Genomic DNA, 139,020 nt, shown 5'->3' with positions numbered 1-139,020 from the left:
CAGTCACGGAGCCTCACGTACTGTAGTCTGTTGGTGAGGTAGTCAGTGGTCCAGGCAGCTAGGTGACAGTCGACTCCGGCTCCCTCCATCTTCCCTCTCAGCAATGATGGCTGGATTGTGTTGAAGGCACTGGAGAAGTCAAAGAACATGACTCTCACAGTGCTCCCGGTGCTCTCTAGGTGTGAGAGTGACCGGTGCAGCAGGTAGATGACCGCGTCATCCACACCAATGCCCGGTCGATATGCAAACTGTAGAGGGTCCATCTTGCTGTCCACCAGCTGTCGGAGGTGGGTGAGAACGATCCTCTCCATGGTCTTCATCAGGTGAGAGGTTAAAGCCACTGGCCTGAAGTGGTTGGGCTCCCTGGCAGGTCCAAGGAAGACGAGGTGGCAGTGCCCTTGGTCCAGGCCAACATACGCCGGTGCAGGAGGATGTGGAGGCAGGTCCGCGCTGCACTCCTGCGGGCCTCCCAGTGCTCACAATGGCAGGCTCCGGACTCCAGCTCACATCGGTCTCCAGAAGGTCTGGCAAAGGACTTCCCGCTCCAGGTGGAATCTCAGAAGCTGGCTCAGCACTTTGTTGGCCCCTTCGAGGTAGAGCGGGTGGTGAACCCTGCAGCCGTCTGCCTGAAGCTCCCCCCAGCATTCAAGGTACACCCAACGTTCAACGTGTCCAAGGTCAAGCCAGTTGCTGAGTCGGATCTGGTCCCTCCATCTGAGCCCCCACCTTCCCCCCATATTTTTGTTGGGGGGCCTGCCTACATGGTCCGAAGCATCGTGGACATCCGCCAACCTAGTTATTATATCAGTTCCTGGTCGACTGGGAGGGATACGGCCAGGAGGAGCGATTGTGGGTCCCCCGCCATTGCATCCTGGACAACAGCCTCCTCCGCGACTTCTACCGCGTCCAACTGGACAAGCCTGGTAGGGTGCCTAGGGGCATCCGTTGAAGGGGAGGTAATGTTGGGGACCAGGGTTCCAGGTTGTCTGGAACCCTGGTCCCCAACTGGGACCCTGGTCCCCGACTGGAACATAGTCCTAACACAGATATTCCCATAACAAGAAGAACTCAGTTCTGTCTACTGCGCCGTTCAGGTTCTTCTGAACTAAGTTATCAACCTTAACGAAGTTACCAAAACTCCTTGAAGAACCTTTTTTTAGCTTCATAGTTCTTCCTGAATAAACCTGCACTTCAGCTGGACTTTGACTTTTTTGGAGCTCCAAAATGAAAATATCCATCTTTGGCAATGATTTTCTGTTGAGGAGTAAATTCAATTTCTTACTGATGAATGTGAAGTCCTCAGGATCTTCAGCCTTGTTAAGAGCGTGTCATCGGTCCAATCTGTCCTGAACAGTCTAATTATTACACATCAATAGTGACCACCACACACAGCAGAAATAGCTTTGGGTTGTCTGTGTGTCTCTTTAGCTCCAGCTCTGCTCCAGGCTGCTGGAGATGACGGTCACACTGGATTCTTCAGGCTTCATCCTAGTCCAGGACCAACACAGCAGTTTCAGAATGGGCACCATCTTTAATCACTGGTGCTCAGAACCCTAATTGATCTGGATGTGCACACAATGTTTTTCTATAAGCTTTTGAAGACTTTGGGCACAGTTTCTAGATGCCTGATAGACATTATCTGAACCTGAACAGCTGGTCATCAGCGCTTTAAAAAAAGAGGACAAATTCGGCAAGTTACCAAATTTAGGATCATGAACTCATTGCATCAGCAGCACATATGTGAATACGATGCTCTCTTACATCCCCCAACACACACACACACACACCCTTGCATTAACATTAGAAAAACACTGAATTGCTCAAAAAGATCAGAATGAGAATGTCTTCATATAAACCAGCTAACAATTAATTAACAATTAATAGATGACATGTTACAGCAGCAGGAGGGAGTAGACACAGCTCCTGTTTTTTTCTGTTATCATCCTTTCCTCTCCCCTCTCCCCACCTCTTTGCCCCTCTCTTCCTCCCTCTATCTCCCCCTCTCTCCCTTCCACCCTAGTTATTATATCAGATGTTTAAGGCAGCAATGCTGTTGAAGGTGAAGTGAGGTGATGTCTCTTTAGTCTCTCCAGTCTTTGTCTGCTGGAGGCTGATTGTAGCATTTTTCAGGTTGTTCATGTCACCGTTGGTGCATATTTGTCCTGTCGTCTCTCATCTCCACCCTGCAGATGAACACGTATCTTTGTGTGATTGAACAGCTCTTCTCAGCATCTATAATGGGCTCTGTGCTTCCATCCTCTCAGAAGGAGATGGTGGAGTGGAGGGAGGGAGGCATGGAGGGAGGGTGTGATCAGAACCCAAAAGCAGCACTCTGCAAAGCTGGGACCGTTGGTAATGACCTTTATTAGTACACGGGCAAACAGGAACTCAGGCAGACAAGGAAACAGTCTGTTCTTCAGGCTCGGGGCCCACACAAAGTCTATGGGTTTCAGGCTCAGGGATTGGGTTGAGCTGAGCCAGAATACGGAACCGAGGGGGGGGACATGAACCCTAGGAACCATACAGTTCCATTTACAGCAGGCAGGAGTGACAGAGAGGGGCTTACAGGAAATGAGGCCAACAATGCAGCAGAGCAGACTGGGGATGAGCAGCAGCGAAGTCGGGACCAGGCGGAGAAGTCAGGACCAGGTGAGCAGACAGGAACCAGAAACGCTGAGGCAGAAGTCGTGGTCAGGGACAAGGCTAGCAGGGCTGATTTGGAATAAGCTGCAGCTGTGCTTGCAGGTGAGTGGAGTTGAGCTGATGGGGTGGGAGTGGCTGGCAGGTAGAGTGGAGCAGAGGCAGTCTCTGTCAGTCTCAACACAATCGGCTGCAGCAACTCCTTACAGAGAGAGCTGGTGATGACATACAGGTCAGGTTCTCTGGTCTCGGCTGGTCACCAATTCTCAGGGTCTTGGTTCAACAAGACTTGGTTGAGGGTTTTAAAATCAATATGAGTTCAGTGGGAGCTGCTGTGAGGTGTGATTAACAACCATCATTATTTTATTGACTGTTACTTTGGTGCAAGGCTGTCGGGGGGTCTGCTGTTGCTGCAGAAACTGTAAACTAAACATGATGCATCATTAATGAAGACATTTTCAATGTCCTGAGTACTGCATGTTGTCAACTGGACTGACTGTAGTGTGACAGAGAAGCTAAACTGGCTTTTTAATTCTGTGTACTGTGGCTGATAAAATGGTTGAAGCGCAAAATGATGGGCTGACCTTGTTAGTTCCCGCCTGTGCGACCCCCTCTTATAACATCCACTCCCAACAGAAACCTTCTATTCGTTTGGCACATTTCCTACTTGCATTAAAGCATATTTGATTAAAGGTCTGCAGAGCATCGATCAGGAGAAGAGCTGTCATATGAACTGGATGTACAGTATGTTTAAATCCCCAGAAGGAATTTTTCTATGTGTACTTTAAAGGTGTCTGACACAAATGTCGGACTGTTTGGGGACATTTGTGTTGACAAAATGACACACAACCATATCATTTCTGATGCTCTCTCTTTTCTGGCAGCATTTTAAAGCCCTCCCTCCATCACCATGAAAAATAAACGTGAGGCATCGTATCGTTGCTTGCTCAGTGTGGTTTTACTCAGTAAATCTGTGTTCTGCAGGTGTGTTTTAGCACATTCAACACAGCTGGGAGAAGGAAATCTATCTTATTCATTCAGATGGAAGGAAGAGGCCAAAATAGCAGAACAGAATAATATATCAAATCTTGGGTAGATTGCCAAAATAATGAGGCAGTGTTGATAAATGGATATATGCTCTGCATGTACTCTCCGAGGTCAGTTTAGATCAAGTAAACAAATAAGGGGAAAAAAATTTTATGCAATTATTTATGTCGCACCAAGAAGCCAGATGGCAAGGAGTCGATGGCAATGTGACAGGAGTGATCGGGTCATGTGGAAAAAAATGTTGGTCTCAATAGCTGTGGATCTGAACTAAGTGACGTTTCAATGCTGGCGAACCACAGACAGACCTTTATCGGAGGGGTCACCAGGGCAAAAAGGAGAAATACAGTCTTATCACTGCTGGGAAGGATTATCAGTTTTAATGTAAAGCAGAGATTCATTTTCTCTAAAACTTTAATGTTTAATTATGAAAATGGAATTCAGAAGGGGATTAAAATACACCAAAGTTCTGAAGAACATTCATCTCTAAACAAAAAATAACATTACTTACTTTAACTTCTTTTCCTCTGTAATTGTTTTAGATCCTTATTCTACACAACACACTTAATTTAAATGATTAAAGAAAATCTTATTCATGCTCTGTCACCTTTGTTTTGAACTGATGCTGCAGCCACACACAAAACCTCCTCTATATTCTTCCTCTCTTCATGTCTCCATTATTTCTATTTTCTCTTCCTGCGCACCCCGCCCCCCCCCCCCCCCTCCCCCCGAAGTCTGCTGCATCCTCAGTTTTTTTGCTGTTAGTAATATTTTGGGGCTCCTGGCCTTCTCCTGGCTCTCGCCATCTCTGCCCTGTCTCATGTCCCCTGTCCCCCTTTGTCCCCCTGTCTTCCTTTCCTGTCTAAAAGCCTAGCTGGGATGGGAGTTGGTGTATATGACACGTAGATGCAAAGATGTCAAGGTGATCTGGACCTGTTGATGTTCCCTGACCAGAAGAGTTTAGCGTTGGTGGTTGATGCTCATTTCCATGGGTGTGAGGTTCAGTCTTGTGCCTGTGACATGTGACTTGAGCCCTCCAGGGTCACCTAGGTACCTGAAGCTGCCCTCTTCACATGGACAGCTGGAACAAGCATCGATGATGTCTTGTGAAAGTAGAACATCAGAACATTTGTTGCTGATGCAAATGTCCACAGAGACATTTGGTTTTGTGAGAAATCTGCAACTGCTGATTCAGAATGGGCCCAAATAATGCTTGTTCTGGTTCCATGCTGCAGAATCAGCCGGGTATAAATCAGGACTGTTACACAAATGCAGCTTCCTGGACTTTTCTGGCTGTTCTGGCAAATTTTGTGTGGAAAATGAGTGAAGACTTGCCACTGCTGGATGCAGCTGACAGCAGCCTCGCAACTGTGACCTTTCATTAGGAAAAAACATATGTCGCACCAAAGCCAGGGTTCTGCTACCAGTTGCAGAGGAACCTCCTGATCCAGAGGTTGGGGGCTTTCACGTCCCTATTTGTTATTCCTCCACTCTTAACACAGGACTTGATTAACATGAACTTACTGGCTTGTTCCAGAGAGCACAGATTAGAAAAATGTTTATTCAAAAAGGTCTTGAACTTAATTATCTGCAGGAAATTGAAAAGAATGTGAATCACTCACAGATAAACTGCTGAATCCATTTAGAAGAACTTACATTTTACAGTCCGGAACTGCTGCAAACTTCAGTTTTTGTGCAGCTGCACATCTTTCCAAGGGAAGCTTCTTGGTGAATGTCAGGACCAAATTCAGAGTCATTGTCATAGTCCATAAACCAGCTTAACCCGTAAAGCCTCATTCATTTAGTTTATAGTAATGATACTAGAGCAGCAGTTTCTGGTCTGATGCAGACAACCATTCTTGCTTATAAGGTAGCTGATGAGCTCATATGTTATTTGGATAGATTAAAAATGGCAAAACATGAGCACCAGCTCAGCCATCAAGATCAAATTTGATCTGCTAGTCATGACGGACAGCCGCTTGAAGATACGCCAAAAGACAGCTGTTTATTATGCATGAACAAAACAGTGTAGCTGACAGTGGCAATGTGTTTTCATCCTCTCTCTCTCTCTCTCTCTCTCTCTCTCTCTCACACACACACACACCACACACACACACACACACACACAGCCTCCTCTGTCCTTGTCTCATCTCTGGGATGAACTTTACTCTCAGGTTGGTCAACCTCACCAGATGCTTCTTTCGACTCTGCTGCAGCTGCTGTTTGATCTGCAAAAAAAACCTTTCTGTCACTGGAAATAAAGACAAACATGAAGAGGATCCTGTAGATCAAGCTCAGAATACTTTCTTTATTAGAGGTCATTATCAGAAAACACTCGCTGTACACTTCAGAGCAACACAGTTGCACAAGACTATAAGCTGAGGCAAAATGAAGACAGAGACATTCAGCTGTATCTAGAAAGAACTGGTAGAACTAAGAGAAACATCAACAGAAGCAGTTGTACAGCATACCTTTGCCTGAAAATGGTCACTGACCATGGCTAAAGTTTCAGACGATTAATTAGTTTCAGATGAAACAGGTTCTGCTACAACAAGCTAATCAGCTTCTCGCTGTGTGTGAAGGATTCAAATGTTTAAGGATCAGGATGTTGTCAGGTTGTCTGTAGACATCTGAGGAGATTTTCTAGATGAAGACAAGTCCAACCTTTTTTGGACTGTCAACAGATTCGGAGGACACAAACATCAACAACACATTTATCTCTCTTGAGCTGCTTTCTGGTTTCTATAACAACCTGTCAGGCTGCGGTTTACATTACATTTACATTTCTGTATCCACTTCACTTGTTTAATCACCTCTGAAATATACAATGTTAGCCAAATACCTTTAGAATGAGGTGTGTTCCGCCTCTGTGTGTTGGATTTGTGGGTTTCTGGACTTCATATTTTGTTATTCTTGGTTTAATTAGTCTTTTATATATAAATACATATCATGGAGAGGACATCACTGCAGAAAAACACCCTTTTTCATCCTTTTCTGATATGATCATGAAAATAACAACACTGCAGCTCCTCACCTTATTTGTTAATAAGAACAGTTTTCACACACAGCCTGGAGCGTGGTGAGAAAGTAGATTACAGAGCTTCGTTTGAATGCGAACTACTGAAAAAAAGAGTCATAATGTCTCACAGATCACAGTCTCATGTGCTGTAGCGTGACACACCAACAACTTTTTACAGTTTTCATCATTTTTACAAGACAACAGAGGTACAGATGTTTCTAAATGTCGCTTTAAATTAGCTCCCATTATGGATCACAAGCCAAAATTGTCACATTTAGAATAACACCAGATTTGCGACGACCACTGGAATCATTGTACCACATAAAGAATAGCAGAACAGCAGCCGCTAATTATCATAACAAAACAATACTGAGGCTGAACGCAGTGACACAAACGTCTGGTAGAGATACAATGGTTTCCATCTTTTATTTGTTTTTTTACACTGGGAAAAAAGGGAACTTATCAGCAAACATGAGGGCACTGGAGTGACCTGAGTGCTCTTCTCCTGCTTTAATTAACATGATTAGAACCTAAAGGATGCACAAAGACAGGAAGTGATGCTGCTGATGGGGCTGTTCGCCCGCGGTACAGTCTGCCCGGCGCCAAGCAACAAGACTTTGTTCAAACCATCCCACAGCTCTAATCAACCATGAATGTGTGTATGTGGTTTTTTTATGTGTTCAGTAAAGTTGATTACACATTCATTAGAGTGTCTGTTAGAGGCTGAGCTGATGGGCAAGAATCTTGTCTGTATTACAGTCAATTGTAAATATAGAAAAAAGTATGACAGCGAAACAGCTTTTTGAGCATAAATCTGTTTCAGCTTGAGCACAATGCACAACCCTTGAACTATCACAGGAGAACGGAAAAACAATCTTGTCAATATCTTCTAAGTGCTTCCAAAGTACCAATCACTAGTACTAATCAGGTGCAAAACCACAAACACAAACATGTGATGTGACCACAGAAATACTACATCTAAATCAACCATTTATTATACGATTGATAAAACAAATGCCACCCACATTCAGTATTTTCCAATATCAATTGGATATCTAAAAGTAATTCTGCTCATTAATTATTTTAAAAGCAAAGTCTAACTGTGCTAATGTGCTATAATGATTAAACGATGCCAACAATCACTTCCAGCTTGGCCCCCTAGAGTGACAAGGTTTTTAGTCTTTTGAAAGGTAAATCATTCAGTTTATTCAGTTACAGGCAGATAAAACGTTTTTTTGGTTTTAATAGAAGAGCAGGTTCTATTGTTTCTCCACTCACAAACTCAGCTGGAGTTTTGAGCATTGACTGTAGGAGCTAATGTGCAGCTCTGCTTGCAGCCAAATGAGCTCATTAAGGCAGGAGGCACTAAAGTTTCAGCCCTGATTATTCTGGACACAGATATCTGCCTTCTAAATGTGTGTTGTTGTTGATCTGTGTGTTCGTCAAAGACTGGTTCTGCTGATCCATCTCATTGTTTCAGTTGTCATTCCTTTTCCGATCAATCACATGATATTCCGCCTGTAAACGGAGAAGTTCTGCTTAATGGCAGACGCCTCAGCTACAACATAAGGGTTTTTTTTATAGGCTTGAGCTTTGCACAGCAGTTCTTTTATCACTTTGTAATGTTCATTTTCACCTTCATGTAATGTTCATTTTAAAGTCCAGTCTTGCTGAACTGAAATCAGCTGATGGTTGTTTACGCCGAAACATTCCCGCTGCGCCTGTTGTTTCTGTTCTGTGTTGTTTCCATGTTCCCAAGACAAAGTGTCACATCGGTGAAGCGGTGACACAACACCAGTCACATTTGGCCCTCTGGGTCATGTCAGCTGACACCGGAACGTTTAACGACAGCCTTTGTGTGCTGCAAATAAACCTGGACTCAGTCATTAGATGGTGTGTGTTTATAGAGACCTGGATTGATGGGTGTCAACAGCTGACCCCCCCCCCCCCAACACACACACACACATGGTTCATGCAAGAACTATGGAAATCTTAAAATAATGTCATTGTTATTAAGCTTTGGCTCAGCATTTTTAAATATAGTAAGATGTTTTTTTTGTTGTTGGTAGAAAGGTTCTGTATGTGTGTGTGTGTGTGTGTGTGTGGTGTGTGTGTGTGTGTGTGTGTGTGTGTGTGTGTGTGTGTGTGTGTGTGTGTATGAGGAGGTTGATCCCAGCAGGCTTCTGCCACCATTGTTACCCAGCCTTCCTTTTCCTGGATCCCACCAGAGTCAGCTGCTTTTTTTAAGACACAATGCTAGCACTAGCACGCCTGCTGTCTAGCCATGCTGCATTTAAATAACATCCCAGAATATAAAAATGTGGATATGCGAAGGTGTAAACAGCGTGAAACTGCAGGCACGTGTGCACGTGTGACTGAATACCAGCCAAATGGCATCAAGAACTGGCTGGCTGGGGAGAGCAGCTAATGACTTACATCGATATTTCACAGTTTGAACGTTGCCCCATGCATTCAGAACAGGAACCTGTGTTGTGGGCCGTGAAGCTTAAGGTGATATGAAGCAGATGGAAAGGTTATTACAGAGAAACAACATCTCTGTAAGGCACTAATGCTAAAATGGTAGATTCATGAAAACTCCAGAACAAGAAAAATCAAAACAAATTGTCTGTTTTGTCACTTCTATGTTGGTCAGTTCTAGATAGATGTACAATAACCAGTTACAGACAAGGGAGCAAATGGCTAAATTAGCATTTAAACAAGGACTTTTATGTATGTTAGAGCTTTATATAGTCGTTCATTTAAACCTAAGCAGCCGACAGACTGGGCCAGATAATAGAGCACAAAGCAGACGTCAGAGGTCAGAGGGATATTCAGATTGAAATAAATACAATTACAATCATTATTATTATGTTTCTCTCTGATCTTCTGTGACTGATATCAAGTTGCATGATGTCATCTATTTTCTCTCAGAGTACAACATAAATAAGGAGATATTGGGGATGCCAGCACTGCCAGCCTGCTCTGGACTCATTCAAAGGCGGACTAAAGAAGCTGTAAAGCCCCTGGATGAAGCTGCTGACCCCAACCGTCGCAGCTTTAGCTCAGCTGTCAGGTCAAAGAATTCCCATATGTCTTGACCTCGTTGTCTGCATGAAAGTATATATAATAAAGTATGTTTGGGTGGAGGGGAGCTAGACCTGCCTTAAATAGAAATGCAATCTAAAGTTTTCTGATATGCTGAATAAGGAATCTCTGTTGGTCCTTCAAACGGTCCTGAACCTTCCCTCTCGAGGATAAACAGGCGCACCGTCAATCTTTAGACTGGTGTAAATGTTAATATTAGCACTCTGACAAATGAATGTGTTCACTGGACCTGCTAGGACAGAATAATTTAGAATGTTTTGCAATGTTTTCACTATTAATTGAGCAGCAGCTCATTACTACATTTGATGTTCCCTTCATGGTTGGTCGGTGAACAGATCAAACACATTCAGAGTTGAGTTTAGGGGTCTGACAGAGAAGGAGACTTGTTTTTAGACCTCTCTGTTGGAGAGAGGGTTGGAACTGAACTAGATGTGGAACCTTTGTTTCAGGTGATCACCAGAAATCTTCAACACCTGCAGAGGATGCTTGAAGAGCTCCTTCAGTCACGCAGGCACCTGTCTTTTGCTGTTGTTCAGACAGAGCAACACCATTGCGACTGTGATCAGCTAACACTCCAACACGCCTGCTCACTTCAGAGTTTGTGCTTTGAGAATTTTCCTCTGGATTGAAACCTCCTCAAATGCGAGGGTTCCTTTAAAGTGCAGGACCTATGAACAAGTAGAGAGAGTAGAGTTTTGTGGAATCTGAGGTATCCTGTCGTAAAGCAGTGCGATCACAGCAGACTGACATCATCTTAGAACGCCAGACAAAAATAGATGGTGTGAAGTCACGCAGATTGTATGATTGCGTCTGTGCGAACCCTCATCCTGCACTCAGAACTTTGAGGCTAACAAGACTGATGGTGTCTGCGTCAGTTTTGCTCTTGAGCTGGCAAAGTGCTCTTCATCTTTCTAGCACAAACCTTTCAGACGTTACACAAGGGAATGGTGGGTGAAGACGGGGCTCAGTCACCAGGGATACCGTCTCTGTGATGTTCCAGGGAGCAAGCTAAGCTAGATATGTATTCATTAATACCTGATGCCTGTCAACCACAATCATGCTGTACTGTACCTGCATTGGAAATTAGACTGTTCCCCTGCCGTCCACTTGCGCTTCATTCCTATTCCTGCATGTTGTGGCTGGAATAGAAGCTGGACGCCTCTGAGACGGTCTTGGAGATGCTGCGGGATGATGAGCCATTTGAGGTGAGGTCCAGGGAGGAGCTATCTGGTCTGGCTCCTCCCACCACCCCACTGGGCCCTCGGCCTGCTGTCACCTTGACCTTGGGCTGCTCCATGTCCTCCCCTATTTGGAGGACTGTTGAAACTGTTGTCTCCATCCGGCTGGCCTTATAAACACTCGTCTGAGTCTGGAGGTAGCGGGTGGACTTGAGTTCCAGGCCTTCGTATGAACCATGAGGGACACAAGGGCAGAATTGGAAGGCTTGTTTAAAACCAGCACGAAACCTGAGGAGGAGAAGCAAGATGAGTGATTAATAATACTTATATACTTATAACACTGTTGATAGTTTAGCTATTTTTAGCATCCAGCACTGTTGTCAGACAGGAACACGTCTATGAGGACGTGCATGTGTATGTGCACTGTGTTGAATAAAAAAAATTACAAATAAATACTAAACAAATACTAAACCAGGACTGACAGAGTTGGACCTCACCACTGTTTACAGGGATGCACTGCAAGACCAATGATAACTTTTAACTCTGAATCTCCCCATTGCTGTGTAGCTCAGAAACCACCAAATCACAATCACTGAATGGAAAATGGTGTGAGGCAGGTTTGATTTTAAACTGACAGACGTCAGGACAGATCTGGCGTAAATGAAGCTCAAGAGCAGGAACTTTCAACCTCTCTAGACTTCTGCAACTGTTGTATTTTTCTGTATGTGGAGACAACAAACAGCTGCTCTTGATCAGTAACAGCCAGCGGCGTCCATCATCTGTCCTCTCAACATCTGTGGATTCTGTCTCGACAGCAGAACCTCAAAGATGCCACTGATGGAGAGGAAGCAGACTTCTCACAGGGGGATTTTGTTGGTTTTGGAGAAGCTTGATTTCACTTCATTAAATGAATTCCCACCAACTGTCAGCTGCTAACAGCTGGAACTGCTCGGTCCTTTTGGATGACATGAGTGCATCCTGCTGCCCATCACTACGGGGAACCCTATGTCTCTGAGGGAGGCTGCTGGCAAACCTGTCGTTAAGGCAGCAGTAGATGATGGGGTTGTACATGGTGGAACTCATGGCCAGCCACATGATGGCCAGGTAGACTTGCTGGATGAATCTCTCTTCAAACATGTTGGGGAAGAACTGGTGCAGCAGGAAGTAGACGTGGAAAGGCAGCCAGCAGATGGCAAATGTGCACACCACCACGATCATCATCTTCACCACCTGCAGGGATTAGCACAATGAACATGTCAACAAAGCACCTGATGCACTTGTGAAATGATCCATGAAGCACACTGGTCTCCTGGGGACAACTCATGGCCTCCTCTGACATTGGAGCGCTCACATGTTTCATTCTACAACCTTTTCATCAAGCAGGAAGAAATCTGGCGCCCCAAAACCAAGCCCAGCTGCTTTGGACCTCTATCAAAATTAAAATTTCCTGCACAAATGATGGCTCATTACATCTGTCAAGACGAGAACGATGAAAAACTGAGACTAATGCAGGCAGATAGGCCTTTAGCCGGAGGTCAGACGGGTGTGCACATCATTTCAGCACCAATCAGCGAGTAAAGTAAAGTAGCTGTGAAAACGCTCTGAACTCCAGGATATCAGACTTTGGGTTGGACCTTTAACGATACAGCCTAAAATCAGTCTGACCTCCAGGCTACTTCCAGGTCCCGTCAGGCTTGATCACGATCAGTCCCCAAGTGTAACACCACGTTTTGTGTAATCTACTTAAACGTAATTTTGTGCACCAACATTAAAGTGCAACAAAGATGTGAAAACTTGTCAGCAAAGGTTGTGATGTAAAAATAAAAAATACATCAATTCTAAACATTCATTGTTGGACAGGTAAGACTGGGAGAGGATCAGAGGACTTGTTAAGCAGAAGCTCATCACTGATGTGTGGATGAACCCAGAGGGCACCAGATCGATGATATGATCTTTGATGATTGGGGATCTGGTGGGAAACTGATCGATTAGTCCAACCTTTGATGCACATTTTTTACATGGGTAGACAGGACACCTTGCGTTTAGCAGTCAGCTGCTCCTTGTAGCGGTCAGAAGAGTCTCCGGGGATCTCACTGGCCCAGAGCGTCAGTCCCACCACCAGGTAGGCACAGCCCATCACCAGCAGGGGCAGAAAGTAGAGCAGGATCGCCACACACACGTAATATCTGCAAGCAGAGCAACGGCTAATAGGAGACTGACTTAACATCTGACTCTGGCATTGGTGTAGTTGAACACAGTTTAGAGTTACGGGTCTTTTAAATCCCTGAAAATGTCACAGTTAAACAGGTTTGATCACTTCCTGTTATTTTATGATATAATCATGTTACAACAATGTTATATCACCCTGACCTGTGCAGGCAGAATGAGCAGAGATGAAGAACTCCTACTAGTTTTCCCCTCTCCCACAAGCCTAGTAAGGCATATCTCAGAATTTAATTGGAATGAAGTTAATCCCACCAAAGAGACAGCACAAACAAACAAATAAATAAATGCCCTCAGATTGAGGAAAATGCAGCAAAACAGCCATTTCGGACAAAACCAGAGTTGGATCAGCAACTACAAGCCTTCTGATATCTAAACTGGCTGTCAGCAGCTCTGGATCAGTACGTATCGTTGGCTCTGGGTCCGTTAACAAACGTACACGATTAAACTGGGGGTCTAATTATACTGCTATATATAAGTACATCTGTGGTGAGAGCAGAGTTTAGCAGACTGTTTAAAGACTCCTTCATCCACATCCTTTAATTAGCTTTACGTCTGACTGCAAAGACGTGTTTAGGATTTTAGGGCAGAAAAATATAAAAGGATGTGCCGTTGGTTCTGAAGCTTCTGCAGTTGAAAGTTCTTGGGGGGCAGGTTGAGATCAGGCTTTCTGTTTTTGCATTAATGAGTTTTTTTCTGATTTCACTGATCCTCAGTGGAGGCAGGAAAGCAGCAGCAGACTTCTGATACCTGCTGTGCTGACACTGCATACACACCTCCACAGATTAGGAATTAAGGATTAAAATTTGAGAAATAAGTCAAAAACAGGATGTGACATTCAACAGGGTAAATGTGGGCCAGGAGACAAATTAAGGACAAATGTAGAGGTAGAAAATAAGGAGTATCCTGCAAAGAAATGAAAATAATCTCTAAAGTGTCAGAACAGCTGCTAAAAAATACATACAGATGTGCACGGCGAGTGTGTTATTAGATGAGTAAATCCAGGTTCCCCAGCTGCATCACTCCTTGGCATCTTTGTGAGTCCTCAGAGATGTGTGTAATTTTATCATTCCTCTAATATTATTACTATTACTGACAACGTTTAGTCACAACGTATTGTTCTTTTGTTTGGATCCACTTGGGTGAGAAGCAGAACATTAAGTTCTACCTGAGTGCAGTGATGGGGCCAAGAACGGGGACATGGAGAACAGTCCATTTGAAACATGTAAGACACAGTTTCAAAGCATGTCACTACATAACTCCAAGCATGCTGACCTGAGCTGAAGAAGCTGATTATTGATGAAATCACAAGTTCAGCTTCCTTCTGGATTCAAGTGTGAACTGAAACCAACGTGGTCCAGAGAACATGTAGCAGCAGGCCCACGAAACTAGTCCAGTAGACAGAGGCTGGTGCCTAATTACAGCACACAACAGGGCCCATGGAAGTAAACCTGTGTGTGTGTGTGTGTGTGTGTGTGTGTGTGTGTGTGTGTGTCTGAGTGCATGCACTGTGCTAAGGCTGCTCTGCTTCTTCTCTTTGCTCTCTTTGGGTTCGTTGAAAGAGGTTTGACATCAGCAGCTTGAACAGAAACTCAGCCATCAAGATCCAAATGTGCAATTCTGTAATAAAGATTCTTTGGTAAAGATCCTGTAATGTTTATCAGTTAATACAGTTGGAGTTTCCATCATTTGTTTTGCGCCTTATTTGGCTCCTCCCACACATTCTTTAATTTGCTGCTAATTAGCAGCAACCACCAACATGTAAATCTGTGATTTGTTAAATCCAGATGAGCCCAGTGGGTGGTCTGGAATCACCCTCTGACAATATTGGCCCCGCAAACAGCTCATCACCACTTCTGTTACTTTAGTTGATCAGAAACCAACGCCTTCTGTTGGTCTCTACAGTCATACTCCCACATGTTGCTAGGAGGTAGGTTGTGACTGTACATCAGCCTTCATTAATGAAGATCAAACACAGCCATAGTTGTTAATACAAACTGTGGAGATTTCACTCCAAGAGAATGCAAACTTGAATAATTTCTGTGAAGGCGACAGTTGTTGACTTTCAGATGACCTTTCACCCACACAGGACAGACAGGCTCCAACACCAGCATTCAATGATGGGTGGATGACTGAAGGTGCTGCTCTGACTGATTTACATGATTAAAGTGTCTTTGTGGGTGGATGGATGGCCAAGAATGAAAGAATAAATTAAGCTTTTCACATCACCGCCATGCTGATTAGAAAAGTTCCCCTCTCCAAGTTCATTTGCAATGAAACACACTTTGATTCCTCTTCAGAATGAATCATCAGACATTAATTAAGCAGCTTGGTGGAGATAAATCGATTTGAAAATAGGCTGAAAAAAAATGGATGAAGCCTTAATATAGAGAGTATAGATCAAAACACACAAACACATATACACACAAACATACACACACACACAACACAATGTTAGCGTGACAGCATGAAGAATGATTACAAATGAATATTATTGATTTGCAAATCTGTTTTACAAACTAACAATAATCTTTGTCGTATGTTCTGACAATTGTTTGCATCAAATTTGTTGAGGAAAAGAACCAAAAGCTGCTGAGCTATGAAAAATGTCCTGATATGGTGGTATATTTGTCCTAAATAATATGCTGTCATGCTGTACGTGCGTCTCCAAGACCGAAGCATAGACACAATCAAAGCTGGGGTCTCCTGATGCTCCTGAGACTGAAAACATTTGATGCAACATTTGCACCTCAGTGCAAAATCAAGCAGCTTCCAGAGTAAAAATGTAAATGTGGCACCTTTATTTTCAGTGTTGAACCAAGACTGTGATATCTGAGAAAAGTGTCACATCGGGCGTAGATGTGACTGTAGATCTAGAACTTCTATATTAACAACAGCACCACGTGCGTCTCCTGCTGCTCTCTCCCACTGAGTCATGTTTGTACACATGTCTGGAGACCCTCCTGCAGTGGGAACAGACCAGTGCGGAGAAACTTCCCATTGGACCTTCCAGACGAGTGAAGGCACCAACAGAACTACAACAGCATTAATGGCTGTAATTATTGCACTGAAATCCTGCACTGAGCTCTGCAACATGTGCTCCTGCTGCCGTGCATGTGAATCTGCCCAACGCCTCTTTCAACACAGTCGATAACTAATTATACACAATATCTGAGGTGGTTTTCTTTACTGGGGCTGGTGGTACATTCCATGCATGGGCTTGTCCTTCCATGATAGCCCCTCAGATTCCTCCTCCTTGGTGGGCTTTTGTTGTCTGAGGCATTCACTCAGCAGTGGGTCAGTGGGGGCCATCTTCTTGATGTATTCTTGGAGGCTTGTTGTTTCCTCCTGGACAGTAGTTCGGACACTTACTAGTACTCGGCCCCCTTCCTTTCGCTTTGTGTACAGCCTCAGGACACTGGACTTAGGGTGAAACCCTCCGTGCATGGTGAGGAGCTTCCTTGTCTTGATGTCAGTGGCTTGTATCTCTTACAGTGGCCAGGGTATTATGCCAGCAGGGTATCTGATTACTGGCAGGGCGTAGGTGTTTATGGCTTGGATCTTGTGCTTACCATTTAGCTGACTTTTCAGGACCTGTCTTAACCTCTGCAGGTATTTGGCTGTGGCTGACCTCCTAGCTGCCTCCTCATGGTTACCATTTGCCTGCGGGATCCCCAGGTATTTGTAGCTGTCCTACACATCTGTGATGTTCCCTTCAGGTAGTTCAACCCCATCAGTTGTGATCACCTTTCCCCTTCTAGATATCATCCGCCCACATTTGTCTAGCCCGAATGACATCCCGATGTCTTTGCTGTAGATCCTAGTGAGGTGAATCAGGGAGTCGATGTCACACTCGTTCTTGGCATACAGCTTGATGTCATCCATGTAGAGGAGGTGGCTGACGGTTGTTCCACTTCAGAACTGGTACCCATAGCCACTCTTGGTGATGATCTGGCTGAGGGGGTTTAGGCCTTTGCAGAACAGCAGGGGGGACAGAGCATCTCCTTGATATATGCCACATCTGATGCTCACCTGCGCAATTGGCTTTGAGTTGGCCTCCAGAGTCGTGTTCCACAGCTTCATGGAGTTCTGGATGAACTCTCTTAGTGTCCCGTTGATGTTATACAGCTTTAGGCACTCTAGTATCCATGTGTGCGGCATTGAGTCATAGGCTTTCTTGTAATCAATCCAGGCAGTGCACAGGTTGGTGTGCCGCATCCTACAGTCCTGGGCGATTGCCCTGTCGACCAGTAGCTGGTGCTTGGCACCTCTGGTGTTGTTCCCTATGCCTTTCTGTGCTCTGCTCATGTATTGATCCATGTGCCTGCTGATCTTAGCTGCTATGATGCCTGATAGGAGCTTCCATGTGGTGCTGAGGCAGGTTATGGGCCGGTAATTGCACGGTATTGTGCCCTTCTGGGGGTCCTTCATTATGAGGACTGTCCGGCCTTGGGTTAGCCACTCTGGGTGGTCCCCTGATGTTAGCAGCTGGTTCATCTGTGCTGCCAGGTGTTCATGGAGTGCAGTCAGCTTCTTAAGCCAGTAGGCGTGGACCTTATCGGGCCCTGGTGCTGTCCAGCTCTTCATTTTGGACACTCTTGTTTGAATGTCTGCTAAGGTGATGACTACTGGGTCTTGTTCTGGGAGTTGGCTGTGCTCAGCTTGTAGGTCTTGCAGCCATCGGGCAGTCACAACGTGTCTCCAGTGCCTCAGGTATGGACAGTTTGTTGTACTTCTTGGGCCGCTCTGTCCTTAGATTCACGCCTCTACTCAGCTCTGTTAGGAGGCTGACTTCTCTCCGTGTTGCCATGATTTTTGCCTCTATATATATATATGTGTGTGTGTGTGTGTGTGTGTGTGTGTTGTGTGTGTGTGTGTGTGTGTGGATGGATGGATGGATGGATGGATGGATGGATGGATGGATAGATAGATAGATAGATAGATAGATAGATAGATAGATAGATAGATAGATAGATAGATAGATAGATATTTGTTGGAGGTGCAGGTGCGTATTTACTGTCTGTGAATGAACAGACACACTTTTCAAGGTTGTGATGCTTATTTTGTATATTCATACTATGTTAGAGAGGATGATTCCTCAAACCGTCAATCCATGGCCATTAGTAACTGGTCAACTGTAACTGGCCATTAGTAACTGGTCAACTGTAATTAGCCATCTCTAACTGGTCAACTGTAACTGGCCATTAGTAACTGGTCAGCTGTAACTGGTCAACTGTAACTGGTCAACTGTAACTGGCCAACTCTAACTGGTCAACTGTAACTGGCCATTAGTAACTGGTCAGCTGTAACTGGTCAACTGTAACTGGCCATTAGTAACTGGTCAACTGTAACTGGCCAGCTGTAACTGGCCAGCTGTAACTGGCCATTAGTAACTGGTCAACTGTAACTGGCCAGCTGTAACTGGCCATTAGTAACTGGTCAACTGTAATTAGCCATCTCTAACTTGTCAACTGTAACTGGCCAGCTGTAACTGTCATCAAGCAGCCTGAATCAGGCCGTGCCCCCTCTGTGTCTCTGGGTCTTAAGGAATGAATGAAGGTGTTGATTATGTGTTGGGCACAGTCAGACTGACACTAAAAGGTCTAATTTCTTTCACCTGAAGGGATGTTGCTGATCTTTATTCACAAACCTCGATGAGTAATTCCAGATTCTCAGTGGTTCAGGATGCAGAAATGATTTTCATTACCGATGTCTGGATTTGTCCACAAAGGCTCTAGAAATATTTGAAGCTGTTGTTTTATCTAGAAATGTTTACTCTAAATAGTCTGAGACAGAGAATATTAAATGATGCATCATGGGAAAGTGTTTCTTTACTGCACAATAGAAAATTGGCCCAATCAACAAAACAAAAGGATAAAAGAAAGATGGAACACACTGCTGTAGCAGTGTGACTCACATCAGGAGTTTCCAGAGTGGTTCCACTTTTTAAAGCTGCATCTCAAAGGAAAAACAGCATGAACTCGGGACAATGTGGGGTTATTTCAGGGCTAAAGAGGCTCTTACAAAATTACAAATTCAAGCAGCTGGCATTCAGCTCACATTATTGGCCTGTTGTGGGTTGATAAAGATGTAAATCAGGCCAGGTGGGGGTGCATCTCTGCCCACACCAGTTTCTGGAACAGGTTTCGCTTGACTGCACAACGTAAAATAAGAGCAGCCCAAAAACGTGAGTGTGTGAATGCACATGTGTTTCAAGGAGGAGCATCCGCAGACGTGAACCTTCAGCTCATGAAGAGGTCATTTCTTTCTGTGTCAGATCGTCACTCTTGAAGAATAATATTGTTTTTGATTATAAAGAATGATTTAAAAATGAAAAACCTTTTCATACGCAGTTGTTATATTGAATAATTTTTAAAGAAATACCTGCAACACATTTTATTCTGCATCATTGGATCCCTAACTCGGTTGAAAGAATTGAGATAATTTAAAACAAGTAGAATAGGAAACATGACCATAAAGCAACAGGACACCTTTGATGGGATCTCTCCTTCCCTTAAGTTGCCACAGACATCCACCCTCCCTTCACTCCCCCACCCCGCAGCGACACTCACATCTTTTTGAAGTCACAAACGGTGTACTCAGGCCAGTCGATGTAGCAGACCACCCGGCCGGGCAGCTCGTCCGTGGTGGAGTAGTAATATTGAGGGAAGGCCAGCAGCAGCGCCAGGAGCCAGATCACAGCCACCACCACCTTGGTCTCTGTGGACGACATGCGCTGCTGCAGAGGATGGATAATGGCCATGTACCTGCAGAAGAGGAACCACCTTTCACTTTGGTTTTCATTCAGAGCAGAACTTCATCAACACTGCAGGAAAACCCTTTAAAACCAGTTCCTCAGTCACCAAAGCTTGAAAAACACCCCAAATTTCTTCTGCAATTGTTGCTGAGAGATCAACTACAGATCACCTTTATGGCTGTTGTATGATTGAAATGAACTCTAAATTCCAGAAGAGTCCACGTCTAAAGCACTTTTGAGTGGACGTATGTTGGGTTGTTCACCTATAGGAAGAACACTTTAGGGAAAGTGTTTTAATACACTTTTAGTGTTTTGCTTTTCCTTTTTTGTGAGGATTGATGACATCATTTTAGTTGTATTGATTTTCTTTCTGTGTCATAAATGATTAAATGTCAACATATTACTGATTTAACAGGAGTATTAAACTTGGCCACAGGCAAAGCTCTCCTGTGAACTGCCATTCTGAGCTAAAGAGGTTTAATTAAAGGTTTAATCCTCCAAATAACCCAAATGAATCTGCTAAATGAATGTGCTCCTCCTAATTATATCATAGGAGGCTTTTTAAATTCAATGCTCCTAGCGGTGGTCTGGAAACGGCTTTAATGTGCCCTCTGAATCGCCATCGGGCCACTGATGTCAGAAGCAAACACACACGTTGGAACAGTCGACAGAGTGAATCTCCACCTGCTGGCACCCAGAAGCTGTAATCAGGTTTAATGCATGCGTGGACTCCAGACAGAGTTTTAGTCACGCTTGATTAAGAGTGGAGAGGACAGAACTGGAGTACCACTGCTCACTGCTCACTTTCTGGTTTGGTGTCATTTAAGAACTTCACAGGGCTTGAGGACAACACAAGGAGGTCATGTTCTTGGGTAGAGTGTTTAATTTTTACTGTCTGCAGTTTTACTAATCAAGCCAAAGGTCCTGACGGCAGAAACAAAGTTCTAGCTGCAAGAATGGGGTAGAGCTGGGAGTCTATAGGAGATGGACAGAAAATATGACAACTTTTTCAGTCCAATTTTTATATTCAAGAGGGGACCTGTGAGATTCAGAAGGTGTAACAACCCACCAGAAGAGGGCACTTTGAGAGGTTCCTTAAATCAAAATGTACCACCGTCTCTCTTCTTGCTCCGTGAGACAGTTTTAGTGTGTTTACCATGAAAAATTCACTGTCTTCGTCAGAAGAAAATCCACACCAGTTCTAACTGGTTGAATTATTAATGAATAAAATAATTAAAGTCACAAATGGAAAATAATAATAAACCCAGCAAAACAGTGAGAACAAATCGATTAAATCAATTTAAAAGAAGAATTGCTGAGAGAGGCATGGGGGCTGATTTCTAGCTCTATTAATGTCCACACAATATATTGTGTTGAAATTGTTTTTCCACAAGGTTTGTTTGTGGAAGAGGCACTAAGAGCTATTTTAGCTTAAGGCTTTATCGGTAAGCTTTGCTCTCCAATAACATTTCATTTCAGATTTGAAAAGTTCACCTCAACCCTCCCATTCTGTCTGCAGGTAATATGTGATTCCTCACAACAGTGGTGCACGTCATCTTTCAGATATAAACACCATCAGGCTCCTCTGAGGATTCCAGGAGAGGGAAATGATTCAAATGGAAGCAGCTAAAGATCCAGAAACCTTCCAGCCTTCTTTGTCTTTCGCTCTGAATCTAACCTCAAGGCAGCTTGATATGATTTGACTGTGCAGTTTGTTACATTACGTAAAGCTGTTGAGGAGATTTGCTGGCTGGAGCTAGAGACCACGTGTGTTTACAGGAGCGTGAGCACTGGTTGTTGGTGGGTAACAGAGATGCTGTTGCTGTTGTTTTGATTATTATCCACATGCATTCATGCGACAGCTTCAGCAGCCACCTCTGTTTAAACCAGGGACATGCTCCACTATCCTGGATTCATGTGTGTGTCTGCCAGTGTGTTATAACAACAACCATCAGTTTTACTGACGCATCCCCCAAAATATTATACAATGAAAGTAAAATCATTGAGCTCAACTATCGCCCCTAGTGGCCAAATCAGGCATCAGAAAGTTTCAGGTTTCCTCAGTCTAACGCTGTGCCCATCATTGGCTTGCATTTACATTTTCTTTGATTGCAGACATGTGTGAGCAGATTCAGTCCAGACAGTATTTGTGCCTTTGCCCGTGACCGCGGCAACTGGCTAGAAACCTTTGTACTAGCTATAAACTATACATAGAAAATGCATAATGGACTGGGCTGATGGCAGATATTTACCATCTCACAGGAAGCACCCTCCATAGATGGAAGACCCTGAGGGTGTGTTCAGGAATGCTGCATCAGTGTTGACTGAGATCACAGCAGATGACGACACTGCTGGCTGCAGCCTCCTGGTGCTGAACTCAGCCATGTGCAAGTCATTCAGGTTTAGTTTGACTTTACAAGACGTCACATTCATCTGTTAAATGATCATTGGCCGCTCCAGGAGGCTATCTCCTTCACTCTTTCACTTTAATTCACTGGCTGGAGCAGAATTCAACCTGGCTGGGGTCCGCTCCCTCTTTAATCAGTCACAGATGCAACTGTGGGTGGCCCGATCATGTTTGTAAGGATTCTCCTCTCACCTGTCATCACTCACACTCCCGGTTTCACTTTCAGTCATCAACAATACTAGATGGTCAGCTCCATCTTCAATCAATAGGAATAATCGGAATAACCTTTCATGCACTTATTCCTCCGCAGACAGATTTAATCAAAATAAGTCCAGTGTAATAAAATAAGGATCATATTTTAGGACTTTAGGACACATAAACTCTAATCTGATTAGAGGTCTCAGTGACAGAACACAACATGTGTTGTTTATTCATTGGGAGGTGACGTAGCTTCAGGCAGCTGCTCACAATCATCTGAATGTGTGAAACTGAACCAGATAAATGTAGGTTTCTATTAAAAGTCGACATGCTTTACGAAAAAGATGAATTAGTATTAACTGGAACAGAAACGTCCTTCTGAGTGCATCAGGTGTTTTCAAAAAGGCCTAAAGTGGCAGAATGTAGCTGACAGGACTGGAGAGAAATCTTGAGAACTGAGCGGGAAAATGGAGCCAGATTTAGACGGGCCAGATATGGACGGGCACATGAATGAGAACATTTGCTTGTCAATAAAAAAATCAATGTCTTAAATGGAATGTCAACTGTACAATCGGAGAGGAGGGTTTGATTTGAAGGCACAATCAAGCAGCAATAAAACCAGTAAAGAAGAAAATGTATATGTGGGGTCTCACAGAGATGCTGGCATGGTTAAAGACAGCAGTTTATCATGGCAACAAAGGAATTCACACTGTTGCATCTCTGAACATGGTAGAAACGGCTGCACTGATGTGCTGTTATCAGCGTGACTATTGCGCCATCTCTTAATTCCTGTCCATAAAATAACATTTATGCCCCTAGAAGAATTTCAGGTAAGATTAATCACGAAAAGCTGTTAAACTTGCAGAAGTTTGAGGTACCTGTTCACGCATCTTTCACCCCTTTGGAGCACAAAACAACCCGCTGCTCTTTATGAATGAACAGAGTCACAGAAGATGCAGCGAGTCCCCCTTCACGCCTCAGAGAGGACAGACGGAGGAACCGAGCAGAGCTGGAGGAAAGCAGAGGAGCGAGGTGAGAAAGCTGGAGGGAGGGAGGTGACCATACGCCACTGCTCATGTGCTTCTCGGTGAGAAATTTGCTGCCACAAGCTAGTATGAGTGGGTTGTTGCTGCCAGTGAAGATGAATTTAGTGCAGCCTCAAAAAAGCAGTGGTGGACCTTCGGAGACCACCACCAGGACACATCAACAAACTGTGGCGCTACTGTTTATCACAGAGAGGTTTTAAAATAATCAATTTAGTACAAGAAACACCCAGAAATATACTGTCAGATTGTGTCTGAAAACATTTACAACATTATTTTGATATTTTGCACAAAGAAATAGGTCCCCATGAGTTCACTAAAGAGATGAATGACCTCTGTCAAAATGTTCAAGTTGGCCACATGCTGCCCATTTCAACATTATCATTGATTCTTCGATCTCTAACTCTGGATTAAATTATTCAAAATCAAAATCTCATCTCAGCTGCTCCATTAGTGTTTGAGCTGAGTGTGAGCATCACCAGTGATGAAATGAATCATAAAAATACAAGCAATGAGCTAATTTTCCAATTACTGAACACTCTAACAATACAGAGGATTGGTGGTTACCATGGTAACAGCGAATGTGGCATGGTAGATACCCACTGAGCATCAGCATCTGTGTTCTGAGAAATGCTATTTACTGTCTCCAGCCACTCTGGTGGTGACTGCAAAGACAAAGTTACTGACTAGGTTAGCTGGTTTGGCTGCTGTAACAGGAAATTGGAAAATCACTCTAGACTTCATCTGGAGGAGCAGAGGGTTAGCCATCGGGGGTGTAAAGTGTTCTTTATATGACGGGTAAAACCAGAGTGGAGGTTAGCTCCATCAGAAGAGCTTTGACATGAAACTGGGAGTGGACGTTTTTCACCAGTTTGACTTCTTTTTCACCAGTTTGACAGTCTGATTTCATTCCCATTTGAGGCTGACTTGATGATCAGAGACACCTGATCAGAGACAATAAGAAATTCCTCTGTGGCTTTACTGCAGACATGTTCTACCTTAACAGAAACAGATAAGACCCACTTCCCAAAGGAACTTTCCTATCTTCCTGCCACCCTATCTAAAGTGGAGTGGAGCTCCAGTTACAAGCATTTCCTGTTGATTAAATCCTGATTTGTCTCTCCAGATAAATGATCTTCTCTAACCATGAATCCACTTGGATGCTCTATTCAGATTATCTGGGAATATCAAATTTTACAGATCCAATCTTCATACTGGCTACTTTCTTTTAAACTCATTGTAAAACAGATGTGATGGAGAATGTTTCCACAGCAACTACCAAGTGGTGCCACGTGCCCATAATGAAATGTTTAATTTGGCACTTTCAAGGTTAGCAAAACAAATCTGGAGGAAGTATGTGAAATTGTTTCTGTCACCCTAATGGTGGAAAATGTTGGTGCAAATGTCTCCTTCTGGGGTGGGGGTTAAGCGTTCGCCTGAGGACTCAGCTAATTTGACTGTTACAGGATCAGATCCAATCATTATACTTTGTTTTTGATCATTGTAAATATGCAAACTAGCATGTAGGTAGGTATCACTCAAACGATCATCCGAAACAGGACAAGAGCACAAATATCTGCAGGCCAACGTTTGCAGGGCTGTTGTGGGGAAACAGCATCATTTCTATCATCCTTGCAGTCAAATAATTGATTGAGCTGAGCATCTTTAAATACTGAGCAATACAGACGTGTTCAGCACAGGTTCTTGTTGAAGGGCAACAGCAGCTTCACCAACGACTGAACTGAGACAAAATTATCCTGTTAAATGAAACAATGATGGATGTCAGTTACATCCTCCACTTGGTGCTGAGAAGATTCATTAAAACAGTTTGACTGACCTTTCAGTACAGTCTCCCTGATAAACTGTTTTACAAGATTCATCAATTCAATCCCCAGCAGTCTTTCTTCTTCAGCAGATTTAGTCTTTCGTCTCAGAGATCCTGCCTGTAGATTCATTATTTGTCTTGGAGAAGCTCAATAGGATCGAAAGTAGATGGATGAAAAACTAAAAACAATAATTAATTGCTAAACAATCACACCAAAACCATCTTTGTCTGCCAAAGCTCTGCTTGAGTGGGTGGGAGAAAATAACTAGCGCCAACCCCAACCCTGACCTTGACCCCAACCCTGACCCCCAATAGAAATCCTGAAGACCATTAACAGATTATTAGTGGACCACAAAAGCCTGTGAGGTTAATAGAAAAATTATAGTTGGCTGTAGTCAAGCTGTAGTGTGGTTGTAGTCAAGCTCTGGCTAGGCTGTAGTCAGGCTATAATTAGGCTGTGGTCAGGCTGTAATTAGGCTGTAGTTGGGCTGTGGTCAGGCTGTAATTAGGCTGTAGTCAGGCTGTGGTCAGGCTGTAGTGAGGTTATAATCAGGCTGTCGTGAGGCTGTAATCAGGCTGTAGTTGGGCTGTGGTCAGGCTATTAACCAGGCTGTAATTAGGATGTGGTCAGGCTGTAGTCAGGTTGTAATCAGGCTGTGGTCAAGCTGTGTTCAGGCTGTAACCAGGCTGTAATTAGGCTGTGGTCAGGCTGTAACCAGGCTGTAATTAGGATGTGGTCAGACTGTGGTTAGGCTGTAACCAGGCTGTGTTCAGGCTGTGGTCGGGATGTGGTCAGGCTGTAGTCAGATGGAAATCAGGCTGTGGTGAGGCTATAATCACGCTGTGGTAAGGCTGTAATCAGGCTGTGGTAAGGCTGTAATCAGGCTGTAGTTAGGATGTGTTCAGGCTGTAGTCAGATGGAAATCAGGCTGTGGTCAGGCTGTAATTAGGCTGTGGTCAGGCTCTAATCAGGTTGTAGTCAGGCTTTGGTCAGGCTGTAGTCAGATGGAAATCAGGCTGTGGTCAGGAGACACACACACAAACAAACAAACACACACACACACACACACACACACACACACACACACACACACACACACTTTCAGATGTGGTGCTCAACCATCAATTCAGTTGGCATCGGAGAGAAAGGAAATCTGGAGCCAGAGGAATAATTTGTGTTCAGATTAAGTGTAACAAACACACACGTGCTTCACAGAAGCAATTGTTTTATTGTGTCTTATCATATCCAAATCATATGGATGTCTGCTTCATCTGTATTTGTCTCCAAAGCCAAAAAGCTCCACTGCAAGACAATTAAAACCAGAAAAAGACAGAACAGAGAGCAAAAAAATGGCACCATTTTTAAAACGCTAACAACAGTGTTCCTGAACTCATTCTGCGTCTAAATTCACATCCAAATAAATGCTCTAGTTTCACTTAAAGATGAGCTTTTTAACACCATCTTCTAGGTTTAGAAAATACTGGGAGTTGGGGGGGGGGAAGAGATATGCTACCCAACCATTTGCTAACTGGTCATGATGGGATGAGTTCGTCTGATGTGTCTGTCGATAGAGGGTTTCACTTGATTCCACCTCATCACACATATTTAATTGTATACAACATAGTGACACCTATCTGGAATTTGAATAACAGTCAAGGCATGATGTTTGCATTAGCTGATGAAGACATTTGCTGATGCACTGTTAAAGAGTGTGTCAGCATCAATGGAAGCAGCAGGTTTCCTGATCGCTGCAGTGATTATTTCCTCCGCCCTGTCTGGCTAGGAGCATATTGTTATCCTGTAAAACACCAGAACAGTTACTTTAAGTGGAACATCACAGTGTTCTAAAGGTTCTTCAGCTCCTTCTTCACACTAACACTGTGATTAACATTCTTTGTTCATTATTTCATGACTGCATGACACTACACGGGGCTGCAGAGTCTACAGAGACACTCCAGCGACAGCGTCCATCAGCTGCTGACAGCAAAGGTTCAGTGTGTTTCATATAGCTCAAGACTTGGGAATACAGACACACAGACACGCACACACGCACACGCACACACACGCACACGCACACACACACACACATTCAACCTCCCTGTCACACACAACCATCTAGCTGATGAAGAAGCTTCTTACACACATGAAGGTTCACTGAAAGGAAGATTACCTTCAGTGTGGAGGTTTAAATCTTTCAAATGTCACAGTTTACCAATAGTGAAAAATCTCTCACGGGCACACAGAGCATTAGTGCTGCTCTCCCCAGAGGAATCGGATCCATTCACCGGCTCTTATGTGCCACAGAAGGCTTAAACAGCGTATGTGCAATTTGCATAAACTCCTTTTTTATTTTTTTAAATGGCAGCAGGTTGTGAAGCCTCCTGAGACTTATGAGGACCATCTAAACATGAGTACAGCTACAGAAAATTCAGGATTTTTACATTTTAATAATCCTATTAATAATATTAACAATAGCTCTGCTTTCGATTAATTAAAGAAAATAACATGGGAACTGGTGTTCACAAGCATTGACTTGTTTCTTTTTACTGAATGATCAGAAAATTGCGGTTAATTGGAATAATTTAGCATTACTCTGTACGGCTCTACTGTATGTTCATTTACAAGCACGTATGACAGGCAGGCGCGTCTCACCTGTCCAGGGCGATGGCGGTCATGGAGTAGATGCTGGCAAAAACGGCTGCGATGGGAAAGAAGTTGTGGAAGCGGCAGTAGACCAACCCGAAGTACCACTCGTTGTGCACGGCGTAGGTGAAGTTGATCACGGTGTTGAAGGCGGACATGGAGGCTTCGGCGAACGCCAGGTTTAGTAAGAAATAGTTGGTGACGGTCCTCATGCGTTTGTGCGCCATAATAATCCAGATGACGGTGACATTGCCCACCACGGACACGAGAACTATGCAGCTATACGCAATGGCCCAGAGGACAATTCTCCAGACTGGCTGCACAAACTGGTTCGAGTACTCGGTCCCGTTCTTCGTGCTGTTGATGGTCCAGTCGGGCACGTCGGTAGTGTTGAATAAAGGATCCATGTTCCTAGTTAAACAATATCACACTTTAATATGCCTAGAAACTTTTTACATAACACGAAAAGTTGCCAAACGTGAATTGAAATGACGGGTTTTAGCTGCTCTTGGCGTCTCCTTTGCTGCCTGAGGGGTTGATGTTCTGCAGAATCTGAACAGAACGACTCCTCTGTTCGTTCAGATTATTCAGGACTTGAAGGGTAATTTTTCTCCTGGATATATTCTGCTGCAAAACATTTGCGGCTGTGCGTAAATCGAAAATGCGCTTTTACGCGCCCTGTAGCAGCGGAGATTCCTCTCACTGCGCACACCTCTCTCTCTCTTGCTCTCTTTATCTCTCCCTCCCTCCCTCTCTCTCTTTCAATGTCTCTCTCGCTCCCCCTCTCTCTCTCTCATTGTCTCTCTCTTTCACCTCTCTCTGACGCTCTCTCTGTCTCCCAGTCTCTCTCGGTGTCTCTGTCTCTCTCAGTGTACCTGTCAGTTTGTCTGTCTCCCTCCCTCAGTGTCTCCCCCACTCTCCCTCTCAGTTTGTCCGTCTGTCTCTCTCTTTCCCTGTGAGGAGCGTGGTGCGAGCTGAGAGCGTTCTCGTTTGAGAATTTTTCAACCTTTTCGAGCTGTTTAAGCTGTTTTATTATTAGGTTTTTGTCGGTATAGTTTATTTAGGTGTTGGTGGTGTTTTGTGTATGTTTATTAGTTTCGTTTTTCGGTGTTTTTGTGGTGAACCAGCCAGCGTTTGTCTGGCTATTTTATCTCACATTTTCAATGAGTAGTTTTAAGATTGGGAGTTTGAACATAAACGGAGGTAGAGAGGAAAGAGAGTTTTAGTGTATGAAACAATGATTTTAAATAAGATTAATGCCATGTTTTACATTAGACTCAGTGATGATTTTAATGAAGCTGATTGGTGCCTGGGAGGGGAGGGTGTCTGTGTAGATTCTCAATCATCCAGGTCATCCTTATCCAAGGTAGTTTTCTCTGTCAACTGGACTGTGTTTCTTCTCTGTGAAGACGTTTCACCTTCTATCCAGAAGGCTTCTTCAGTTCTGAATTTGCTGGGGACCGAGCTTGAAAATATAGCCCCTGTGGACCATTGCCATGTTAATGATCTGAGTGGTCACCTGAAGGTCGTTGGCAGGGTCGTTGGTAGTTTCGGTTGAGGCGTCTCCCCTTTGTCTGCTGGCTCACATGGTGGTGAGTCACCAGGTCTCCTGCAACGGTGTGAACGTTTGGTTTATTGTTGGAAGGAGTGGAGGACTGCATTGTACGTGGGTGATAGGAAGTGCCTCAGCCCACCACCTCTGTTTAAGGATGGTTTTTCCAATTTGACATGGATAGCCTCCTTGACACCCCTCTCAAGGGGAGGGTGTTTTAAGCCATGGCACAGCCTTCAGTGCTGGGGTGGTGATCCTCTTCTCCAAGAGTTTTAACTCAATGTCTTTTACTGTTGATCATGTTGTTCGGGGGAGGTGTCTTTTAACCACCACCCAGTTTGACCAATTCAGTGCTGCTTTTATTAATGTGTATGCTCCCAACAGTGGTGCAGAGAGGAAGCTCTTTTTAGAGACACTCGGCAACAAACTTCAGGGTTGATGATTTTAACTGTACTGAGGACAAGGTTTTAGATCGGAACCATACGGAGCTGCATCCGTCCTCGCAGCAGGTTCTGAGGCAGCTGGTCTGTTGGATGTGTGGAGAAGGACTCACACAGGCTACAGACAGTATACATGGTCACACATTAGAGATGATAGGGTGTCTTTAGCTTGTTTAGATCACTTGTACTGTTTTCAACACAATTTTAATGTGTTTAAATCATGTAGTATCATGCCGGTGGTTTTTACTGATCATGCTTTGGTTTTATGTGCTGTTTTTATTAGCAACAATGCCTACTGGCATTTTAATTCAGTTTTAGCCTCTGATGTGAGTTTTAAAGATGCTCTTAGTTACTTTTGGGCTGGTTTTAGAAAGAGGAGGGCGAGTTTAGCTATCTAAACTAAGCAGTGGTGGGACTACGGGAAGACACAGATTAAACTGTTGTGTCAGCAGCACACGCTTAATGTTACTCGTCACATCACCGGATCTAGGGATCTGGAGACTGAGATCAGGAGGAGAGCGGTGGGGTTTTACACTTCACTTTATAAGACTGATTTTAAAGACAATGAGGATTGTTTTAGTGGTTCTAGTGTTTTTAGTGAAGGTCTGCCCAGGGTCTCCAAGGAGACTGACCACCAGATGGAGCGCCCGTTGATGGCACAGGAGCTGTACATGGCCCTAAAACAATGCAGGGCCGAAAGGCCCAGGCATCGATGGTCTGTCAGTGGAGTTGTATAAGGCCTTCTGGGACATCTTCTCTCAAGATGTCCTGGAGGTCTTCAATGAGAGTCTCGCCACCGGTTCCTTACCACTGTCCTGCAGGAGGGCCGTCATCACCCTCCTGCCAAAGAAAGGGAACCTGCAGGACATAAAAACTGGCACCCTGTCTCCCTACTCTGCACGGATTACAAGATCCTCTCCAAAACCTTGGCCATCCAGCTGAGGGAGGCCATAGAGCAGGTCATCCATCAGGACCAGACGTACTGTGTACCTGGCAGGTCCATGGTAGACAATGTCTGTCTCATTAAGGATGTTTTGGAGGTCTCCGGTTTATTGGGGGTGAGTGTTGGGCTACTTTCTTTAGATCAAGAAAAGGCTTTTGATCGTGTTGAACACAACTTCCTGTGGAGAACAATGGAGAGGTTTGGGTTCAGTGCTGGTCTGATAGCCAAGATCCAGGTGCTGTACACTGACATTGAGAATGTGCTGAAGGTCAATGGCAGCTTCTTCTTCCTTCTCTGTCTGTAGGTTTCAGTAGGAATGAGATTATAAATAAGGGTCATAGCTGCAGGCAGTGATGCTACCTGTATTCCAGCTACACTCCACTGACTCACTGCTGATTCACTGTATGCTGAAACTTTATACCTCCTCCCACCGCCTGTTTAACACAGACTACATACTTAAATCTTTAATTGTGTAATTTTTACATTCAAGGACAAAGCCACTGTGCAACCTAATGTACATATTAACGCTTATTACATGTGTTTAATAACCATTTGAGAGGCAGATAGCTAAGAGTTATAGTTGTGAAAGTCCAGAAAGTAGCATTTTCCTGTAGGTATCAGTACCTATAGGTGTACATTGCCAGAACATGGTGTTCCTCCCAGCTGTGTGCTGAGCTCTGACTCCTTCCAGGTGCAGCCCATCTGATGACGTCAGTGTTAAATTCACTGACAACTGCGGCTCCGCTTGTTTACAGCAAATCACCCCGGCTCTCATGTCTTTAACACAACCTATATGAGCCACTGTTAATGTTGCCATGTCAATATCACTCTTCTGCTCAACTCCAATGGGTATTTATAATCTTCTTACATGCATGCTGAACAGTTTATTTACTGTTCTGGATCTTCTCTCTCATTTAAAGTCATATAAAGCTCCTCCTACAACTGCTGGGGATACAGTGTGAGAGATGCCACCTGAACAACAAGCTTACCAGTGGAGAACCAGTGGAACCAGGCCTCTGTTTCCCTCAGAGGCCTCAGTGCCAACCTGATATTTGGGACTCAGTTTCAAACAACAAGATGTGGACAACAGATATCTGCATTTCAGTCATTTACACCATCCTCCTTTCAGATTTAGATCTATCATAAATAAGAGACTCCTATATATCGGTCGTGTTTATGATCTGCAACTGAAAACAGGCCTCTCACATCTAATTTCAATTTTCTAATAAATGAAAGATCAGCAGTTTTTAACTATTTTAATGATGAATCCATTACATGTGCATAAATCTGCCAGGGACAACGATCACAATGCACTCACCCATAAACAAGAATGATCTTTCAGGCATCTGAAGGTGAACAATCCTTTACTTCTTCACCTTTGACATCCAAAGTCAATAATTCAAAGCTGTCGCCAATATGAATCCTGAGCTATAAATGTGTTTATCAGGCTTGATCAGACTCCCTTTAACTCTTTATTAACCACCACACACTGCAAATGTTACAACTAAACTTTCACTGATGCATCATTGGCGCATAGATTTTTTTTTTATTCAAAACAATTTAAATGTATTTGCACTGGTGCTTCTCTTCCATTACTGAAGATAGAAGTGTGCAGAATCACTCAGCATGTTAAACACAAAGGATGACCAAAATGGGAGAATTTCGGCATATGTTGATGCTGCTGACAGCACTAGCACAATAATCCCACAGAGGAAGTCAGGAACACGGACACTATTGGGAAAGTGTCATAAGAGAAGATTATTGTTTGCCTTGTTTTCTTATTTGACATCATGTCTTGAATGCTGAAGTGCTTCTCATATGTATTCCAGCACAGGCGTGTTAATAACACATATAGCCACAACATGATGCACCTCTGCTCGGACCTTATGTGGTTTGCCATCTTGACACTTGAAATAGGAGGATTGTTGTATGAATAATTTGATGAAATAGTGAAGAAATGAATGATGAATCAGCTGGAATGGTTCAGGTCTCAGAATATTCAGTAATTTAGCCATTTTATTCAAACTCATGGCAATCAATTCTGGATGTTGGAAGTCCTTTTTGGCTTTAAATATGTGTTCAGAGAATGTTTCCTGTCTACAAAAACTCACACCTTTACCACTGTTTATGAAACCCGCTGGGATGGAATTCAATGGGATGGAGTTTAAAGATGCTGCTTTAGTTCTCCTGTTCTACACAGCTCCATCAGCTCTGAGGGCATTTCTACTGGTCCAGCTAGTCCAGGGAAGATGGAATCTGCAGATGTAGCCACCAGGTTGTCTGTGTCCTGTTGCCGCCGTCATCTATGCAACAGTTGCTGCAGGTGATGTTCCGTTGCTCAGAGGGAAGAGACACGCTCACGTGCTCTAGAGAACATCATCCAGGGCCATAGGTTATAATTTGGCATTCACCACCATAAAATGTAGAAGAAACTCTATGAAGTGTGAGCGAGTAGCAAACGCTGACATCCACAGGCATCTCAAGGCGACAGGGTGCTTTGAGCAGTAGCTTATGCAAAGACAATTACAAACCTAAACCCTCAACAGAGAGCACAATTACAACAGAGGTTTGGATTCAAATAACATCTCCATTATAATTATCTGCACTGTAATAACAGGAAATGGACCCATGTGACTCTCTTCAGACACAAAGTCATGTAATTAATGATCCACAGTGCAGATCTGTGAGTCTTCACAAAACCAATACAGAAAATAAACATGTTAATGCATAAACAGTTACATAAGAGACACTTTTGGAGCTCCACCAGATAGGAAGTGCCAGATGCTGTAATTAACAAAACAATGTGTGATTCATCTAAAGCAAACTTCTCACATGTTCATTACCTGCATCTGAACCCAGAAAACACTTTTATCAATAACAAAGAGCCATAAGTCTTTCCCCTCTAAAGATAATTAAATTACAGATGCTGTCCAGCAGCAGAGGACAAGGACATTGTTTTTCTCCTGGGAGAAGCATCGACCCACTCTGGTCTCGATACTCCATCATGGCTGTCAGAACCTAAACAGGTTGAACGTCTTGCTGATATTATCTTCCTGACCTACTAGTTGAAAAGATGAGCCACTCTCCTAGCAGAAAATCACAAAATACCTTTACTTTAGTTAAACTCTAATTAGACTCTGCTAGAGTAATTTCAGTTAAAATGTCCTCTTTGGTATGTCATTCTCCTTGGGGAGGACAATAACACACACCTTTCATACATTTGTTCTTTTGACAATATTCAGCCTTAGAAATCCTCTGAATATGACCATCCACACCAAACGTCATCTCAGAACCTGCAGACATGCAAAAGCCTAAAGAAAACTTCTAAAACCACTCAATGTCCTCACAGACAGTGTGCATGCAGAGATATTTAAGTGAACTCAGGTGGCCATCTTTCGCCATGGACAGTGAAGCTAAAAGACACTAAATCAGTCCTGTTTCCAGAAGCTACATCATGAGAGGCCTCAACAACAGATGTGCTGATGTAGAATAAACTCTATATCTTAAAACAAGAGGCGCACTTCTACGAGAATGTGTTGAACCACAAGTGCTTGCAGCATGCTCAGAATAATAATTTCTGATTGCCACAATTAATATTAATCAGGCACACTGGGTGTTTTATTTTCAGTGAAATCAATTTCAGAGGCTTGCAGCTCCAATCACAGCTGAGAAACAAGGCGTCCATCTGAATTAATGCAAATGAGGATGATTATGATGGCAGGTTGTTTCTTTACCAGCACGCTTCATAATAAGATTCAGCTCTTTGTGGTCTGTTTGGAATTTCAAAGCTAGTTTCTAGGAAAATAATTTCTCATATTTTACAATCTGCCAGCACTTTGACAACATCCCTCCAGGCTGGAGCCACTTTCCACATAACCTCCAGCTGTGGCAGACAGCAGCCATTTGTGTCAGAGACATGAAATGACAGCAGGGCTTAATAGAATAGGTAAGAGCTGCGCTCCTGCAGCTTTCACATTGCTGCAGTTATGTGATCCATCACTAAAATACACCACTATTATTCCATGTATTTAACAGGTAGAAGAGACGTGACCACCTTTCAGACAGTGGTCCCTGAGGAAGAAGACATGTGTTCTCACACATGCATCTGTGGGTGGAGCAAACATGCTGCAGCATATCCTCAAAGGTTCTCGCACACATCTGTCTGCCACCATTGGTGGACTCTGTCACCTCTATTCAGTTCACATTGCATTTTGTAGTTCAGTTGTAAACATCACTGCTCCACATGTGGGGTTAAAAAAACAACAAGCACACATTTAGGATCACACAGGAGATGATCTTAAAGCAGCTTTGGTTCCAGTGCATGTGTGAAAGCGCGTGTGACCTCACAACTGCGTAATCCACACTGGCCAACTGAAACTGCTGTAGTTTTAGACCATTTCCACCGTAAAAGTTGTGTGTTTGGAACCAGAATCTCCTGGTCTGATCTCCCTGATCTTCTCAGGGTTTATCACAGCTACCATCCCAGCAGCTGTTGGCAGCGATAAACTAACCGTCTGCACCAAAACCAAGATGATTTGCATAAAGCCAAACTCAGCTGTGCAAACTGAAAGCAGGGCCAACAACCAGCGTCAAAAGACACAATTTTTATTTTTTTATAATTGACATCTTGCGTAGAAGGTAGGTGCACCACAAGAACAGATGGAGCCACATAGTGCACTGACACATGCTGTCCAATGGTACAACATCATGTTTATTGTTATATTTTGCACTAGAATACAGGGAAACTTCACCATGACAAGAGAGACTGAGAAACACGGGTCCACATGTCTGCTCGTTCAGCTGATAGCAGATGCAAAAGCCAGTGAGAGGAGCTCCAAACACATCCCACGTGTGGAAACATTTGTGTTGTGATTGTGGTTGAGGTGCTGCTAAAACACAATGCCATTAAGCATCAGCAGAAGCCAGGACACATCACACACATCCTACTCTGACCAGCGCTGTTCCAGTCATGGAAGGCTGATATGAGGAAGGCGAGGGGGATAAAATGTCTGCACAATAGTGAGAGTGAGAGTTGGCTGCGCTGGTGCCGAGCGCTCACACTGGTGGACATCAATGACGTTATGAAGCTGGACGTTATGAAGCTGCTCCAGCAATGACTGTTAATGTGGAAAGTTGACTTCTTGAGGACAAAGTCATGTTCATTGTAAAACAGCAGCAAAGTTTCAGCAGGATAGAGATCTATCAAATCAAATCAAATCAATCTTTATTTATATAGCGTCTTATACAATCAAAATTGTTTCAAGGCGCTTTCCAGAATCCCAGGGCCTAACCCCAGACAAGCAACAGTGGCAAGGAAAAACAGGAAGAAACCTTGAGCAGGACCAGGCTCATGTAGGGGGGGAGGGGATGGGAGGGGAAAGGAGAGGAGAGGAGAGGAGAGAGGAGAGGAGAGGAGAGGAGAGGAGAGGAGAGGAGAGGAGAGGAGAGGGGGAGGGGGAGGGAGAGGAGAGGAGAGGAGAGGAGAGGAGAGGAGAGGAGAGGAGAGGAGAGGAGAGGAGAGGAGAGGAGGGGGAGAGGAGAGGAGAGGAGAGGAGAGGAAAGGGAGAGGGAGAGGGAGAGGGAGAGGGAGGGGGAGAGGAGAAGGAGGGGGAGAGGAGAGGAGAGGAGAGGAGAGGAGAGGAGAGGGGGGGGAGGGGGAGGGGGTAGGAGAGGGGGAGGGGGAGGGAGAGGAGAGGAGGAGAGGAGAGGAGAGGAGAGGAGAGGAGAGGAGAGGAGAGGAGAGGAGAGGAGAGGAGAGGAAACCATGACCCAGTGTGGTGACAGAGGCCTGTCAGTTGATCATGTTTCTGGACCCTGGCAGCCTTGGCCTATAGCAGCATAACTAAGATGTTAACCTAATGATTAGATGACCCCCAAGTATGGTAATGCTGAAACGAAATGGTATGCTGGTTCCATAGCAGGGGGGCCTGGTAGCTAAATGCTCGGCCCCCCATTCTACCCCTAGAAACTCTGGGGACCACAAGTAGACCAGCATTCTGAGAGCGGAGCGGTCTACTGGGCTGGTAAGGTGTCACTAGCTCCTCCAGGTAGGATGGAGCTAGGCCTCTGAGGACCTTGTAGGTCAAAAGAAGGGTTTTAAAAATCATTCTAAATTTAACGGGCAGCCAATGAAGAGACACCAGTACAGGAGTTATGTGATCTCTTTTGTCAATACCTGTCAGAACTCTGGCTGCAGCATTTTGGATCAGCTGGAGGCTTCTTAAAGAGTTGTTTGATAATAAAGAATTACAATAGTCCAGCCTGGAAGTAACAAAAGCATGAATTAACTTTTCAGCATCATGCCGCGTCAGTAGCTTCCTAATCCTTGTGATGTTTCTCAGGTGAAAAAAGGCACTTCTAGAGATTAATTTAATGTGTGTATTGAAGGACAGATTTTGATCAAAAGTTACTCCTAGATTCCTCACAGAGAGACTTGATGTTAATGAGATACCATCTAGAGTGATCATGTGATCTAATCTATCCCTGAGATCTATAGCAGGATAATAGTGGAACCAACCTTTGGATTGTTCTTTTTCCTTATTGGCTGTATCTGCAGGATGTCTGAGGGCTCTTAATAATTGATTATGTGCCATCCTGGGTTTGACTTTACTCTTCTGTTACTTTTCTGCAGTCTCACTATTCATCTCGGGTGACGAAAATTTGTCTCATAGAGGAAAAGGTCTAAACAGAAAAGAAATTATATTGAACAGTGCAGGAACAGTCTAATGCATGTGGTCTCACAAGTATCCATTTGGCTTTAAAATTTCCTTATATGAGTTTTACGACTGCTGAAAGTTACATTCTTATGTGAGTTGCTTCCAAAGTCAGTATTTAATGATATTTTATTTTATTTTAAATGATACGTTCAGTTAACTATCAGTTACCTGTGTGTGTGTGTGTGTGTGTGTGTGTGTGTGTGTGTGTGTGTGTGTGTGTGTGTGTGTGTGTGTGTGTGTGTGTGTGTTCTGGCAGAGGGAGTTCTGGATTCAGATGAATTCACACTGGAAATGAGCTGGTTTCCAAATTCAGCCCGTTCACAAGCGCTCTCCCATCCTGCTCAACGTCCCTCTGGGACTTCGGCTGAATATATTTTATAATTCTAAATGTCATTTGGGCTTTTTGCACTGATTGAGTCTCGGTGCCCCCGGTTAGATGCAGCATACTGATGACCTGCTGCCAACGTGTCAACCCCAAGAAGCCACAATAGTCCAGTCGATAATTTATTTCACAAAGATCCCTGCATATGCTGCTGATCTGGTCTCACAATAATCACTCATTAAAACTGCATGATGATCCATTTCTTTTTGCAGTGCTGTTTATAATCCTGTGCACAGAGCTGTTTCCAGTCCCAGCATGCACCAGAACATCACCCACTACTCCTCCATTCTTAAGCAACATATCCTCCTGTGGAGGACCTTCCTGTGCCAGAATCAATGTTGTGCACTTTTAATAATTGAATGAAACCTAAAATTTCTGGAACATGAAAGATTGCATGTAGAAGAGGAACAAAGGAAGGATTCTTATCTTGGACTCAAATGCTCCATTGTCCATAAAGTTCAAATACTTCCTCTTTTTCTTCCCATATGTACACATAAGTAATCACCTTTGATCAATAAAGGTTTGAGAGGTTAAACACTATATTTAGCTGAAAAAAGAAAATCACATTGTCACAAGAATTTAGTGAGAAAACTTGATTAGTTCCATCTTTATGGGCAATGGTGTGGTTTAGCGGCTGTCCCATCATAACTTACAAAGGCTATGTCATGAAAATCTTGGACTTGCATTTTTAAGACAAGATATTATTTGGCAGAAAATCATTTTATTGTAATATTAGAAGCACATTTAGTACAAGACATGCTTCATGCAAAAGTGATAGCAATTAAAACCAAACCAAACATTTAACACCAATTTACAGCTTTGTGTAAACCTGTTTGTGGAAGCATCACTGATGTAACTAAGTATAAGTCACTCAAGAGAGAGATTATCTATTTTCTCAGCTGACAAGTCACATCACCAAACCCACATACTACTATATGATTAACTGCAACAGCAGCTCTGTTAAAGTCCAGGTGACAGATAAAACAGATAAAAAATTCATTCATGTAAAGATATGTATTCAGTACACACACACAGACACACACACACACAGACACACACACACACACACACACACACACACACACACAGACATGTTATGTATAAGCTTCCATTTAAATCCAAAATATTCCCATCATCATCCTAAACAGAAGCATCAGAGCAGCAGCAGTAGAGCAACAGAGCAGCAACAGCACCACAGCAGCGCAGAGCAGAAGCTGAGCAAGAGCAGAGCAGCAGCTGAGCAGCACCAGCAGCATCAGAGCACCAGTAGTAGCAGCAGCAGCAGCATCAGAGCAGCAGCTGCAGCAGCAGCAGCAGCAGAGCAGCAGCAGCAGCAGCAGAGCAGCAGCAGCAGCAGCAGCAGAGCAGCAGCTGAGCAACAGCAGAAGAATTAGAGCAGAAGTTGCAATAGGATCAGAAGAAGCTGAGCAGCACCAGCAGCATCAGAGCAGAAGCTGCAACAGCAGCAGTTAAGCAGCATCAGAGCAGCAGCAGCAACATCAGAGCAGCAGCTGAGCGACAGCAGAAGAATCAGAGTAGCAGCATCAGCGCAGAAGCTGCAACAGCAGCAGAAGAAGCTGAGCAGCACCAGCAGCAGCTGAGCAGCACCAAAGCAGTGCAGAGCAGCAGCTGAGCAACAGCAGAAGAATTAGAGCAGAAGTTGCAATAGGATCAGAAGAAGCTGAGCAGCACCAGCAGCATCAGAGCAGAAGCTACAACAGCAGCAGTTAAGCAGCAGCAGCAGCAGCAGCATCAGAGCAGCAGCGGCAACATCAGAGCAGCAGCTGAACAACAGCAGAAGAATCAGAGTAGCAGCATCAGAGCAGAAGCTGCAACAGCAGCAGAAGAAGCTGAGCAGCACCAGCAGCAGCTGAGCAGCACCAAAGCAGCGCAGAGCAGCAGCTGAGCAACAGCAGAAGAATTAGAGCAGAAGTTGCAATAGGATCAGAAGAAGCTGAGCAGCACCAGCAGCATCAGAGCAGAAGTCGCAACAGCAGCAGCAGCGGCTGAGCAGTAGCAGGATCTGAGCATCTGCAGCATCAGAGCACCAGTAGCAGCAGCTGAGCAGCAGCAGCAGCAGCAGCATCAGAGCACCAGTAGCAGCAGCAGCAGCAGCAGCATCAGAGCACCAGCTGCAGCAGCAGCAGCATCAGAGCACCAGCTGCAGCAGCATCAGAGCACCAGTAGCAGCAGCAGCAGCAGCAGCAGCATCAGAGCACCAGCTGCAGCAGCAGCAGCAGCAGCATCAGAGCACCAGTAGCAGCAGCAGCAGCAGCATCAGAGCAGCAGCAGCAGCAGCAGCATCAGAGCACCAGCTGCAGCAGCAGCAGCAGCAGCATCAGAGCACCAGTAGCAGCAGCAGCAGCAGCAGCATCAGAGCACCAGCTGCAGCAGCAGCAGCATCAGAGCACCAGCTGCAGCAGCATCAGCATCAGAGCACCAGCTGCAGCAGCAGCAGCAGCAGCATCAGAGCAGCAGCTGCAGCAGCAGCAGCATCAGAGCACCAGCTGCAGCAGCATCAGCATAAGCTGCAGCAGCAGTAGCAGCAGTAGCAGCTGAGGGCTCTATCCCTTTAAGGTGTAGTCAAAACAAAGCATGGGCTAGCCGGCCGCACGGAAGTGGGATTGTTTCGCTGGCTACTCACAATAGTATACAAGAAATGAAGATTGTTTGGGTTTTAAAATACAATTAGATGTCAACATTTTATTTTAAGAGTGATATTTCTAGATTTTCATTAACCTCGCATTGAACTCTCCGCCCCTGAACGAAGGATAGCAGGCTAGCTAGCTGTAGGTAGCATAAGCAGCCATGCCATCCTACACTGAATTGAGGAAAACCAACCACTTCTACTACTTCATCAAATTTACTTTGAATGTCTACTCAATGCTCTTTTCGGTAAGTTTTTTTTGGCAAATATACTAAATTAGGCACACTGTGTGCTAGAGTAAGGATGTCTGGACAGCAGCGCCTCCTAATCGTAGTAGCCGCGACACCCGCAGCATCCCTGTTGTCCTCAAACCCCATTCGAGACTTTTACAGATATAATTCACATTTACATGAAGAATAATGCATACGACAAAGAAAAAGACACATTTGAGGCTCTATGCCGTGCATTTCGAATGCTGATTTCCATTTGTCGTTTTTTAGCTTTCACTTTATTCCCAGTAGGAAACATGAGAAGCAAGAAATTGTACTAAATAATCAGCCATTAACGTGACCATTTACTATGATAACGCACAGGTGTAGAACCACGTCGGTATTGGCATTCCGGATATGTTGAAATATAAATAATTATATTTAGAAATGGTGATTAGTACGCAATTGAACACGACTCATGCATTAAATGGTTACCATTCTCAATGAACGGAGTTAATAGAGAAGGGAAACAGATGTCCTATTTTTAATTGTTCTTATGCTCAGCAATATAGTGAGAATAGAACAGATTTAATTGTAAACAGGCTATCTAGCATGCTAGCAGCCCGGTGCTATAGGGCGTTGGATCCATTTAAAGGGAACTCCCGGTGGAAAAGATTTTGGCCGACAGAATGTGAGATTAGTCTGGAGCTGGATCCGTCTAGGCGGGATTCGACAAAACCTTAGACATTTGTAGCTCTCCAGTGTTTGAGATCAGTTGAAGGGGCGTGAACACCGTCACATTAATTACTGAATAGAGGTTTTTCTGTTGTTAATGGTCACCCATTTTCAAAAGTCCACTGTTTAGCTGCAGATATGCCCCGACATGACAAGAGTAGGGTGCTTCTAAAAGACCAGTCAGGAGCCTTAAATCTGAAAAATATATATATATAAAAAAAATGTTTGAGTCCAAAGGAATCCCACAGACTGTCCGGGTCTGTTGCTCATCATCTTTCATGAATCATATTATTGTCTAACTTGAAAATATCGTTTGATTGAATTCAACATTAATTTCTTTACTATGTGTAACATGCTGCTGTTTTCAACTGTAAGAATATGATCAAACCTTTTGACATACTCTGGAATTTGCTTTTGTGACTAATTGGCAGCAGTACAACGTAGCAGTTGATCCCAGGCAAATCTGTCAGGATCATTCTAAAGTTGAGCTGGACTTCCCAGTGATGACATGGACTGGTGTACTTTCAGTTCCAGACTTTGTTTTAATTCCAGGAATAGACGAGATCTGGTCGTCCGTGCAGTGCCTGTTTGTGAGGCTGGAGCAGTAAATGGAGACTCTTCTTAAGGCAGATTGCCTTCAGATCCAATTGAAAATCAAGAGTAGAGAATCTGACACTCCTCTTAGTTTCACACACCGGGTTGCTAAAAATAACAGAAATGTCTGAAAAAGGCTGCAGGTTTGATTTGAAGAGTTTCATAAATGCTGTAATCTACAGTTGTTGACCTAGTTCAAACAACAGGAGTTGATTAGTGAGATATTTTTTTTCTCTCAGCTGCTGTTGTCTAATTGTGACAGAAGTTTATCAGTGCAAATCATTTTGTGATTTTAAATTCTCCTTAACAGCAAGTCAATTGTTGCTGTGTCACTCTGAGTGGTCCAGTCTGGTCTCCATCCAAAAAGATGAATTGATGATCTACTTCCTGTCTCAAGACTTGACAGAGGGTTATGATCTGCAGCATTAGTGATGAAACCCAAAATATCCCAGCAAAACATTTTTAGGTCTAGTTACTGTCAGTTTAATCCAACTGCTGTTGTTTCTTTGCTGAGTTTTAATCCAGCATCAGTCCAAACAGTTTTAAAACTAAATTGCAGTAAGAACGTTCCTCATCCTGTCAGGATGAGTAAACGTGTTTTGATATAACTAAATAAAAAGAAACTTGATCCAATCCCAGCCTTGATCCTAATCCCAGTTATGGCTAACCTGAAATCAATTAATTGGTCGTTTATTAAAAACCTGAATCTAGTTTGTCATCTTTCCACAACCTGATAATTACATGATTTAATCAGATTTACGGACTAGTACAACACCAGCAGGTGTTTTCTGTCACTTCTGGCTTTTTATTTATGTTACGATTTGTGCTTTAGGAGGTTTTAAACCTTCATTCCTCTGTCATTTTTCAAACACTGCACTTTCAACGCGACACAGTCGGTGGATGTTTCTAGAAATATGGTCTTTGTAGATTATCACGCTCACGGCGACACCCGTAAAATTACTGAATTTCCAAAAACATAATTGTCTAAGCTGAGCTTTCTGTCCATCACGCTGAAGTTCTTGAAGGTTCTTATCTCAGAAGGCCTCTGTTGTCTGTAGCTGGTGGGTCTTTGTGTGCTGTGTGTGGGGGTGTACGCCGAAGTGGAAAGGCAGAAGAATCGAACCCTGGAGGGGCTCTTCCTGGCGCCAGCTGTGGTGCTCATCCTGCTGGGCCTGGTGATGTTCACGGTGTCACTGGTGGGCATGGTGGGATCCCTCAGGGACAACAAGACCCTGCTGCACATGGTAAGAGCTCAAAGACTTTGTGTTTGTCCAAGAGAACTATTGTTGTTTTATTTTCTGTCTTAGACAGCACACATGTGTCTGGATGAGTAGAGTTTGGGCTTCCACCGCAGCAGAACATCATCACACAGAATAACCCAGGAAGCCTTCATCCACTTTGAAGAGCAGTTGCCAGTTCTGACACCAGTATAAGACACTGGGAACTGGGACCTGGGATGTGTTGTTATGCTTTCTAACATGCTTTACTGTAGAACAGGATTTTCTGCTGCGGGGAGAGCATAAAGGTACTTTCAGAGAGCTGAAAATGATGTTCTTTAATGATGCCACGGAGGTCATCAATACCTCATCAGCTCTTCAGCCCTCATTGGCGTTGTAACATCTTCTCACTTCAAACCACGTGTGCTTGTCACTGACAATATGAAGTGTGACTCAAAACAATAGTTAAAAATCTGACAAGTTTGATACTGATTATGTCTCTTTATTAATCTCCTCACTTGGAATTTATGTGATTATTGACTTATTGCTTGTAGGAAATATGCTAAAAGAGTATGAAGCACGATTCATTTACTGGAAAGTCTTAATGGCGCTTCCCTCAGTTCTGCTTCAGTTCTCCATTTCCTCTCCTGCAGTTTCTCTGCGTTCTCTGCGTGCTGCTGCTTCTCCAGGCTGTCGCTCTCACCATGGCTCTCATTTTTGAAAAGAAGGTAAATGTGTCTGATGGACTTGTTGCCCTCTGCTTCCACATGTTCTTCTATAGTCCACAGGCTAGCTGCCTGCAGCCACCATCAGGTTGACCACCGTCCTCTCTCTGTCTTCTGCCAGACGTCTGCCCTGTTCCAGAGCAGCATACGAGAGGGAATCAAACACTATTACGATGACCTAGACTTCAAAAACATCTTGGATTATGTCCAACAGAAGGTAATACGAAAATGAACGTTAGCAAGATAAACTTCACTGTTAGCAGTTGTCAGCTGTTCATTTTATAACTCGTGTTTCTATTTTCAGTCGTGTTGTTAGACAGAGTGACCACCCCACAGATGTTGCACATTCCCAGATTTACTTGTTGCACCACGTTCAGCTGACTGTGTCTCCCTTCCATGTCTGATCAAAGGGGTCCTAGTGTGATCTCAAACCTAGAATTAACAGGGCAAACAAGTCTCAGGCAACAGCTGGAATGGTAGCATGAAGACACTCAAAACCAGCTGTTTCATATTCTGTCCATCACCTTTAAGTTTACAGCTTCTGTAAAATATTAATACTTTTCAATTCAAATGCCCAATCATCACAAAGTCACAACCAACTAACACAGCAAAATGCTGTCCAATTGTTATCGAGGATCGGCCTTGGCTGTCTCAGAACTTTTACCAAAGTGGTTCTTGGACGAGTTTACTGGGTAGTGCAGAATAGAAAAAGGGGCATTTGGCCATCTTTTCCTTCTCCATTGGCTCCTGAGGAGAGCTCCCTCATGTGGATGTGCAGTTGGAGTGCAGCATTCCTTTGAAATTTCCCATATAAAAGATTTGGTGCAGATAAACAGTTCCCACTGGGGGGCTGGACCTCATCCCTACGGTGAAGAACGTTTAATCACCTCCAGTCAGAGTTTGATGGTGCTCAACCAGGGTGATTCCTGGTTTTCCAGCTTGTAGCCCATGTCCATTATTCACAGAAGTGTGTCCTCCTCCAGCAGAAGGTTTCGCTGGAAACCTGAGAGCATCTTCTGTGTGAGAGGAATTTTGGTTGCTCAGCCTCCTCTTCTGATGTCAAATTGACTGCTTTGCTGCAGGAGCAGATTTAGAGAACTGTGCTGTGGTGGAGGAGGCAGCATCAAATGTTCTGATTCTGTTCCTCAGTGTGTTTAATAGCCAGCCTGAGGCATCCTCTCTGCTTCCTGACTGGCTTCTGTTTGCACTCTTACCCAGTTTTCCTGCTGTGGAGGGGACGAGTACAAAGACTGGGGAGTAAACCAGTACCACTTCTGTAATGGCACTGGTCCGCTGGCCTGTGGGGTTCCATACACCTGTTGCGTTCGCCACCAGGTGGGTGCTTATTCATTGATTCATTCTGACCTGACCTTGTTCCTTTTATCTGCCAGCTCGATGTATCGGTTTACTGAATTAGACGTTGATTATTGGCATGATTGATAAAAACCTGAACAGGAAATGGCTCCATGTCCTACAACGCTGACCTTCTGACCTGCTTGTGGCCTCCAACGGACTTTATGTTGGTGCTCCTTTTAGAGGCAACAAAACCCTTCAGTAGAGTTTTAAAATGATTCTGTCATGATTTTTGAAGCTTTTGTTATGTAAAAGCCATTTTGAAATAATCCTTTAGAAATGTGTCTTGTACTGGTGGTGAGATGCCTGCATCAGAAACAGCCCTTCAGAATGAATAAATGTGCACACACACACATCCCAGGGTTAGAGTGGTCCAAGGTTCAGGCATGGATGGCGGAGATTTGGAGAAAGTTGAACATTTTCAAGGTCTTTCTGGTAGTTGAATCTTAGCAACGGGACCGTTAAAACCAGAATTACCATGACCTGGATGACTGAGAACCTTCAGACATTTTCAAGGTCTCTACTGTTATCTGCTGCCTCCTGCCACTGATGCAGCCTTTTACTCTGAGGCTCATGCTCTAGTTGGCTCCTCGCTCCTCTCACACTGGTCCCTGTGGCGTCGACGCCAAGCCTCCTCATATTTCTGACTCAATCTTCTCTTCACACAGGTGGGAGAGGTCATTAACACCCTGTGTGGCTACCAGACTCTGGATAAAGCGGTAAGACCATCCTGACATTTTAAACAGATTGTGTTTGTGATTTATTGTGATTATTGTCATTCTGGAATCCAGGAATGTGAAAGTTCACAGTTTAATCTAAAGCACAAAGAAAATCCCTTTATTCAGGCTTCATTCATTCAACCTAAAATTTTCTTTTTCATTAAAAAAAATGTTTTTGGAAGAAAAGACACTTTACAAATTTAAAAAGGTGATTGTTTGTAAACAGGTCCTTTTCATGTCTGCAGATTTCTTTACTTTAAGTTTAGTAGTGCAGCCAGTAGGCTGCGGTAATGGCTTGTGTTGAACTCTAACGTGGAGGAACACCTTCTTGGCCTTGAACATTAATACAGCAGTGGGAGGAACCAGTCAGGTGTTTTCTGTGGTCCTTATAGCACTCCTCGAGTCTGAACTGGTTCAGAAACAAGTGTTAAAGCCTTTTTGGCAGCCTGTTGCAAAGTTGGGAAATGGCATCATCAGTTTTACAGAGAAATGTGTTGTTTCACTGCGCTCAACCTCCAGAGATGTTATAGGTTATGTCACATATCGTCAGGCAGCAGCAGCTGCCTCAATATAGGCAGTTTTCTGATCATCACACAAAGCTTCTGTTGTAGCAAATATACTGCTTAGATTTAGAAGACACAGTGGTCCTGTGGACTTACTCAAACAAAGTTTACAGTAAGTAGAATCAGAGTTTTTAGTTTTAAATATGCTGCGACACTTTTTGAGCAGGAAGACCTTGGAGACATTTTAAGACAGTGTCTCAATGAAAACATTCATGTCCCTGAAAGTCTCGGCGTTTTCATCAGGTTGGTTCTGTGATGACAGCTGACGGTAAACAAACACAACTGAGCCTCGGCTCATCGTCTTCCTTCAGACTCCAGGTTTTGGGCTCCATTCTTGAATTCTAAAATTCTTGAATTCTTGAAAATCTAATTGTCTCTCTCTTCTGTGTGCATCAGCGTGAAAGCCTGCATGACAAGATCCACGTGCGTGGCTGCATCCATGCCGTCAACCTGTGGATGGGAGACAACATTGGAATAACGGTCGCTCTCTGCTGTGCCATCGGGCTTCCTCAGGTAATTGAAAAGTGAGAGGAGCAACTTGCTGATAAGAGAAAAGTGTCCTGCCAAATGGCCCAACCGGCCTTTGATATTTCAAACCTCAACGCTTCACTGTTCACAGCTCTGAAAGCCTTTTTTCCATTTCCCTCCCGAATATTTCCCATTTTCTGTGCTTCATTTAAAACCTTTTATGACACAGCCAGCAAACATTTTTGGCAGAAACTAAATTTGAGTGTAGTTTGACTTCAAAGGCGCGTCCATTTACATGAAGAGCATTTTGCTAGAAATGAATATTTATGATTTTGTGGGAAGCTTGTTTGTTCCGCAACCTCTTTATATCATTTGATTACTTAGAAATGAGCATGTGGCAGCATCACAAGACATTACTTTAGGTTCACTTTTCTATTATTATGACCAAAATGTAGATTAGAGTGCGTCTGATGGCTATTGCTGACATCGCTGTGTGAATCTGCCGGCAGCTGCTGGGCATCATCCTGACCTGTATCTTCTGGAACCTCCTGGTGGACATGAGCCAGTCACCTGACATGGTGGACTTCAAGCTGAAGAAGGCCGAGATCAATTACAGCGAGCTGGACCTGGCCGGCGCCGGCTGGTGCATGTGTCTGCCGAGGGACGGCGGCTACCTCCCCGTCCCTGCCTCCGAGTCTGACCTGGACCCCATTGACATTCACCTGGAGAAACTGAAGAAGCAGCCGCGCCGCACACACGCGCAGCTGCGGGAGATGCAGCAGTCCAGGTCGGCCAGCGGGCTGGACGAGGTGGATGCAGGCCGCAAGAAAAAAAGGGACCATTGAGCTTACCTTTACTTCTACTTTAGCCCCTTTACTCTCCTTTTTGGTTTCTTTTGGCCTTTTTTTAGTCATTGTACTTTGTTTAAATTTTGTTGCACTACTGGTTGAAATTGTCTGACTGGATCAACAGGAAGCTAAAAGGAACAAATTGAGTTGAGCACTTTCTTTCATGTGTTTACAACAACGGCGACATTTATCATTGGCTTAAAAAATATTTGTCTTTTTTTGTGGAAGATGATATACTGGGAGTCCTGGCCTCACGTCTAATTTTGTTCATGTGTTTTTATTTTTATTTAAAATGGAGCTCTGTCTCATGTGCTAAAACTTACCTCAGGCTGTTGTGAAAATGGCCCATTAGTCAGAGGACGGTACCATGTGGTGTATCCATGATAGTAGCTTGAAAAGGAGGAATAGAGCTAGCTGAGTCAGTTTTGCCTGTCTGTGATGGATGTACATAGCTTGTGTCTTATTTGATGATCATTTTGAATTTATTTGTGCAGTTGTGGACATTGTGAGACGGATAGTTGTGGAATAACATGGGATGCATGTTTTGTACTGTAAACAGCAAATTAAACTGGGAAAACCTGGTTTACAAGTTCGACTCTCCTCAGAGGGGCTCAGTCTTTATTCCATTTGTAACTAAACTTTTTAAACATCTTATAAAAAAATGGTTTCATCCAGACTCCAGTTTCAGTGGAATTCAACTCTTTTTTTTAATCTGTGTCCTGCACTGTTTGGAGCTTCTTCCCAGCTCTTGCCTTGTATCAACACTACTGTTTCTGTGATTAAAGCTGGATTTGTCTACTGAGCTTGTCAGACTAGCTTATTTCTGACCTCCAGAGTGACAGACAACAGTTCTGACTTCTGCAGGGTGTTAATCCAGCATCTGACAGTCACACGAGGCTGCTGAGGAGTGATTGTTCCAGCTCATTGACTCGGTTCTGTCTTTAGTTTGTCCAGAACTCCAGTATCTCCCTACCTGTAGAAGCTTTAACACCGTGACTGCTGTTGTCTTTATTGACCCTGAAGAAGTTTTGTAGTGTCATTCAGCAAACGCTGAGCTCAAACTTCTCATCTGTCATTAGCAGCTGATTTGTGCCTGATGACTCGGTGCTCTGTAGCTCTAGACATAAATATCTTTCTCATCACTTCTACTCTCTTTGATCGGAATTTCTGCTGGCACGTCCACGAGATTACAGCAAACACCTGTGGCGGCTCTTGGCTCAGCCTGCAGGTCTGTGACCCGATCACCTGTCTGGCCACCAAATTACCTGTTTGATCACCTGCCTGACCACCTGTGTGATCCCCTGCTGAATCACCTGTCTGACCACCTAATCACCTGTGTGATCTTCTGTCTTCACAGTGATCAAACGATAGCAGGTAAATGTGGAAGAAATGAACAGAAAAAGAGAAAACAGCCAGAAACCTGCACAAAGGATGTGAACAAAATCACACATGCACCCCCATCATGTCTGTAAGGAGAAAGGTGAGCAGGTGAATGTGATCACAAACTCACCTGGGAAAGGCCCACGCACCAAGCTAATAATGTTCCATTTTCCAATAAACATCTCTTAATACTGGCCAGGCCCCCAGGGGCCCAGAGGTGGGCAGGAGCAGCATTTACACTGTCATACCAGGTATCATTTGGTATTTTGGCCAACCTTGGCTGGTTCGGATGAAGCAAACATGGCGGACTTTAGCTGCAGGTGAACCATCAGTTCTACAACAGTCACAAATTCAGGATGAATTTTCTTTGATTCTTCTCCTTACGAAACAAGTGTGTTCACAGTCAGTATGATCAACAGATTCACACAAATTTGTAAAAGTAACCAAATCCAGGATCTCCATCAAGATAAAGAGTAACTTAATATTTATGTGTTATATTTTCGTAATCCTAATTGTATTCTGATTTTCCACTTAAAGCGCATACGGCTGGAAAAGGGCGTGTTTGTATATATGTATGTATGTATGTATGTATGTATGTATGTATGTGTGTGTGTGTGTGTGTGTGTGTGTGTGTTCTGGCAGAGGGAGTTCTGGATGTGTGTTTGTACACACACACACACACACACACACACACACACACACACACACACACATATATATATCAATGCCATCTTTCCTGACTTTTATAGCAATTAATGCTCTGAATTATATTAAATAGCTTATTCAGATTTACACAGTTCTCTCCTGTTCCTCATTCAACTCAGCACACGTTGTTAATGTGGAGATTGGAATACAAAAGAAATGCCTATTGGACTGGAACAGCAGATATGCAGAGCTGCATATCTGAGAGCTGCTTCCAACGGGAACATAAATCATTTCCTTTGAGAAACACACTGAATTCGCTGGAGCAGATGCACAAATGTCACACTGAGAACAACAGTTACAAATGTCGAACAAATTAGTGAGTGAGTTTGTGCTTTTTAACAAAACTAAATCAGTGTTTTGTGATTGCCTCTGTGTGTCCTGTTTCAGTCGCAGCCCCTTTTTGGCTGCCAGGAATCGGACCGCGCTTGAGGAACTAAATGCTGTCAGCCAATGAATAAATTTTTCTATCAAGCAGTCTGGTGTATGACAGGAGCGTCTCCAACACATCTATGAGCTCCCTTCACATCTCGTGGGGGCTACAGCCTTGATTGAACCACCCACATCAGTTTGAAAGGATGCTGCTCCAACAATCTACAGTCAGTCTCCCACTAAACACTCGGTGTGTTTGTGAGGCTCAACAAGACAGGTTTGATATTTTCTGGAAGGAGCAGCTATCCTTGACTTTCCTAACCCTCATCCACTCATCTTTTGCTGTCGCTGCTCAGCAGCTTTTCATCATATATAAACTCTGTGTTACCAACCTGTTAAACCTTTTAATAGTTCTGCTGTTTGTTATGGCTGCAGTTCTGCTTCTGCCATTATGGTCCATTAGCTTTCTGTAGACTGGCTTCAGCCTCTTCGGTCCTGGCCACCAACTACAATAAAATATACTGTGTTTTGGGGTTCTGTAAAGTTTCATGTGAAAAACATATAATGAAATTCTCCTCTTAGCGACAGCATGTCAAAACTTATTTACATATTTATTCTGTATTCATTACCCGTCGTTGTGGTTTTGCTGTGGTGGACTATATGGCTGGGTTGCAATCATCCAGCCAATATGTGACTGAACTGGACGGTGCTCTGTTTCAGCACTGACGAAGGATCACCATGTAATAATCATAGGCAGAGATATCTCTACATGTCTTTAGTCCCTCTGTCAGTCTGTCTGTCCACATAGATGAAGCCTTCTGTTTCTCACAGGAGGTGGCTCTTTGATGGAAAATGCTGGTTACACTATCACAAATCATTACCAATCAGGTGCAGCCGCTCAGCTTTCCAATAAAATCCATTTGGATCAGTGTGTTTTCAGGAGCTGCATGTAACTTCCTTCCCTTTATCACTTTTTCCACTATGCTGTTTATTGACCCCACTGGAGCCCTTCATTGAGAGATTCCTGTGGCTGGTGTGTGCTGATCATACTGTGGAACAGGGGCCTGCCTGGAGCTCAGTGGAGTCCTAGTTTACCCATTATTGAACCAGTTGTGATGTAGAGACAGAAGCAAAGACAGTGAGACAGACGGACAGAGACCACTGGAGTTTGTACCGTTTGATGGTTTGATGAAGCTTTGACATGCGATCCTACGAGCAGCTCAGGACTTTTCTGCTTTCTCTTATTCCAGCTGACAACTAATCCAGGTAGGCAGCAGTTTTTCTTCATGTTTAATTTCCTCTGCACCAAGATGCTGTTTCACAGTCGGATTCTTTTCAGCTCCTGAATTTCTTTCTTTGGTTTTATTAGTTCTGAGATGGTGCCATGCTGCTGAAATGACCCCACAGGCTGGGCTCGCCAACAGAACGCCTCTGTTAATGAATGTGTTTTCAGAAACAGTCAGGCGGCAGGCATGTCAAACTCAGTCCTCGAGGGCCACGATCCTGCCGGGTTTTCTGTCCTACCTGCCTACCTTTTCTGTCCTAAATGCATTCAGTGGGATAGAAAGCCCTAACAGGTTGAGGACTGAGTTTGACACATGTGAAATGGGTTAATGCCTCTTCAAACAAAACATTCTGATCTTCTTGTTCAACTCTCCAGGTGGTGCAAGCTGAGGTCTGGCTGAAGCAACAAATTAGACACAAGTTATATTCTTGATAATTACAAAAATCTTCAACAAGAAGGTTGGACAATACATAGATTAAGGTCAGATGTGTATTTATAGATTATTCTCTTTAGTGATCTCATAAAATTGAAGTTGACTTTAGTGTCCCTGATGTAATAGAGTTCAATACTAATGTGATTGAGTCATAAATATTAAGGGCCAGATGAGCGGTGGCAGAATCAAAATAAAAATTTGACTGATGAGTTATTTAAAAGTTTTATATGTAGAAATGTTCAGTTTACTGTGCTGTAGGAAGAAAAATGAAAAAATGGGCAAAAGGGACACAGATATGATTTTATGTGTTTGCTTGTGTAAAGATGGAAATGAATTGTAAATATTCAACACATTTTGAATGACATTAATATTGATAAGATCAAGTTTTTGGATGAGGAAATAAAATCCCAAAATATAGCCATGTGACCTGAAGGAAAAGCTGCACTTTTATACTTCACAGTCAGTCATTGAGGACAGAGACATGGGCCGTTTGAGACAAATGAAAACAAATGGCTGGTTTATCTTCCTGCTGCATTTTCCTTCTGCACCTTTCAGATAACTTAAGATCATCTGGTTGAGAACTCGAGGTCAGGGAACGTGTTCCTGTCTTCGGAACCTGTCACACAGCCACACCAGATGCACCATGCTAATTCTCCTCACGCTCTCAGTTGTTTTAATAGACTAAAACTGTATCCGATTACAAAAACTCCGAAGCGGCCTCATTACTGGACGATCTCTAACTTTTCAACCATGCTCCTCATGTCTTTGTCATGCATGCGCTCCTGGGCACATGAGCACATCAGCCATGTGTGTGAGTGTGTGTTTAGAGCCAGTGCATCCCCATCGATCCTTGGTGAGGGCGGCAGCCCGCAGTTCCATCTGCCCACTGGGTGTGAAGGACACTGATGTGACAGCACTAATTACAGAGGCAGGAAGCCAGAGATCCTGACTTTCACAGCCAGATTCTGCTAGGCTGAACCGCGACCCCAACAACCACTTTACACTCCCTCTGCTGCCAAGTGTCATTCCCAAATGAGGGGTTCTCCTCAGGGAATGTTGTTTCAACCCCACACCAGCTCTTAGCAGAATGAGAATGATCCCGTTCCTTTGAATGGGAAGAAGTGGAAGAAACAGCGATGAAGTTAATTTAGTAACTGCAAACATATGAAGGATCCAAAACATATCTGAATATGAACTTTAAGCACATCTAATGATGCAGCTGACCTCAGTTCAATGAGACCGATGGGTGTCTTTAGCTGTGAAAATACATTTTTGTTCATTGAAGTTAATTGCGGACCTATCAAAACATTCATACATAAGGAATTGCTTTGTTTAATAAGTTTTCTGAAGGCTTGAAGGGAAATGTGAGCTCAAATGTAAAACATCAATATTTGATCATGTGATTTACCCCATGCAATTGTTTTTGCAGTAAAACAGCAGGTCTAACAGGTTTCTCGTGTTGAGAACTATTCTTTATTAACCTGTCACGTTCACGTTGGACTAACCCTAACACAAAGCAGCCGTTTGTGTGACAGTCAATTTCTCCTCACACAAGCTGAACATGTGTCAACAGTATGTAGAACATAAAGCTTACTGGCAAACCGTCCAGCAGAGCGTGGTAGCCTTAAACATTGCTGGTGGCGCTAGGTGATATGTTATCCTCACATATTGCTTTAATTAAGCACATTTCCATCGACTGGACCTCCCTTCTAATTATTTTCCTATCGATCTGCTCTGTAGCCCAACGTGCAGGTCAGCACACAGGAGCTGCTGGTGCTGCTGCTGCACACATGACAGATGAATCCAAATCAATCCAGAAGCCTTAATAAAGTTTGACCTGAGTGATAATTGTTTGTTTTTTTCCGTAGCAGGATGGAGCATGGAGACAGAGGGATGGGTTCTCATCTTCGCTATGAGGAGGAGGAGGGTAAGCATGTGTGCAGACCTGCTTGGTGTTTGATTACTGCATCGGCAACATGTGGTGGTCCTGAACCAGGATGCTGGCACAGTCAATATAAACGTTAAAACCACCCAGAAACTCAAGTAAAAAGGCTAAAAAATACAGACAAAGTACTTTTAAAATTGTATCTTTCATTATTGAATTGTTCTACCCCAAATACCAGACTTGAGCAGAACATTGAGGGAAGGTTAGATGGTTTCTGTTCCTTAGGGGTCTCTCACAGGTTCCTGTTGTCAAACATCTAATCTTATTTTGACATTTGAGGTGCATTTAGTTGGAAACCGGATAATCAAACTCGCTTCATCCTGATTCATTTTGAAAGCAGAAATTTCAGATTTGTGTTCTGCTGTTCCTGAAGAGTCCCCTGAAAAAGGTTCCGTTCCACTGAATAAACTGAAGTATCATTTGTTCATAGTTTCTCACAATGAAGGAAGGGCTACAAGTTTAACCATTTAAATTAGGATTTAATTTGTCCAACTGTTAAATGACCAAATAACAATGAATTGAACATTTTATTTTAAACAATTATCCCTGTTAAATTGTGCCAGAATTACATAATTAAAAAACAATGGACCTCTCTTTTAGCTGTCCCAATATCATCAAGGGTTATTGTTAGACGTGGGAGTGGTTAATGCTCCATCTGTGAGTCGGCCATTAACAGCAAGTATTTACTGACACCTTTCTGTCCCCAGACCATCAGTCCATCTACATCGGTGTTCCAGTGCCTCGAGGTTACCGCCGCAAACGCAGGCGAAGGCGCTCCAGTCGCGAGACGTCAGATGTGGACAGGAGCAGACGTTACAGCCACCACAGACACCATGAGGAAGGCCACTACAGAGACATGGATGTTGAGGAAGGACTCATAGACTCAAATGAACAGAGTCTGCAGGACCTCAACCACACTGGTGAGTCTGGAGACGTAAGGTCTCCTTTTTCTCCTACTTTGAGCTTTAGGTTGCGCTCTGGACATCTTAGTGTCCAGGTGCTGATAGCTGGTGCAAAAGAAGTGAAAAGTGAAAATATTGAGACCCAGAAGTCTTTTCCTCTGCAAACTGCTTCACTAGAGCAGGGGGCCATTTTGAGGGCCATTTTAACTTAAGTTATTACTCCTTATGTCCTTAGTGAGGTAAATAAGCCTCAGACCTGTAGAGGTCCTTCTGAAGCTTCACTGAAATTCTACTTCAGCATGTTAAAAGGTCTCAAACTTTCCTCCATCAAGTATCTCCAGCTGCAGAGCGGCTTCGCTATATCCTGAATGAAGACGATGACATGCCTACACCGACACTCTTCACTGAGATGGACACTCTTCAGCGGGAGGGAGACGAGCTGGAGTGGAAGGAGTCCGCCAGGTACACAATGGTTGCTCGGATGCAAAGTAGCTCTCCTAAATCTAGGATGTATCAATGTGTCCATGTCCACAATCTTAGCTGCAGGGATAAAACTGCTCTTTAATTAATCTCATCTGTGTGCGTGTGTGCGTGTGTGTGTGTGTGTATTATTGCCTCCAGGTGGGTGAAGTTTGAAGAAAAGGTGGAGGAGGGAGGAGAGAGATGGAGCAAACCGCACGTGTCCACGCTGTCGCTGCACAGCCTCTTTGAGCTTAGGACATGCCTCCAGACAGGGACGGTTCTGCTGGACCTGGATGGTTATTCTCTGCCTCAGATAGTCGGTGAGGATGTTTGTTTGGGTTCAGGCATTATGTTAGTGTATCAAATGCCCAAATTGATTTTAGTATGTTGCCTGTTGTCAGGACAACGTCTCAGAAGTCCTCACTGGACAGAGACGTCTACCTGCTGCCTCTGAGAAAGCTGCTGCCACAGACTCATTAGGAAAGCTTTGAAAAACTGTGGTTGTGAAGCAAAGAACACACACAGCGGATTAATGAAAAAGCTCATATTTTTGAGGCAAAAGCATTCAGCTGGGTTCCACATTTGCCCTCCTGACCCTGCTGATGCCCCTATTGGCTATTGAGTGGTTCTTTATTATTTGAGTTTATATGAAAGAAAAATGAAATTCCAGCATTATTGTCACCAAAACTTCATGGTATGTCCTCCAGGATTTAGATATTTATTATGGGATATGGCGAATGCACTACTCATGATTTACTGTTTCAAAGTCCACATTTAGGCTGGGGTCTAAAATGTTGGCACCATGTGATTCAGTTCTTCATGAACTGTCCTCACTAATGTTACAGTGATGTATGCTAATTAGGACGGCTTTTATTTCCAGTATGGCTGTACTGGAGCCTGTCACATAAAAAAGGACTCCTGTTCAAGCCCCTGACCTCTCATATCTGCCACCAGCTGAGGCGGAGGCTCAGGTGATCAATAAGTCAGGAGTGTCGGGCTGGCGCTGTGGGAACATTGACACATCATTATCACAGGTGTGATAATGATATACAGTAAGCGGACGACCTGCTGGTTTAATATTACTGGGATGCTTCATGAAAGGGATCATCAGCCGTTAATATTCTCCACTCCCGTCTTTCTGATGCAAAATGTCAACGGTTTCCTGCTGGGAAACCAGTTGAGCTCCAACTGAAATAGACTTCAGTGAGGAGAACATTAAATATTTACTCTGTTTAGCTTTAGGGTCTTAAGACGACACAGTGGTGGACAACAGATGTGTGTTAATTTTCTGTCTCTGCGTTTGATTTGTTCCTGTTAAGGTTCTCTTCCATTCATTCTAAAGCCACTTTGGCAAACTTAATGGAAAAATTTAGGATTAATCAGCAACCTAGTAGATGTCATCATTGCTTCAGAATCCAACGGGACCTTGTAGCTCGCTGTAATTTTGCTGTTTTGAGAGAAGGGTTGTGAAGGGTTTCAGTGTGTCGGCCTCAGTGTGTCGGCCTCGGGGAAATCATAAGGCTCATAACATCTAAGTGTGATGATCAGTGGAAGAGCTGGGAGGGATCTACGTCATCAGCCACTCTGGAGGCAGCCTGATTTGCTTCATTGCCCCAACCTCTGAAGTTACACATCATTCATCACAACAAAACATGCAGTTTTGTCTGAGGCAGGACTCCTCTTTAGCCACATGATTCCACACCACTACACTACCCATGTTTTCTCCTGTACTTCCTGCAGATGACATAATTGAGCGACAGATAGAGGAAGGCATGATTTCCCCTGAGCTACGAGAAAAGATCAGTTTCGTCCTGTTGAGGAAACATCGGCACCAGACGAAGAAGCCCATCCACCGCTCACTCGCTGACATCGGCAAATCCAACTCCGCCAGTGAGTTTCCTGTTTGGAAATAATTAACTCGCTGCGTGAAAAGCAATTTTCTCTGTGGTGGCTGGTGCTGACTGAAATTATGTACAGCATTTGACATGCAATTACAGGAAAAGATGCATAACCTGCAGCCTCTGAGAAGTGCATAAAGCACAGATGAGACACCCAGGCAGGCCAGTAAATAAATGAAGGCTCTGCTGTTGTTGGCTGCATGTATTAAAGTTTGATGAGTTAATTAGCGCTGTAGCGGTTCTTCATCATCCTGGAAAAGGGTGCTGCTGGATTCATCACAGTAAAGTGGCCAACTCCCCTCACTGTTGCTGTCTGCTCTTTGCGTCCTCCTCCAGGTCGGAACGGAGGGACTCGTGGTGGGCAGAGTGCGGGAACAATGGCCAACATCAACCGTTCCACAGAGGATCTGAGGGGGAAACAGCCGCCCACCAACTACGGGCGCCTCCGTGAGTGTTGGGGCTTCACAGCTGAGACCATTGACCAATTCTGTTGACTTTTGGGGGGTGATTTGGTTTCTCTGAGAAAAAAAACAATACCTATCATCACTTTCTGGAGAGGAGCTGAAATGTTTAGAATATCAGTCAAAGCCAGAAGTGACCTTCTGGTCCTGGATGTCATATTAGCCTGCATTCATAAGATGTTATTACCAGGTAGTGTGTTGGTAATCAGCACCAGCACACTCACAAGATTAAACTTCTGTGGTGTTTCAGGTGATTTTGTGCTAATACATTGTGAGGGTGATGTTTGGTCACCCGCGCTGTTCGTTTACTAGACTCAGATCAACCACACAAACAACAGGAGGCCTTGCAAGGGAGAGCTGACGAGCAGTTCAAGCTTCCTCTCTCAACTCCGCCCGTCTGCTGCTCGCTCTCCTCTTTTATTTGGTGCACACAACATTTATGTCAATCTGACCTCATGATTCCTTCTCCGACTTCTCCGTGTCCTTGAACATGGTACCTCTCAGTGCTGGGTACCTAACAGCTTCAACACTTGGTTCAAACACTCATACATTCCTTTTGATTAAACATTCTAAATCTACTTACTATACTTACTATAGCATTGAAACGATACACAACAATAATTCTTCTCACAACATGTAGTATCCATCATGATTGTGATTGTTTTAACTGTTAACCAGGTCATGCTCAGAGCAGGAGTATGAACGATATCGCAGACACCCCCAGCACAGACCAGGTAACTTCTGCATTTGTACGCATGTTTCAGCCTTTTGGCAATGTTATTAAACTGAGTCTTAGAGATAACTTGAAGCAACATTTATATGTGCTGCGTTTGTTAATAACAACTGAATGGATGTTACCCCTCTCTTTTCTGTCCATTTCCCCGGTGTAGCTCTGTGTTTTTGGTAATTATTACTTCGCAGGTGTCTCATATTAAATAGATTTTTCAATGTAGCATAGCCCATCTATCAAGCGTCACCAGTGTTTTGTCACATTTGCTTGTGAGGTTTGTGGTGGATGAAGCATGCGAGCCCGTAGCTCATCGGTTTGTGAGTGCTATCATAATGAGGTTTTGTCAGCCTGGTGAAGCAAACTCGGCCGAGGCCGTTGTTACCTGGAATAGGGTTAGATGGTTCAGGGTTAAGTGTCATTCAGAGCTCGTGTTTACTCATAGCTGAATGAGAATGTGTGTGCAGTGTGGCCCGCAAACCTTAAGTTTATATGCAGGGTCTGATTTACCGTCCAGCTCAGAGTCCACTCATGATGGATGTTCAGATTGGGTTTACAGGCTGACAGTAGGTCACGCGTGAAAATGGATGAGTGGTGTTACTGTATGTTGCACATTGTCTGAGTCAATAATGAGTCAACAAGAGGAAAAAATGGATCCCGCTGTCCTGTCCGCGTGTTTGGCCCTCACATGTAGCCACGGGTCGGGGGGGGGGGGGGGGGGGGGTAGGGTGGGGAGTGTCACTGAGAAACCCTCCATCACTGAGGGTTGTGTTATTATGATGCTGTCTAATTGCCTGCAACACCTTTTTATTTAAATGGGATTAGGTCAGTTCCCTCTGCTGGCTTCAGTTGTATTACCTCTTTAATGATTGTTGGACTGTTGGTGGAAGTAGAACAGTGGTTTGTAGTCTTGTAGGTACCATCAACATCATGTATCGGTGGTTTTCACATCGACAGGTTTGGAAAAATTGTTGGAGTTTTAATGATGCCTGCAGGGAAGAACTGCTCATCGCAGCCAGCAACTTAATAAAAGGTTAAAACATTGGGATGTATTAAAACCTCAAATTACGTTAAATTACGTTAAATTATTATTATTAAATTACAAAACTAATTAAAGTTCTTCTGAAGTACGAGAGGGGAGACATAGAGGAGCTCCCACTGGAAAATAGGATGCTTTAAAATAGTTATCTGTCAAGTTTTTCCCCACATTTGCAACCATGAAAGTGTGAAGATGAGTCTAGCCCTAGAATTAGGGCTGCTGTCTGTGGACAGATGATGGAACCATTAAACTCCTGAATGAAACTGGCTGTTTCATCCTCCAGGCAGTAGAGGAGAAGGCTGTTCTCCACACACCCTCCCAAAACTAGCATCATTCAAAATCAATGTTGCACAAGCATTAATAATTTCTATTAGCTGGATCAGGCATGAGCACACACAAAACGTCCTATGTCCAAACAAGCGCAATAAAGAAATAAGTTGGCTGCAGCTTGTATTATAGCAAACTACAATAACATTACCGTACCCAGATATCATCAAGTGGATGATTACAGCAGTGGCAGAAGGAGGATGTGAATCCAGCCACAGATGAAATGTTCAAATTTGCTCTTCTTTGGTCATCAGCTGAAAAATAAATTTATGAAGAAGATCCCCAGAGATGCGGAGGCGTCCAACGTCTTGGTTGGAGAAGTGGATTTCCTCAACAAACCCTTTGTGGCTTTTGTCCGTCTGGCTCAAGCTACAACACTGGGAGGTCTGACTGAAGTTCCTGTTCCCACCAGGTGAAGACCTGCACACACACACACACACACCACACACACACACCACACACACACACCACACACACACACACACCACACACACACACACACACACACACACACCACTCTGCCCTCCCTACACATGCTGCATGTCACGTTTCTCTTATCACTGCCCAGATTCCTGTTTATTCTATTGGGACCTCAAGGAAAGGCCAAATCCTATAATGAGATCGGACGAGCTATTGCAACTTTAATGGTGGATGACGTGAGTACAAGCTGGCGTCATCTCAGTTAGCTTTGGAAACACTTTCATTTCCTGTGAAGCTGTGAGCCTCAACTGGCTCCTAAATGTACACGACCTGTGCTGGGACTTGTTTTTCGACAAGTGTGGTGTTGACAGCCTGTGTCGCAGTAGTGGCCCACCTGGAAGTGGCACACTGTAAACCGACAAAAGACAGTTGTATCACATTGAACATGGCTATCTCCTGTGTGCTTATGGGTAATTAGGTGTCAGGTTGGTGGCTGCTTATGTTGACCTTGGCTGTAATGTGACAATTATGTCAGTGGTGAATCTTCTCTTCTATGCACCAACATTCAACCTGAGGTGACACAAAGACAGTTGTGCCTGACGAGAGATGCTTGCTAACTCGTCTGTAATAACCTCTTTATTACAGCACCTGCTGCCTTTGCTGTGGCCACAGCTGCAGATTTGCAGCATTTCAAAGCTGCTGATATTTAAATTGAAAATAACAAATAATTTAGTTGGTTTATATTTATGTGTAAACACTTCCTCTGGAATGTCTCATTAATGATCTGCACAATAAACACGGGGGCTGAGCTATACTCAGTTAATGGGATTCAAACGCCTACAACTGAAAAGTTTATTCTGAAATTTACTTTGCATTGTTACTTTACTCAGTAAACGTGACACTGTGCAACATGCATTGATGTTTCCAAAAGCCTCGTTCACCTCTCTGTGAGACCACTGTTGATCTGTCTGATGTTTCCTGGAACATCCCTTAAATACGGTAAATCTCCCACAGCTCTTCAGCGATGTGGCCTACAAGGCCAGGGATCGCGAAGACCTCATTGCAGGCATAGATGAGTTTTTGGATGAAGTGATTGTCCTCCCTCCTGGAGAATGGGATCCTAAAATCCGCATTGAGCCACCAAAGAAAGTCCTGTCTGCTGACAAGAGGTAGGAGTTTAACCATCAGTGTGTTGATGGCAGCCTGAGCAGGATCCTAACAGGAACTGTGCTTCTTTACCCCAGGAAGTCTGTGTTTTCCTTAAATGAGCTGGGGCAGGTGAATGGAACAGCAGGAGGAGGAGGAGGAGGCCTGGCTAATGATGAAGAGATGCCAGAACAACACGAGCTTGGAGAGGAGCTGGCCTTTACTGGACGGTGGGTCTCTCAGGACTCAAGGACCATGTGAACATCTTCTCTACAGAGCACCCGACTGCCATTAACATTTCAGCCATGCACAGCAGAACTGTGAAAGGTTCCACCAACTTTGAAAAATCTGTACATTCCTCCACTGTGTTTAGATAAAAAGCATATGGATACAGTCCATATAAACAATAAGGTCTAATCTGAAGAAGAAGAAGCTCAAATATGATTTTGACTGACCTCAATAACATGTTGACTCTTTAGCTGCTGTCAGTCAACAAGCTTTTAATCATTTAAGGATTCGACTTTCCCTTCAAATCCAATCAGTAAATGTACTTCCAACCTTCTTTTTTGTTTCTGTTATTTCTCATCGGTAGTTTTGTTTTACAGTGAAGAGTTTCTCAATGTGTTTGCTCACCAATTTATATGAGATTATTATCCAGGATCAGAAGTAGTTAAACATGGTTTCAGACTGACTTGGTATTCATGGCTGCTCCCAGCAGACCTGCATCATCAGTCTGTTCATCTTTCCATCTCCAAAAAAGCCCAATTAAATATATCAGCCAGCACAGATGGAACCGTAACCTCCATCTTGGCTCCCTGTTTGTGTTTGCAAAGGTAATAAATCCAGCTCGCCTAACTGGGGTCTCTAGTTGGCTGCTGGAACAAACATTTTTGTGCTGCGCAGTAATGATTTTGTTGTTGACGATGGAGTGCCACACTTTACGTTAACCTGTAATCTTGTTGTGTCTGATTGTATATCATCAGTCTGGACATGAATATGAACCCATAGCATGCTAGTTCCCTTTTCCCACAACAATACCAGTATTAAAATGGTCATTTTAGTGTGTTTCTCCCCAGGAAGTGCATTAACCTGAATAACCCATCTGTCTGTGCACATCAGCTTCTGTGGTGGTCTGTATCTGGACATGAAGCGGAAATTGCCGTGGCTGCCCAGTGATATTTATGAGGGTTTCCACATCCAGTCGATCTCTGCTGTGCTCTTCATCTACCTGGGCTGCATCACCAATGCCATCACCTTTGGAGGCCTGCTGGGTGATGCAACAGACAACTACCAGGTAAGGACAGCTCATCTTATACTGGACCAACTGGGACAAAAGAAACAATGCTTCCAATTCTGATGTCACATGCACAGAAAACAGCTGGCATTTTTAGTGACATTAGTGTTTGTCCTGATTTAAATACTGCCTACATCAGCAGTGTTACGCAGAGGATCATAGATAACAAGCTAAATGTTGCTCATGTGGGAAACAGAGAAGTCGTCAGGTTTTTCAGAGGCTGCTGTCGTAAATAAACTCCACATGGCTGCAGCAGCAGGTTGGTTAATTTGTGGGTTTGCGTTCAATACCCTGTTAGTGCTGCAACACACACACATACACACACACACACGCACGCACGGACGCAGGCACGCACGCACGCACACACGCACACACGCACGCACGCACGCACACACACACACACATACACACACACACACACACACACACAGGAATCATTTTAGGAAAGTGCTTTGACTGGAATTCACTTACCAGCCTGTCACGTTGAAATACATCATTCTGACCTTTCAATGTTTAATTCCTTAATACAGCTGAGAGGATTCACTCCAAGAACATGCACACATACACGCACACACGCGCAAACACACACACACACGCAAACACACACACACACACACACGCAGATTGAGTCTCTGTCTCCTCGTGAGCTGCAGTTCACGTTGATCCAGTTTGAATTTGGTGCTGACTCACACAAGAATGTTGCTTCTTTAGAATTAAATGATGTAAATGATGTGTTTTTTTGGTGGAATTTACATTTTGCTGGAGCCTAGAGGGTGCTACAGGAGGCATCATTGAAGCAAATTCATTGAGTCTGAAATGTGGTAATTTGTCCATTGTTTTGTCCATTCATTGTCCAACTTTATTACCCATAGAACTTCAAGGACACACATAGCTCATTTTAATTTTAGAGTGAATCCTCTAAATGTATTTAATGAGCATTGCTGCAGTTTACTACCACCAGCTGTTGTCCATAACCCGGCCACTGTGTCGTTGACAGGGGGTGATGGAAAGCTTTCTGGGAACAGCTCTGGCTGGCTCAGTCTTCTGCCTCTTCAGTGGTCAGCCCCTCATCATCCTCAGCTCCACTGGGCCAATACTCATCTTTGAGAAGCTTCTGTATGAATTCAGCAAGTGAGCAACTTTCTGAGCAGAGTGAAGCCTGAAAATTGTTCATTGGCTGCTCCTGAGTGTCTTTTAAATGAGATATGTTCAGTGTCAGTGACAATACAGTTAAATCCTGCTTGACCAGTGATTAGGGATATGCTAATGCAAGTTGGTGTAAATAGCTTTAATATCTACATGAAATACTTTGACTCTTTACGTAATACTTGTGTGACCGCCGTAATGTCACCGTTCTACAGGAACAACGGTATCGATTACATGGAGCTGCGTCTGTGGATCGGCATCCACTCCTGCCTACAGTGCCTCATCCTAGTGGCAACGGACGCCAGCTACATCATCAAGTACATGACACGCTTCACAGAAGAGGGCTTCTCCAGCCTCATCTCCTTCATCTTCATCTCAGATGCCATCAAGAAGATGGTTGGCTCCTTCAAATACTACCCCATCAACACCGACTTCAAACCTGACTACATCACCACCTACAAGTGCGAGTGCCTGGCCCCAGACCCGAGTGAGTCCATGTCTCAGGGAGGTGCAGGTGGATTATCTTCAAGGGTTTCAGTGCCAGGTTACACACAATGTTTTACTGACTTATAATAATTGGTTCTCTGTTAAAAGTAGCATCACTGACCTCGTTAACTTGGTGCTTCATTTCTTATTTTAGAGTGAATCTTATAGAATTCTACCAAATAAATGCTTAGACAGCAGATGTTGTAAACATTGATTTCTGTAACTGATCTGTCTCTTGTTTGTTTTTGCCATGCACAATCTATCTGCCTGTCATCTCTTCCACGTGAGTCCCCATGATCAGCCTCACTAACCTCCACCTGCTGCTCTGTATTTATCTGTTTTCTTCATTTTTCTCTATATCCTCTCTCTTTCTCTTGTCATTCAACAGTGGCTGCAATTATCGTTGATGGTTTAGTTCCTGTGCCGGATAATAGTTCTGGTGTCTCTGGGGTTAGTGCTGATTTTCTTCTTTCCATCTGGTTTTGCTGTCTGGTCTTGATGCTAACATGAAAAAGCATAAATAGCATGAAGACACAATCTTTGTGAGCAGGTAGTGTCCCTCTCCTGCTCATCCTCTCTTTTATGTCCTTCATCCTCTCTCTCCCTCACCTGGTTTCCTGCCACCCATCAATTGACCCCCCATCTGAACCTTCAACCAGTTAAATATAACAGCTCTGGACTGGAGCCAGCTGGGCAAGAAGGAGTGTCTGAAGTATGGGGGCTCGCTGGTAGGAAAGTCCTGCAAGTACGTCCCGGACCTGGCCCTCATGTCCTTCATCCTCTTCTTTGGCACCTACTCCATGACAGTGACGCTCAAGAAGTTTAAATTCAGCCGCTACTTCCCTACCAAGGTGACCGCTGTTACAGGGATGAAAGTAGGACCCAGTAAAAATAAAAGTAGTCCTGTGGTCACTCTTAAAGAGCGAAGTGGCAACTTTGTCCATAGGACGGGCACTTTAGAAACAACTTTATCATGATGTTATTCTCTGGGTGATTACAGGCCGTTCGTGGCCCTGAAAGATCAGTAGAAGTGTTTTACCTTGTTCTTTGTGTCATGGAAAGTGCATGGGAGAAGATGCTTATCTTCTGGAAGCATCCTCTAGAGGGCTGTGGATCATCTGAAAAGATCTACTAGATTACATCTGTGTTTAGTCTGACCAAGGGGCCTCCAGGATGGCCCGTCCTCCAGTGGTGCTCCACAAATAGCTTAATGAGACTCCCTCAACAATGTATTTAACTAGTATCAGGAAAGAGAAAACATCAGCCTGGACCATTGGAAGTAGTAACAGCTGCACAAAGTAAGCTAAAACATTGTTAAAGACAAGATGAATCCAAGAACAGCAGTGAGATTTCGATTAAAGTGATCTTTATCAGTAGCCTGAGCCCATCACCTGTCCTTCAGATGCTGTTGATGAGGATCATTTGCACAAAAATTATGAAAATCACTCATCTGGAGCTTCTGGAGGTTTCTTTTTCTGACCATAACATTTTTATGTTTTTCTCTCCAGCTGAGGAAACTTATCAGCGACTTCTCCATCTTTATGTCCATCATGACATTTGTGGGACTCGATATGCTGATGGGACTGAAAACTCCCAAACTGATCGTGCCCACAGAGTTTAAGGTAGTGTGAAAGTCTTGGCCAGTGAAATGACCTGGTCCTTGACAGATGAGGCTGGGACCAGCTGTAGCAGCTGTAGATCTTTAGTGTCTCATGGTGTCCTGCTGCTGTCCACATGTTGACATCTCCTTACAGCCGACCAGGCCCGATCGTGGATGGCTGGTGATGCCGTTCGGTAAGAACCCCTGGTGGATTTATTTGGCCAGCTTCGTCCCTGCCCTTCTGGTCACCATCCTCATCTTCATGGACCAGCAGATCAGCGCTGTTATTGTTAACCGCAAGGAGAACAAACTGAAGGTAGTGCTTCCTTTTATCTTGTTATTTAGGATTACAGATGTTTATTAAATGAAATCTGAGACTTTTTGGGACCTCGTCCATTTATCAATTAAATGTTAGTTGCTAATTTATATGGCTGCCGTTAATAAATGTGTGAAAATTGGTGTTTTTGGTAGAAAGGCTGTGGTTATCACCTGGATCTGTTCTGGGTGGGGGTCCTGATGGCTGCCTGCTCATTCATGGGCCTGCCCTGGTATGTTGCCGCCACAGTCATTTCCATCGCCCACATAGACTCCTTGAAGATGGAGAGCGAGTCGAGCGCTCCGGGGGAGCAGCCTCAGTTCCTTGGGGTCAGGTTGGTGCAGCACACTTTAAAAATGATGAAACATTTTTAGGCAGAGTCTGACAAAGGTAATGTGTCTCCTGGTGTTTTTGATCACTGTCCCACATGCAGAGAACAGAGGATCACCGGCATCCTGGTGTTTGCTCTTACTGGAGTCTCTATCTTCCTCGCACCAATACTCAAGGTTTACTGTGGATTAATAGTCTGTTGTGTAGTTTATGTTTATGTTCTAAAATCTAACATGCCAATAAAGGTTTGAGGTGCTGCTGATATTTTGTGTAATTTCTTTGCAGTTCATCCCGATGCCTGTGCTCTACGGGGTTTTCCTCTACATGGGAGTAGCTTCCCTCAGTGGAATCCAAGTATGCCACTAATGCTCTTTATCAGATCAATAAGAATATTTTAAAGCAGCTGGAGACAAAAACATGACATTTATTTACATACCATATTTTCTACATCATCGGTAACTAAACTTTTGCTCTTTGGTGAATTTGTCTTCAGTTCTGGGACAGAATCAAATTGTACTTGATGCCATCCAAGCACCAGCCCGACTTCTCCTACCTCCGCCATGTTCCCCTGAGGAAGGTGCATCTCTTCACACTAGTGCAGATCACATGTCTGGCTGTTCTATGGATCCTAAAGTCCACTTTCCTGGCCATCATCTTCCCTGTTATGGTAGGAACTTAGTCCTTTTGAAATGTTCTTGACATGACCCAGTTTAATCTGAGCCCTTTAAACAACAAATGAAAGTGTCCATCAAGAAAGCTGGAAGAACCATCCAAGCTGCTGAACACCGTGGCCTCACTTACACCGTGTTGGTTGAGGACGTAACACCCCCACGTCTTCCTGTTGGGCTTTTCATAAATACCACAGTTGCTAGTCTGTGCATGGGAACATGTACTTTAATCCTTGTGTAAATCTATTGTGAGGAAGCGCTTTGTGTCATCTACGAGATGATCCAAGTCACTCTTGTCGGATTTTTCAGATTCTGGGTCTAATGGTGGTCAGGAAGATGCTGGATATGATCTTCTCCCAGCATGACTTGGCCTGGCTGGACGACCTGCTGCCAGAGAAAGAGAAGAAGAAGAAAGACGATGACAAGAAGAAGAAAAAGGTGAAGGAGAAGGAGAAGAAGAGGTCCAAAGGGGATGATAGTGAAGAGGAGGTGAGGGACGGTCCTTTGTTGCCCCCTGCTGGAGGACTGGAGACATAACATTGGTTAGTCACGCTGTGTGTTTGCTTGCAGGACAAAGCTCACATCTACTCCAACCACTCGCCCAGCTCAGAGTCCGACCTGGACCGCAGGTACTGTGTCCTCCGACTGCACATTCCCTACAAAGACCTCATCTACCCTGACCATGTACAGCCTCAGTGGGGGGCGTACTGCCAGGCCGCCGCCACACGCAGCGCACTTTAACACACACATCCTCCGTGACTCAGGGCCGACAGACATCTTTCGCGGCTGTTTATTTTAAATATACCCAGATTAAAGAGACACTTCCCCCGAGTAACATTAAAAACCTTGTTTTTTTCTCTCTCAGCCAGTAAATATGTTTTAAACGAGGGCAGTAATCATGCGTTAGCCTAATGATGTAAATGTTTAAATTAATTTTCGGACAGGTAAAGACAGAAGAAAGTAATTTTCTTCTGTAGCATTTAATCTGGTGAAGAGACTGGAACAAGAAGTTATGGCATAGACGGGTTGTAATTAGAACTCAAGACTGTTTGTGCTAGGATTATGGTCTAGCTCATTCAAATACTCTAATATTCTGAGAAACCACATTTACACTATCTGAGGAACCAATGTGATCGTGGATAAAAGGAAAGTATAAACGTTTGTTGGACCAGATAAAGCAAGAGTGGCTAGAGGTTAAACTGGGTCTTTAAATGCTTTTCTCTCTTAATTTGTTTATAGAAATATATAGAAACTCAGTGTATTTACTGTCATTGTCAAATCTCCTCTCCATGCACTTTAAGGCAATGCAGATGTCATTTTATCCACCGTGTAGTCCCGCTGCTCTTCCTGCAACTCTCTCTCTCTCTCTCTCTCACACACACACACACACACACACACACACATTGCAAACGGCATCATCTGCTGTTAACCTGGCAACACTTGGTCAGGGTTCACTGTTAGAAAATCATAGATATTACTTCAGTGTAGGATTCTTTGAAAGCCATTTTGTGTTCAGCGCACCATCCTGCAACAGTCACTGTCATTTTGGTTGTTTCTGTTTCCTCTGTGTGGTAAATTTTTAACAAACTTGCTCTCATCTGCATGTAAAACCTAACTTTACCCTGACTTTGCCTTCCTCAATTACTACTCAAAACATTTATGACTGGGATCAAAATCATGTCTGCATTGCTTTGAAGGGGGCTGGGGTTTGGAGTCAATTCGAGTCGAGGAAAACACAGAGCGACACTCTTTTAAAAGAGGAAACACACAGAAAGAGTGAAGTATTGAGGAAGCTAACAGAGTTTCATCTTGCAGCGCCGCTGGTGATGATGCCTCAACAGCTTGATGTTTCTTAGCTAGTTTTGTCTCATTGCATTAGTTAGAATGATTATCTAAAAAAAACAATTTTAATTAAATTAAATAGTAAATATATTGTAAATATTAGAGAGCTAATAGAAATTCTGAAGGGAAAATTTGAGAGTCACAAAGCCTCTGTTATTCCATATTGTTGGTGTAAATCCTCCCTCAGTCATTCCAGTTGGCCGTTCTTCCACTACTTGCACAGACAACACAACAGCAGCTCATTTTTCTCATGATTTGTGTTTGTCCTGGGGCCCCATGCTCCTACCCCCCACCCCTTCCAACCCTCAGCATCACCCTCCACCTGAAGATCTCATGCCCGTCATCTCCGGCTGTGCCCCTGGGCCGAGGAATGCCCTGTCCCGTGCCCCAGGTCAAAATAGAGATGGAGTCGGACTACGACTCGGACTTCGATCAGCCGCATCCGCGGGACATGAGCAGTGAAACCACGCTGTAGTTTTCATTTTGATATTGAGCGGACGTGCACAGCCGCTGTGTTTGTGACACAGCCAGAGCTGATCCACCAGCAGTACAAGGTGATGAACACCGTAACAGGCAGCCTCAGAGAGGACAGAACCTCTCGGTGCTGCTTTAGCAGCATTCCTGTCTATTATTTTGGGATTTTATGGAATATTCTTTACAAATAATGTAAATAGCCACAAAAGAGGAGAATGTTTTATCTCTATGTACTGTATAGGAGAATATATTTAATGTAAAAATATACTGTATAATTCCAGGCTATGAGCTGAAGCAACCTAAATATACTTTGATCATCATTTAAAAAGCTGTTAACTGTGAGACATTTGATGTATGTTAGGTTCTGGATGTTTGTGTCACGTTCCCATTTCCCTTCATGTCAACTGGAAGAAAGAGAAACAACCAAAAGGACAAAATGTTGCAGAAAAGATGTCACAGTGAGGATTAGTTTTCAATCTTAGACAGTGAATAAGAGCAAACTGTAATTATTTATACCCAAGACATTACAAATTATGGAAATTAAATATTAAATGTATGTCATTAAACCAGCATTATTCCAAGCCGTGTCACCTGTCTTGTGTTCAGAATCTGAAGTGCAACAGGCAGAAATCTGGGTCTGCCAAAGCTTTTTGAGCTAATGGATCAGCTTTAACAAAACAATCTTTATAACTGACATCACCATGGCCATAATTAATGAGTTATTATTCCAATTTGGAATATAGTGCAACTTTAACCCTCCAGCAACCAACCAGCAGCATCGTGTCACCTGCTGATAAACTCTGGCTGGTCAGGTGAGCACACAGGACGCGTCACTGGTGGCATCACAGGTCTTTGTGAACCCATCTGCAAAGCCCTCTCCTTCCATCAGCACTGGCTTTTTGTTGCACATGGGACACAGTTTGTTCCGCACTTGAGAGGCTCTCATCCAGATGATGAGGTTCCAGCGCTGCCCGGAGGAGATGGGAAGGGCTCCATGCATGTGTTGGCCCCGATGAAGGAGGCCCTCAGTCACCCTATGTTCAACCTCTGAGCACTCAGCCTCACTTAAAGGTACCTGCAGGCAAAAAACACACAAAATGATCTTCAACAACCCTAATCCAGCAAATTTAGTTGAATGAATAAGACAGCTAATTGATATAAAGTGTCTATATTATTGCTGGGAAACTATGGAGGAACATTTATGTTTATCATCATAAATAAAGAGGATTTGATCAGCAAAGAAGTTTATATACAGCAGGGGACGAAGAATGGATCCTTGAGGAACATCACAATTTAGCTGGAACAAAGGGAATATAAAGAATTGTTCTGATACAGGAAATCAATTAACCTCTTTTATAGCTCCAAAATAAAGGTTTCCATCTGTGAAATTCTTCCCAATGGAGACATTGAGAGTGACCTCAGCATTGTCATAGTGGTAGCTCAAGTCCAGATCTTCATTCATGTCATATTTGACAACAAAGGCCTTGTGGCTATCAAGACTGCCACCGCCACAGTCTGGGTAAAGCACTGAGGTCACGGGGTGCAGATAATGTTCACGAAGAGGTGTGATGAAGTCCTCGTCAAAGCCCAGTTCATTCAGGAGGACCTGGAATGAAATCAAGATGAATTAAGGAACATGAAGATATAAACCAGGTTAGATTATTATTCAAAGCTATGTTTTGTGCTCACTGTCTACATGATTCTTATTATAAAGCTCTGGTTTGAAGTATTTCATCCAGCAGGAGGGGATGCCGTACCCCATAATGATTCATGGTGTTGGGTCTTCCTTTAGGGGCAGAGGACTGCTCAAAGTGCTCCAGCTCCTCCAGCAGCTCGTCGCAGAAGCTCTTCTCAAACACCGGGAAGCGATAGACTCTTACTGCTCCAAAGGGAGGAATTATTTCAAAATATAGCTGCAACTGATGTACTGTTAGAACTACATGTGCCAAATAGTTCACTGTATAATAAACAGTAACACCAGCAGATGTGGATTCTGTCTCTCAACGTTAACATCAAAATTCTTCTAACCTGCTGCTTCTTCCAGTAAGGCCAAGAGACCCTCTTTAGTGGTGTCCTTCCTTTGACAGTACTGGACAATCTGCTTGAATTTGGGAGCGAGGAATGACTCCTGAGGACACATAAAGAGTGAACGATGCATTACTGCCGCCTAAACCCTGGTCTTTGCCCAAAATACCTTCAGGTTGTAGACATGAGGATGGAGAGGCTGGTACACCTCTTTAATCGCTGCAGCTCTCTCAGCAGACATCCCACTGAGACGCAGCCGCCTGCTCACCTCCTGGGAAATCTACAGTAGAGTCAAAGTCAAAAAAGGTGAATTAGTTCATTCGTTTTTAGTGCCATTCCATTAGGCCATGGCATTCGTCCATCTTGCCACCACTTGTCAATAGGAATATGTTATCTTAAAAGAATGTGCCTTTAATGCCAGGTAATCACTTTAATAAAGTTAAAAATCAACCAAAAATGAAGAGGCTCGCCAAAATTATCGTTTGTATTTACATTCATTACTTACCTTGTTGAGCACATCTTCAAACTGATGTTCTGTCACACAGCCGAGCTTCCTCAACAGCTGCAGGGGGAATAATAGAACTATTTAAAGCAAACGTCTCAAAACCAAGTCTTTGAGGAATTGTCTACCTCTCACACTTACTTCTTGATAGTCCAGCCTGAACTGCTGCTCCGTCACAAAACGGACATGAAGGTTGTAGTCCTCCAGATAAATATTATCGGTATTGAAACAGCTGCACAGATAAAACTGCGTTATTTCAACTTTTTCGTCTGACATCGGTATGATTTTTGTAAACACTTGGGAAAGTATAACACAATATCGCGAGACTGCCCTGAAGACCAAAACGTCTCCTGCTCACACGACCTTGATTCCGGAAACAAAAGAAGCACTTCCTTCTGGACTTCAAAATAAATGTATTGCCGACATACCTAATCAAAAACGGTATAACAAACAAAAACATTGGCACAAATAGATGTATAAAACATTGCTTGTTTTATTTAGAGAACCACCATGTTGCACTAAGTGCAACCCTGACATTAGTATAAAGTAGGATTGATGAAAACCTACCTTTTCAGCCAAATTAATTATACGTTATGTTAAATATCTCTTAATTTTGAGTACAATTGTCAGAATTTTTTTTCTAAAGTTATGTTTTTTTCCCCTGTTTTTGCTGTTTCCGAGAGCAGGAGGAGCTCGTTCTCGTTTATAAAGATTTGACTTTTGGTTCTCTTATTAATTAAATAATTCAGTCAATCGTCTATTATCTTAATATCCGGTAAACTAAAGCGTAACTTCTATTTTGGACAGGGCGGCGCAGCCATAGAGGAGTTAGGGGCTTTTTAGAATAGTAGAACTTTTACAAAATACTTTATTTACAATTTCGGGGGGGACACAAACACGCTGTTTAAAACACAATAATAAATAAAAGCAGCAATACAGTTACTCCTGAAGGAAATGTGCAATTGGTCTTCAGGGACAGTGCAAAGTACATTCTTGTGACACCATGTGTCACAGAATTGACCCAGGTCCTTTATCATTTTATGAAAACTAAGCCTCAGCCTGCACCGGATGTTGCAGCGCCACACTGACGCTACTTCACAATCTCCTTTTTTTCTAGAAATGTAAATTGCCATCTTGTCTTCACCACAAATTCAGGAGCTGCCACTTGTTTCAAACAGTTTTGTTATACCCTGCTCCATAAATAAAGTTTATAATAGAAACTGTTTCATTAAAACCATTAAAAACACCTTTTAAAATATTAAAAAGCACAGTGAGTCTCTCACACTCACTGTACATGTGAAACACTGTCTCTCGAAGGCAGCAGAACGGGCACTGGTCTGACACAGCCGGATTCATCCTAAAGATAAAAGCGTTCAAGGCAACGGCTAATGCAAGATCCTCCACTAAAGGTCCCTGGCCCTTCTCCTCGGGGGTGGCTTGTACAGCACCGTCCAGCAGGGACGCATGTGTTGAATTGAATTGAATTGAATCAGATTTATTGCCATTGTTCATGTAATACACAGTATTACACAAGCTAGGAATTTGTCTTGGTGTGACGCTGCGACATTCAACATAAAGAAGACAACACTAGAATAAGATAAATAAAATAAAATAAGATAAGACATATATACAGTATATACATAAATAGTAAGAAATAGTGCAGGTCAATGCAGGAGTAATGTGATGTATTGTTCGTGAGTCCGACTGGCTGCTGTACATGGTGCTTAAGTGATGAGTCACTTGGTGTTCAGCAGCCTGATGGCAGAGGGGAAGAAGCTGTTCATGTAGCGGGAGGTTTTGGTCCGAATGGACCGTAGTCTCCTGCCTGAGGGGAGGGGGGAAAACAGTCCGTGACCAGGGTGGGAAGGTTCGGCCGTGATCCAACCTGCACACCTCCGGGTCCTGGAGATATACAGGTCCTGGATGGATGGAAGCCTGCAGCCGATCACTTTCTCGGCAGCGCGCACGACGCGCTGCAGCCTCAGTCTGTCCCTGGCGGTGGCGCCAGCGTACCACACGGTGATGGAGGAGGTGAGGATGGACTCGATGATGGCCGTATAAAACTGCGCCACATCCTGGGAGGCAGTTTGAGCTTCCTCAGCTGCCGTAGGAAGAACATCCTTTGCTGGGCCTTCTTGATGAGGGAGCTGATGGTCGGCTCCCACTTAAGGTCCCGGGTGATGGTGGTGCCCAGGAAGCGGAAGGAGTCCGCGATGGTGATGGGGGAGTCCATAAGGGCAAGGGGGGGCAAAGGGGCTGTGACTTTCCTGAAGTCCACAATCATCTCCACTGTTTCTTTAGTCTATAAATCTCTCGGTCGGTGGGATCCAACGAGAATGAGGAAAAAAGCACGTTTGCACAATCTCTCTCTCTCTCTCTCTCTCTCTCTCTCTCTCCCTCCCTCTCTCTCTTCCACGAAGAAGAAGGAAAAGAAGAAGAAGAACCACCAGACATGCGCAGTCGTATCTTTGCTGAGTTCGCTTTATCGTCTACAATATTTGGAAGTTGGACTTAATAGATTAAAACGATCATCTTTATATTTATCGTAGCATCAACCGTATTACTCTATGAAGTGCCTACAGAGATGTTGAACGTGGAATCTCTGCAAGTGGCCGAGGAGGAGGTGGTTGAATCGAGCTCCAACAAACTCTGTGATATTTACGCTTTTGTTGCTAAAGGTTGTTTTCCTCAAACGATGAATTCTTTAAGGAAGAAAAATCTCAAAAGATACGCACAGAAATTCATAATTGATGGTAGGTTTTACTTTCTAAAGTTAATTGTAATAGATAGAATATACGACTTCTCTAGAAATGTGCATGTACCATGCACGTTCTTCACTTTGTAGACTGTTGGACGTATAAATATCCAATTCAAAGTTATAGATGTTGCATAGAGTAGCATTACTCGAGTATTCATGTTTTATAAGGTAGAACTGCAGCACATATTTGCATATAACACTAACACCATCTAAAAGATTTTTGTCCATATTATGCCAATATCATCATGAAGAGGGCAAACTTTACTATGTGGGAGCCAAGAAGGAGGAGAAGAGGGAGGTTGTGATAGAGGCTGAGAGAAAGAGGCAAATCTTTCTCGACTGCCACTTCAATGACATCGGTCATCACTTGGGACAGAAGAAGACTGTCCACAGGATCCAGAGGAAATACTACTGGCTGGGGATCATCCGGGATGTGGTGGATTGGGTAAGGTTGTGCTCCCTGGACCAAATGACTGGGCCTGGTGTTGAGTAGAGCTGTTTGTTGTTTCAGATCAAAGTGTGTGAGACCTGTCAGCATGCAGAGAGGAATAAAAACCTGGCCAGGACTGTTCGGCCTTTAAAAGTGGAAGCACCTTGGGACATAGTTGGGATTGACTTTATAGGTAACCTTTTTTTTCCTGTGTAATATTTTTGCAGGCTGTCAAAACAGTTTTTGTCTTTGTTACAACAGGGCCGTTTCCTGAGAGCCAGCAGGGCAACACTAGCGCTACGGTTCTTATCGATTACTACAGTAAATGGCCTGAAGCTTTTCCAGTACAGAGGACAGATGCTCTCTCAGTTGCCAGATGTGTTTCCAAATGTGTTTACAGGTGAACAAACCTAAATAATCCACAGAAAAGATCAGTTACATTCATTCTGACTTCTAAGACATAGCTTGAGTTTCATTTCATCAGACAGGCAATGTATAATAAAGATGTAATCCTACCGGCTAACACCATTCAGCTCTGAATTCAGACGGCTGGTGGTACGGGGGGACATGTCTGGGCCGGGAAACTACTTTAAAAGGTTTTCCATCTCGGTTAGCTTTTTTTAGACACACGTTACACTGAGCAGATGACAGCTCTGGACGCCAGTCGTGTTAGCAGATAAAATATGTGATCCATCTTTATTATACGTTTCCTGTCTGGTGAAAATAATCTCAAAATGTAATCCACCTCCTTTGATGTTGAACCTTAGTGTTGGCAAAACAGGAATATTTCTCCATTTGACACTTGCTGTGGTGCTTTAATTCATGTTCAGAATTTTACCTAATAATTTTTGTTTTGGACCAGTTAATTCTGAGAAACCTCTTTCAACCTAAAATTGAGCTCTTGCTTGACCAGGTTTGGTGCTCCCAAAACAATAGTTTGTGCCCAGAATGTGGACTTCTGTGAGGAGGTGAGCTGTGGAGTAAAACAGTTAGCACAGATGGTTGAGCTGTGGGTGATATCTGCTGTGATCTGCAGGTAACGAGGCTGCTACGTGACAAGTGGAACATGCTTCAAAAGGTTTCTCCTCTGGAACAACCTCAACTCAACCCTCTGCACGACTGTACCGGACCGTTGATGAAGGAAGCTGTGGTACAGATGGTGGCAGAGAAACAGGCCGACTGGGATGACTTTCTGGACCCCATCCTCTTTCTGTTCAGGACAACCGTCAACCCCACGACCAAGTTCAGCCCGTATTCACTCATGTTAAACAGAAAAGCTAATTTACCAAATGAGGTATAGACTATTTCTATATCATAAAAATACCTCTCCTTCTTTTGGATTATTGGTCTTTGTATTTTTCGGTAGACATCCTCGAATCTGCTGAGTTATGATGACCAGGATATGTTTTCCACGAAGGAGCAGGCGTCCACCTATATGTCCGTCATTGAGAAGCAGCAGGACTCTCTGAAGCAGCTGGTAATCTCTGTTTACAGCACTAGACTTTACAACCTGATCCTAAAATCTACTATAACTTAATACAGATTTTTTAAAGAATACAGTTTTTTGACTGCAGAAGGTTTTATCAGCCGACCACCATTAATCAGCAGCTTTCAGGATGTTTTGGCTCAATTGATTTAACCTTTGGTACTGTAGTACTTTGGGTTATGTGCCTGTTCTTCAATTCCAGGTGTTAGCCAACATGAATGCAGCCTATAAACAAGAGAAGAAGAAGAACTCAAAACGAAAGACTCACAACATCACCCCATTGAGCTTTAAAATCACAGATCCTCTGTTTTATGCAGAAGACTCACCCTGCCCCAAAAAACTTAAAGACAATTTATTTTTGTCCTTTCCTGATGAGACTGTGTTGAGCACTGCACAAAGTGATGCCAGCGAAATAAAGACTGAGTTATCGTATCACCTAGACAAGCCTGACGTTCACTGAGCAGCTCAGCAGGATGTCGTGGAACTGACTACTGGAACAAATACTGCACGATGTCACTCGTCACCTGTAGCCTCGCCATCAAAGTACTGCTGAAGGTGACCGGAGTCATGACATCACACAGCAGTTGGTGCTGTCTCACTAGAATGCATTATAAAAACAACTAACTTATTTTCTTTTAAATTGTCATGAAATGAATTTATAAGATGCGTTGTGGAAATTATGCCGACTGGAACTGACACACCCAGGAGACTCAGAAATGAAAAATAAAATGAAGAAATGAAGTTTACTGATCAGACTTAGACTAGACATTGTTGATCCCTTGGGATGACTCCTTCAGGGAAATTTGTAATACCAGCAGCAAATTATAAGAACAAAAGAGCAGAAAAAGAAGAAGCATAAAATAAAAGAATATCAACATATGAATTAAATAATATAAAAACTATAAAGATAAAGTACAAGTGTCCATTTCTGTGTAGTGTACTCTACGTCCTCCTCCCCCAGATGAGGAGTTGTAGAGTACGTTGGCATGGTGAACAAAAGAGTTCTTGAGCCTGTTGGTCCGACACTTGGAAAGGAGCAGCCTTTCGCTGAACAGGCCCCTCTGGTTGCTGATGACTGTGCAGAGGGAGGCTGGCATTGTCCATAATATCCAGCAGTTTGTCGAGTGTCCTCATCTCTGCCACTGTCACCACTTTGGGACCTCCCAAAGTCCGACCAGTTCCTTGGTTTTAGAGGTGTTGAGCTGTAGGTGGTTAGTGTGGCACCATGCAGCAAAATCCCTGACCAGTCTCCGATACTCCTCCTCTCTGTCGTCCTGGATGCACCCAACGATGGCTGTGTCGTTGGCGTACTTCTGAATGTGACACAGCTCAGAGTTGTAACAGAAGTCTGAGGTGTACAGGGTGAAGAGAGGAGGGGCCAGCATTGTTCCTTAAGGGGCTTCAGTGCTGCTGACCACCGTGTCAGAAGTGATGTCCTTCAGTCCGATATACTGTGGTCTGCCAGTGAGGTAGTCAGAGAAATCAGAAGTGACAGCATGCAGTGACAGTCTTTGACTATCCCAAACAGAAGATGCTAAGCTTGGACCCAACAGAATCATCTAGCCTGTTTGTTGCTCAAGCATTGCTTTATCTCTGGGAAGAATGGAAAACAAGATATGGTCACAGAGAACTCAGAAGCTCCTTTAGGACACTAAATGAGACTAAAGGTCAACTTCACAGTACAACTAAGAACTTCATGATTCATATGATCCATTATTGTAATATGTTGACATGTCAGTGAGATGGATCATGAATGGTTGTTTATATCAGCAAAGGAACATCTGTGGTAACTGTTCCTTTAATATGGGGGGCTGGAAATCGTGGATACTGATCCTTATAAATAAAAGACCCGCGGTGCAGCAACTTATTCCGTAAATTTCTGCAAATCAGAAATACTAAGTGCTGCTTTAAACCAGTGTCTTAAACCGACATTAACAGAGAATAAACGCATGTCCACATCTAATCCTAAATGATTTCTGAAGAAAGTTAATGCATAACCTGTAACTCGCGAAAGAAGTTTATGTGAAACAGGTAATACAAATATGCTGTAATCGCCAATACTTTGACTTAGACAGTTTTATAGCATACTTTAGTCACAGATTTCCAAATCAGTTTTTATTAACATTGCGCAGATATGTATATTGTTACGGGTTTACAGTAAGAGAAAAATGCAGCCATGGTTGCGCTCTTGAACACTCCCTGAACCTTGATGGGCGGAGCCACACCTGTGGCAACAGTGGAGCCAACATGATGCACAGCATGTCTTCTGTTTCTAAACACATGGAAATTCGGCCGGATTTAAAAAAAAAAAAAACCATATATTTTCTTTATATAGATTTATATATTGTAGTCGAAACGACATTCAGAAAGTTCTACCGAGGATGGAAAAAGGAGATTCTAATACATGCTGATTGGTGGAGACGTACATTAACCCAGATCTACTCCGGCTGCCAGTTTGATATTTGTAGCACTAGTGGTGGTAAGTATCTTCAATGCAAAACTATTTTGCCATAAGCTCAAGTACCGGTAACTCTCACCCTAATCAGAGAAAAGGGTGTTTCTCAAAAAGTCACGAAGTGAGAATCTTCCCACAATAAACCACCTTTGATACCGGTTCACAGACCCGTACTTTTCTTAAATATTGAGTGTTTACAGTGATGTTTATGGTTCTGCTTTGATTTAATAATTTAAAGTGTCGTTTTATGGTCTATAGGACACCAATAGCGTTGGAGATTGATACCTGACGCAATGCTGCGCAAGTTGCCACCTGCTAATTGCTAGCTTGGTTAGCTGTAAAGTTGAGGTTGTTTCCATGGTCAGACACAGACTGACGGAGCCAGCCAGCCAGCCAGAGGAAAACAGACAGATACGCTTAATTAGATCCAGCCCTTCGTATCAACAGTAAGTGTAATGTGTAATGTTTTGTTCTGAGGTAAAGTATGAATTCCAGGATAATATTAGGTTAGAATATAATATTGGGTTTTCACCACATTTAACGTCTAGCTGTGGATTTTTAAAGGTGTGTTTCCAGGTGTGTGTTTTAACTCATCATGGCCTTCGGACCTGTGGGCAGCACTTTGGCGTACGTCCTTCTGGATGTGACTGTTACCACCATCTTGTACATACATGGATCACATTTCAGCATAATAAAGGAGGACATGCTGAACTTTAACATACTCTGTTCCCTACTGGATCTCTGGGGCACTGTGTTGCTGAGATCTGCCCTCCTGCTGGGAGCCTGTATCGGGGTTTTATGGAACAGGGAAGATGGCCCTCGGAGGGTCAATAAAGTCACTGCTGCTGTTGTTTTGGTGTGTCTGATCATCATCACCTTCACCTTAGCCAAGCTGCTACTACTGACTGAGGTGGGGTCGTTGACCCAGCAGCCATGGGCGCTGAGCCTCCTGTGTTGGACCTGTGCATCTAGTCTTGGCATCCTGCTGCCTTGGAACTTGCTGGGAAAGGTGTCCAAACCAAGGAGATGTCCTAACTACCTAGATGGCGATGGCTCTGAGGACACCGAGAAGCTGGTAAATACTGGATCGGAGGGGGAGAAATCAAGTGAGGAGAGAGGTCAGGAGAAGCAGCCCAACTCTGGGGCGACTCTGGGGCGTCTGCTGGCCTACTGCAAGAAGGACGGTGGGCTGTTGTCCGTGGCTGTGCTCTTCCTCCTCATTTCTGCAGTCTGTAAGTGTGACCTCGACACAGTAACAATAAACTAGTCTCATAAATCACACAGTCCCTTTTACAAATGCTTGCAGCACTCATAGAATTTGTCATCACAGGATCTTTGTTATAGCTACTGAGTCCATAGGTCCCGACTGTTTGTTATGTAACTCGCAGACATTGTCAGAGCTGACCTGTGTCCTGATAGTCGTCAGAAATAATATACAAGGATGAATGCAAAGAACAATAAATATACAAAAATTGTGTGAATTGTCCAGATAGTGTTTATCAGTCATACATTGGTCACGACTGCCCCAGAGCTGTGAATAAGAACAAGAATGCATCATTAAAGAAGGCCAAACATGTCTCTGTCCTGCAGGTGAGGTCTTCATACCTTTCTACTACGGGAAATCAATCGAGAGCATCGTGGCCACGCAGAGCATGGAGCACCTGGCACAGCCTGTACTCATGCTGTCAGTGCTGGCCATCGGCAGGTGAGTAAGCAGCAGACGGCCATGGCAGGCTGAGCCACTAAACCTGTTTGGTCTTTATTTACTGAGAAAATAATCATCAGTTGTGCACATAACTGATGTAAATAAAGTCAGGGAAGTGTAAAAAAAACACAAACTTGAACTGCAAAAGAAAAGCGTCTTCCTGATTCTATAGTCACTAACTCCAGATCACCGATGCTGATTTTTGTCACCTACCGTTGTCATTGTTACAGGAGTAATTTCCAAAACCTTTTAGAGTTTCATCAGAAAACCAACAAACACTGTGGGAACATTTTTATGCAGTCATTAAATGGGGTTAGACCAGGACATCAGCTAAGTCGTAAATCCATCCAATGTCCTTATTTGCATGCTGGTCGTTTCTGCAGCTCTTTGGCGATGGGAGTGAGAGGAGGCGTCTTCACGCTCACATTTGCCAGGTTAAACCTCCGACTCAGAAACCACCTCTACAGAGTCCTGATGAGGCAGGAAATTGGCTTCTTTGATGAGAACCACACAGGTGAGATAGAGTCTTCACATCTCTCTGCCTTGACATGAGCCAGCTGTCATACAGCCGTCCACACCTGTATCACCCACAGGTGACATTCTCTCACGCCTCACCGCTGACACCACCCAGGTGAGCGACCTCATCTCACAGAACGTCAACATCTTCCTGCGAAGCAGCATCAAGGCTACCGGACACTTCTTCTTCATGTGTGCGATGTCCTGGAAGCTCACTCTGGTGACGGTCACAGGATTCCCCTTCATCGCCTTCATCTCAAAGATCTATGGTGATTATTACAAGGTGAGCAGAGAGTCCGTACACCAAAACCCAGCACTCTTAATGCTAGAAAGAAGTTTACCTCTGTGCTGTCTGATTTTTATTGATTTATACCACCAAGAAATAACCTTTTATATCCATTCTTCCCTTTACCCCAGAAATTGACCAAAGAAGTTCAGACGACCCTGGCAGAGGCCAACAAAGTGGCAGAAGAGACCATTTCCTCCATGAGGACAGTGCGGAGCTTTGCCAACGAGTGCGGCGAGGCAGAGACCTACTACTCCAAGCTTTTGCTAATGTTTCAGCTGAACAAAAAGCAAGCGCTGGCCTACGCCTGCTACATGTGGTCCAGTTATGTAAGTGTCCGCCGTGACAGAAAGTGTCAGTCCTTTCCTGTTTGTTCCCGTCTACATCTTCAACATAGATTTGGTGTGTTTCCAGCTCTCACAACTGGGTTTGGAAGTGGCTGTCATCTACTACGGTGGCCATCTTGTTATCTCCAATCAGATGACCAGTGGGGAATTGATAGCTTTTTTCATTTATGTACTTGAACTGGCTGAATGTCTGGAGGTATTCAAGTTGTGATTCTTTGTCTAAATGTACTGAATGAACAGGAGGGATTAGGTTGCCACTAACGTCCTCACGTATGCTGTGTCTTCTAGAATATTGCATCCGTTTACACGGGTCTGATGCAGGGTGTTGGAGCTGCTGAGAAGGTTTTTGAGTATCTGGACAGAGAACCCAAACAATCAGCCGAGGGTACAGAGGCTCCTGACACATGCACCGGGCTGGTTGAATTCAAAGACGTGACGTTTGCCTACCCCACTCGTCCTGAGACCCATATTCTTCAGGTTGCTGCTGCAGGGCCTTTAAGCTATCTGAGCTTTGTACTTTAAATGTTTGTGAAGGGATTTACCTGCCCTACTGGTTTTGCAGGGAGTCTCTTTCACTCTGCGGCCCGGCAAGGTCACCGCTCTGGTGGGACCTTCAGGTGGGGGGAAGAGCTCCTGCGTGAGTCTGCTGGAAAACTTCTACCAGCCACAGCAAGGGCTGGTTCTGCTGGATGGAAAGCCTGTGCACACCCTGAGACACGACTACCTGCACTCCAAGGTCAGCCTGTGTCCACAGGACAAAGGTCCCTAACAGCTGAAACAGACTGAAGCCAAACGACTCACGGTTTCTGTATATCCAGGTCGCTCTTGTAAAAGAGATTCTTAATCCCAATGAGGGTTTTTTAACCTGGTTAAGTAAAATTTCTAGATAGACATCATGTTGTCCCCTGCATCGGGACATGTAATAATCTTAATCCAGCTTTGTTTTTGCCTTCATTGTTATTTTTAAATGCGCAGGTGTCCCTGGTCAGCCAGGAGCCTGTGCTGTTTGCTCGCACTGTGGAGGAGAACATCACATATGGCCTGAGTGACACCCCCGTGGTGGCCGTGATGGAGGCTGCTGTCCAGGCTAACGCTCACGATTTTATCTCCGAACTGCCCAAAGGCTACCAAACAAGTAATTTGCAGAGGGACTCTTTATAAACTTTGCTGCCCAGTCTTTCACCTCCTGCTGTCGCACAGGTTTTAACTTCTCTTCCTCAGGTGTTGGAGAGAAAGGAACCCACTTATCAGGTGGCCAGAAACAACGAGTGGCCATCGCCAGAGCACTCGTCCGGAACCCTAAAGTTCTCATCCTGGATGAGGCAACCAGCGCCTTAGACGCAGAGAGTGAACACATTGTGAGTGAAAATCCTGCTCAAATGCAATTGGCAGGCAGGTGTTTGACGAGCGTGGCATTGCTCTACAGGTTCAACAGGCTCTGAACAACATCATGCAGGAGCGCACCATCCTGGTGATCGCCCATCGGCTCAGCACGGTGGAGAAGGCAGACAACATCGTTGTGATCGACCGAGGCTGCGTGGCCGAGCAGGGCACCCACAGGGAACTGATGGCCAGTGGCGGGCTGTACAGCAAGCTGGTGCAGAGGCAGCTTCTCAGCATCGAGACAGGGGAGACGCTTAATAATAGATCCGAAATCAGCGAGAGGTGTGACGGTGTAAGACGGCAGAGACGACTGAGCAGCTGCAACAGCACTGCCAGTGAGTCAGACAAGCACTACTAGACAGGACTGTGGTGTGGAGGTGAGACCAGACTCTTGTTATGCTTCCTTTCTTAGGGAAGCCTCTCTGACCTCAACTGAGTTTGTTTTGGGGTGTCAGCCTCATCTGTCTTCAGTGGAATTAAGTTATTTATCATTGCTTTTAAAAGGACTCGGTGCAGTGTCCTGAGAGGGGTTCTTCCATTGTGGAATCTTCAGCTTTAAAATGTTGCAGACTTTCACAAAATGGCTAAACACAAAAGATCAGAGGCAATCTCAGCAGGCCGCCCATTTCAAAGGTCAGATTGTCGGATTCCAGTCAGCCACATGCAGGCTGCTGCTCACTCGTCTGCGCTCGAGCCCACAAGGGATCAGTCAGTAATCACATAGCTTTATTTTGCTGTAAAATCCAACAAAAGAGTCCTCGTGAATGTGTCCAAAATATATTACGGTAAATGTATGTTTCTGTTCAAGGCTGCTCGTTTATAGCATCTAGAGTTACATAAGTCAGCACTCCAAAGAGGATCTACATGTCTTTTTGTCAGTTGAAGCTCCAGCAGATGCATAAATCTTTTATGCAACATGTTGTTTTAACCAGGCATTTTTCTGCAGCTGTGTGTTGCAGCATTTCTGACTGAAGCATGGACTGTGATGACTATGCAGTCACTTATACAGTAGGGGATAAAAAACCACTGTCTGTTTATGTACTGGATCTACATATTGACTGTTGTCGAGGATTTTCTTCAGTGAACACAAAGTCAGAATGTTGCTTTTAAGAGTTTAATAAGTCAGTCAGAACACATGCAACAACAGCATGCAGAGAGATCTCTGCCCAATGTAACAAACATGTCCCTTTTATAATGCTTAGCAACTATGCCTTTCTCTCAGTACTTTTCCATCTACTCACTTCATCATCACAAGGTTAGCATGATAAACTAGCATTTTGAAGGTTGCTGACTCGCACATCTTCATTATTTTCTACGGAGTCTTTGTTCTACAACTCGTGACACCTCGTACACCTGCACAAGCATCATCAAATGAACTTGCTTGACCTTACTGGTTTAAATGATCTATGCTAAACAAAAAAAATTTATTTTACACTGTATATTGATTATAGCAACACTATAATACTGCTATTACTATGGTTCTCTGATGAAGCACTTGTAGAAAAAAAGCTCAAATTAAAAAGTGATTTTTTTTTTCCCATTTTTAAATGTGTGCACAAACCTGAACTTTCATTTTAAACTCTTTTTTCTATACTAAGAATTGGTCAGGTGCACCTCCTGCAGGTCCTCGTGTAGTAAATTAATGTGTGACAAGATTTTTCCAATATCTTTATAGAGAGATCAGTTTTATAGACATATAATGTATTTAGACATCTAATACTGGCTTTGAAAACAAAAAGGAAGCAGAAGGGAATTAAACCAGTCTAAACCCCAAAGTAGGTTTTCTTGTATAGAACTACAGAAATGTTCTTGCTGTGCAGCAACATTAAACAAAATGGCCATTGCAGATTAAACCATGTTCTGCCCAACAGCTAATATTCAATACAAGTAATGATTGTTTCCTCATTAGGAGTCTTATTCCAGTTGTTTTTTAATCTTATATAAAGAAGCTATTTTATCACTGTATGATATATAATAGTCTCTAATTATGCTTATTATGTATGTATGCTAATATATCTAGTTCATATATGATTTTTAAAATTGTGTTTAGAATGTTAAAAATTGTGCCAGCATAATGCTGCTCCATTATCCCGCAGCAATGTTTTGACAAATATGCCTACATACCTCTGATAATTTTGATTTATTCACATTTTTTGAATGCAGTTTTGTCTGGTTCTAACACAACTAGCAAAAGTCAGTAATACGTCTTTTCTAGCTATATTATCGAAATGTATTTATTTATTACTTATTTATTTATAAATAAATAACTTATAAATAAGTGACTCAAAACCCTCCTAATGTGTCCTACTAACATTCTTGCCTCCGACGTATCAAAACTTTCTACTTTTTAATTTCCCTCCGCCTGCTTTCAAGGTTTTTCTTGCATTTTACAAAAGTCTTTAAAGTGCCGCAGATCATATGGCAGCAGGGAATTTCCCATGCACGTGAAGGCATCAGCGCAGCCCCGCCCCCGTGGCCGGTGACTACTTCCTGTCAGGGAAGCTCGGTCAGCTGTCACAGTCGGAACGGCGAAAGGAGCGAAGCCAGGCCAGCAGCGGCAGACGACAACAGCTAAAATGTCCGCTTTCACCAACAAGTTTAGCGCTTACACGATGACTCAACTCAACGAGATCCTAGAGGATGACGAGAAACTTACGAAGATGGTGTTGGACATGGAGGAGGTAGGTTTAAGGTGCTTGTTCTGCAGAGCCGTGTGTTAGCTAGTTCCTGTCCGTCTTCCCTTCCCTCCTCAGCCCTTTGTTGTGGTGGATCTGCTGTCGCGGTGCGCTGCTAGAACGTGTTCTTACCCGGGACGTGGGGCCACAAACCGTAACCTCGACACTGAACAGACATTGCCTCAAGTTTTCCCCCCACGAGTATTCGTCTTTTATTTGCTTGAACAGAAGCTTGCCTGTGTTCCGGAACAAGCTTGCGTTTTAAGCCACTGTCTTTGCGCTGAGTCACAGTGGTAAATAGTCACATTAGACCTCTGCTTATAGCGTCGAAACGCTCCTAATGGCATTTTGCCAATTTCAGGGAGTTATTTTTATTGGCACAGATGGAGCAATAATGAGAAAGAGGGGTATTATATAATGGCATATTAACCAGCTCGCTGCTCCACTGGGCCAACTGCTCGGTCCCTTCAGAGCTTCTTTGTCCACTCGAGACATGCCACACTGCTGGTCCTGCTCCAGGACGTCCATCCTGACAATTCTGCTATAAAGACATATAACAGGATGCTAAACTAATAGATGGGAGGCATCCCTAACCAGCATTTGTGTCCCGATTATTGAACACCCTGCTGGCTATAATCTAGATGAATATCTGGCTGCTGAATCAGCTCTGACAAGTGGCAAGATCCGTCTGTTGTCACCAGTGGTGACGTCCAGACAAAATTCAACAATGCTATTAATATTCAACAAGAGATTTGCTCCTTTTCTTATTGTAAAATTATTTTTTCTTGGAAAAGGACTTTTATAAAATGAAGAAACTAAACAGTTTGTGGCTTTTTATTTCTCTGCCCATCTGAACAAGGCAGCGTTGATTCTTTTCTGTGTGCTGAATAATACGTATATAATGATATAATTATTTCAGGTTACATTATAGTGTTGAACCATTTCCCCTGCTGTGGGAAATCTTTTGGGTTAAGATCATTCAAGACTGAAAGTTGACACCACCATGAAAGCTCATTTCCACAGAAATGAAAGCTCTGATATCAAAGAAAACTACTGCTCGGTGTTCTGTTGGTGCCCTGTGAGCTGACATTTTGTATTTCCCGTCAGTTCTGTTTTTGATCCGCACCCTGTCTGATTGTATCCATGGTTTCGTTTTTTCCCTCCTCCCACAGGTTACAGGTAAAGTTGTAGCGTGTTTCCACTGCATTGGTTGACTTAATGCCTCTCATAAGATTAGGAAAGTGACTCAGCCAAGCAAAGACATGCCTGATCCCAAGGTGGAACCGTCTGGGAAATTCCTTCATTGTAGGAGGAAGACGGTGGGTGTTTTTGGGCGTTTTCTGAAACAGGAGAGTGCTGTACGGTGCTGCAGTCCACAGCTGTGGTGCACAGACACAACCCTTAGTCAAAGATCAGGACGTGTGTTCGGTTCCGGCCTGTAATCTTCTAACTTTGCCATTCAAACACACAAAGATGACATGTGGTTTTCTTTGAATAATGCAAACAGTGCTGTCATGCAGGGAAGATCCTGCTTTTTTGTGTCACACCTGTAGATGTGGTGCAACCTGTTTATCATGCATCAGACTGATGTCATACATCAAATTATACACTCAGCCATCTTCACTCATTGAGCTGGATAGAGCTCATTTTGGAGGTGAATCCATTTTATTTTTTTATTTTTTTAATTTAATCTCATTTAAGCATCATATTTTAAAGCAGGCTAAGATAAAGCTGACAGCTCTTTCTTTCCCTCCCTACTCTCTCTCCCCCTCCTCCCTCTCTCTCCCTCCCTCTCTTTCTCTCTGTCTGTCTCTCTATCTCCCTCCATCTCTTCCCCCTTTCTCTTGCTCCTGTCTTGGCTATCCATTTGTGGTGCTTGGGGTTATTTTGGAAGATAACTGCTTAATTAACACCAACAAACTGGGTTAGAATGAAGAATAAAAGTCAGTCAGTGTTGTGATACAAACATTTTTTGAGATTTTTTTTAAAAGCCTGGATATTGGTACTATTTTTTAAAGGACATTGCTATTATCACGTTTGTTCCAGTGTTCATTTAGAATCAGTGAAAATAAAACAAAAAAAGCAAAATTGGCACTCTAGCAGTGGGCTGCAGTACTGCCCATGAATGCCCCCTTTGATATGAATGGTTCTCCTCAAGGTAGCATAAGATCCAATGATGTGTGTTTCTGCTCCTGTTAACATGCAGCTAACACCTGATAGCACTTGTATAATGCAGGTTCTCTCACTTGTTCTTGTGGGAAAAGCAAACAGATTGGGTTCCTGGCTCAGTCGCTGTAAAAGTGAGACAGATTGATGTAGTAAAAAAAAAACTTTTTTCTGAGGAAGAGGTAGAAGTTCAACAGGAACCCTCTACTATTGTGGCTCCTAGAAGTGCTGAAGCTTCACTTATCTTTGGGTTGTAAAAGCTCTGGACCTCCTCCTCTTGTACAGAAACATTCCACCTTTTAATTCTAAATCTCTTTGGGTTAAAAAACCTTCCAATAGGGAGTGTTTGCTTTGTGCGTGGCTATGTGGGGATGTGTTCAGTGTCCCCCAGCAAATGTTGCTGTTTTTGGCTTCCCAGATCAAGCCTGCAGTTGGAGATGCTATTTAAAGGTCCGCTTCGACAGCAGACGGGCAGCTCTGCCTTTCTATTAAAACAACCCAGGGCCCTCAGGGTGCCCCCATGTGAAACTGTCTGTGTAGGTTTTCATGCTCGTCATTTTCAGCTCCTTTTAGAGCATAAAGGGTTTTTCTCAGTTGGTCCCACCACCAACGTTAGCCTCACTCCCGTTTTAGCTACTATTCCATACCAACCAACGCCAAGGCCTATTTTTAGACTTTTCCTATGCTTGTTTCCCTGCACATGTGCTGCTTATGAAATTATACAGCTGTAATTCTAAATGATACAACTATACAGAAATGCAGCAGTCTCCTGGTTGCAGTTCATGCTTGTATTAAATAAGTGCTCCACTCTTGTGTTTTTCATTTTCCTAATAATCCCTCATATTTGTGTGTCACCTGTGTCCTGTTGTTACCCAACTGCATTGTGGGAAATGTAGGAATCTGCATCTGTCAGAAAGGAAGTAGCAGTTTATTTTCTCCCACTACTGTTGGCACTGACCCATGCATGAAGTGGCTTAACTGAAAACAAGACAAGATATTTCCAGTTGGCCTTGTTAAGACAGAAATGCAATTATAGTTGAATTGGTTATATTATTCACAAATGTGTGTCAGTGTGTCTCGTTTACGTGGCAGCGCTAAGCGTATACAGTAGTATTGTACCAGCTACACAAGTTAAACAGTAGGTTGACCAAACACATAATTTATTACCTTAACTTCCTATCTGCTTGGTAACAAAATATTTGCAATTAAGTTTTGTGTTCTGATGAATTGTAGTGACTGTGTTAATAAATAAATAATTTTCATTCTGTGTTGTAGATGCAGGAAGTCCAGCAGAGCAAAGAAAAGACCCTGGCCAACAACAGAACCTTGGCAGAGCAGAACCTCATCCTGCAGCCCAACCTGGAACATAAAAAAGAGCAGCTCACCAAGACCTACCGATTTCTGCAGGAGAACTTTGAGTCCTATCAGCTCCGAAAATCTACTTTAGGTACCTCAGCTCCCAACTTCTGAGTCAGTTTAAAGAATACTGCCTGTGTGATATGTTTGGATGGTTTTCTTACCCCGGATTGATTAATTAATTCATTTTTGTTTTGTTATGATCGGTTATCAACTGGTTACCTTGGTAATGTTGGTTAAGGTGGACAAAAGCTCACAGATTCAAACACCTTCTCTGGTCTCTGCCTGGAATATCCCAGTACTGTTAAAATGACCCAACACTGATTTAAGTCTTTAACATCATCTCTTTAAGACGGCTTTAAAGTTTAAATGGCCAGAGCTGAAACTGGTGTCCTGGAACATTGTTTCGCACCTTTGAATCAGTTTTAGGTTTTCTACATCAATGTTCATTGTTGCTGTATTGTTAATATTGTTGGACACAAATGTAAAGACGTTTAGGCAGCTCAGGACCTCAAACATGGAAACTTCTATAGTGTCTTCTGTCTGTGAGATGTGTTCAGTCAGCAGCTGAAGAAACTGGTTGAACTGGTTCTGGAATTTCCATCAGAGAGTGACTGTGTTGCTGAAAGAGTTTGTTGTTCCAGATTTGATGGAGTTAAAAAGAATCTTCTCTCCTCTTGGGAGAAGATATTTCACCCCTCATCTGAAAGCTGCACACAAAGGCTGCAATAGCCCCATTGTCACACCTTTATTACACTCCCTGGTGTGTGAAGAGGATGGAGTATCGCACCATGTGATCTTGTTGACGCACTGGTTGCCAGGCAGCACTCTCAAAATAGCAGGGCAGCTATTCACTACTTAACTGCACTGATAAAAGTTAGAGTTTGCCTTCATCTATCAGAAGATGTGCAGCGCTGTTGTGATCCCTGCACAAATCTCCACACTGACTGCTGCTGCTTGTCACTGGTTTTTATATTGTTAGTCCAGAATTGCAGCATTTACAACAAGAGGTGTGACAGCTGCTGGCTGTGATGTTGTTCTCAGCTCATCTTACATCAATTTTACCATTTAGGAATGTTAAAATGTGCATTTGCTCTTTCCAGCTTCATGAAAGTGTAGAAAGAGAAATTATTTTTACTTTTCTGAAGTAGGAAAGGGTATATGTTTTTAGAATGACTGAAATGATGAATGTTAAAAACATGAATTGTCACAGAATCATGTTTACATGTTGGTGCAAAGAGACATTTATGAACAAAATAATTTAAATTTTAAAAAGCTAGAAGTAGCACTTAGTTATCATATTATGATATAAATACAATGTTAACTGATGGAAGTCACTGTTGAATTCTCTCAATAACAGCTTTTTCAAATGTTGATTACTGGTCACACACACAACCCAAACACCACCACCACCACCACCACCCAGCCTTTCATATATTGGTGCCCCGATTGTGGATTTGTCTGAGAAGCTGGGAGGGACGGTGGAGATGGCAGCATTAGGCCCAGATGGGTTGTTGAGCGTAGAGTAACCGTAGTGGGTTGAATGATCACAGTATCCACAGCAGCGCTCTTCTTCTCGGGTCTTTCGGATACACAACTGTGGGCCCCAAGGAACCTTTGAGTTGCTAGAGAGGTTCCATGAACTTTTTTTTCTAAAACCAGCCAATTATTGCAACAATTATACAACTTGCTACTAATTTTTAGGTTGTTTATTCTGGAACTATTGAATTCTCTTTTCTCCTACTGTTCTTGATGCTGCTGAGATGGTGGGAATCAACCTCAGTAAAGAAGGAAGGTCCATGTTGTCTGGAGACCTTCAGACTGACTTTGGCCGAGAGGATCCCAGTCACAGAGGGAGAAAAACCACACGTTCAGGTTGACTGTTGTCATTATTGGTCTGATCATAAACTCAAATGTGGCTGAGCTGCTTTTTAAGTAACAGCTGTTAATGTCACTGTAACCATGTCGGCCTGACTGGGGGGGATTTGTGGTGGTCTTGCTGCAATTTACATGTAAACTTGCTGATGCTTCCTTGATGTGCTGGTGTCCAGTAAAGATGCCTGACAATAACTGCAATAATCTTCTTCCTATTTTCCAATGGTGTTAATGGTTGGAATTTAGAACTGGCAGTTTAAAAATGACAGTTGTGTTGGGAGACAGAAGAAACTTTAATCTCTTCCAGGAGGACAAAGAGGCTGCCTCCAGGAAGGCCGTGGCCAGGAAGTGCTGTCATTGTCCAAGCAGTCCTCTCCAGGCAGCTGCTTCCAAATTTATGCATCCACGTAAACTGGAAAGTCAAACTTGTTGTAAAGACAAAGGGATCGTCGCTCAGGCTGAGGAGATCAGACTGTTGGTGGCAGCTGCAGGCTGAGAGACACTCAAGAAGTTTCTGGACTTCTTGTTTCTTCATGGCAAAGGCACTGGTGGTCTGGCTGTTGTGATGTGTCAGTTACAACACAGACCCTCCACCCATATGGCCTCACTGTTGTGTGACGCTTCACGAAAGTCTGTTCTAACTCACACCTTCAGTTTGGCTAATGGTGAACCCTGGCAGCGTAGCAGAGGCTTTTGGCGGTTCGCAACACTTTGTCTGGGGTGAAACGCTGCCTAGACCCAAATCCTGTGACTCAAATGTGTTAAAGTTTGTGTAATGATGGGTGGATCTATCTGACTGTGGTTTGGACCTCCTTCATCAAATCCACATAAAGATCCTAAAAGAGATGCTGAGGGTGTGATTTGCTCTCTGTTGCTCTTTCAGATCACAAGACAGGAAGCACATCTCTGGACACACTGCTGGCCTTGCTGCAGGCTGAGGGAGCTAAAATAGAGGAAGAGACAGAGGTGAGTGTCATCAACAAATGGCATCATCTAATCTACATGATCACTCCCATTAATACATTTCAGTAGAGGATTGTGTGTCGACATGAGTAAAGTCTTATGGTTTATAAATCCCCCCCATCCCCGTCAAGATCTACCCTAGCATCTGAAAGAGTTACAGTGTTACAGGTAATATTATACAGTCTATTTTATATAAAAATATCCTTTTGTTATTTTAAAGCCATGAGCTTCTCAGCTGAACAGCATTATCTGCTGTACGGAGCGGAGCATTTTCACTGCAGCATTTTTAGGCACCATTTTCAGTCTGAATGATTTTACCCACAATTCTCAGTTCATCCTCTCGGTACAGACGTGTCAGAGGTAATGGAGCCTTTGAGCTCTCAACCTGTCTAACCGGCAGCGGATGCCCAAACTGACTTCCAACAAATCCTTGTTGGTTGAGGCATTTTTTACTTAATAACTTTTTTTTAAAGTAGCAGGACTGAAAGTCTGTGTGCTCATGTAGGAAGACTACATGCACAGGCCAACTATGACATCTATACAATGGAAACAGTTAATCAAAACAATAATTAAGTGCAGAAGTGCAGCTGTGTCTTCTGCCCATTGTTCTGTTATAATGACATTCGATGATCTGGGTCTTTTGTGCTACAGATAAATAAACAGCAGAACCAGAGAAAAGTTTCCAGGAAACACTTAAACTTCCAGGTTTTAACAGAAAAGACTAAATGAGGAAGTGTGAGAAAAACACAGTGTTTATATTTTACAAATGTGTCCTTGTCCTATGGAGCAGTTTGGGGGTAGTGCCGGACTGCAAAATCAAGTGCAATGTTCCGATCTAGAACGATCACCAAAACGGTGAAAAATTTGGGTAAAAAAGCCACAAGGGGCCTTTTTGTCTGTCAAGTATGTTTTTTATTGTGTTGCCTTTTCGAAGATCTTATTCCTGATTTTATTACTTTTTCATCCACAAAACTAAGGCCGTGTTTGACCGAGATGTTAGACAACATCGGCGTCTGTTTGTCAGTCAGCAGTCAGCAGTTTGGTGCCCCCCCGTATATGTCCCCTCACAATATGAGCTGAAAATCTTCTACCCTAAACTCCTTTTAATTGTCTTCATCAGAACATGGCCGACTCCTTCCTGGATGGGGAGATGACCCTGGACAACTTTATTGATGTCTATCAGAGTAACAGGAAGTTGGCTCATTTAAGGAGGGTGAAGATCGAGAAGCTGCAGGAGATGGTTCTGAAGGGCGAGCACCTTCCCCAGGCCTCCGTTTCTACCTCTCGATCTCAGGACGTGTCGGCAGCAGCTCGAGCAGAGACGGGCAGCAGCTCCTCCCCCATGGCTCAGGCGAGAAGGAAGCCCCCGCCACCACCATCGCAACCTGCCCCCGTTCCAAATCCAGCTCCAACCGCTACTCCTCAGCCTGCAGTCTTCTATGCATCGCCATACCCCCCCATCCCTCCCAGAACTGGCCAACCATTTCCCAATGTCTCTTCAGGCTACCCAGGCCACTATCTCTCTCAGTACCCCCCTGCTGTGCCTCAGAGGCCCCCTCCTCGCTTGGCCCCGCAGCCCGGTTTTATCATACAATAAACTCCAAGTCGTTTCCTCAAGGACTTTTCACCACTGGAGCTCCTCTAAGAGCCATTCGTTGTTTTATCCATGTTGTTGGCCTTCTTGATTTTAAAAAATGGCCCGTAATCTGAATACAAGAGGATCCACACTGGCCAGGTATGGACAGGTGGAGCACATCACCAATTATCACACACTCCTACCAACACTCCCCAAAAGATAAAAGAAAGACACCACACAAGTGGCCTCTGGATGGAGGAACGGCCGTGAGTTGACCTGATGGTCTGTGGGTCTCTGAGCTGGGGCTGGTGGACCTCAGCTCCGCGTTCGCTCCCAGTCAGGCGTCAAAGGATCGAATTAGTCGTTTCCACCTGTAACACTTCGATCTATATGCAAGAAAAGACCTGAATTACTGATGCAGTTCTCACTGCATCTGTGCTGTGATTCTTTTTGGTTTCAACTGGTACAAAATTGAATTTCAGCATTTTAATATTCTATTTGCGTTATGTTAATAATAATAGTAATAATATCAATTGACTGATTAACGCATTAAAGGAGGCTTTGATGGGCAGATCTTTGGTTTAAGTGTGCATCTCCAGAACTACCTGGTTGAAGACTTTTCCTACTTAAGTGACGGTGGCAGAGGTCCATTAAAGGGAGGTGAAGGAGAGGAGCGGCGGCTGGGCCTGCAGAGCCTCACCTCAAATGAAGGATTTATGTATAGCCATGCACTACTCTGGTCTTCTTTTCTGTGGGTTCCTGCTGTGTTGGAATACTTTTTCCAGTCTTGGTCTTTCATCCTTTAAACATTCTCAATGGGGACCAGGGAAGACCTCATACACTTTTCTGTCTGGAATTCTGTCATACTTGGGCACCAAAGACCTCTCATGCTTCTTTGTGTTCAGAGTTTTCATATCTGTCTATCTGAGCAGAAACCACATGTCACATCTCTTCAGTGGGGGGATATTCTGGTGCAATTTCTTAAGAGCTTTTTATTTTTGTTCCTCCCAAATGTCGCTGTGCACTGTTTAACAGCCACGAGTGCCTACACTTTATGAGACATTGACCAAGTCCTGCTTACGACTCCGTGTTTCTCTGAGGTGTACAGATTAGAATCCTTACCCTCCTGGGTTAAAAGGAACATGCATGAAAATGAAAACAACTGACCAAATAATTGCTTTTCTTGTCGGGCTCCTAGAATCAGAAGCTGCAGACCAGAATCAACTGAACAAGTACCAGAGGGTTTTGTGGTGCTCTGAACCATCCAGTTTATTTGCATGTGATAATTTTAATTGGTGAAATAACAGGGAGGTGAAATATTTATTTCATATCGGAGCAAAGAAGCGAGCCGCACTATCAGTTTCAGCAGGCAACAGAAATAGTTGGCATCTCGAGGAACCAGCAATTTAACAACTAAATATTCGTAGCTGTTTATGCATGGCCTTTGCTCTTTATTGATTCTGAAGAGTCTTTAATACCTTTTATTTTTAGCTGCTTGTTTTGTTCAATCTGATCCTCAGTATCCATTGTTTGTGACTGGTGATATTTTAAATGTAATGCTGTAGGTATTTACTTCTAATGAATGTTTTAAGTCGAATTTATTCATATTTTCAAGTTCAATAAATCTCTTTTTTTTGTAGCTGTGTTATTCCGTTGCTTTATTACAGCAGGTCATAACGGACGCCACTCAGTATGGAGCGGCACTGCCCTCTAGTGGCCGTGGTATACCAACGGGGTGTGTCGTCTTTTAATACCCATTTCACGAACGAGTTGAAACATAGTTGAAGATATATAATTTCTTGACATTTAGTTAAACTAACTTGTCAAAGTTAGTTAAACTTGTCATTTGTTGACAAAGGCTTTGATAACCTGTTCTTGTGTGAACATTTTTTATATAGACTGGAGTTGAAGCGTGAGTTAGACAGAACGTTCAGAACACAAACACTCAGTTGGACGCACTGCGAGTCACTTATCTGCTTATGTGGGCAGGACCACAGGATGTCCCTCACGATTTACAAAATGCAGCTTTTATGGCAGACTTTTACTTTAGATTACTGTACATCTAACGACGGTTTTCACGTGAACGCACCACCGCGTCATGTGACCCGTTTCCATAGTCACGTCACATCGGCTCCACCATGTTGTAGGAAATCCAGCGCCGCTCCTCGCTCACTGTCAGATTAGGCTCTAATCCGCGGAGGAGGACACGCCGGCGGGGCGACTGTCTCTGTCAGGGGAAGATTCTCGCATCACACTGAGGCGAAGTTCTGGTGTCTTTGTGGTCATCTTGCTTTAAAGCGACCCGCTCGTAGAAGATGAAAGCTTCCGTGGCTGTTTTTGCTTTGCTGCCGACGTGCCGACACGTTAAAATATTAGCTGGCTAACTGACTGTAAAAGAGTAACTAAATCGGATTAGCTCCAAACAGACGTCTCCTCCAGGTATCCTGTTGCACCTGCCAGTAATAGTCAGCGCGTTATCACCTCTAATTGCTGTATTTTCATTTTACTTTTTAATTTGTTGCATTTGTATAATAATTGTCCACTAGAAGAAATATTGCTTTAGCTAGCGAGCTTTAACAGCCCCGATCCAACAAAGCGAGAAACCCTTCACCATCAAATCTTTATTTCCAGAACATTAGTTAAACTAATATTTTTGAGCATAACCGAGAGCCCAGACTGGATCTGAGGGACCCGCTGGTGTGCTAGCTCGAGCTAGCTGGCAGAAGAGCCGCCGTCCAGGATTTTACCCCGAAATTAGCTGCAAGGCGAAGCAAAGATGTCAGGAAAGGATAAAGACAAACAGGAGAAACAGTCCACAACGGAGCGGCTAATTAAAGGTGAGTGAGGCTCTTCTCATGTTTATTAATTTGATGATCTTTTAATTGAGAGCCACCTGTAGCGTGAAGCATATACTTCTATACCTTTTACTGAATATCGGTAGTGTTTATATCCAGCAGCAGGAACACAGTGATCTGTGGGAGAAGCTCACTAAGGTCGATGTCCCTCTACTAACATTTAAACCTTTAAGTTTTCCCAGTTTAGCGGAAAATTACGTTGTGATATAAAGACAACTTGGTCCCCAGTTTCGGTCTCCTTGACATTTAGCCTGAGTCTTAATCCAAGGTCGTGGTCCTAAAGTCTGCTCAGGTTACCACCAGCACGACTTGACGAGGTTTGTTGTTCATTGGACAGCTCGGTTGTTCTGCTCGTCTGTCTCATCCTTGACAGGCAGCCCCACCTCTGCCAACAGCCCGATCTGCCCCGACACAGCAGCTACCTTCCTTCCTCCCACCATCTGTCTGCAAGGGCACTGGGAGCACTGGGAGAGCCAGAGAGCTGGAATGCTGATGTGTGAGCCAGTAGGCAGAGGGGAAGTTAATTGTGGAAAGAATCTCCCCAGTGATGTTCTAAACATGGCCAGCTCCATGGTTGGGGGGTGGGGCTATATATCAGCCAGGCAAAAACATTTAATGGTTCAGTTTCAAATTGTAGAGAAGCGCCTGCAAATGATGCAGACTGGGCATAAAAAAAAAAATCAGTGTGATGTTTCCAACTGCTGGGTTGCTTCAACTTGGTAGGGTGCCAGTTAACCCGCTCAGCTGCTGTAACCGTTCTGCATCTGAAATAATGCAGCCAGTTTTTGGTCTTTGGTTGTCAGTTCTGGGATGTGAAAACCCAAAACTCTGAAAATATGAGTCCTGCTACTTGGTATTTCCTTAATAAAAGAGTGAGTTTTGTTCCACCGGGTGGTGCTGTGCTCAGTAGCGGTTTCACAGAACATCATTCAGACACATAAGAACTGGAGGTGAAGCCACACTTGTGGAGCATGTAGATTAGAAACCAGCAGGTCTTTTGATTGATTTGATAGTGATTGGAAACAACTTGGAAGTTGGAACGTTTGGAGTTATTTTCACACAGTAAGAAAAGCGGACATTTGTAATGAAAAAAGGTTTTGGACATAAAAACGACCATTAGAAAAAGCACATTTTTGTTTCATGTTTGCCTCAAAAGCATTTAATCCCATGTCAAAGTCTAAAGTTCTGCTATTGTGAGAAATTAGCCAAAATTAGCCATTGACAAGAATGTAACTCATCAGCTTTCTGCCTGTGTCTGGAAATCAATTGGACCCAAGAACCAGCGTGTCTGCAGAGAATAAGCCCCAGAGCCTGGCTATCGAGCTGGCGACGCTAATGCATTCACCCATAATTAGAGCAATCTGAAGAGGACTTCATGATTCAGCAGGCCCACAGTCGTCCATTCACTCCTACCCAGCCGCATCTTTGTCATTCAATCCTCCCTCTATAGTGTGTCTGCATGTTTTAATGTAACAATGGTGGACATATTTCAGAGCCTGGCTCCTATCACCGGCCAGAACCACAGCCCGCACGGATGCACCGTGGCGTCTTTGTTTCCCCTGTTGTTTGTTGTCATGCCAGACAGCGTGTGTGTGTGTGTGTGGGTGTGTGGGTGTGTGCGTGAGTGTTGGGGAGTCCATTTAACATTAATGCTAATTAGGCTAGACAGTCTTGAATAAAAGGGCAGAGGCAACATTATTGTTCTGTATCAGGATAAAACTGGCTGATACGGACTCATCGTGAATTTTAACACAATTACAGTAGCAAAGAGTTTTTCTTATTGGCAGTACAGCTGCAGATTCGCATAATAATGAAATGTAGACATTTTTATTGTGAAATTAGTCGATGTTAAAATAGGGTTTTGTTACTCAAAGCACCTAGATAATGTTAATAATAGAAGGAAGTTATTCAGCATAGATGTTCTGTTCTGTTCTGCTCGGGTAGGTTTGAGTCAGTTTTACATATTCGCTTCTTTTAGTTCTCTTGAAGACTTTTATTCTTCATTCTGGTCGTTGACGCCCAGGAACTGTAATCATTTCATCTTTCAGCCTGGAGAAGCCTCGTACTTTTGGCCAGCGTCACTGCTCCCTCTATCCTCTCCCAGTCTAGTCCCAGTTCTGTGTCACCATCGCTCAACTTGTGTTGTGGAGTCTCCCTCCAGAGTGCTGAGCAAAACAGGCTCCTGGATCTGGCTAATCTGCCTAATCTGTTTTTACAGCTCGTACTTCAGCTTACAGTTCTGTTCAATGCCACGCCTCACAGGTCCCGGGGGCAATTACCTGTTTATTTATACCACACTGGGCAGCACATGACAGCTGCTCTCTGTGCTGCAGCTCCAGAATATAGACAGATTCACTGAGTGTACCTGTTCCCACAGCACCTTTCGCTTCATGGCACTATTGAACAGCCTGTGTAGGTCGGGGGTTGGGTCCCTGCTAGGATCCCTGCTAGGGTCCCTGCTAGGATCCCTGCTAGGGTCCCTGTTCGGGTCCCTGTTCATCCACAACTCACCTGTTTCTCATGTTCACACCTCGTGGAAGAGGAACCGTAGAGTTTTGGGAAGATGGTGCAAAAATCACCCGATCCTTCCCTTATTTTGCAGATCAGTGCTTTTTATTTTTTTTAACTTGATGGGGATCCACTAGTGCTCCGTTAGACTGAAGAGAGGAAGCAAGGGAAGCTCCTGCAGTCTGGATCTGAGTGTGGGCGAATCTGGATCTGCAATCGGTTAGAATGTCCGGAACAAAAGGACTCATACTGCTTCCTTCCAAACCTGCGGATTTCCCTCCACTTGGATCTGACACAGCTCTGAATATGTAATGAAAGGCTGCTGAGTGTTTCCGCTCTCATGGTTTCTTCACTCTTCATTCTCAGCATTGAAAGCATTGACCTTTTGTGACGGCAGTAAAAGGATGTGTAGGTGGCGTGCAGCAGCTTACCGGGGTAGATTGGGTTAACGAATGTGAGGGGCTCCTTTCTGTCTGTCTTCATGCACCGCGTAGGTGTTTCCAGCCCTCCTCCTTTGCAAATACTTCATTCCAGCTGCGTCAGTTTTAAATATGAAGCCGTCTGAAACTCTTGTTTCTCTGCATAAGTGTGACAGAATGACATTCTTTCTTTGGCCTGACACGCTTCATTATTAGTCTCTTACTCACAAAATAAAGCAAAAGTAGGAATAATGAGACAGTTTTAGGAATGTTAATTAGCTGGAGGTGGGAACACTTGCGTGATGTTGTGGTTAAAGATGGACTTGCCAAGCTCTTTTTATCATCAGGACTTCTCTTTGCAGATGTGCAGTTTAAGGCCAGATATGTTTGCAGCCCTCTTCCTAAAGTCTTTAATGTTTCCCACAGCTGTGCCATATCCTCCACAACATAAACTCACCATCAAAGAGCTGTTTGAAGACGGCAAACCCAACGCCGAGCTGCTCCGTAACCACCTAGTCAAAGAAGGCCGCGTGGAGGAGGATGTGGCCCTGAAGATCATCAACGACGGGGCCAACATCCTCCGCCAGGAGAAATGCATGCTGGAGGTGGAGGCTCCTATAACAGGTACAATTAAATGGGGCAGAGTTTTCATCCATCTGGGGAATGTACCAGAAGTTTAACAGTCACAAGAGTACCGGCTGTCTGTGAAAGTGGATTATGGATGTTTTGACCATGGCTTTATGCTAAGTTATACACAATCATCCATTTTAACTTGGCTTAACCTGTCTGACTGTGTCTCCTGCAGTATGTGGAGACGTCCATGGCCAATTCTTTGACCTGATGAAGCTGTTTGAGGTGGGCGGCTCTCCCAGTAACACACGTTATCTCTTCCTTGGCGATTACGTGGACCGAGGATACTTCAGTATCGAGGTACAACAACGTTTTACTGTTAAAAATAAGTGCTTTGTGTGGATCTGCTGCATTTATTTTTCACGTGGGTGCTCAGAAGGACAGGTGGCAGCGCTGGTCTTACTTCAGTACATCTTCAGCAAATGGCTTTGTTCCATCCAAACATCACAGCATTAGAGATGAGGTGCAGGCTGGGAGCAGACTGACTGACTCATGACCCAGCTGCAAGGGCTCAAACATCCACAGAAACACTCCTTCACTCCTCAGAGAGGAGCAGGCATCACAGGTCACCAGTTAACAGTCAGGTCAACATTTACTAGCTGAGCTGCAGGCTGATCTGTTAAATACTCACATTTCATTTCACGAGTCAGAACTGTGCTAGAAGAAGTAGCTGGGGAGAGGGAAGTCTGGGCTTCTCTTCTTAGGCTGCTGCCCCCGCGACCCGACCCCGGACAAGCGGTAGAGGATGGATGGATTGGAGTCAGAACTGTGTGGTGATGACTTTTGATGTGTGGAGACAATAAGGAAGCCTGAGCAGGGGGGTCAAAGGTCATTGATAAAAACACTGTTCCTCCACTGGAAACACTGTTTTAGTTCCTGAATGTTTCTACAAAGTTCAGCCTTTAAATATGAATTAACATGGTTATACATGGTTATATTAACATGGTTAAAACAAAGTTCCAAGCCTTAGATGTAACAGTCGCTCTCTTAGTCATTTAACTTTCTTTACCATCTTGATTTAGTTGTAGCAACATATATTCAGGTGACTTCTAAAACATGGAAGCGTATTCATATATTACTCGTATCTCTCTGAATAATATAGATTATTACACACGGGTTGTGTGTGGAGCACTCAGATGCTCATAGAAGCAACCAAAGAAATTCTGGAGAAAAGAGCTTTTTGAAACTACACTTTGTTTTGGAGGTCTGTGTAGATTCTCAATCACCCAGCTCATAGTTATCCAAGGTAGTTTTCTATGTCAAATGGACTGTTTTTTTTCTCTTTTGAAGATGTTTCGCCTTCTATCTAGAAGGCTTCTTCAGTTCTGAACTCGCTGGGGACCGAGCTTGAAAATATAGCCCTTGTGGACCATTAGCCTGCTAATGATCTGGGTGGTCACCTGAGAGTGTGTTTGTTTTGGAGCCTAATCCATTTATTCCCTGAGCTCTTTATCAGTAAATTCTCTTTGATCCAAGTGTGTGTGTGGACTCCCAAACGAACACACACACACACACACACACAGCCACACACGTCCCAGGCTGGCAGTTTCTCAGGTATCTCCACACATTTGTGCCTGGGCTTTGAAGCAAATTTAGTTTTTCTTTCACAACTTGCTCCCAAAGCCTGGCGCCACTACGTGTGACTCCGTATCTCTGCCAGTTGGACTAATGACTGAGGACGTGTCTCATCTGCCTAGACCGGGACAGCCGTGGCCTCTACCAGACATCAATTTCCCTCTATCCCAGGAGTCACAGAGAACAAAGATTTGTTATTAAAACACTTAAGAGATTAAACTGAATTGATGCTGCTAAAACCAACATTGCTGTTCAGAATAATGTGCATGTTTAGAACAACTTCATTTATATTTTTTATTAACCTTTTATTAAGGTTAACTTTAAAAGGAATTCAGGCTGGTTTGACAAAGACAAAGCAGTGGAGCCTCTGGGATTATTTTACGGTACAGTCTACCATCTGCAATGAGTCCACACCAAAGCTCAGTTTGAGCCTCATTCTGTAGTTACGCATATCAGCTAGAGCAGCGGTGACCAGTAGCTGTGCTTTTGTAACCAGAGCTCACAGTGGGAGAATGATGTCACAAAACTAGCAGCTTTTTTTGCTATTGCAAAGTAAAGTTATATTAGAAAATCTTCACTTGTGTGTCAGGATGCAGCAAACCCTCCATGGCCCCAACGTATAAACCAGGTAGATGGTCACTTCTTTTGTTGTGACTGTGAAGCCGGAGACTGTTGACTAGAGACAGTTAATTCCAAGACATATGTGTCACATCTTAATCCTCTACACACCTCCTCTCTTCTCGCAGTGTGTTCTCTACCTCTGGTCGCTGAAGATCAACCACCCCACCACACTCTTCCTCCTGCGTGGGAACCACGAGTGCCGGCACCTGACGGAGTACTTCACCTTTAAACAGGAATGTGAGTGAGGAGCACTCAGCTTTTAGCCAGAGCCCTGGTAGAAGCTGGCTAACTCTAACCCCGACAGACAGGAATGTGGGGTGATCAGTGACGTCCAGCCGACAAAATAAAGCCCTTTTCTTCCTCTTGTTGAGCAGCCTGATGATGGAAAGCAGCTAGAAAGACTGCTATGGCTGTTTACCGTCTCTTTCACACATGCTGCAGGTGTTGCTTCATTAGCATACAGAAAACAGGACACCTCAGCAGACAGCCAAGACAACCCTGCCAGCTGCAACCCCCCCACCCCAGCCCACACACCACTTTAGCTGCACCCACATGCACGATCTCAGTGCACAATGTTGCACCGTGAGTGGTTAAGATGGGCAGTTCAGCCTAATATTTGTGAAGTATAAATGGGAACAACCTGAGCAGCATCAAGATACTAAATAAGACTTTACAGGCTAAATTTCTATTTCCGCACTGTAATCATCACTAGTTTTAGGATGTAGTCATGATTTAATAGATGACCTGCTTTTTCTGTACCTAACCTACAGAAAAATGCTGTTTGAATATTATTTATTATTTATTTATTATTTGAATATTGCTTGTCATGTCTCTGAGTTTACAGCCTTTTATTCTGACATCATCCAACCATCATGACTAACAAGTATTTGCTAACCTAACAGGATTGTAGACGTTAAAAGGATTAAAGCAAAGACATCAGAATTTGGTGGCAGTCATTTTAAGTAATGATTAGTGTATCATTTAGTTTTCCTCTAACAATGGAATTATAGTTTGGAGAAATACAAAAACAATTAGCACTTTTACCATTGGATATATTGTGTGACAGGAAACTATAGATTAAACATTTTCAGCATTCAACCATGTAAATGAAGCATTTAAGCTTTGCTGTATCCTATTACCTGTTTCTCCAGGTAAAATTAAATACTCCGAGCGGGTGTATGACGCTTGTATGGAGGCCTTCGACTGCCTGCCCCTCGCCGCCCTGCTCAACCAGCAGTTCCTGTGTGTGCACGGCGGACTCTCCCCAGAAATCAACTGCCTAGACGACATCAGGAAAGTAAGTAGAGAGCGAACTGTGTTCCTTTTAAATGCCCAGTCTTACTTTGACTCTGTGTTTAACAGTTAGACAGGTTCAAAGAGCCCCCAGCGTTTGGACCAATGTGTGACCTGATCTGGGCCGATCCGGGTGAGGACTACGGCAGTGAAAAGACATCTGAACACTTCAACCATAACTCTGTCAGAGGATGCTCTTACTTTTTCAGGTAAAACAGGACACAGAAATGATCATTAGTATGAAAGGATAGAAAAATCTGCTCTGAGCTCTGTCTGCTGAGGTTGGAGGGGTGAATGTGCACCTCATCCTGCAGCCCAGTCAGAGCTGCAGCTGATGGTCCACTCCCAGTGGAACGTCTCCAGGAAGGGAAGATTCCTAAATGCTGCACAGCCTCGGGGGGAGGCCCCCGCATGCATGAGAATAAAACTGAGAATATGCCCATCAGATATATAAAAATATCACCCCTCAGTGAAATCAGAATCGTCATCATGCAGTTGTGTTTATGTCTCTGTCTCTCTCTCCTCTCTCTCTCTCCCCTCTCTCCCCTCTCTCCCCCCTCTGTCTTCCTTCTCTCCCCTCTCTCTCTCCCCTCTCTTCCCTCTCTCCCTCTCCTTCTCTCTCTGCAGTTATGCAGCAGTGTGTGACTTTTTGGTGAATAATAATTTGCTGTCAGTAATCAGGGCCCATGAAGCGCAGGATGCTGGGTAAGTACAGTTGCACATTTGAGCTGAATTTCCTGATCATGCTTTAAGTCCCCCGATGCATCCTGTTGTTTCCAGGTACCGGATGTACAGAAAAAGCCAAACAACAGGCTTCCCTTCATTAATCACAATCTTTTCAGCTCCAAATTATCTGGATGTCTACAACAACAAAGGTTTTTTCTCTTTTTCTCCTCTTCATTTCTTCATTTATATTCACATTGAATCCTTCAACCCTTCAATGCTTTGATTCCAGCTGCTGTGCTAAAATATGAGAACAACGTGATGAACATTCGCCAGTTTAACTGCTCGCCTCATCCTTACTGGTTGCCCAACTTCATGGATGTTTTCACATGGTCTTTGCCTTTTGTTGGAGAGAAAGGTGTGTTTAATCCATCCAGGTGCTAGATGGACCTAAAAGTGTCTTTATATCAGATGTGGCAACAGCCTGAAATTTGTCTCCTTTCACAGTGACGGAGATGCTGGTGAACGTCCTCAACATTTGCTCTGATGATGAACTCATGTCAGAAGTCGATGACTTGTATGAAGGTGACAAGGAAATCCAGCACTTTTTTTTATCCATAAAGCTTTTTGCAGATTTGGATTTTGGATGGATCAAACATGAGCCACACACACACACACACACACACTTTAAACACATATGTAATATCCTCCATGTGTTGTTAGTAATACTGCAGGATTAGAGTTAGAAAAACTGTTAATCCCAAAGTTTAGCCCACAGATGTATCATCCTCTTTGTGCTGTCCAACATGGCAGGTTAATTCTAAAAAACATTCTGTCCCCGGTTCCCTTTCAGGCGGAGCCAGTGCGATCCGTAAAGAAGTCATCCGGAATAAGATCCGCGCTGTGGGGAAAATGGCCCGAGTCTTCACCGTCCTCAGGTCTGACCCCTTCATCAGTGGATGTCTGACATGCATGTGATCACAATCACATCAGCTGGGGGGCCTGATGTAGTTGATCAAGTAGCAGGCCAGGAAGCCTAGAAGATACAGGATAGTGGTTCTAATGAAGCAAAACACCTTTATTTTTTTTATTTTGTCCCCCCAGAGTCCTGCAAATTCATTCAGGGTCAAATCAATTTAAATGCATTAAAAGCATGAAGCAACAGAGAAAATGACTGAAATGAAGTGCTGTGTCCACCCAGCTGGACGGTGTTTGCTGCTGTTGGCGGACTTCTGTCCCAGTTCTATCACCTCCACAGTGGACACAGCGTCAAAATCCAGAACAACTGATCACACGCTGCTGTTTACGGAGCAGCTCTGTGTTCGCAGGCCGCCGTATTTAATCTGTTTGTCTCTGCTTCTGGACTGCAGGGAGGAGAGTGAGAATGTGCTCACGCTAAAAGGCCTGACACCAACTGGGACTCTTCCCGTGGGCGTGCTGTCGGGGGGGAAACAGACCTTACAGACCGGTGAGTTCGCTGTGGATGGAGAATCATTGGGATTTCCTCTTTCTTGGTCTTTGATAACATCTCTGTACTCACCTGATGGACAACTGTGGGAAGCTGCTGGGTTATTAAAACTGGGTATTAATCAGTTTTTACTTTATGCGTTCATGTTTTTAATGCAACACACCTGCAGAGTAAAGATGTACTAAAGCTTTTGGAGTTGAATTTAAGAATTGGAGTTGAGTCCTATTTTTAAGGGAAGAAGAACTTGCTGGAGTTGAAGACAATCAAAGAGGGAGCAGTTAGAAGTAGGCAGTTATGTGCACAGTTGGCACGATTTACTCAAACCTACACGAGGAATGATTAGCATGATTACGCCACATTACCCTGATTAATCTGCTTTTCAATCAGCTTCGACAGCTCAGATTTTTAGATAAATGCACTGCTCACATGTGCACACATACAGTAGTTTAGCACACACAACTGGCCTGTCCAGGCTTTTTATTGACCACTGCGGGCTGGTGGGTGTGACCCTGTCACATGGAAGTAGGCACTGACCCTCTGATCTGAAGGTCAGCGTCCAGCCTCACCCACCAGCGGCCATGCTGGGAGTCAGCTCACAGCAGTGTTGGTGACCTTTCTGAAGAATGTCATGCTTCATGTCCGCCTCCGCCTCACACACAGCCTTCAGATCTGCCTGGCTGCTTTGAACAGAGATGACTTTATGGTTTCTCTTTATTATGTCAAGTTTTATGTGCGTTTACGTGTATTTTTCTGATTTTGGATGAAGGGGTGTTTGCAACTGTATAAAGACCCCGCCGGCTCATGACGGGGCCTGTCGTCCCAGTTTGTGCTGCTCAGCTAAATCCTGCTCTCACAAACACACGCACACGCACACCCACCCACGCACACACCTAAGCCCTGGTGACCCTTTAACACCCGCACCATCTTAAATCTGCAGCAGCTTTGTTCTGCTTCTAACCTTTTCCGCCCAGTTGCTGTGTTGTCATAAAGGTTCTTACAACTGCTGTATATTTTGCATCCCCGATGAGGCTGTTACGAGCGTCGGCCTGTATTGTGCCATCTGTTTCCCCTTCTCGCGGGTTTGATGTGTTTGCTGCCTTTGATGACCCTTTTTTCTCAATTCTCATTAACATAGCTACGGTTGAGGCAGCCAAAGCAAAAGGTATGCATGGCTGTGCACCACAATTGTTGTCTTGTTTTTGTGTGTGGCCCAACCCTCAAATCTGGACCTTTTTTGCAGTTTGTCCTTTATTTTTAATGTTCTCACCATTTCTTCCTGGTTCTGCATCATCAGTCTGTTCCCATGGTTTCGCCCAGTGTGTGTGTACGTGTGTGCGCGCAGATACTAAAATAAGAGAATCACAGCAATGAAGCTAAATGACTCTCACTATTATGTCCCTTTGAAAGGGTGATGGTGTGTCCTAGATTTAGAAACTGGCCTTTTCCCTGTTAAGACTTTTCCTGCTGTGGTCCCACTGGTTCTTTTGACTCCCCACTCAGAGAAAAGCCTCAGCTAAGACCTGCTAATATAAGAGCGGGGAAATCCCTGCCCGGGTTATTTTCAGGGGCTAATCCTGTTACACTCTTTGGCTGTTGCAGTCTGCCACCTCTGGTCGATGCTGCTAGTTCATGCTTATCTTTTCCGACAAAGTTGTGATTCTCAACCCTCAAAAGTATTAATACTTACATCATAACTACTTCTATGTCAGCTCATCGATCACTCTCTCATCAGTTTATCCATAATTACAAATTATTTACTTAATTTCACTTCATTATAATTCCAACTGGCTAATTATTAGCACAATATTGCAGTGATTAATCCATCTGTTTAATTCTAGTTTCTCTAGCTGGTAGTTTTTAGAAATATTTGTCTGTCTTTCCCTTTGTGTAGTAAGTTAGCAGTATAAGTTATCAGAGAGGCTGATGGAGCTTGTTCTTCTGGTTGTAAATTCATCTTTGTCATCACTCTGGCAATGAAGAGTTGGTTTGAACATTTGAAAACTTTGTTTTTATGTGTACCCGTTTTCTATCACCCTGGGATGTCTTGCGGCGTCACCGTAAGTGTTGAAATCGTCAGGTGTCGTTTTGTCGTAGCGTGATGGTGCTTAAAGACGTCCAGTCATCTTGTACCAGTGCATGTGTGGTTTTCACCGGTTTCCTGTTAGTTTAGGGAAACATTGGGATTCCATTTGCTGAGAGTTGTTTTCTCATCTCTCCTGCAGCCATTCAAGGTTTCTCTCCCACGAGGAAGATTCGCAACTTCGAGGAGGCGCGCGGCCTGGACAGGATAAACGAGAGGATGCCACCCCGCAAAGACGGACAGCAGCCAGACGGTACCACTATCAACACCAACTCCCCCAACAAGAACGGCACTGACGGATAGGCACCAAACCGCCACTTGACCACAAACACTAGAGTCCAAAAAAAAAAGGGTACGGCGCTGAGAAAACACCTCCAGCATGTTTTATTGCGGGGACAAACCTTATTTATTAAAAACAAAACCTATTAGATAAATTATTTAAAAAAGCATCAAATGAAGACACTTTTCCAGTTGTTCACCTGTATATTGTTACTCGCCTCTTAATTTATGGATTAAAAGAAGTGAATTTTATAAATTTGAGTCAATACTTTAGATGAAGCACTCGTTACCCAGGATTTTAGTCACTTGATGTTTTAAATTGTCTTTATCAAAGTGTTTCAGTTGTAGCCTCATTTTGGATTTTTGCAGGGTGAATTTTGTTTAAAAAAAATTTTGAGCAGTGTTTGCTTGCGTCTTATTCTGAGATTCAGGAAAAAGTATAAGGGAAATTAGTGTAATTAAACAAGTATTTTATATCTGAAGCCGAAAGGTTATGAATGCTTTTGGTCCTGTTTATACAGTTCCACAAATGTTTAATGAAGGGATTTTGGTTCAGCATTTTCTTCACTTCCAGAGTAACAATATTTTCTTGGTTTGTGGTTTTTTGTGAATGCGTTCCAGCGAAGGATGAACTTTTTGTGTGCAATTGTGGCTTTTCTGTGTGATGGATGCTCTGGAAACACGAATGCACACTCTTGAGACCCCTCACAGAAGCTGTTGATGCCACCGTCCTCAGAACAGGTTCATGTTGGCATTTCAACAGCAGGAGTTTCATCTGATATTGTCATATATTAAATAAGCTCTGTTTTAGCTTAATGTTGACACCAATTAACTGAAATAAGGGAAACAGATGATGTTGATACGCTGCCTCGCTGTTTAACAGTACTGTAATCATCTCATTCACAGCTGACTACGGAAGACGATGAGGGCTACATTTGTGGGTTTAATCTATTAAAAACCAGGAAACCAGAACAACATCCTGACTTTTGACAGAATTTCAGTCTATTCCTGAGGGACCCAGCAGTGTTAAATAATTTCGACGCTGCTTCTGTATTGTTGGCCCTCATTTCCGTTAACGAATTGTCATGTGGCTAAACACTGACTCCGACTGGGCGTGGTTGGTATTACACCCCAAACTGCGGGTCCAAAGGTTTTATATTTGTTTTCCTAACGTAGTTCCACCCGAACATTTTTTGCTAAATCACTGAAGGGAAAACAGCAACTTGAACCCATTTGAAACAGTTCCCAAACATGATTGTGCCACGTTGGTTCCTTGATCCTCCTCCATAGATGAGTCCTATACAGTAATATCATTTACACTTGTATTTCCTCCACTGCGCTCACAAGCACTTCAAACCCTTTAAAACACGCGTTTACTGGGATATATCCATCTGAACTGGTGCTGCGACACCCCCAACTAGCTACTTCGTGTTTCTGTCACTCCACAGAGGAGGCGAGTGGAAGCTCAAGACTTTCCTCAGCCTCCTCATGTGCCATCTCACTACAACCTCAGCTGGAAACATCTATATGTTGAGGCAGGAGACCACCTGATGTCACCCATGATCATCGTGAAAAGTCTATAGTCAAACTTCTGGGAAATCTTTAACATGATCAAGTATTTAAGTTTACATTGATAACTATGACATGTAGGTATGGCTTCATTGGTGGAGTCATACAGTCTTCTGACCTCCTGTCAGGTCATGTACAGTACAGCTCTCAGAGAATGTACAAGAAAATATATTTATCAAAACCTTATGGCTGTAAAATGAGTAAAAACAAAACTGTACCGTCATTTTTCGTAGATGTATCACTTGAAAGAAGAAATAAAAATACAATTTCAGTGTTTAATTTGACTCTTGGTCAGATCGAAGGATTTGTGACATTTGTGTGGGTCTACCCCCCCACCCTCACTCATGCAAAGGTACGAGGGATATTTCCGCTTTTCAACTTTTATTTCCCCCCTGTTTTGGAATTCACCATATGAGTCACTGCCGTCAAAAAGAAGTCCTGGCTCACTGTTCAGGTTATTCCTGTCTCAGATGTTGACACAATAATTAGAACCTGTCCCTTTGTAGCTTTGATCCTCCCACAGATGATAAATTCAGAAACTCAAACCATTATTCTAAAATATTTATTGCAGCTTTAGAATCATTCCATTCCTGCCTTGGCTCAAAGCTGCTTTTCCATCTGCACATTGGGCTAAAACAACAGTTTTTGCAAGTGAAATGTTTCTATTTCACACCAGCTGAACTCTTCATAATCTGAAACTAATCTGGGTCACTGACGCTCTTAATCTGATGACAATTGGGAAGAATCAGCCCGACATATTTTCACAGGTAACAAAATCATTATAAAATATATAAATATATAAAACCATGAAACACCAACAACATAAAAACATATAAAAACATACAACTTGTGAACTGAGACTGCAAAAGTGCCTTAATGTGGATCCATGGAAAGCTGCGGTGCTGGTTGGAACCTCAGACCTTTGGTGGCGGGACTGGCCTCAGTGCCTGGACAACACAGACCCAGGTGATCAGCACCAGCACTGACATGAACGTGCGTGCGCGTGTGTGTGTGTGTGTGTGTGTGTGTGTGGGAGAGAGAGAGACAAATAAGGCACATGTTACCTGACGTGCACCCATGTAGTTTGGCATCAGAGGTTTTGGTCTATTCCCAGCGGGGGGTGGTGGAGGTGGAGCTATTCTGGGCTTCACAACCGCAGGCTGAAACATGTCACTGAGGTTAAACAACAGCCAACAATAACACTGGAAATCCCCACACCGCTCTTACCTTTGAAGGTTGCATGAACTGGACAGGAGGTGGCGCTGTGTACGGGCGGGTGCCGGGCTGTTCTCTGGGTCGGGCCGGTTTCCTCTGAGCGTGCATCCTGGTAATCAAACGGATGCTCGAATGACACTTTTCTAACCGTGGAGATGCAACTCCCGATGAATCTGACTCACGTCGGTATCTTTCCCTTTTTCCAGAGGAAGGCCAGAACAGCAGCGACGAGCCCCAACAGCACCAGTATCACCGCCACGGCAACACCAATGACCCCCTCTGCAGACACACAACACACATGAGCTGCTCCTGGAGGAGGCGGTGGCAGTGGCCACACACACACACACACACACACACACACACACACACACACACACACACACACACACACACACACCACACACACACACACACACACACACACACACACACACACACACAGTGGCGGCTCTTACTTTTGGAGAGAGAGAATTGTCCGTCTTCGGATGTGCAGTCGGGGGGCATCCAGCCGGGCATGCACTGACACTGGTTCTTGTGGTTACACACCTAAGCAACACAACATTATGTTGCAATCAATGTCGCCGCGCATCGTTTCACACATCAAAGGAAATGTGAGAATTGTTAGTTCAGTAGTAACTATTGATGAAAATGGTCCCAAATGGCGTGGACTCACAGCGTGACCGGAGCATCTGGCTGAGCAATTGGTGTTCCTGTAAGCCGTCTTCAGCTCCACGCACTCGTTCTGGCTGCACACCTTGTGAAGAGCAGAGGTCCAAGGTTAGATCCAGCTCTGTAGCCCCCTGCCCACACACACACACACACACACACACACACGGTGTGTGCCTACCATCCCATCGCCACATTTCGACCCGGCGTCCACCTGTCCGTAGTCTTTGGTGTGGTCCTCATCGTCGAAGAAGGAGGCCTTACAGTTGCCGAATTGGACCATGCGGCCGTAGTTGGGGTTGCCCTGCCCGTTGTGGCAGAAAAGCTTGCCGCACATCACGTCTCTACGAGAGAACAGCAGGTCAGCACGCGCCCAGCTCAACAGGAGGTCCTAACCTGGGGCCAACTCACTCCGCCTGGCAGGGGATGTACTGGGTAGCTGTTCGCTTGCAGAATGCGAAGTAGGTTCCCCTGGTGTTCTTGTCGTAGCAGTATCTTGCAGCCTCAATAGCACCTGATGACCACAGAGGATCAGGACGCTGGTTTTTAATGAAAACAAATCAATTGCCATGGACACTCACCCACTCCATACATCTTAACGCACTGGTCTGGCCTCTGTGGACAGTTGCCATTGTAGCAGTATCCCCGACCTTCTTCGCACGGGAGGCCGTTGACAGCGAACACATCCTCTGGACAGACAGCCTTCTGCCCATCGCAGTACTCTTCCAGGTCACACTCATCCTCTTTCCTGCGACACTCCTTGGAACGAGGCGCAATCTGCACGGTGTTTCAAGGTCATTGGACAAAGATCTGATGGCCTCGGAGTTTAAATAATTCCAATAACTGGAACTGGTGCAATGTAGCTAATAAAGACTTTGGAGAACTAACATTATATGGCCTTTCAGAGGCAGCAAAGTTAATGTAAATTCATGTAGAACATAAGAACTGTACTGATAGGAAGTGTAACGTGTTAAATACTTTCTACACACGTTAGACATTGTGTGTGAGGGTATTATCAGTTGGACTGAGAGTTCCGTGCGCTGTAGTTGTCAAAATGTCATCGTTACTGTGGTAATCGTTCTCAGCTCTAAGGCACCTTGTACTGCCACAATTTTCCAACAGAGGGCAGCATCAGATTGGTTCTGGTGGGCCCCGGGTTGGTTTTGAACCCTCACCTTGCAGTTGTCGCAACAGTCTCCCTCTGCGCACTGCGAACCCTCCGTCAGCCTGCAGGTGGTGGCGTTGCAGCACGGGTTTGTGCACTCCTGCATGGGTGACATTAGGCCATAAGTTGTAGAAAACAGCATCAATACCTTCACTCAATCCAGCAGCTATTTATCACCCTTTTATTCATTCATCACCGGTTGATTCGTGATTTACGTGGTTTGTGTTAGCATGCACCTATTAAAAACTGCTCAATGTGCACCATGAAACGCTGACTTCATCTATATATTTAGAAGCACATTGTCTTTTCTAGTGCCAGATTCATTTTTTTTCATTATTCTCCAGCTCTACCTTACTTCTTGTTCTGCCCCATTTTTATTGTTTCTACGAGTAGAATGGGGGGCTGAGCATTTAGCTACCAGCCCCCCTGCTATGGAACCAGCTCCCTGTCCAGGTACGGGAGGCTGACTCCACTGCTACTTTTAAGATTAGGCTTAAAACCTTCCTCTTTGAAAAAGCTTATTGTTACTAATTCTGTAGTCCCAGTTACTATCATAGACAGACAACTTATCATACTTAGGGGGTTGTCTAATCATTAGGTTAACATCTTAGCTATGCCGTTATAGGCCAAGGCTGCCGGGGTCCGGAAACATGATCACCTGATAGGCCTCTGTCACCACACTGGGTCATGGTTTCCTCTCCTCTCCTCTCCTCTCCTTTCCTTTCCTTTCATCCTCTTCATCAAGCAGACTAGTTATGCTGATTCCTGTGTAGTTTCCCCCCCCCCCTTCTCTATTCATTTACAGGTATCGCAGCCTTCGGAGCTGCATGACGACCTCCGGTCCCGCTGTATAAATAGTGTATTTTTGTGTGTGTTTCTGTGCCTCTCCTCTCCTCTCCTCTCCTGCTCAAGGTTTCTTCCTGTTAAAGGGGAGTTTTTCCTTGCCACTGTTGCTTGTCTGGGGTTAGGCCCTGCGATTCTGGAAAGCACCTTGAAACAATATTGATTATATAAGACGCTATATAAATAAAGATTGATTTGATCGAGCCAAACTTACATTTTTACACTGTGTTCTGATACGTAATGCATGAGCAGTTGTGGATTTAAGTGTTTCGTTTGCAAAAGAGCCTCCTGTAATCAGCAAATTACATCTTAAAACACGCCTCTTTGTTCCTGTATTTGGTTTCATGACTGTAAAAGGAGCGAACGATGCATAATGGCTGGTGTCAAGTTCCGTCCTACTCCTGTACATTAATCTACAAGTACCGGTAGATTGAAAGACCATTTGATGTATCGAACATTCAATCTGTAGGATCCAACTTCTTTCATGCATCATCTAGAAATCTAGAGTTGGCCCTGATTTCACTGTATTCTCACATTTCTTGCTGCTTGAACAATGAAAATGAAACAACCTGCAAAAGGTGTTCATTTACAAAATTAAGAGGAGCTCAAATGAGAATGTTATGACCACTCAGATTTCTGCAGAATCGCTCTAGTTTTAGCTCTCTGGAGAAGAGCAGGACTCTCCAGCTGCATGCTCCAGCAGGAAAAATTACACACACACACACACACACACACACACACACACACACACACACACACACACACAGTATTCTGCTAACCACAAATCGTGTGTGTGAACACAAATTTCTGGTTAGCAGAATACCAGCGGTGTCAAAAACAAGTCTAAACATCTGGACAGAGGGGGAGGGGCTAAGGTGAGGAGGGGTATGCAAGTTTGTACTGTAGAGAAGATTCAGCCAAGATGACAAATCCCATAACACATCAAATCACAGGAATGTTTCTGCTCTTACAACACACACACAGATACACAAACACAAAGCCAAACAGACACATAACCACACAGATACACACACGCACACAAACACAGATACACAACCACACACACAGCTGCATGTCAAAGCAAAGCTCAGACTCAAGATCAGACAACACGGTGAACTTGAGAATTCCTGCAGGAGACGATGGAGTTTGTCTTCACGCTGACTTGAGCTGAGTTTGATCCAGAGTGTCAAGACCTACTAGGAATCATTCTGGACTCTGACTTTTGACCTCCCAGCATTTGTGCTTGGGTAAAGTAAATCTGTGTCAGTCAGGCGTGTCCCCCACATTTACCTGCAGGGTGCCACAGTCGCACTGCTCCCCCTTCTCCTTGAAGCCGTTCCCACAGACGGCAGGGGCCTCGATGCTGAGGTAGTCTGGTTTATCCAGCAGGCAGGTGGGGCTGCGGTTCAGCAGGTATTTCTCATAGTTGTTGTTGCTGCAGCTGCTGAAGGTGCGAGGGATATTCCAGCTGAGGGAGCAGGTTTAGGAGATCAGGATCTTGACTTGAGCAGATCAGGGAGCTCTGACTGACCTTTACTGCGTCTCACCTGAGCGCTGCAGCCATGATGCAACTGTCACCAGAACACACGCAGGCGCTGGAGTCGTCGTGGTTCATGCCCAGGTTATGGCCCATCTCATGAGCCAGGGTGGCACCAATGGCGATGGCGCGGTCATTGTGATCCTGGAGGAGTATTACATTCTTTCATCAGTATGTTGCTCTAATGAGCAGGAAGGTGTCTGTTTCTCCTTTTGTATCATTCTTCCTGCCATAATTACACATCCTGGACTGATGGAGTCTGAACTTGTTTTGATGGTAACTCATTAACTACATGGAAGTTGGTTAGTACCAGTATTAAATTAAATCTCCTCCCCCGCCCTGCACCTCTCTGGACTCTGAACCCTTTTTTTTCCCCAGTGGAGAACTCACCTGTACAACGCCAACGGAGTGACCAGAACAAAGCGTGCCGATGAAAGCCAGCCCAACGGTGCCACCTTCAAAGTCGATACCACTGAAAGAGGAGCAGATATGGGTTGCTACAGATCAATTCCACTTTATTTACCCAGTGTCTCTTATAGCCAGTAGTGTTGGAAAAACTGTTTTTAACAGGAAGAAACCTGTAGCAGGCCCAGGCCCCAACAGTTTTTTTTTTTTTTATAATAAGGTTTGTTGGTCTTTGTCTGCTGTATAACTTATTTGAGAAATGCATTATTGTGTTTCCGTTGGTTGGGGAGGGGCAACATCCTGGTTTACACAGGACACATGAATTATTGGCACATGCAAAATTAGAGTGGTTTAAGTTGTGAAATCTGTGTTCTTTATGCCTGACCTGATCAGATGAGCATTGTCGTGCTTTTTCCTCTTGAGCAGCTCATCGTTCCTCCACTTCATGAAAGCATTCAGGTTGGCACCAGCTGGGGGGGTCACAGAGATCTGGTCACCATTGGACCAGATCTCCAAACCCACCAGAGCGATGAAGGTCCTCAGTGGTTTGTAGGCCTGTAAAGCAGGAGCGCAGATGAGAGGTGACCACAGCTAAAGACCCACAAGAACCCCCCCAGAAATTCAATCTCACCATGTTCACAAAGTTGACGATTTCAAACATCCTCTTCCTCACTGCATTTTGATCTCGCTTCAGCTTCTCGTACTGAAAGGGGATGACATCGTTAAGCAGCTGATCACACAAACGCTCACATTAGTGACCAGAACCAGACCTCCATCCTACCATACGAAAATCACCAACGAGGTAGAGTTCCAGGTATTTCTGCTGCTGGACGATGCCAAAGCCCTGCCGGCGACAAGACACTTCCTGTCAATGTCACGTTGCAGTTTTTACGGGAAGGTCACAGGAAAGGCTGTTACCCCTGATCTGGAGCGGCTGCGTCCTGTCGGGGGCTCAAAGTCCTCACTCCAGCTGGTGTTGGTGACGCCGCAGACGCGTGGCGTGGAGTTGCCGGCGTTAAGGGTCATCACAGCATGGTTGCCTTCGTCACCCCCTGACAGGGGCTCAATCAGGTACCTCTGAGCGGATGTGCGGAAGTACCCCCTAAGCCCAGATCAGCAGGAGATCCACCAGATTTCAACAGCAACCAAAAAAACCAATAAAACCATTAACATGGCAGCAGACTGGTAAATCATGCCACTGCTAATTCTGGCATGCTGGTCACTAACTGTTGCTACTCTACTCTGTAAATAAAGCTACAATCCAAACCACCCTGTGGGTCACACTTCTAGAGCGCCATAGACCTGTTTGCTGGTGAGTTCCAGTTTAACAAGTCGATCTGGCATTTCCTGATGGAGACGTTGATGACCATTTCATACGGTTTTGTTCCCTCCTGAGCTTAAACAGCAGCCTGCAGCTCACCTGAGTCCGTCACACGTGCTGATGCTGACGGATGAGCTGCTGTGGCCCGCGATCCTCCCGTGGTAGTAACAGTGATCCTGACAGAGATAAGCAGGACAGACCTCAGGTTAATGTTCATGTTGGCAGTCTGTGAAGGGGAAGGATCATGTCAACGTGATCTGATGCGATTCAGAAAAAGGAAGTTCCTACAATGTCATTTGGTGCTGCAGTAACACGGCTCCCATCCTCTTGGTAGTAAGTCTCAGTGTAATCTTTGGTGAGTAATTCACTGGTGAAGAAATTTAGTCATTTGAGTCACTGAAAAGCCATAAAATCTCAGCCAATGACCAAAGGCCCCACCAACTTAAAACAGGAAGTGGTTCTAAAGTGGATAAAGAACTCACTCATTTCTCTCCAAATGCATCTCGATGTCTCTTCCTCCTAAAGTCATGGCGTATTTAACCGTCTCTGGTCTGACACTCTACACAGGAAATGTACATTAAACTCTGTCTTTAGCACCACATCTGTCAGAATTCAGCCTCTCGCTAACAAACCTCTGTGCCTCTTTTTCTGAGCGAGTGAAGTCGGACAGGTCGAACCACCTGGTAGTGCATAACCTCCCCGAACTCATGACTATGGCTCTCTGTGGACACACACGTAAAATACATAAAGTAAATAATGAAGTTACAGTAATTAATTTGATCCTGTCAGATGGACAACAAGGACACGAGGACATTATTAGCAGTCTCGTGAACGTTTCTACGGCTTCTGATATCCAAAGGTTTAGTTCATTGAAATGCGGGAAGAAATTTTAGTTTAAAGTTGCTGACCCAAAATGTCTTGAGGAGCCACACTGAATAAAGCCCTCCAGGCTAACCCAGGCTTCAGCAGCAGAACTAAACATATCAGCAGCATCACAGCTGGATCCATCTTCAACCAGGCAGAGCTAGTGTTCACCGTTAAGGAGCTGCTGTATAAAGGCACCATTAAAGGACATGGGAGAGTGTCTGCAAGTGTGTGTGTGGGTAGTGACAGTTATTAATGTTACTGTCAACTATTTTACAGATAGCCTAATATTATTAATGACACTCCTAATATTTGACAGACATTTATCAGTGTTTTTATGTCAAATGCTTTCTTTGTCTACTTTTATCTGTACATTTGAGCTGATGTCATGTCAACAAAATGGCAAAAATCAATATTTAACAGCTTGCATGCAACGTGGGTTTTGTTGAAATTTCAACACATCCATCAACAAAAGAAGAAGCTGAAAGAAGAGTCAAACTGGCTCTTTTAAAGTCTTATTTTCTCTTCCTCTTTTTCATATTATGAAATGTTCTGAATTTTCCCGACATGGTAAGGAGGTCCAATCTAAGTTGAGTAACAGGAAGTGAGTCAACCGCCTGAGTCAGTCAGGTAGACAAACACCTGAGTTCGATGTGTTCAGTCCCACTGAGTGGGACCATCACCTGCACTCCCACCATGATCACCAGACACTGCTGGAGGTCCGCACTCTCCACCAAAACACCTGCTCAGGTGTTCCACAGCGCCGAAAGCCAGTGTTTATTGTCTCACAAGACTGCAGCTTTAGTTATTAATCAGCCACCACCAAGAGAGCAGGTAACCGGATCCAGAGACTCACCTGAAAGTCGGAGAGAAGCGCCGGCGATGAAGAGCCACAGCAGGGGCGTCGGCGTCATTTTCGGTTGGCAGACAGATATCAAGCCGCGCCGCGCTGCCGACGGGCCTATATACTCCGACCTGCAAGTTTCCTGCTCTGAGACCACGCCCCCGACCACGCCCCCGGACCCGACCTCTCAGTCACGATGATGAGCCAAGACAGTTTAAAACCAGTCTGGACGCGCACACGCATCTCTGCGGGAATGCGGGAAAAACTGTTTTTGCGCAGTCAAAAAGTCAAAGGTTGCATGAACTGGACAGTCAAAAACAAATTTGCCTCCATATATTAGTTTCTGCAATAAATCAGCCGTTTGACTCACAGACGTTGTGTTCTGATTTCTGACGGACCGCAACATTTCAACATTTATCACTGTCACGCGGCTCACCGTACCGCAAAGTCTGACTCGCATCTGCAGGCAGTCAGACAGACAGACAGACAGTTCTGCACTTCAGTGGGCGCGTGTCACGCATCGAATACGTGGACAGCTGACTGTCGACGCAAATGCGCGCGTGCAGTGAGTGGGCGTAGGTTGTGGTCCCCACAGGTGTGGTTTTGTCTAGAGTTCAACTCTGGATTCTTGTGTTTAAAGATGAACCAGTTCTGAATATACCGACGTGGTTTTAGCCCATCCGGTACAGGTGAACGGGGGGAAGATAAGCGTTCACACTGCTTCATCTGCTGGATCTCTTCTATAGCATTATAGTGTCTCTGTTGGGCTTAATCCCCCTGTTGACTGGTCATTGAGGGTTTTGTCCTCCTGAGTATAATTTAGACTGGTCGTAAGGTGATTTTTTGTGCCAAATGTATTAATCCATATTCAGTTAAACAGTGAAATGTAAATTACTTTTTTAAAATTTAATTCATCACAGCTACGTCTCGGCGTGTGTCATGTACCGGTAATACTTGCGTGCTGCTCCAAGTGACGCGTTGACATTTAGTCACTTAGCCTTTGAGTAATACAACGTTTAACTGTAAACGGATATTACTATATAAAGGATTCTATAGACTACCGCTCAATAAAATTCCTCCCAGTTGACCAAGTAAGCGGTACCGGACCACGTTAGCACCCGATGAAACGATCACATTTCAGCATGCTTCAAAATTGCTTCATCTTTAGGTTCAGTATATCTGCGTGTTCCTAAAAAAAATGCGTTGTAGCTTTTTTTTTGTTAAATAGGCCGCATCACGTCATCATTTGACTGTCTGAGTCACATGATTCTGTGTTTCGAACGTTGGATAATTGTATCTACGATGACACCTGACAGTCAGTCTTGAGAATTACAACCGAACGGAATAACAAAAAATTTTAGTTATGATGTTAAACAGCAAAGGTTTTATCTGCATTTTAAAATAAAGACATTTATACATTGATGTTGTGTTATAATGTGATTGTACTTTCATAAATAATAATATAAAAGTGGTGCTTTTGCAAGTTTCATAGAAATACACAAATATACGTAAAGAAAATTTAAAATAAATACAAATAGGAAATGCTTGTGCAACTGGAGATTTGAGGGCTTTGCAGATTTTTATTTTTTAATAAAAGATTATTTCTGCTCTCAAACAATCTGCCAACCTGTATATTTTCTGTATGAGTGTGTATGTAAGTCGATACATTTCATGTTTGTATATATCTGTCACTGCGATTGTATCTGATATTAATTTAATCCCACTTTAAGATCGCTGTCCCTGGTTGTCATTGGATTAAACCAGGCATGTCCAAAGTCCGGCCCGGGGGCCAATCACGGCCCGCGGTCAGATTTCATACGGCCCGCAACTTCAGTCTTACAATGTATTATTTATGGCCCGCTGGCACTAACAGAATAAATAAATCACTAAAATGTAATTCCTCCTTTCTTGTAGATCTTGTAAAAGACAAGAGCAAAATTTACTTCTTTTAAACTTGAATGATAACAGACAACTTTGCATTACATTTATCAAACTCATGGAAATTTAAGGTATTCCATACAGTTCAGTGTTCAATGTTATCTGACTCTCCAGATATGAATTAAAGGCAGAATTGTGTTTTTAGAGTTGTTCACATCTGCCTGAGTGGCTTATATTTGGTTACACTGCCATTTGAAAAATAAAGAGAATTGTCACAATGAAAATTGTTTTATAATAGTGTACATTTGCATGTAACTTTTCTGGTTAAAAAAACATCAGAAGGATCTACTGGCCCCCGGGCATCTTCACGTTATCAAACCTGGCCCTCGTTGCAAAAAGTTTGGACACCCCTGGATTAAACTACAGTGCACTCGTAATGAAAAACACAGCTTTAAATTTAAAATCAACCACTGAAAATAATGGTTGGTTCTGAAGAGACAGTTCAGACTCGCGTCGGTTATCTTGTCTGCAAACACACACTCTGATCTGGAGCCTTTCACCCCATTCATTCAAAACTGTGTTTAGACCATCTTATGTACATAAAATAACGGCAACGTTCACGCTTGTGGCAGCCAGGTGGAGGTAAAATTTTGGGATTAATCCTAACATTTCCTTTGCTTGGTAACTCTGTAGCTCTCCGGGGTTTTGTTATCGATGGTGCAAATGGAATATGAAAATATTTACGAAAAAACACTGAATTATTGACATATTGTCTATTTGTGTCTAATAGTTAACGTCACACGGAGAGCAGTCGTTCTGAAAGACCGTTTTCAAATATTAAAAAAAAATTAAAAAATTTTAGGAGTAAAAACAACTCATCTTCGCATATTGAAACTGGACCCGGAAGTGTAGCCCCGAAATTCCACCGGGGAAAACAATCGATTCCAAGCGGAAGATAAAACCCGTTTGCTTAAAACTATTAACTGTGACAAGAATAGGGATAAAAATAATTCGTGTTTAAATGTTTATTAACTTACAACATTTATTCTACGTTGCTGATGAATTATTGGAAGTCGTCAGGAATTTAAATTGAAACATGTTTGACAGGTTTATATTGTGTATACTGAATAAACGTTGATTTAAAAAATAGATTCTGAGCACATTTTAATATATTCTCTGAGTTGGATAGTTTCATACTCAGATTGTCGAGGGTTTAATTCCATTAATCAACACGAACGGGTTTGACTTTCACCGGATATGTATTTCGCAATATCACCACAAGGGAGCGCAAGAATCATGTTTAAAAGCACATTAAACAGGACCTCCAGATGACCAATAACCGCAATACTAATCGCAAGTTATTTTCGTGCCTAATCATTTCTTGATAGCCATTCTTGCTGTATTTCTGACCACTCCTGAGGAACGAAAAACTAAATTTACACCAGGAACATTTAAAATATTTTCAGATTTAGGTCTATCACTACTGCTACTAGTACTGCTACGAATACTAATGCTACTACTAATGACATATATAAATGATATGAATGAAGATGACAGAGAGAAAATGTAAAAATTCAGAAAAGACAAACAAGAGAAACAAATTTTCAGTCAAGCCTAGTATGTCTATGATAAATGTATTTTTATTGCCGTCATGTTTAATGTTTCTTTTTGTTGTGTCTTGATTAGATGTGATTGTTAACCTGTTACCTGTCACAGGACATCAAATGGCAACATTAATGTTAAATATCCAAATTCACCCTTTACAAATCTAGTAATAAAAGTTTTTCTGTAAACATTTTGCTAGTGGACTGATGTCATACAGCTTCCATGGATTCTGCTTTGCTTTGGACCTTCTGTCCTGTATCTGCTCTGCCTGGATGGTTGCCCTCCACAGGGCAGATGGTTTGCGTGATGAAGCATCTCTTGGAAAAACATTAGTTTATTGACGGACACAATTAAACTGTGGGACTAATCACATCTGACCTGACCTCCACAGACAGTGACAAGGACTTTGCTGTTTCCCCACAGGCAGAGATCCATATCACACCATCAAACCAGTCAGATGTCAGCTCAAAGCTGCAGACATCTGCACCATCCTGGGTTCCATCCTTGTTCATCTGAGTCTCTCATAGCAACAGTGTAACTTTGGTTCAGATGCCACAGCAAATATGTGAAGAAGATTGCTCCTTTACCCTGATGACCAATTTCCTTTGGCTCTGCTTGAGGCCAGTTTGCAGCAGTTCAAAAGAAAACCAGGGCTAGCTCTCCACAGACAGGCTGTGGGACTGTGTGGGTGCTGCCACTTGGGGCATGTAATTTGGGCCTGGGAACAATTTAGAGGTTAAAAAACCAAACTACACACATGACCTCACAAGTCAGGAACACTGAGATGCTCACCTGAAAAAGCTTCATCATCTGACATTGTTGTCATCTAAATGCATTTTTATTCTGCATAAAAAAACATCCTGGAACATCTGAACATTCATCTCTTGGGTTTGGGATCATTTGTCATTTGTAGATTCTCTACATGAATACACGCGTACAAAATGAAGGGTTTTTTTTCAGATCAGTTTGTGCTGCACATGCACGTGGATTTTATTTATTTTTTCCACGTGATGCTGTAGAAATTAGAGCAGAGGGTGAGGGAGGGTGGGGGAGGGTGTTGTCCTTCATAGGAGAGTCTTCCCTGATATCTCCATCAGAATTACACGTTTGAGTCCTAAAAGTGGATAACGCCGCTGGCCCAGTTCCCGAGCTTCAAGCCCTTTGTGGTCTCACAGATTATGATGGATCCACGTGAGGTCACAAGGATCGCGCTCTGATCAGACCTGCTTGTGTTCCAGCGGTCCCTCCGCTGCTGTAGCTCATCCTCGGGGCTGTTTACTCTAAACTACAGCCGGTTTGAACCAGACAGAAGCAGGAACCTGTCTCAGTTGCCATGTCAAAATGAGCTGAGTCAACATTATTAAACTTCCTTGAGCTCACAGAATCAGACCATACCGATCAGCATAATCCGTAGAAGATCACATTAAAGTTCACATTCCTCATTTTAAAGACACAATGTTTAAACCACATCCAACATTCATCTTGCTGATGGTTTGGTGCAGCAGGAAGATGTTAAAGCTGTATAAAGTGGCTCTGCGTCAGAAACAAATTAGTCATTTTCAGGTTTCCTTTATGTTGGTTTGGGCTGGAAGATGGAACAATGAGTTCAGAGAGAGGATAAAAAAACACAATACGATGCCAGTCGGACTCCGAGGTCACTGTTGTGAGACACCGTAAAAGCACAGTTTGATCCATGTGTGAACCAGAGACATCAGACTCAACCTAAACCAGCAGCCTCAAACTGGACCTCCAAACCTGCTGCTGGGTTATAAATAGCAACAGAGCCAAGAGGGGAACCTACTTTTGATCCTGCGGTGAGTATTTAGCAAATATCCCCAGACTTGACAGGAGAAGAGCCAGCGTGACTCTTCCTGTCTCCGGGTGGATTCCCTCTCATTCATCAAGACTCTTCACTCGTTTATTGGCCCAGACTTGTGTGTTCTGGCATCCGCTCCCTCTGGTGCGACCTTGCCCTCCCGCCACCGTGAACAATGGGCCTGCGGTCCGCCGGCTCCAGCACACTTTCCTTCACCTGGCGCGGGACCAAAGCCCATTAGTTCGTGCTTCCCTATTGTGCTCTTCAGCTAATGCGCGGTCAGCACATTTGACCCTTGTTCATCAATTTCAGCTCAGCGACAGCTGTGGTTATACTGGTACCATCCCAGTGACCAACAGTAGGTTACATTGAGCTTTAATCCTCTGTTTGATGTCTTTGGTTGGTCTCAGTACTGATTATTGTTGCCTTTTGGACAACAGGACACCACATACGGTACTCACTGAGTCACTGCTTGTGCTGTTATGGTGACCCAGTCAAACCTCCATGTGTTCCTCTCTCTCACCTCCACCCACCACCTGCTTTGTTGGCCCATATTACCAGGTGAGGTGTCTGTTGGCTCCGGATAATCCCAGCTGCAGGAATTTTAGAACCTTTCATTGCAACAGCCAGAAGTTGTAGCTGAGGTGCAGTTACCTTGTTGATCGCACTGTTGTCCTGTTTGTTGGAGGTTTTTATCACTTGACTGAAATCTTCTCATTATTCTAAACCTTTAATATCACATTTCCTGACATGTTGACATCAGTGCTGGATCGCCCATTAAAGCTTCAGACCCAGCCGGTACCGACAGTAACTTCATTCTCACAGTCACCCATTCAGTGACTCTAATATGATCCACATGATCCAGCCGTGACTGAACTGCAGGCTCAGTTCAGGGTTCTAACTGTCAGCATCATGTGTGGGCAGATCTACAGTAGATCTGAGACCAGGGATCCTCTGGTGCAGCCAGCCGTGACTCCAGTGGTTGTAGCCGGATTCAGCCGGTTCAGAGCCTGTAGAGAGCTCAGTGCTCAGCCACCTAATCTGTCTGTATCTGTATCTGTGTGTGTGTGTGTGTGTGTGTGTGTGTGTGTGTGTGTGTGTGTGTGTGTGTGTGTGTGTGTGTCAGAGAGAGAGAGAGAGGAATGAAGTGAAACAACAGTGGAAAGAGGAAACATGAACTGGCCGTTTACATGTGAGTATCGTGACTGGGCCAGTGGCAGCAGCGGACTGTGAAACCTGTGCGCTTCCCAGCTGCAGCAGGAAACACAAACCTGTGAGTTTCAGACTCGTCCCAGTCGAACCTGACTCTCCTCCAGGTCAATGAACTTCCTATGTTTGTGTGATTGTTTTACTCTGGTATGCATTATCAGCTTCTTGTTGGCTGTTTGTGGGAACTCTAATTATCCTGAATTCTGTAGCTGGACCCCCAACTGCAGCTACAGCTCTGCTAATGTTGCTGTTAATGTGACCCGGCTGTGCTACTATGAGACACCACTTCAAGTAATATAACAATAAACAATGATCTTCCTTATCCATAAATGTTCTTCCTTTCCTGTGCTGAGCTTACATAAGGGCGCCTTTCTAAACACACCTGTTAGTCACCAGCAACCATTTCCAGTTAGGTCTGCTAGCCAGTTTAAATGGTAACAACTATTCTCCTGAAACACATCACCTGTGGGGGTGTTTTTGGACAGGATGGTGATCTGTTTTTGAATGAAGTCCCAATTTCGCATCCCATCATATCTGCTGGGTTCTACACCCAGGTCGATGTGACTGTGAACCCAAAGGTCAAAGTTTCTCCACGACTGTCTCCTGATAATGTTATCTGAGACAGTTGGAGCTTATTACACAACAGCAAACTGGTGTTAGCGAACAAAACAAAACCCTGCCTTTCCTTCTGGGAGGAAACAAACCATCAACTTATGTCTGACTGGAATCAACATGACCATCAATCAACTATCACTCCTGATAAGTCATTCTTTCTTTTATCCATTTCTTCTTCAGAAAAACAGATCCATAGGTTTTAAAGGGTCAAACTGTTTTTGTCACAGCTGGGATGTGTTGTTATGACAACCGTCCTCCCTCTCAGGGTCGAGACCATCAGATATGTCAGGGATATTTTAAGCCTCACAGTTTATTTAAAAATTCCATCAGTCTTCTTTGTGAGTTGCTCCTCTTGCTCGAGCTGTTAGGAGCCCTGTTACAGAGGGGTGACAGTCTGGCCATGATCTTCCGGCTCTACTGTGATTGTTTTGAGCCGTGAGATAACACTCTCTTCAAATATGCACCCTAGAGGAGTTTGTGACATCAATATATTTGTTTGTTGTCCTCTTCTGTGGAAGAACTTGTTTTATTTACCTGTTTCAGTTTAGTTTTGACATTTTGTTTTTTCAAGAGAAAAAGCTTTGACACAGAATTCTGTCAACATGACTTTTACCCCACATTCGTCAGTCCCTGCTCAAATACCACAACTACAGTCCAACATGAGCTGCCAGATGAAGACACTATTGATTTAGACATACAAGACCTTCAGGTCAGGTGGAAGCTGTGGGCACGACTGATGTTGGCTTCCATCTAAAACCACCCCGGGGTCAAATTCAGATCCAGTTCCAGCTTAACTAACATATTTCTGGACCCTTGATGTCTCCATGGAACCAGCAGCGGCTGTCTGAGGTTTCATATTAATCCCAGTTCATTGCCCAGTGTACCCATAAATAAAGATGGCAGGAGTGGAAATGTCAAAACTGCTAGGTGGATAACGTCCAATAGTGGATATTGGATGTTGTTTCTTATCAACATTCCTCAGTCATCATTGAAGGTTGGTCTCTTTAGTCTGGGAACATTCCAGGACTGGGTTTCTCCAAGGGGGGCTCCTATCTTCAGACACAGGGAGGGAGTAAACCTGCCGTCTCCACACGCAGCGCATGGCAAGGACTGTGAAGGTTTCCAGGATTTAAAAGACAATTAAGACAATATTGAATGATTCCCCGTTTTTTCTTTAGAATTTAGATGCTGCATTTAAAGTTCTGAAGCAAATAAATTCAAGGATGTGAGTTCAAAATGTAAAGCCTTGAGGTCCCATATCTCCCCCAGAGGACATCTGCAGATGTTTCAATGATGTTTTAATGTTTGCACAAAGAAGCAAAACACAGCCGTCAGCGAGAGTCTGACCATTGTTTCTCTCCACCAGGATCATTTAACTCATTGTTCAGGTCGCCACGGCTACATGCCAGACATACCATCCACATCACTTTCCTGAGAACCCCCAAGGAAAAAATAGGAAAAAATACACTTCCTGTCTCTCTTATGACTTTTCCCTCCATATAAGGGTTTAGTGTTAAAGAGCAGCAGCATTAGCAAGAAACACACCATGTTGTTGGCTGGAGCTGAAGGGAACGACGCTTGCAGCCTTATCAGCACCAATCAACAACCCCCCACCCACCCCACACCCACCCCACCTCCACGTAAACACAGCTCACACTGGCATCTCCCTTCACCTCCACCACCACCATGGAAGACGAATATTTATGGAACAGGTTACTGGACAAGACAGATAAAATCAGACTTTCAATTAAGCTTTACAACCCACACACACACACACACACACGCACACACACACACACAACACACACACACACACACACACACACACACACACACACACACACACACACTTAACTGGGCATAAACAAAGTAACAGACCTTTATTCTTAAATATAAATCTTCTAAATATAAACTATATATGTAATATGTCAAAAATGATTACTTACAGGAAACTGAGGGAAGGAACAAGAAAATATTACCCTTATTATTTTTGTTTTTCAGGGCTCATTTTAAATTTGACTCATGCAACATGAGCCCAAACACTGGGAAGCGTCAACTTAACTGGTGCATCAGGGGCCATTTTCCACTTCCAGTGTTTTGAAGCTATTGAAGTTGTTTTTGATCTGAATTCTTTCCAGGATTTGTTTGATTTCCGGCCTCTTCTGTTCTGATTACGGAGGAGCCCTTGCTTTCTTTTCGTTTAAATAAAAAACATATATATATTTAATTTGGTGAACAGTTATGATGGGTGATTGTGGGTCAAACATATCTTATATGGCAGTGAGGGAAAACTCTTTTTCACAGTTTTGCACGAAATTGGCTAATAACTTCTGTTCAAATGATCTGATATGGAATCCTTTGAAATCCATTCATTATATGTTTATTTTGCGTTTATGATGACAAAACCTAATTTAATGATTATTGATTGAGTTGTGTCTGATCAGCTGAGAGACCAGCTGCTGATTTCAGTTATTGTGTCGTTGGAAAAAGAGCAGAATGTTCACGTTTATTTTACACTGTATTCGGTGCTTTAAGAGCCACCACCGCGAGTGCAGTTTGACACAAACCTTGTTGGTGAGGGTCTGGAAGTATCAGACGTGAGGGCCGATGATGGAGTGATGGAGTTAGTGATGGATATTTGCTTCAGCCGCTCTCTGTTTCGGTGCGTAACTGGAGCCGCAGCGGCCCTGCGGCGCTGCGCTCCGGGAGAGACGGCGTCTCCTTCTGCTTCACGACTGCTGACGTCACATCTGAAGTCCGTCTACACACAGCAACCCCGCCCTCCCTTCCCCCGCGCACTCCAGCTCTATAAATACTCCCATCACCGGCTTTGTCCGCTCAGACTCAGGCTCAAACCGCTCACGGCGTGTCGCAGCTCACACAAGCCGAGTTGGAGCCACACAAAGACACCCGGAAAACATGTCGACCTACGCCTCCAACGAATGCCGCAGGGTCAGCCCGTCGATCCACGGCAACAAGTTCGACACGGCGCACCGAAAGAAGGCCGTGGCCAACATCTTTGAGAACGTCAACCAGGACTCGCTGATGAGACTCTTCCAGAAAACAGGCGACATGAAGGCGGAGGAGAGAGTAAGGAGCATCTTCTCCTACACACAAGACCCGGAGGAGACGGCCCGGGCTCTGATGGCTCTGAAGCAGCGGAAGAAGGACAAGTTCCTCCAGATTGCGGGGATGGTCCGAGAATTCCTCAAAATACGGTGACTGTGATTCCCGTATGTCTTTTTTAAACTCTGTTGGCTTTTGTGAGCCGAATGTGAAGACGAATGTGAAGATGAACCCAGCACGACTGGGTTCGTGCCGAAGGTGCACCTGGAGCTGCAGCGCCCGGTGCGCAGCAAGAGGACAATGTGGAGTCAAAAAGAGCGCAGGCCGGCGCACGGATGGAGGTGACGGCGGCTGCGTCCTGCCAGAGCGGCCCGAGCAAAGTGACCCGTGTTGGAGGATATAAAATGGCAACCCGTCTCTCCATCAGACTGAAGGCGTAAACGCGCTCCCGTGGAGTGAGCCTTGTGCGATTGCGGCGCGCATCACGGCTGCAGTAAGAGACTCTTGTGCCGAAGAACCCAAATGCCTCCTGAACACTTGCCTTGTCTCTCAGCTTCTGTGTTTCATGAAGGCGACTCGTTAGTGGCCATTAAAGTGTGTTTGTCATGAAATGCTGTAGCACAATGTTTGCATTGAAGCTATGTTACTGACGTTTTTCTAAATAAATTATTTGACAGACACATGATCAAATTACTGAGTGGTGTGGATTTGTGCCATATTAATGTGAGTTCAAAGGATTTGGGGTTCACAGATGATCTGGAAGGGGTTGCCCTAGTGCACAGAGGTTCTGATGGTTTCACCTTTGACACACAGAAGCTGGGAAACCCCTGTAGTCCAAACATTACATATCACCATGGAAATGGGACAGCTCAGCTCACAGCTCATGCACTGACTCATGTACTGGGACTAGATTCAGAGGCCAGTTAGAAGACTCATAAAGATGATGTGGTTAATCTTTGGTGGATTCCATCCTCCCACAAAGCTGTGGGCCTCACTAGACCAGCGCAAACCAGTTTGGCTCAGTTTAGGGTGGGGAGGGCAGACGGCTTTCTCGTGTTTGTGCTATTTAATCATCCCCGCTGTCCAGATAAGAGCTGTTTAAGTAGCTTTAGTGCTGAGAACAGCACCAGCTTCGCTTTCTCCCCTCTTGAATCTTTAGTCTACATAAAAATCACAAATCAACTGAGGCAACGACGCTCACATCCTGGTTCAGAGCCGCCACTGATGTGTTTTGCTGTGTTGGATCAGTATTTTTTTAGTGAAGCGAAGCGGATAACCTGCTTGCTGACAGCCTCTCTCCACCGGTTCAAACCAGTTCTGGCTGCGCATGACGACATCTGACTGTAACCGCTCCTCACATGTGCTCACAGATAGAGGAAACGCGAGACTGTCACCTACAAAGGTGAATTCCCTGTGAAGAACCGCCCCAGCAACAACAGAGAAGATAAACTCAAATTCAAATTTATATGTGTAACCTGGGGGTTCAGCAGGGAATAAACACACAGCAAAACAGAAAATGTATGAAAATCAGCTCTGAAAAGAGTGTTTTTATGTGCACTTTTATTTTTATTGTACAGATTCTGCCTAAACAAATGATTAAAACGTTAACAGAGATTAAAGATCAATATAAAACACAAATCAAACAAAGTTGAACAATGACACTCATCAATACCTCCATCAGTCTTCTTCATAAATGTTTATTAAAGTTCATCATTTGCAGCATTTTTGACAATTTTTGACATTTTTTTTGGAGCTGTTTCCTCCCAGCAGACTCACATTTGCACCGTTTTACATGAGTTTTTGTGATGTTTTCTTGCTTAAATAGCTGTTTTTACAGACTGTCATCGGTCTTTTTATCCTTTTCCCTTCTGACCCAGGAGCAGCTGCAGATATTCTGAGAATACCAGATTTCTTGTCTTTCCACAGACATCTGACCATTTGATCACAGTTTGTTAAACAAACCATCTATTTTTACTCTCACACCCGGCAGCTTTTCATGACATCGGTGCTTTTTTTTCCTTTTTGGGTAATGCGATTGTTCCTGACACAAAGCTAAATATGCATACTGTGATTGTCTTGTGTATTCTGCCGCGTTGGCAACAGTGTGCTGGATTGGATGTGCCCTGTCCTCCCCCACCCTCTTCCTGCCTTTCATTGACCTAAACAGACGCTGCTGCAGACAACCTTCAAGCCTGGAAGACAGTTACCCGAGCAAGAGGAAGATGCAGGGTGGAGGTGTGTGCAGCCACGGCAGCGCTGCCAGAATCTTACATAAATGACGACACCAGAATCCTCTCTTCATCGGAACAGATTTCAGTAAAAGTCTGTGGAAGTTGGGTGAAGGAGCAGAGCAGCCCTGGTCCTTGTGTTCAGTAATAACACACTCCTGAACAAAGAGCTTCATGTTTATTCTCTGGGCGGCCAAATCTGCTCGCTGTTGAAGAGGGTTAAACATCGGTCATTTTCCGGTAAACACGGGCAGCTGGGGGTTGGATAAAGAAAAAGATGCACACAGAGGCGCTAGATTAGTGCTCTGAGGAGCAGGGAGTGGCAGTCGACTCCGGCGCAAACCGGTTCAAACTGCAACCGGTGATGAGGAAGCGTGAGCTCCACGGGGCTTAGGATTAATCAGTGTTTGGGCCATCCCTGCTATAAACCCAGCAGCCCCGAGCATCCCATCTGGATGTGGGGGCGGCTGTGACACCTGCCAAGGTTCACACCAACACTAACGTGAACCAAAACGTCGAATCGGCCTGAAAAAAATGATCTTATTTCAGTGCCAGGAGAGGGAAGCAGCGGCCACTGGAGCCTTGCTTCTGCTCACACCTCTCCATTTTCACAGTTTTGTAAATATAACATCATCCCAAGAGCAGAGAAAAATGACATGTATCATGCATGAGGTGATGCACCTGAAAAGACAGAGGAGGAGGGAGTACAGAGAAGAAATAAAAACAGTCCAGAAACTGACGCTTCCCACAAGCCTGGGAAAGATAATAAAAGACAAAAACCCACCAATTAAAGAGCAGAATAAAAATAATAAAAGCTAAACAGGTACAAACTGGATGCCTGCATTAACGCCACACCTTTACCAGCATTGTTGGTGTCACAGTTCCACAGCTGGAACCTCTGTTTCTGCTCTGCTCTGATGGCATTAGCAATAACACTGGGGTGAAAGGTCACAGTCAACAGCAGTGCGCTGCATGAACCCTGAATATCTCCCGCCGTTGGTGTTGACCCATCATCCATCTGTAGTTCAACATGTCTGACATGTTGCTTGGACACATAAATGAACCCTTTCACTAATGATGCTCACTGGAGCCATCCAGCGTTTAATCTCAAAGCTGCCTGTCAATCACATATAGATAAACTGCGGGTGTGTTCTTTAGAGTTCTTTTTCTAAATGAATCATTCCCATCATTCTGGCCTCTTCTGCTGCTTGATCCAGCCATCGACTGTTTAATTTGTCACATTCAGATCCTTGTAATCCTCAAGCACTCTCCTCCCTAAATCTGCCTGACAAAGTTGCCTCCTCATGGTGTCTTTGATAGTTCAGACCAAAGCGTCCTGTCCTATTCTCGCCTCCACGTGTCAAAGGCAGCTGTGTGACTGACGGGTCGGGAGAAGAACAAAGGTCAGAACGGCAACGGTGATGCAAGATCCAGGAAAGAGGGTCAGGTCTGAAAGAAGAAGAATGCTGGAATGGGCCCTGGCTGTCAGAGAGGTCTTTCCTGAAGCGCCGGCCTGTCTGACTCACAGCTTTTCCCACTGGAGGTCCGGGCAACAGAGTGGAATCATCCGGATTAGCTGAGGCTGGGAATACAACCAGGATGCTCAGTAAATGAAGCAAACCCTGTGGCATCTGAGGCAGGTTTCTGGAATCTGCACATTTGTAGTTCTGTTGAGTTGTTGAGCTCACTGTTGCCACGGTGATGACTGACGCAGGCCTAGGTGCACGACCTCACCCACAAGCGTCACGAGGGCTTGTCCACATCCCGAACAAACCACGGCTGCAGCCCGGCCGGCGTATTCTGTGACAGTCACCTTTCCTGTCGCTGCGATATGTTAGACAACATATGGCTGTAACTGCGACGATGACGCGCTGTTGTTTCAGGCAGAGGGAAGCGTTTCAGTGGGCTGTTTGTGAGATGAAATTCTTTCCTCATGAACGATTGTTGCTCCGACCAAATCTGAAGCTGCTCATGACAAACAAGTCCACATTTACTGACCTCTCTCATCAAGAATCCGATCTACATAAACCTTGGTGAGCTTTGTGAACCGCTGCCTGTGTTTTGATGTGAATTAGATGTCACTGTGCAGCCGAATCTAAACAACGCGCGGAGCGAGATTTATATCACCCGTGTTTGTGGGGGCCTGAGTGCAATGCCTGGGGATGATCAGGGCCTGTGCGGTGTTCCTGCTGTGTAAGCAGACAGCAGAGAGGATCTTCTGACCCTCAGTAACCTCTGACAGAACAGCCTGTTCTCTCAGCTAGTGTGCGATGGGTCCCTGGAGTTTCATCAGAGCCATGTCCAGGGCTGGGTCAGGATGAGGCCTCTATTGTTCCCCTTTTGTCTGTATCAGCGTGTGTTTGCATGTGGCTTGAGTGTGTTTGTGTGTGTGTGTTCAGCAGCTCTGGAGAAAGCCTCTTTCCTGTGTGGCGCTGAAGGTTCCTTCTGGGGCTGGGCGGCCGACGGCGCCGCAGACATGCTGTCTCGTTTCAGTTCCACTGAAGGGCCTTGCCATTGTTCTGCCCTCTCACTCCCTTTGTCCTGTCGGGTCTGCCAACCCAGCACCTCCCCACCTCCATGTCCCCCCGCTGTCACTCGCCCTGCAGGTGCAGCTGATCCAGAGCAGGAGGAAATGCACGCCTGCAAACAATAGGGGGGCTCACCTCCTATTTATACATCCATTCGGTTCTTTCATCTCAGAACCAGGTTTGACGGCTCTCTCTCTGATTTTGTAATCGCTGGAAAAGCCCGCGTTTCAGCGTCCAGTCTGGGAGGCTGTTGATGAGCCTTGAAGAGGCTAAACATAAACCCTGCAGGCTGGAGAGGACTTCTTAAAGCTGAGACAACATGCGCGCGCATGAACTTGCCAATTAGACCTAAAACACATGTGATCCACAGAGGAAGAGGCTCAGAGTTGCAGTTTGGGTTAAAAAACGAGGTCAGTTTTCTGCTGGTTAAGCTAAACTTTGCAGGTTAACGTGATCAGTAATGATTGCTGATTTGTAAACGGAAATAGGTCTGAGACTAATAATCAGCGGTAGAGTCTGAGAAACCTGGGTCAATCAATCAATTCCTGTCTGTGCTGCTATACTGTTACAAAGACAGGGTGACCCAGCTGTGAAGAGACGCCAGCTGGACCCATTGTGTGCACATAAACACCAATGTCTCTTTATGGTAGGTTTATGTGTTTATGTTATTCTGCCCCCACCTACGGAAGTCTGAGGCTGGATCTTCATCTTTAGCGCTCAAGGAAATTAGCCATTGGATCAAATCAAATCAAATCAATCTTTATTTATATAGTGTTACAATCAAAATTGTTTCTAGGTGCTTTCCAGAATCCCAGGGCCTGAACCCCAACAAGCAACAGTGGCAAGGAAAAACTCCCCTTTAACAGGAAGAAACCAGGACCAGGTTCATATAGGGGGACCCTTCTGCTGATGGCCAGCTGGGTAGAGAGAGGAGAAGAGGGAGGACAGGTAGAGGATAGAATGGAGAGGAGAGGAGAGGAGAGGAGAGGAGGAGAGGAGAGGAGAGGAGAGAGAGGAGAGGAGAGGAGAGGAGAGGAGAGGAGAGGAGAGGAGAGGAGGAGGAAAGGAGAGGAAACCATGACAGTGGGGTGACAGAGGCCTGTCAGGTGATCATGTTTCTGGACCCCGACATCCTCGGCCTATAGCAGCACAACTAAGATATTGACCTAATAATTAGACAACCCTCTAAATATGATAATTGTTTCTAGGATAATATCTGGAACTAGAGGATTATTGACAATACGCTTTTTCAAAGAGGAAGGTTTTACGTCTAATCTTAAAAGTAGAGATGGAGTCAGCCTCCTGTACCATGGATGTGAAGGGTTAGCTAGCATCGGCTTTAGTTATATGTTGCCGTCTCTCTCTCTCTCTCTCTCTCACTCTCTCTCTCTCTCTCTCTCCTCTCTCTCTCTCTCTCTCTCACACACACACACACACACACACACACACACATACACACACACGTGCGTGCTCTAACCTGCTTTTTCATACATTAATCTGCCTCAGCTTCTCCTGTGTTTACATGTCTGAGATGACACGTCTCTTTGATGAAATGTTCAGTGTAACTTTGATGAAAGAGCTTTAATGTGCAGTCAAAGTTATGGCTGAAATTATTTCTGTCAGGAGTCGATCTGTCATCCTCAACTTCAGACGCCACTCGTCAACAAGGTCTGTAATCTAACTGTGACAGAGAGATAATGTGTCCAGAGGACACGGTGGAAGTGACTGAACCCTGCAGGGCTGCGTACTGGAGCCTACTGATAGCACAGAGGGAGGTTATTGCTGCTCCTTCACATATTATCTAACAACATTACACACTAACCCTAAGCCTAACCCCAGCCACCCTGCAACACTCCTGTAACTGTTTTTGGGGCAGAAACTTGAAACAAAACTGGAAAGATTTTCTCTCAGTAAGAGGAAACATTAAATTTGACTGGAGTTTGAATGATATCTAAGGGCCCGCTTGCATTATGATCTGGTGTCACCAAATGTTGAAGGAGAGCTTTTTTACTCATTTAGAAGCTAAAAAGAGAAGTGAAGGAGTTACAGTCATCAGCTTTACTGCCCTCAGAGCACAGATTAGACCATCCACAACAATACCTTCTGCCAAAACCACGGAGCCGCCAAACATTCAGCAGCAGCAGCAGGAAACCTTGATAAAGGGAACGGAACCAATAGTTGATCCATATCTATGCCAGCGAACGTCAGGCATTACGCAAGTAGACCAGCAGATCTGTCATCATGCTCAGAGCCAAGTTTTTCATGAGGTTTAATGAGCCATACAGCTGTGTGTGAGTGTGTATGTGTGTGTGTGTGTGTGTGTGTGTGGTGTGTGTGTGTGTGTGTGGGGGGGGGGGGGTTGAGTTCATCAACGCATTCAACATAACTTTCAACAATGATCTTTGTTTCCCAGAGAGAGTGGACTTCCACCTGTTATCAAAGCTCTGAATCAGGTCATTTAATCCCTGCACACACACACTCAGACCCGAACCTTCAGAGCTTCAGAGCCTCAAACATCCTGGTCCTTCATGTCTGGTTAGTTTCTCTCACCACGAGAGCATCACCACATAATCACAACAAAATGAAGAGATAATTGTGCTAAGCTAATTGAATGTTGCTGTATTCATGATTCATTCAGGATGTGTTTTCATGCCACTCAGAGGCAAACGTGGGATTATTCATTCATTTAATTCACATGTAAATGTGTTTTCATTCAAATGCAGATTTCAGAAAGCAGCTAAATAAGGAGGCCAAACAGACAGATTGACGGACAGAAGATCCACAGATTTGTGCTTCAGACCTGTTAATGTGAGCAATAACAGTATCAAAGCCAGTCGGGGGAGGCAGGAAGGCCCCCCACTAACAGTTGTCTCTTCCAGCTGCAGTTGAACATTAGCGAGGAGAGCCAGACGTGACCGACCTTTAACATCAGAGCTGAAACATCGCTCCTGACGAGGAGCTGATTCACTTCTAAACGTCTATAATAAATTCAAGCCAACATAAACAGTGGAAACTGGCCTCGCAGGGTTGCTACAATAACACAATATTGTCGCTGTTAAAAGGGCTGAAAACATGCAAAAGTGAAAAATCTGTTTGTTTAGGGAAGCGTTGCAGCATAAAAGCATGAAGAGAATGTTTCTGGTTGTGTAACCACATTGAAAATGATGTAAATTGACTTTAAATCCAAAACAGACACATCAAGTTTAAGGATAAGTTTATTTAAGGGTTGAAAGAGGGAAGCAGCATCAGGCTTTAGTCTGAAACAGTTTCTCTGCCGAGAAATCAGAAGGTTCGGACTCTGGAGTTTGGAACTAGCAGCCCTGGTTCTGATTATGGTCATACATCCACACCCTCACCAACACCTTCTTTCAGCTCATGAAACACCTTCTCTGCTACGTTATCCACAAATTCACATTGCTATTCTATTGATTGGGCTAACGGTCACAGTTGACAGTTACATCTTCATGATGGTCAAAACCGTCTTGATGAGAGAAGTCATCACGAATACAGAATTAAGAGTGTGTTTCAGTACCTTAATTTTTACACTCATTTTTGTTTATTCTGAGTGTTAACATTAGCCATGTTGCAAACACCCCAAAATTTTGTTTAAGATGTTTTGCTACTTAGTCTCAGTTGTTACGTTGACAGTGAACAATCACTGGACCTGGTACAGATCTTCTCCTGGTAACACTGGGAATGCATTATACATTATACTGAACTGGGCCCCTTCTCTGCTTTTCTTAGAGTTTGCATGTAGAATGTATTAATTTATGGAGCATTGCACACGTGATAAAAGATCTGAGGACCAAAGTGAGCTTAATGCTTAGTCAGCATAGTGCAACATCACCTAGCTAATGTGCTGGCATGTGCTCTGATCACCAGTCCAGAACTGGTTTCAGACCTCTTCAGATTAACCCTGTGGATCAAATCAGAGGGATCATAGCAGAGAACACCAGGCTGGTGCTTCATGCCGTCAGCCTGGCACCTTCGCTAAAGCCTCTAAGCAGATAAGATGTCAGTCAACAAGAATAGACGTACGGAGCCATAGACAAGCAGCAGCCTGTCCAGCAGGTTTGCTACTCCGGTACAGTCCCGAGAGACCCGTCTCTAAATATTCAGACATCTTTCTACCATCCTGACTTTTCGGGATCACCGAGATGAATCCGCGGCAGCTTGTACCTGCAGGAAGATCCGAGCAAAACAGCCGTGAGTCAGTCAGTCAGTCTGTCAGTCAATCACCCGGGTTGCAGTTATGTCACCTCGTGTGAGTGGTGCAAGTCCAGAGACTGGCTGCTGCTGCACTCAGATACCTTTGCATTGACAGACAGACAGACAGACAGACAGACAGACAGACAGACAGACAGACAGACAGACAGACAGACAGACAGACAGACAGACAGACAGACAGACAGACAGACAGACAGACTATTATCAGATTATAAGCCTCCAGGTGGAGACGTGAAAACTTGTTCTTGCCTGTTTGAATTTGTGTGCAAATTCTGATTGTGCAAAAGTGTCGATAAAACAACCCAAAGGTCAAAGCAATCCAGGAAACACCTGTGACCTGAAAACACAACCTTATGATTTGGCAGTTTAAGCAACGGCTGGAGGTGTGAATATCTCCATCATTTACTTTGCTGTGACGTCTGGAAGGAGTTCACACTTTAACCAGCTCTGTTGGCGTTTGACTCAGACGCAAGGAGATCTTCAGCTGTTCTGGTTCAAAATCAAATCAAAGAGCGCCATCTGGTGTTTACCGAAAGTCACCCCAGTTTGCGCAATTACTCCCACGGTAAAGAAGGACATTTATCCAAGAATTATTAATTAAACTTTGATTGGTTAGCCCTATAGCCCCAGTCAAGATTCCTGGTTTTCACCCAAGCGATGGGGGTTCGATTCCCG

At 44.0% G+C, this 139,020-nt stretch overlaps 10 protein-coding genes across 24 annotated transcripts; 7 read left to right on the top strand and 3 right to left on the bottom strand.

The window, feature by feature from the left end:
* Positions 1-5,788: 5,788 nt before the first annotated feature.
* Positions 5,789-28,881, bottom strand: tacr1a (tachykinin receptor 1a). 2 transcript variants are annotated; one of them, XM_057033599.1, is made up of 6 exons: positions 28,093-28,881; positions 19,782-19,976; positions 13,022-13,172; positions 12,020-12,216; positions 10,880-11,274; positions 5,789-5,912 (listed from the first exon to the last, which is right to left on the bottom strand). In XM_057033599.1, exons 1-5 carry the CDS (start codon positions 28,488-28,490, stop codon positions 10,929-10,931), a joined length of 1,287 nt encoding a protein of 428 aa, XP_056889579.1. In that variant the 5' UTR covers positions 28,491-28,881; the 3' UTR covers positions 5,789-5,912; positions 10,880-10,928. The 2 variants fall into 2 exon arrangements, with proteins under 2 accessions (XP_056889579.1, XP_056889577.1); XM_057033597.1 differs by lacking the exon at positions 5,789-5,912 and adding an exon at positions 5,973-10,476 and having other exon boundaries at positions 28,093-28,880.
* Positions 28,882-40,639: 11,758 nt separating this feature from the next.
* On the top strand, positions 40,640-48,992 carry zgc:110329 (uncharacterized protein LOC550500 homolog). The gene is made up of 8 exons (XM_057033748.1): positions 40,640-41,011; positions 43,360-43,545; positions 44,172-44,246; positions 44,365-44,460; positions 45,462-45,578; positions 46,265-46,315; positions 47,275-47,391; positions 47,856-48,992. The coding sequence occupies exons 1-8, from the start codon at positions 40,925-40,927 to the stop codon at positions 48,189-48,191; spliced, it is 1,065 nt and encodes a 354-aa protein (XP_056889728.1). The 5' UTR covers positions 40,640-40,924; the 3' UTR covers positions 48,192-48,992.
* Positions 48,993-51,796: 2,804 nt separating this feature from the next.
* slc4a5a (solute carrier family 4 member 5a) lies at positions 51,797-70,430 on the top strand. Its single transcript, XM_057033735.1, has 26 exons — positions 51,797-51,914; positions 54,235-54,293; positions 55,019-55,231; positions 55,546-55,675; positions 55,835-55,995; positions 57,416-57,565; positions 57,910-58,020; positions 58,713-58,768; positions 60,382-60,539; positions 60,696-60,783; positions 61,562-61,716; positions 61,792-61,923; positions 62,813-62,987; positions 63,985-64,118; positions 64,349-64,620; positions 65,035-65,069; positions 65,279-65,470; positions 66,128-66,241; positions 66,374-66,535; positions 66,691-66,869; positions 66,969-67,041; positions 67,151-67,219; positions 67,359-67,532; positions 67,843-68,022; positions 68,104-68,162; positions 69,685-70,430. The coding sequence occupies exons 2-26, from the start codon at positions 54,239-54,241 to the stop codon at positions 69,848-69,850; spliced, it is 3,393 nt and encodes a 1,130-aa protein (XP_056889715.1). The 5' UTR covers positions 51,797-51,914; positions 54,235-54,238; the 3' UTR covers positions 69,851-70,430.
* Positions 65,969-72,801, bottom strand: ogfod2 (2-oxoglutarate and iron-dependent oxygenase domain containing 2). Of its 5 annotated transcripts, XR_008950693.1 has the most exons (9): positions 72,518-72,801; positions 72,380-72,436; positions 72,044-72,154; positions 71,878-71,977; positions 71,607-71,731; positions 71,198-71,455; positions 70,637-70,924; positions 66,709-66,883; positions 65,969-66,500 (listed from the first exon to the last, which is right to left on the bottom strand). XR_008950693.1 is itself a non-coding variant. In XM_057033750.1 (8 exons), exons 1-7 carry the CDS (start codon positions 72,650-72,652, stop codon positions 70,658-70,660), a joined length of 1,053 nt encoding a protein of 350 aa, XP_056889730.1. In that variant the 5' UTR covers positions 72,653-72,801; the 3' UTR covers positions 67,270-67,920; positions 70,637-70,657. The 5 variants fall into 5 exon arrangements, 3 of the variants coding, with proteins under 3 accessions (XP_056889730.1, XP_056889731.1, XP_056889732.1); XR_008950692.1 differs by lacking the exons at positions 65,969-66,500; positions 66,709-66,883 and adding an exon at positions 67,270-67,920 and having other exon boundaries at positions 68,800-70,924; positions 72,518-72,799; XM_057033750.1 differs by lacking the exons at positions 65,969-66,500; positions 66,709-66,883 and adding an exon at positions 67,270-67,920.
* Positions 72,802-74,803: 2,002 nt separating this feature from the next.
* Positions 74,804-77,791, top strand: zgc:113436 (uncharacterized protein LOC503528 homolog). Its single transcript, XM_057033747.1, has 8 exons — positions 74,804-75,129; positions 75,386-75,579; positions 75,646-75,757; positions 75,826-75,964; positions 76,478-76,532; positions 76,601-76,858; positions 76,931-77,041; positions 77,253-77,791. Exons 1-8 carry the CDS (start codon positions 74,961-74,963, stop codon positions 77,508-77,510), a joined length of 1,296 nt encoding a protein of 431 aa, XP_056889727.1. The 5' UTR covers positions 74,804-74,960; the 3' UTR covers positions 77,511-77,791.
* Positions 77,792-77,954: 163 nt separating this feature from the next.
* On the top strand, positions 77,955-85,028 carry abcb9 (ATP-binding cassette, sub-family B (MDR/TAP), member 9). 5 transcript variants are annotated; one of them, XM_057033738.1, is made up of 13 exons: positions 77,955-79,529; positions 79,871-79,951; positions 80,070-80,737; positions 81,096-81,210; positions 81,594-81,724; positions 81,804-82,009; positions 82,144-82,341; positions 82,427-82,555; positions 82,648-82,836; positions 82,922-83,095; positions 83,335-83,494; positions 83,581-83,717; positions 83,786-85,028. In XM_057033738.1, exons 3-13 carry the CDS (start codon positions 80,101-80,103, stop codon positions 84,098-84,100), a joined length of 2,391 nt encoding a protein of 796 aa, XP_056889718.1. In that variant the 5' UTR covers positions 77,955-79,529; positions 79,871-79,951; positions 80,070-80,100; the 3' UTR covers positions 84,101-85,028. The 5 variants fall into 5 exon arrangements, with proteins under 5 accessions (XP_056889718.1, XP_056889720.1, XP_056889717.1 ...); XM_057033740.1 differs by lacking the exon at positions 79,871-79,951; XM_057033737.1 differs by having other exon boundaries at positions 79,871-80,737.
* A 1,093-nt stretch (positions 85,029-86,121) lies between these two features.
* On the top strand, positions 86,122-95,992 carry vps37ba (VPS37B subunit of ESCRT-I a). 3 transcript variants are annotated; one of them, XM_057033754.1, is made up of 5 exons: positions 86,218-86,423; positions 87,590-87,736; positions 89,859-90,030; positions 92,698-92,780; positions 93,898-95,992. In XM_057033754.1, the coding sequence occupies exons 2-5, from the start codon at positions 87,680-87,682 to the stop codon at positions 94,372-94,374; spliced, it is 789 nt and encodes a 262-aa protein (XP_056889734.1). In that variant the 5' UTR covers positions 86,218-86,423; positions 87,590-87,679; the 3' UTR covers positions 94,375-95,992. The 3 variants fall into 3 exon arrangements, with proteins under 3 accessions (XP_056889733.1, XP_056889734.1, XP_056889735.1); XM_057033753.1 differs by lacking the exon at positions 87,590-87,736 and having other exon boundaries at positions 86,122-86,423; XM_057033755.1 differs by lacking the exons at positions 86,218-86,423; positions 87,590-87,736 and adding an exon at positions 91,703-91,814.
* Positions 95,993-96,476: 484 nt separating this feature from the next.
* ppp3cca (protein phosphatase 3, catalytic subunit, gamma isozyme, a) lies at positions 96,477-110,592 on the top strand. Of its 3 annotated transcripts, none has more exons than XM_057033745.1 (14): positions 96,477-97,190; positions 100,562-100,759; positions 100,941-101,065; positions 103,087-103,198; positions 104,113-104,258; positions 104,324-104,463; positions 104,882-104,959; positions 105,035-105,129; positions 105,210-105,335; positions 105,425-105,502; positions 105,771-105,855; positions 106,288-106,385; positions 107,521-107,547; positions 108,617-110,592. In XM_057033745.1, the coding sequence occupies exons 1-14, from the start codon at positions 97,130-97,132 to the stop codon at positions 108,766-108,768; spliced, it is 1,521 nt and encodes a 506-aa protein (XP_056889725.1). In that variant the 5' UTR covers positions 96,477-97,129; the 3' UTR covers positions 108,769-110,592. The 3 variants fall into 3 exon arrangements, with proteins under 3 accessions (XP_056889725.1, XP_056889724.1, XP_056889726.1); XM_057033744.1 differs by having other exon boundaries at positions 108,608-110,592; XM_057033746.1 differs by lacking the exon at positions 107,521-107,547 and having other exon boundaries at positions 108,608-110,592.
* Positions 110,593-110,860: 268 nt separating this feature from the next.
* Positions 110,861-119,625, bottom strand: adam28 (ADAM metallopeptidase domain 28). Of its 2 annotated transcripts, XM_057033742.1 has the most exons (23): positions 119,186-119,248; positions 118,374-118,513; positions 118,098-118,186; positions 117,948-118,024; positions 117,754-117,832; positions 117,565-117,641; positions 117,063-117,246; positions 116,926-116,988; positions 116,776-116,847; positions 116,530-116,699; positions 116,130-116,211; positions 115,750-115,883; positions 115,493-115,670; positions 113,370-113,459; positions 112,776-112,971; positions 112,606-112,708; positions 112,376-112,538; positions 112,202-112,282; positions 111,984-112,074; positions 111,711-111,807; positions 111,541-111,637; positions 111,378-111,473; positions 110,861-111,260 (listed from the first exon to the last, which is right to left on the bottom strand). In XM_057033742.1, the coding sequence occupies exons 2-23, from the start codon at positions 118,471-118,473 to the stop codon at positions 111,228-111,230; spliced, it is 2,352 nt and encodes a 783-aa protein (XP_056889722.1). In that variant the 5' UTR covers positions 118,474-118,513; positions 119,186-119,248; the 3' UTR covers positions 110,861-111,227. The 2 variants fall into 2 exon arrangements, with proteins under 2 accessions (XP_056889722.1, XP_056889723.1); XM_057033743.1 differs by lacking the exon at positions 118,374-118,513 and having other exon boundaries at positions 119,186-119,625.
* A 9,503-nt stretch (positions 119,626-129,128) lies between these two features.
* On the top strand, positions 129,129-130,042 carry tcima (transcriptional and immune response regulator a). Its single transcript, XM_057033756.1, has one exon. The coding sequence runs from the start codon at positions 129,216-129,218 to the stop codon at positions 129,516-129,518; it is 303 nt and encodes a 100-aa protein (XP_056889736.1). The 5' UTR covers positions 129,129-129,215; the 3' UTR covers positions 129,519-130,042.
* The last annotated feature ends 8,978 nt before the right edge of the window (positions 130,043-139,020 follow it).

This window comes from Takifugu flavidus, chromosome 5 (assembly GCF_003711565.1).
Source record: "Takifugu flavidus isolate HTHZ2018 chromosome 5, ASM371156v2, whole genome shotgun sequence".
In the NCBI taxonomy this organism is placed as follows: domain Eukaryota; kingdom Metazoa; phylum Chordata; class Actinopteri; order Tetraodontiformes; family Tetraodontidae; genus Takifugu; species Takifugu flavidus.
This window is presented reverse-complemented; position numbering and strand designations above follow the sequence as displayed.

What these genes read in the sequence shown, in the direction of transcription:
- zgc:110329 (XM_057033748.1), top strand. Translation starts at nt 40,925, where the DNA reads ATGCCATCCTACACTGAATTGAGGAAAACCAACCACTTCTACTACTTC. An exon ending in TGGATTATGTCCAACAGAAG is followed by an intron (nt 44,461 to 45,461) that starts GTAATACGAAAA and finishes ACTCTTACCCAG; the next exon opens with TTTTCCTGCTGTGGAGGGGA. An exon ending in ACCAGACTCTGGATAAAGCG is followed by an intron (nt 46,316 to 47,274) that starts GTAAGACCATCC and finishes TGTGTGCATCAG; the next exon opens with CGTGAAAGCCTGCATGACAA.
- ppp3cca (XM_057033744.1), top strand. Translation starts at nt 97,130, where the DNA reads ATGTCAGGAAAGGATAAAGACAAACAGGAGAAACAGTCCACAACGGAG. An exon ending in GAGGATACTTCAGTATCGAG is followed by an intron (nt 101,066 to 103,086) that starts GTACAACAACGT and finishes CTCTTCTCGCAG; the next exon opens with TGTGTTCTCTACCTCTGGTC. An exon ending in CTTCACCTTTAAACAGGAAT is followed by an intron (nt 103,199 to 104,112) that starts GTGAGTGAGGAG and finishes CTGTTTCTCCAG; the next exon opens with GTAAAATTAAATACTCCGAG.
- tcima (XM_057033756.1), top strand. Translation starts at nt 129,216, where the DNA reads ATGTCGACCTACGCCTCCAACGAATGCCGCAGGGTCAGCCCGTCGATC.
- vps37ba (XM_057033753.1), top strand. Translation starts at nt 86,319, where the DNA reads ATGTCCGCTTTCACCAACAAGTTTAGCGCTTACACGATGACTCAACTC. An exon ending in TGGTGTTGGACATGGAGGAG is followed by an intron (nt 86,424 to 89,858) that starts GTAGGTTTAAGG and finishes TCTGTGTTGTAG; the next exon opens with ATGCAGGAAGTCCAGCAGAG. An exon ending in GCTCCGAAAATCTACTTTAG is followed by an intron (nt 90,031 to 92,697) that starts GTACCTCAGCTC and finishes TTGCTCTTTCAG; the next exon opens with ATCACAAGACAGGAAGCACA.
- abcb9 (XM_057033740.1), top strand. Translation starts at nt 80,101, where the DNA reads ATGGCCTTCGGACCTGTGGGCAGCACTTTGGCGTACGTCCTTCTGGAT. An exon ending in TCTATGGTGATTATTACAAG is followed by an intron (nt 82,010 to 82,143) that starts GTGAGCAGAGAG and finishes CCTTTACCCCAG; the next exon opens with AAATTGACCAAAGAAGTTCA. An exon ending in ACGCAGAGAGTGAACACATT is followed by an intron (nt 83,718 to 83,785) that starts GTGAGTGAAAAT and finishes ATTGCTCTACAG; the next exon opens with GTTCAACAGGCTCTGAACAA.
- zgc:113436 (XM_057033747.1), top strand. Translation starts at nt 74,961, where the DNA reads ATGTTGAACGTGGAATCTCTGCAAGTGGCCGAGGAGGAGGTGGTTGAA. An exon ending in ATGTGGACTTCTGTGAGGAG is followed by an intron (nt 76,533 to 76,600) that starts GTGAGCTGTGGA and finishes TGTGATCTGCAG; the next exon opens with GTAACGAGGCTGCTACGTGA. An exon ending in AAGCTAATTTACCAAATGAG is followed by an intron (nt 76,859 to 76,930) that starts GTATAGACTATT and finishes ATTTTTCGGTAG; the next exon opens with ACATCCTCGAATCTGCTGAG.
- adam28 (XM_057033742.1), bottom strand. Translation starts at nt 118,473, where the DNA reads ATGGATCCAGCTGTGATGCTGCTGATATGTTTAGTTCTGCTGCTGAAG. An exon ending in ACTCCGTTGGCGTTGTACAG is followed by an intron (nt 115,884 to 116,129) that starts GTGAGTTCTCCA and finishes ATACTCCTCCAG; the next exon opens with GATCACAATGACCGCGCCAT. An exon ending in CGTTAAGATGTATGGAGTGG is followed by an intron (nt 112,709 to 112,775) that starts GTGAGTGTCCAT and finishes TGTGGTCATCAG; the next exon opens with GTGCTATTGAGGCTGCAAGA.
- ogfod2 (XM_057033750.1), bottom strand. Translation starts at nt 72,652, where the DNA reads ATGTCAGACGAAAAAGTTGAAATAACGCAGTTTTATCTGTGCAGCTGT. An exon ending in TTGAAGATGTGCTCAACAAG is followed by an intron (nt 72,155 to 72,379) that starts GTAAGTAATGAA and finishes ACTCTACTGTAG; the next exon opens with ATTTCCCAGGAGGTGAGCAG. An exon ending in CTTACTGGAAGAAGCAGCAG is followed by an intron (nt 71,732 to 71,877) that starts GTTAGAAGAATT and finishes CTCCCTTTGGAG; the next exon opens with CAGTAAGAGTCTATCGCTTC.
- slc4a5a (XM_057033735.1), top strand. Translation starts at nt 54,239, where the DNA reads ATGGAGCATGGAGACAGAGGGATGGGTTCTCATCTTCGCTATGAGGAG. An exon ending in ACACCCCCAGCACAGACCAG is followed by an intron (nt 58,769 to 60,381) that starts GTAACTTCTGCA and finishes TTTGGTCATCAG; the next exon opens with CTGAAAAATAAATTTATGAA. An exon ending in TCGTGCCCACAGAGTTTAAG is followed by an intron (nt 66,242 to 66,373) that starts GTAGTGTGAAAG and finishes ATCTCCTTACAG; the next exon opens with CCGACCAGGCCCGATCGTGG.
- tacr1a (XM_057033599.1), bottom strand. Translation starts at nt 28,490, where the DNA reads ATGGATCCTTTATTCAACACTACCGACGTGCCCGACTGGACCATCAAC. An exon ending in GTTTGTGACTTCAAAAAGAT is followed by an intron (nt 13,173 to 19,781) that starts GTGAGTGTCGCT and finishes CTCTGCTTGCAG; the next exon opens with ATATTACGTGTGTGTGGCGA. An exon ending in AGCTGACTGCTAAACGCAAG is followed by an intron (nt 12,217 to 13,021) that starts GTGTCCTGTCTA and finishes TAATCCCTGCAG; the next exon opens with GTGGTGAAGATGATGATCGT.